Source organism: Tiliqua scincoides, chromosome 1, assembly GCF_035046505.1.
Source record: "Tiliqua scincoides isolate rTilSci1 chromosome 1, rTilSci1.hap2, whole genome shotgun sequence".
NCBI lineage: Eukaryota > Metazoa > Chordata > Lepidosauria > Squamata > Scincidae > Tiliqua > Tiliqua scincoides.
Window position 1 is genome coordinate 199,939,501 of NC_089821.1, and position 144,179 is coordinate 200,083,679.

The 144,179-nt window shown below is 42.1% G+C and overlaps 1 protein-coding gene and 1 pseudogene across 4 annotated transcripts; one reads left to right on the plus strand and one right to left on the minus strand.

Moving 5' to 3' along the window:
• Positions 1-5,672: 5,672 nt before the first annotated feature.
• Positions 5,673-94,221, minus strand: FAM184A (family with sequence similarity 184 member A). Of its 4 annotated transcripts, none has more exons than XM_066613830.1 (19): positions 94,195-94,221; positions 93,325-93,495; positions 60,036-60,890; positions 54,711-54,846; positions 48,931-49,112; positions 47,525-47,722; positions 43,821-43,943; positions 38,209-38,370; positions 35,393-35,518; positions 35,118-35,264; positions 22,101-22,313; positions 20,947-21,100; positions 19,060-19,187; positions 18,589-18,773; positions 17,948-18,094; positions 13,872-13,989; positions 12,131-12,235; positions 9,006-9,196; positions 5,673-7,473 (listed from the first exon to the last, which is right to left on the minus strand). In XM_066613830.1, exons 2-19 carry the CDS (start codon positions 93,493-93,495, stop codon positions 7,392-7,394), a joined length of 3,423 nt encoding a protein of 1,140 aa, XP_066469927.1. In that variant the 5' UTR covers positions 94,195-94,221; the 3' UTR covers positions 5,673-7,391. The 4 variants fall into 4 exon arrangements, with proteins under 4 accessions (XP_066469927.1, XP_066469937.1, XP_066469956.1 ...); XM_066613840.1 differs by lacking the exon at positions 94,195-94,221 and adding an exon at positions 93,822-93,840; XM_066613859.1 differs by lacking the exon at positions 94,195-94,221 and having other exon boundaries at positions 9,165-9,196; positions 93,325-93,634.
• LOC136638163 (5S ribosomal RNA) lies at positions 82,576-82,697 on the plus strand (annotated as a pseudogene).
• Positions 94,222-144,179: the final 49,958 nt, after the last annotated feature.

Sequence of the window (144,179 nt, forward strand, 5' to 3'; positions counted from 1 at the left end):
CCTTGAATTTGAGAGCTCTCTATTAATCTGGGAGGCAGGTTTTCCTTTTTTTTTTTTTAACAGTTTATTTATTTATTACAGATACAGGTAAGGAAAATCAGTTGGACTTAGGGCTGGGACTACACAGGTTACACATGAGGGTATTGGCCATCGATTACAACATACATTAGTCCAAGAAAAAAAAGTGATATTGTCTAAAAACGAAATTATTCATCAATACAAAAAATCATATTTGTTAATCTACTGATTAATAATTTAACTAAATCAATTTTTTATCTAAAATTATCTATCCAATCATAAAAAGGCTTCAAATTTTTACTAATACGCTCTTCTTGCCACTAAACTAATATTTAAAATAAAATATTTCTTATCTGATTCTTAGTTTCTGATGTCGCATTTAAGGGGAAAGTTTCCAGTTTAAATGGTAATACACACTTCAATATCTCATTTTCCAATATTTCTTTGTTTTTTCGCATATCCACCACATAATTCTTTACTTATCCAACATTTTTTTGATGACCCAGGGTACATTTTTACTATTTTCCCTGGAATTAAATACCATCTATAAATTTTATATAATTTCTCTTTTAAAGAATAACCCTTTTAGTTATCTTAATACCACTTTAATTTTTGCAATATTTGTGTTCCAAGTTTTCATTTACATCTACTTTGATTTAATATAATTAATGGAATACTCTTCATTTCTAAAAAGAATTTGGTCCATTAATATCTACAAAAGGAAAAAAAAATTCTACTTGTTGTTCAGCCATTTTCACTCTCTTAGTACTTCCTTTGTTCTCTGTCTTATTGGTGTTTTCCTTCTTGCTCCTCCCACTGCTCTTTCCACTTCTTTTTCTTCTTAACCCTCTTAAATTTCTTAACCCCTCTCTTTTCTTCTTTCTTTTTCTTCATTCTGTTCTTTTAGGATTTAATCCAAAAATTCTTCCTCTTCTTGAAAGAATGTGCTCTCTGAAAGTTCCCTCTTTTTTCTTCCTTAAAATTCTTAATTCTCATAATGATGGTTGCTTTTTCCTTCTCCTGTCTCATTTCAAAAATCTCCACTTCTTTAGTTTCATCCTACATTTGATCCATTCTTTTTTCTTGTCTGTTATTTGTAGTCTGTTCTTGCATGCTTGTCAGGGAGGAGTTTATTTGCTTCATTTGTTCAGATAGTTTTCTGACCTGTTGCTTCATTTCATTTCTGAAATCCCACAACAAATCCATTAATAAGGACTGCCTTTTACTAACATCCTTTTAATTTTTAAGTGCCATTCTTATCAATATCAAATCAAGCCAATATACCTCTGGCTATAAAAAACAGAGCTAAAATGGCCTAACAATTAAAAAAAAACAACTAACTCTCATTATCTTGTTTCACCTTCTTGTAGGGCTAATTTCCAATTTTTATATCCAAAAAGTGATATATCCCAGCTTGAGATAATATATGGGTGCCTGTATACACCTGAGTAAGTTCCACTGAACACCATGGGGATTACTTCTGAGTAGACATGCCCGGTTAGTCTACTAACATGCACTGTTAGTCTACCAGCTTTGCAATGTGTTGATATTTAATTCTTCCCAATGTTGCATATACTCAACAGGAACCAAATGTGTACACCTGTGGGCTGGGCAAAGATGGGTTAAAAGGAAGTAAAAAGTGTTGAATACAGTACTATATTTTCAAATGGGCTTATTGTTATATTGAAAGAATTAAAGAAACATTTAAATTTTTTTACCAGAAAATTTTTGCAAGAGAATGAATATATTATTTCTATAGAGTCCTTTGATTCTAACTTAGAACAATACACTGTCATTACCTCATCATGCATTCTCTACATGCAAAAGGTACTCTAAATAGAAGTCTGCCTGTCTAAAAGTTTCCAAAGATATTCGTCTCTCTTTCTCCCACGTTTAGATTTTAGAAGATTGTATGAACAGCTTCTTTTAGCTGTTATTCGCAGCCCCGATTCAGCAGAGCAACCGTTTGCATAGATGTAACCAGGTAAAAGAAACTGGAGGGATAGTGGGGGGAGGGGGAAAGACATCCAGCCTGCTTCCTGTCATGAACAGGTTCTTAAAATATTTGGTTACCAAGTCTGGGCTTTTGAGATTAGAGTTCTGCTTGTGCCCAGGATTATTCTTTCTCCTCCTTGCTGCAGTCCTTTGCACAATCCTGTTATGTTCCTCACGGGACGCTTACGTAGCTGTCCTTGTAAATCAGACAGTTTGCTCCATCTAGCTTAATATTGTTGATACTGACAGGTAACACCTCTCTGTTCAGGCAAAGGACTTTCCCAGTCCAACATGGACACACCAGAGTTTGGTGGACCTCCTGGAACTCTGTGTGTGTGTGTGTGTGTGTGTGTGTGTGTGGCTGAAGGGTAAGTGGCAAAAATCAGACATCTACCTGTGTGCACAAGTGTCTTCCACTTACAGCAGGGATTTTCTGGATCCTATCCCCATATTCATACATTGCATAAATAGATGGTGAGAACAGTGTCCTTTCTTAGCTGTTTCAGAGAAGCAGCATAAGAAAGTGTGTGCTTTATACTTACAGGGATATCTGTTTCCACAAGGCAAGTTCTTTCCCACAGCCTGATCAGTGGCCTGAAGCTGTATGCAAAATCAACCACCCTCACTGCTGCCACCTCCTCCTAGACCATCTAGCTAAGGGGGGAGGGCAGTTCAGAGGTGTGGCACGTGGTCCAATCTCCCCACCCTCTTACATTCACAGTGTGCTGCCCAGCACCACAACCGCAAGCTATTGCTCACCTCCACTGGCTGGGCTGCCACCCCCTGCCTTCCTTCTGGAGGTCTAGAGAGGCCATGCACTGCCTCCCCAACCCTCGGAAGGCCTTGTAAAGCCCTTGGAAGGCCTAAAACATCACTTCTGCTTTCATAGAGGAAATCAGAAGTAACGTTTTAATGCCCTTAGAAGGCCTGAGAGCTGGAGAGGCTTCTGGGGGGAAGGCCTTCAGCCGTCAGTCCCGAGATCGACACACTGAGTGCTGTGGGGCAGGCGCTACAGGGGTGGATGTAAGCCAGGTTAACAGATGAGCCACAACTCTGATTACTCAAACTTGAGTTGTGAAAATGTGTTTTTTCGCAACTCATTTGGACTTGAGTCACGTGTGGCAAAGTTGGGCACTGACTCAGGCATTTTATCCTAAAAATGAAAAGTCTAAAGTAGACTTAAGTCAAGACTCACTTTTGTGTGTGTGCTTGCTTGCTATTTTTTTGCCACTTCCAGAGCTTGACTCGCTTTTTGAAAAAACTCAGGCTAAAGTCAAACTCACTCAAAAAATGCCTCTGGAGGAGTTGCAGTGGCCCCTGTTATGACTTGTTTCTGACTCAATTCAAGGGGGAAGGAGACAAGGGACTCAACTAGAGACTGAGGAAGTGGTTCTGGCACATTCCTGCAAGTTAATGACATCACTTGCAGTGGGTCCCAACAGAGTGTCATTCTAAAATGTGGGTCCTGTTGCCAAAAAGTTTGAGAGCCATTGAATTAAAGGGTATAGATGAGTATATAAATATATACATACATGCTTATAATCTAGTACACAAATATACACACATTCCTCCCTGTAAAAATACCCCTTGCTATTCTGATCAGTCAGATTCTGCATATCAGAAAGAGTATGCACATTAGGGCACAATCCTAACCCCTTGTGTCAGTGCTTTCCAGCACTGACATAAAGGCAATGCAGCTCTGAGGTAAAGGAACAAACATTCCCTTACTTTGAGGAGGCCTCTGTGAGTGACACCCAACTGCAGGATGCAGCACATGTCCCATTGGCACCGCTATGCCAGTGCTGGAAAGCACCATCATAAGGGGTTAGGGATTGCACCCTTAGAAAAATATGACTTTTTTCCAGTCATGTCAGAATTGTGCAACTTTGGGCACAATCGTAGCCCATGTTCCAGCACCAACATAAGGGCAATACAGCTCCTAAGTAAGGGAACAAACATTCCCTTGCTTTGAGGTGGCCTCCATGAATGCCCCTCCAACTGCAGCACACGTCCCATTGGCACAGCTGTGCCAGTGCTGGAAAGTGGGTAAGGATTTGGGCCTCTGTGTGACATAACAGCTCTGTGTCCTGCCCAAGCTTTTTGTGTCCTACTGCATAGCTCCATCCACTTTTGCCAGCATGTCCTGCCCATGTGATATGACCTAATAATACATAGGCCACTGAAAAATTGGAGGAAAGGGGAAATATGACCAAGGCATGTTGCTCACTCATTCCCTCAACTGAAATTTGCACTGAAATTATGGACAGGCATACAACTAACAGGGTGATGGGTTTTGTTTGTGTGGTATAGGAGAACCATTTGGTGTTAAACCATTTGGTGTGAGGGGGATTTTTGCACTTGGAATTCATGTTTTAAAATTTTACATTCATTTCACTTTTCTGGTTCAAGAAATACCTTTCTTTTTAGAAAGTAAAATATAAAGGGATTTGATAGCTGGGATAAGAAGGAGGTATATTTCCCCACTGCATAACATAATAGATGGAAAGTCACATATGCCAAACAATGCTTTTTAGAAGAAAGCCTGTCTAGCTAGCAAAACTTATTGGATGTTTTTCAAACTGTGTTTCAGAGAACCCTGAAATTCTTTTTCCGTTAATCAGGCACTCTTGAACTAGTACAAGAGTAGCAGACAAGATTCCTTGAAAGACAGCAAGGCCATTACCACAGACCTTTCACCTCCTACCGCAGCTGCCTCCTGGACATGTGTAAGGATGCACTAACAGCCCAATCCTACCCAAATCCCCCTTACTGATGCAACCATGCCAATGGAATGTGTACTCTATCAGTTGGAGAGGGGACAGTCAGAAAGATCTCAGGGTAAGTGAACCTTTCCCCCCCACTTATGCTGGGAAAAGCCTCCATTGCTGCATGGATCTCCTCTGATCTATGCTACTGTTTAGTAGGCATTAAGTCCAAGGTGTGTAATTGCAGTGGTAAGGGAGATGGGCAGAGTAGTATATCAGCACATGCATGTGTTGCCAATACCATCCCAGTCCACTGCCTCCTCATCCTATTCCACCCCCATCGCACTTACCTGTGCTGATCTGGCAGCAGGCCTCCTGTGTTATCACTGGTTGCGGCAGCACACAAAGTGGCTGCTGGCATTTTGCTGTGTGTGCTTCCAGAAAACATTTTATGACAGCTTAACTCTGCTCCACTGTTGTAAACTCCTGTGTGTGCTGGCCCAGTCCTGGAAAGGATTGGGCTGTAACTGTATGTATTAAGATACTGCTAGGCCCAACAGACCAGGCTGGTACACCAGGCATATGACTTCATTGAAGCTACCTTCTATCAAGTTAGCCTATTAGTTCATCCAGCTCAACACTGATTGGCAGTAACTCCCCAGTGTTTCAGACAGGAGTTTGCCAGCTGTGTCTGGAGATTGCAAGATCAAAACTGGAATTTTTTTGCATGTAAACCTTTATCATTGAGCACAATGTCTCATTGAGCACAGTGCTTTCTCTGCTCTCACTGTGCAAAACTGTTGCTTGATGTTAATATAAATCAGAAAAAATGAAAAGCATTTACTGAAACAGAAAACTGAAGAGGACATTGCACCTTTAAATACTTCTCTATCAATTCTAGTAACAAACCCCATTCACCTTTACTATTATTCTAAACAAATACTATTAACTTAGCACAGAAGAAGAAACAATACACAACAAATACTTCAGAACATCATAGCAAAATTATCCAGTGTGTTTATTTAAGGTAACAGCCATGAAATCTGACTTTGACCCAATATGGCTTTCTTCTAATGTAAAGGCTGCATATACCTATAGTTAAATCCATCAACCATAGAGTATCTGCCAAGTTCTGCAACTGATTAGCAGCAAAGCATTGTAACACTGTTTCCAGTGAAGCTTTTAGGCTGAGCTTATAGGAGATACATTTTTAAAATTTTAATTTAGAATATTTTATATTTTTATATGAAAACATATAAATTTTTTATATGCTATTTTTATACATATGCTATAAATTTTTATACATATGCTACATAGAAAACTTATTGTTAACTAGTGACGGTACCATTGATTGGTTAATTATGCTTTTGCATAACGGGAAGACTCAGTAGGGGCTTCAACAGAAATAATGAAGAACTATATTTTTGTATCTAAGGATAAAAATCTTATTTAAAATAACCAAGCACTTTCCCCCCTCTTTTTTTTTAAAGATACAAAGATCACGTTTAAAGTACATTCATAAAACAAAGAAAAAATTTCTCCCTGAGATTACCAGTGTTGGTTACATTGTGGTAATCTTGGAATTAACAACAATAGCATCAACAAAAGTATGTAAACCAGATTTGCCAATGTATTACATCTTTTCTATCAAAAGACATGCACAACTGTAAAACAGTGTAATAGAGTGGAAAATCAGGCTCACTCTTCATATGAAAAAGGTTGTGGTCCCTGGCTTAGTTTCATAATGGAAGAAGAAACATCTTTCTTTGTAAATTAAGTATGCTGGAGCTTTAATGAAAGATTTACATGCTTTATTATGCATAACTGGTTTAGCACTATTTTCGTAAAGCCTGAGTTTTGCCCCAAAAATGATAATGTTCTCAAAATGCAGATTTCCATAAATTATTCTCTCATTTGTACAGTTATACATGGTTTAGTACCCCAAATATTCTAAGGAACATTGTCTTGTTTAGGTATTTATAAAACATTTATGACAAAGTTCTGATGAAATTCAACATTAAATATAATATAGTTACTAGAGGGCAGATCAGTTGTAGACAAGAAATAAGGATGCCATTTTTCTTACTATGATCTTGACAAAAATCACTCAGCTCTAAAGGCCATCAGCTAGACTACTATGAACTTATTGGTTTTGCATTCTTCACCACTTTTAGAATAAACACAATTTTCAAAATTCTACAAGATGACTAAATAAAAATAGACGGGCTTAAACATATCTTTCTGCAGTCTGGTTTTTTAAAACTGTTGACAGTTTATTTTGATATACAATAACCATGCAACTGATTGCATCTGGGGAGGGAGTCTGAACAGGGAAGCCTTTCCTGAAACCAAAGAAAAATACATATTTATAGGAAAAGGGGGCAGGAGTGTCAAATTTCTTCTACGAAAATTTATTATGCAGTAATTACAAAGTTTAAAGACTTCAATTTTAAATAAAAATAAGTGTCATCAAGCACATTTATATTACCATGTCAAGTGATTCCAACGAATATCACATAAAATACAGTGCATTTTCAAATTAGAGAGACAAATACTTCCTCATTCACAGTGTTTGACATATTACAGGAAAGCTTATTCACATAAGGATTTATTTTAAGGTCATGCTCTTATGAACAGTCCACACCACACTGTGTCACACACAAAACTAATCTCTCAGAATGTGAAGTAACGGGCAAACCATTCCTGGCGTTGTGGATCTGGTGAAGCCACTGGAGAAGCTTCAGTCTGAGGAGGGCTGAATTTATAAAGAGAAAAGACAGATTTAACTCACAACCAAACGTGGAAGGGCAAAAGGCCTGGAAAAAGCACAGAGAAGCCAATACACAGCACACACTGTTTATGAATCAAGTACTACATCTAAGTAGCAAGTGGTGTTGTTTAATGCCCTTTTTTCTACCTCCAATCATCCACTCCATTGGAGAGCATCAGCAGCACAGACAAAGTCACTAAGCCACATGACAAAACAGTCATGTGGGGGGGAAAAACAGTGTTTTGAGAAAAAAAGCATGGTTGCTGCTTTCATTGGAAAAATAGCATCGTGAGGGAAAGGGAGGTTTGGAGATCCTCTTTTAGCATCCTTTTCTTCTGGTCAAGTTAGTTGGCAGAAATATGATGCAAGCATCATATTCTTAAAGGTGTGCGGAACAGACTAGTTGGTAACTGAACAATGACATTTTGAAACATAACATAACTTGGGCTGAGTTACTGTATTTGCATGCACGAGGGGTTCAATACAAGCAATTCTGTGCAAAGCAAGCACGCTTCTCCCTCGCAAATTCTCAAGTAAACTTGTATGACAAAATTTCTACATCATCTTTAATGCTTTGGTAGGATGAAATTCTTAGATTATAAAAATTAAGACAATAATCCCTACCGGTTTCTGGTAATACTGTACAAGGCACGAAATAATTTGCAAGGAAACGCCAGCATCACAATCCACGAATTCATGCACATGCATGCTACTGTCGCCTGGGCATACACATGCATACCGCATGCATAAAAAAAATAAAGAACATTTAAATATTATGGGACTCTACTTTGCCCTTTGAAATAATATACTATTTCTTTGTAATCTTCATCCTCCCCCTCCCCTCCAGCTATATTTTACAGGTAGCATTGAACTGGAATTAAAAAGCAAAATGAAGAGGGTTTTTGGTCTCTCCAGAGTATGAAATATTCTAAATTTGATTGAGTCTGCTACTGGACTCATGCCATCAGTTTCCAAGTAAAACCAATCTCAGATATTTTAATCCTGAAGCATAGCATTAAACCACATCTAATGCATGCATATATTTCTATGTATTCTCAGTTCACTTTAAATAAAATTTATCTGAGATAAAGAAAAGGAGAAAATCAACACATTCATTTAACACAGAGACAGTTTTGTTGGGAAAGAACCACTATCACACACTAATACATTTTAATAAGGGTGTATGACATATCCTAAAGGACAGCTAGTAATACACAAACATTTAACACAATTGTTCAGAAATGTAAACAATTGAAAGTACATGTACCATATTCATCGTGTAGCTCCTTAAAAATGTATAAGAAGGGTTCAAGACATTAATAGGCAGGGGGGCAAAATCACATTTCAACAAGTTTTACAATCAAAAGGAATACTGAAAAGAGGTATAAAATAGATTGTGAAAATTAAAATTCCATTGTAAGATTTCAACTCCTGAGCTGTTAAGATGTGTGGGGTTCAGCTAAAAAGAAATTGAAATTTTCTCCATTAGGAAAAAAAAATGGTGAGGCAATGCTCACCTCAAAAACGTCTTGGGCGGTATTGGCTGTGGAAGTGGTCTGCTGCTGTTGAACTCAATATCGTGGATGGGTGAATTAGGAATAGGGTCCAGGCGGTTAGGATGTCCATTGCCCACTCCGCTAGATTCCAGAGCACTTAGATTGGGGACACTCACAAACCTGTTTGCTGATTTATCATTCTTCTTCTTTTGCTGCATTAAAAATAATGCATTAAAAATAACAATTGTAAGAAGGACCCCACATTAGTACAGATGAGGAAGTTGCTTGCTTTTGTTCTGAGTGTTTGTTTTACCTGGAAAGTTTGGATATTTTTTTTAAATTGCAATGTTACTTCTGCTGCATTTATAAGATTCTCTGGAAGGATACAAAAGCAAAATGCTTCAGCCTAATTTAGTTGTAATTTCAATATATTCAGGCTACATACAGAATGGTATTCCAAACGATCAATGGGAACACTTCCCCATTAATGCTACCAGGACAATGGCTGAACTCCAGTACCACCCAACTGTACAAATGTAGTAGAGATGTTTCACTACGGAGCAAAAAACCTGTTAATTCCTAGCCTTACTAGAGCCATTTCCCCATTGTAAAATATACTAGAACTGTAACATTTTCTAAACTATAAGCAGACTATGGGTCCAGTAAATTTTATTCTTAAAGGAAATATGAAAGTCAAAACAAAGGAAATACATTGACTTAAACTTTAATTTCCATTTAAATGATTTCTTTGGGTTATACAATGTAATGTTACCAAATGTAATTTTAAATTTGCTGAAAAGAGAATATGGTCAAAATTATATTGGTTTCAATGTCAGAATCCTCATACATTCAGTTAGGGATTATACTGACAGTGTGGTGGTGAGGGGTGTGAGCTTGCAATCCTAAACACACTTTTCTGGGAGTAAGCCCCACTGAATATAATGGGTCTTACTTCTGAATAGGCAAGCATAAGATTGGGCTGCGAGTTGCTTCCTGTTCACAGCCTCAAATATGAACTAGACTTTCTGTGAGGGTCACATGGAAACCTGTGCAATTTGGAAGCTCATTCAGAATTGCCAGATTCACACTAGAGGCTATCCGAGTAGTGGTGGGAAGTGGCTCGCACCATTCTACCATGCTATTTCAGTGTCATCCTGGCTCAATGTATCAACTGGAACAGGAAGGACTAAATTACAGATCTTTTGAGACTAACTGCACTAGTGAGGATGACAACTTTCAGTTTTTTTATAATTTAACTTAAAAAAAATGTATAATACAAATTTCAATGTAGTTAATCCAAAGCAACTTTAGATTTTCATGAAACACTTCCAATTCCTGGTTTCAAACACTCTGCAAATCAAAGTCTTGCTATTTCTATAGCACAGCTGGTTCAATTACAGCATTAATGTGAATGAGGCCTTTCATGGTCCTCCAGGGGTGTCAAAATACATGACTAGAGGGCTACTAAAGATCTCAGCTGAACAAATCCTTAATTTAATTTGCAAGAAAGTTATAAGAACACCAGGTTTATCAAGCAACTGATAGGGCGACACACATGGCTGATGTGCTAAGAATCGCCCAAGAACTGTTCAGCTTCTTAAGTCCAATCTGAAATTTTATTGATCTTATTTAAAACTGAAAGATCAGTCTTAATTTCTTTTTGTTTCAGTTTAGAAATGAGCAGTCAGGAATTCTTTTTTCCCCTCCTGTTTGAAAATATTAAAAATGCAATTTTTCAGTTAAAGTTCTATTATCTTCTTAATGCTTTAGTTGTTGTGTATTAATCCAGATCTTTGCCAGGAAGTATAAAAATGATAGTTCTTTCCACTAGATGGCACACATGAATCTATTTACTTTAGAATGTAGTATACTTGCTTAGACTCAAAGACACAAATGAACCAGTGATGTCACTGATATTATTTTAGCATCATCTTGCAAAACTAAGCAATTATTTGCTTTATTTATCAAGCAAGAACTGCAATTAGCAGCCATGCTGCCTGAGGGAAAAGAATTTGATACCCTAAATTTAAAACAATCCAGTAATTTATTATTTATGTTTAAAGAATTTCTGTGCCACATTTAAGTCCTGTTAAAGGGGCCACCATACCAGTTAACAAAGAAAACATCTAAAATAATCTCAATCAAATCTTTAAACAGAGCAGGCAAAACAATAAGCTAGTAAAAAACCAGAACAGAATGAAAACATGTTCCATGCATAATACAATGATAACAGTTCAGTCTATGCATGTTTACTTAGAAGTAAGTCCACAGTCAGTTGGGATGCTCCCCAGTAAGCAATGCAGTCTAAGAGACTAACAGCCCAATCTTGGCCTTGATGTGCGCTCTGTGCAAACGTGCCATAAGGCACGTTTGTGAGGCTTACCGCCGGGCGAGCACCCGTGCTAGCCCAGTGCTGGGCAGGTACCCAGCCTCCGCTGCTCGGCAGTTGCACAGACCACCGAGCCGCAGTAAGGTAAGCGGGGGCAGGGGGAGGCATTCCAGGGAGGGGAGAGAGCGGGGAGGGAGGCGGTTACATGAACTCTCTTCCCTGGGGCTACTTGAATTGAGCAGCCCCATTGTGGGGCTACTTCCCTTAGCCGGGAGAAGGGGACAAAAGTCCCCTTCTACCGAGGTGCCACCTGCGGCTGCCGTGGGTATGCTGGATGCAACGGCAGCAGTTTTGGTGCTGCTGCAGCTGCATGCCATGGGAGCACAGGATTGGGCTGTAAGGGCCCAACTCTATCCAACTTTCATACAGACACAATGGAGACCTGATGTATGGGGAAAAATATTGCTTTACCTCGAGGAGGCCTCCATGACTGTCCACTTAGGATGCAGTGCATGCCCCACTGGCACAGCTGCATCAGCTCTGAAAAGTTGGATAGGATTGGGCCCTAAACAGCATAAAAGACTAGATGTGTAGATCAGAAAAAAAAAGAAAACAACCCCTTTCCAAGGTAAATGTGAAAAACTTATCTATATAAAATTTTAAGTTTTGAAATAAAACTGGGTGGCTCATCAGTACTTATAATTAATCTGACTAACATGAATGACTATTGAATTGTACCCTTCAGCCACATTTGCTTTTCAGAGGGATACTAGCAATTCAGTTTTCCAAATGGTAATATTAAACCTGTGACACATACCTTCACCAGAGGATTAATAACACCAACATTGGGACTTGCATTAAACACTTTGTTGAAGTTAGTCTCCCTATTGACTAGTTCCAGTTGATAGAATTTCTTGTCATCCTAATAAAGAACAAGCAATAACATATTTATGAATTTTAATTAAGCACATATTGTTTCAACAATAATATACAACTGTATTTCTACTGGTAAGACATGGAAGTTAAAATGGAAAGAAGCACTAAAATATTGCTAAAGCAGTTGTATTTAACAATTCTCATCGGTTCCTTTATAAGTTCTTCAATTTCTGTTTATCGTGGAACAAAACCAATGCAGGAATACCAAATTTTTCCATCAATACCATCATAACCCTTTCACTTACTGTATTCTGATATAACAAGTCACACTGGCCAGAACGAAAGTCACCCAAAAGCCATTAACAACATGATGGTACTGAATTGTGGACTTTTCACCAGAAGTCTGGAAGGTTCCCTCAGCATGGAAACTCTTATCTTCATATGGTAAGCAAGTTAGAGAGATCCAACTATAGACACTGCTAGGCAAACCGTTACCTATAGAAAGCTATGTATGGGGCTGCACTGGCTTTTCCCGAGTTGCTAACTCCCCTTGGACAATTAACACATATTGATGCCATCTATATCTCAATGCACGTATTGTGCCCTCCTAAGTCAATTTAGGGCCCAATCCTATCCAACATTCCAGTGCCAAGGCAGCCTCAAGATAAGGGAACAAACGTTCCATTACCTTGAGGAAGCCTCTGACTGTCCCCCACTGCAAAATACAATATACACCTTGTTGGCACTGCTGCATCAATGCTAGATAGTTGGATAGGATTGGGCCCCTCGTGTCACAGCTGGGGCAAAACCAGCAATAGCCCCCATAATTGGATTCCCATAGGTGGGATTCTGATTCTCTGTTTTCAGCTGAAGCTTAGTGTAACTGTCAGAAGGTCACTATTCAACTGCATTGGTAGCTGCACTGATGTAATCACTTACAGGGACCAGTCTTTCAGGACTAATTCCTGCAGGTAGTGATGGCAGCATTTGCAGGGACCCAGAGCAGGCAAAGGTACCACTGCTCCAACAGCACTGCCATGCTCATTTTTCACGAAAACCTCCGAGGCAGTATAAGAGAGAGTTTGCTCATTCTTCAATTCACACTGGAGCAGTCACTAGGCCCATTAGGTTAAGGAGCATATCAAAAAATAATTTAACATTAAGTAAGTCACCCCTTCCATCATTGCAGCCATAGTTTTGTATTTGTAATGAAGCTGGTTACAGAACAGCAAAAGAGTGAGTTTTTTTCCTATGTATTCGGTCAATTCAGGATTGTGAGTGATAATAAAAGGGCACGATTTTAGGAATATTATGTTCGTCACAAGTGTTCTAGTATACATGACTTGTGGACTGAATAGAGAGAACAAAAATTGAATTTTAAAAAAAATAGATTATTGTATGGCTTAATTATATTGGTAGACCTGTAAAATAACATCTAAAATATGTCATTGTCCTTTAAGAACACAAAAGAAGACACAAGGTTATCTAGAATGCCTGGAGTTTATGGAACAGATGAAAACATATTTTGAAGGGACTATTATTTAAATACTTTTCTTTCACACAGGCTGCAAAAATTTTTGTTTTACTTCAACTTCACTTCAACAGGACTTTATTTTTCAGAAGATTTGGCAAACATTAGTTTTTGGCATGCTCATACCAAAATGAGCACCAAACTGCCTTACAATCAGTTTCTTTATCAGCTGATCTCTCTCAGCAATCAGGTCTTTCAACTCTGCAATAAGCTGTAAATCTTCTGGTCTTGAGTCCCTGTTTTGATATTTTTCTTCCATTTCTTCTAAACTTTATAGGAGACAAAAACATTACCTATGGGTTAATAATGGCTCAATGTTCAGCTACAATGCTGTAAAATCATACTATCAAACTAATTTACTTCATGGATAAATCACAGAATTGCCCCCTATGCACAAGCATTTTATTGCTGGCTATGTTAAAGGAAACAGTGTTCCAACCTTGATGACCTCTATCTGCTATAAGCAGCAGTAGGAACCATGTAACCAATGTTTACTTCTTCCTCAACAAAGATACAACAAATAATTAAAATAAATCAATGTGGAAGACAGACTCATTTTTGAGAAACAATTTAGCACAAACCATAGAAATAATACCAAAACAAATTTGGTACCAAAAAAAGAAATTGTGAAAAGACTTTAAACAGGGAGTGAAGAAGCATTAAAGGAGAGAGTGGAAATAAGCACACTAATTACAAAAAAGTTATAGGAAAGCCTCAAAGTCTTACATTTGTAGGAAAGTTAGTAACAACTGAATTCAAAAGCAGACCACTATTTGTTACTGAATTTTTCACATTCCTGAACAGCAGTAATCAGGATCATAGTATTGATTACAAATCATTAAAAAGATCTCTGTGTTTGTTTGCACGTGGCCTGGATACAGATGAATCCAAATGGGCCATGGGAGCTAAGTAGGATGGACAGAAAGAAGCTGGGGCTTATCTGACTGGGCTGTGAACTTACTCTAATCTATCATAATCTATATATCATAGGCCTGGCAAACACTTTCTTTTAGAACCTAGACTACTACTCTGAACCTAGACTATCTTCAAAAAAGGCTACAGAATGAGGATTTTCCCTATATTTCAGAATTAATATGTTGTCAGTACTATTTCAGTCAATTTGTATGGACTAAACAATCATCACTCTAGCTGTTAAAATGTTCTTCCAAGAGTCCCTTCAAGTTGACTGAAAAAAAATACAATCAAACTGGAAGACTGAAAACACCTCTCACTGGCTGACAGGATTATGATGACATGTACAGTTATTCCAGGATAAAGGTACTGCTGAAAAAGTTCACGGCTTTGGGTCTGCATTTCCATTCTCTTTTCCTTCTTCCCTTTTTTCGACTACTTTGGGTGGGAGATTGGGAAGCACTGAGGAACACTTTATTCCCCTGCCCCAATATCTATGAACATCAGGAATTGTATGAACTGTTGTATGAATTGTATGAACATCAGGGTCATCAGGAATTGTAGAAGGGCAGACTGGCAGAGAGTAAATAGCAGGAAACAGCATCCAAGCGAGAGACTGCTAGATGTGAGTGAAAGGAGAGAGACTGTGTGTAGTCTTACATCCTGCTAGTATTTCATGCAGAAGGAGGAAATCGGAAGGGAATGGGGTGGGACAAAGGTGATGGAAGCTGAGCAAGCTGCATCGTCTGTCATGGGAAAGGGGGAGGAAATCACTGCCTAAACATAAGCACTTTCTCAAGTCTGTCTGGAGCTTCTTTTGGACCTTTACTGAAGTACCGATAGATGAGGGCCGCTCCTCCCTGCTTATCACTAGGATGGAGCCAGGAAGTGAAAGAGCAAACTTTGCTATCCTGTATATTAAGAGCAGAGCAGAATGTTATGCAGACATATTTGGATAGGGGATCGCTCACTACAAATCTGTCACTACCTGTGCATTTTAATGTGAACAGATCAAATCTGTGTGATAGTTTGGTTCTATGTCATGCTAGAATAATCAGCAGAAATGGCAACTCATGTTGCAAAACCTGCTAGGCTGTACTACTTTAGGATACAAACACTGGGGTAAGAAATCACATAGCTGAAAGCTCCTCTGTGAGAAAAACACACATGTACACACACAAACCTTCCTGTACACACACACAAATATTACTACATCAGACAAGAGAGCTCTAAGCCTAGCTTCCTCACAGATATGCTAGTTTTCTGTGTGCAAGGAAGAGTTTTATTTTGTTTTACTATATAGAGGAGCATTCAATTACACTATTCCATGGTTCCTATAGCTTAAACTATTTCAATATACATGCCTCTCCCTGTATCTGCAGGTCCCACATCCATGATTTCACTTCCCCACAGTTCTCAGATTCCCTCATGCTTATGACTCATCTCTCTTCGTTTGCAAACACTTTGTAAGGTTTTGTTTCCTTTCGTTTTGGAACAGAAAGACAGTGAGACTCATAACTCCCTGTTAATATTCTCACTGTCACCTCCTGTAGTGTTCCTCTAGCATAGTAGTTCCCAACCTTTAGTTGGGTGCTACTCCTTTAACGAGGGTAGTGACCCAACCTGGGACCTGTAGGTGCTGGTAGTCCAGCACTCCCAGGTTCTAGCCACAGCTGAACATGAGTAAGTAAAAAAAAACAACACTTTTCTTACATGCATTCAGCGGCTATCAGGACCCAGATGTGCCATACTAACAGCAGCTAATGGTCCCCAGTTGGGTTACTACCCTCCTTAAGGGGATAGTGTCCCTAACAAAAATGTGAATGCCTGCCCTGGGGGGAGGCACAACCCCTAGCAGCTACAAGATTAAGTTCTCTGCTTCCTGTTTCAAAGCAAAAGGAAGAAAAAGTTGCCTTTTGGAAAGTGTTTGCCAATGAAAAGAAGTGAGTCATGAGCATGATGGATGGGGATTTAGTAGAGTTTGCTGCTATCCATGGTTTCGTATATCTACGGTAGCATCAGGAACGTATCCCCCACAGATACTGTAGGATGTTTGTATTGCTATTAGTCTGGATTGGGGCTTGCACATATTTTTAAGTTCAAAATAATTTTAAAAGAGAGATAGTCCGCTGAAGAGCTGTTGCAAACAATGCTTTCCAGGATCACCTTCAAAATAAAAGCAAAACTACCCATAACTTTTTTCCTCTTTCACTGCCCTAGTAGGATAAAGTAAATTAGAAGGAGACAGGACAGATGGAGAGAAGGATAACGAACATGAAATGGAACAATACAGATGATGCAGCTGAAAAGATCCAACCAGATACAGCTTTAAATGAAAATGACCTCTGTAGCCCATAACACATCTCCATTCTTTGCCTAGCTGTTGCCTCACTGGTAGTATTTCTGAAAACTAATATGATAATACTTTTTAAAAACTATTCCCAGTAATAGAACGGAAAAAGAGATAAAATAGTCCCCCATTTCAAAGAGGAGCCTTCTAGTTCACATATAAATCTTGGTAATATTTTAATACAATTACGTTTGTTTACTAAGAGTTTTTGTTGACACATACACACCCTGTAACAGAAGTGCAAAGAGGATGAATAGAACCAACTTCCTCAACCACCTCAGTAGGTAGAAGTCACTCCACCACAGATGTCCATGGAAGGCAGAAAATGAACCCCAAGTGACAGCCAGGCCTTTATTTACTACCTGAGGAGATGATCCTTCATCCTCCAATGACTTCTTTCCAGGTCCCCCTGAAGCTGTGGCAGACCTCCCTCCATCACCATGTCAAAACCAAGGGCTGCAGAAGGCATTGTGCTCTGCTGCAACACACATTGGCATGAGAGTGTGGCTCCTCAACTCTCAAACTGGTTCCTTCTAGAGAGATGGGGCTTCATTCACACGGCTCACCTAACCTTCAGTTGACTCTAGGCAACTGCTGAAGTAACACTTGTCAGCATACTGACAAACTGCTTGTCAGAGAGTTTGACCAGATCTGCATATAGCAAATTAAGCTATCTGTGGCCCTGACCCCTGCAGGCCCTGGCTTGAAAAGGACAAACAATAACTCTCAGTCCTTCCAATTTGCCAAGAAAGTGACCGTTTCTGTGTTTTATCTGTGGGTTGAATCCTGCACTTACAACAGGCCCGAATGAAGTTACAGGGCACACCAAGTAAAACAGATTTAGGTCCTTTTTTTAAGCGCGGCTACAAGTTTATGTCTCTCAAATATCAGGCATAATTTATTAAGTAATATAGATCACTCAAACTCAGCCCACATATGAAATTGTTTAATGTAATAAGACTTACGAAACTTGCAAAGCTGAATTAATTTCCTTGAGAAGCTCTTGGGTCTTATTAAAATCTGCCAGCAAGCTTTGTTTCTCTCTGATGTGGTCTGCTGCCATGACATCCAGCTCTTTCTCATGTTTCTTGTTTAAATCTTGTTCATGCAGCCTGTTTAATTTATTTTATGTTAAAAAAAGTTATTCTTACATCAGTCAGCTTTGTTCATCTTGACTTCCTGCCATGTTTGCAAAGGCTCAGTGCACAGTATCATTCGTAAGAGCTACACAATCCAATTCTGCTGTTTGAATTTCTCTTCTAGCTTATTTCACTGCAAAGTCATCTCCTTTAATGCTTTGTAAATAAACATGTTGACATGTAAACAAAAAATATGTTTAAGAATTTTTAAATTAAGGTTAGATGGATGGCTAAGACTGCACTTCAGCAATAGCTAGTGTCTAAAATGTAACTGCAATTTCCTGTGAACTGCACTGCTACATCAGTTAACATTAAATGGGCTTGAATGGGTGCAAGCAGTTTGAATTTGACTGCCTAAAATATCCTATGTAACAAGTCTCAGAAAATCAAAGAGCATTCTGGCTTTTGTTAGTGTGTAGTTGCCAAATTAGTCAGAACACTTTACCTGACATGGCAAATATTCATACCTAATCTGTTGGTTGGATTCACTGCGTATTCTGAGAACCTCTTTCCCTTTGAACTCCAGTTCCTTGGTTAGTGCACTTATGTTCTCATGCAGAGCAAGTATCTCTTTATCCAATTCAGATATATGGTGATCTCGATGCCTCAGTTCATCCTGTAGATCTGATATCCGGCACACAAAGTCTTTCTCCTGTTAGGCAAGTATCAAGAAACAAAGAACACTTTGCACCATTTCTATGTGGGACATGTGCCTCTGGTTCTAAAATTTATTCCTCTAAAATAGTGGCTGGATTGAACAGGAGATGTAATATGAACTTGCAAGTGTGGAGCTGAGTACCTTTGAAATATTAAAATTCTTTTTCAATAGCTATACCAAGTAAGTTATAACTTCAACTGATGATGAATACTCTATGAACACTCTATGTGTAAAGATAAAAGCAGTTTTATACTATTTTGGCCACAGGGAAGATATGTACCTGATGCCTGCTGATCTCCATGCTTCTTTCAAGTTCCATTTTAGCAGCTGCCAATTCTTGTTGATGATTATGCCTTAACTGATCAATTGCTGCTGCATGTTGATGATTTAGTTCTGAACGCAAAGATGCTGGGAGACAAAATAAAGAGTTTTTTCTTGTTTAATATTGCCCTGCTAATATTAGGAAGTTGGTGTAGTATAATGGATAAGTGGGCTGCAAACCAGGACATCTCAGGTTTGAATCCTGGCTCTGCCCTGAACTCACTAGGTAGCCTTAGAGAAGCCACACCTTCTCAGCCTCAGTTGCTATATGGGGATAATACTCCTAAACTTACAGAGTTGCTGTAAAGACAGCTTCATGATAATACATGTGAAGAACTTTGTACACTCAGAAAGCACTATACAAAGGCTTATTATTATTATTATTAACAATAATAAATTTTAACAACCTATATATATTTACATTTTTACTTTATTTTCCCCTGTTATTTTCTCTCTCCTAGCTGGAAAAAAACTAGTACCCACAGACTGGAAAAGTCATTGAAATCTGTAGGAATACTTCCTCTTCAAGAGGATAACTTTACATTAGGCTTCAGTTTCATACTAGCAGCCTCAATTCTTCCAGCTTTCCTAAGTTTCAACTCAAAATACATTTACAGTTACTTTAAAGATATTATCACACTTCATTTTGCTCTATCCCTTGAATTAATACTTTGACTGGGTACTAATCATGTGTTCCTCAAGCTACATAAGGTTTTTTTTTACATTGGCTCCTGTAAAATAAATCTGAATTTGTGCAATTGCACTATACATCAGCACATCAATGCAGTTTGGATGAACTCATTTGGAAAAGAGCGAGAAACACATCTATGGGTTCATGATGTAGCCAACAGAAGAAATCAAGAAGAAATTGAGGGTGAATAGACCGTATAGCACAAAGAGGATGGTAAGAAGCAAGACGTATTCTCGTCCAAGGACTGAGAACAGCACATGATACTTTCCTGAAATAATTATGGAAACGTTTGTAGTACAGGGGTACTTTAATTTGTATAAGTTTTCATGCAGAAAACCAAGATTGGAAGCATTAACAGGATAAAGGGGTGACAAATCTCAAGATGTGATGCAGACCGCATAGAAGTATTATAAAATGTGTCTGTCATGCTATAAGCTACCATGTATAAACTCTCCCTCAGTCAGAGTTTGCATCTAATGGAGGTCAGATACACCCTAATGTACAGAAAACTGTCTATATCCGACGCATCCTTGGCATCACCTGGCAGTACAAAGTTCTAAACAACACAGTCCTGGAACGAGCTGGAATCCCTAGCATGTATGCACTGCTGAAACAGAAACGCCTGCGTTGGCTCGGTCATGTCGTGAGAATGGATGATGGCCGGATCCCAGAGGATCTCCTCTATGGAGAACTCATGCAGGGAAAGCGCCCTACAGGTAGACCACAGCTGCGATACAAGGACATCTGCAAGAGGGATATGAAGGCCTTAGGAATGGACCTCAACAGGTGGGAAACCCTGGCCTGCTTGGAGGCAGGCTGTGCAGCATGGCCTTTCCCAGTTTGAAGAGACACTTGGCCAACAGTCTGAGGCTAAGAGGCAAAGAAGGAAGGCCCACAGCCAGGGAGACAGACCAGGGACAGACTGCACTTGCTCCCAGTGTGGAAGGGATTGTCACTCCCGAATCGGCCTTTTCAGCCACACTAGCCGCTGTTCCAGAACCACCATTCAGAGCGTGATACCATAGTCTTTCGAGACTGAAGGCTGCCAACACATATTAGGCACCACTTGCCATCTGTCCTCCACACCAGAAACAATGGCATATGTTTTTTAAATAACATGAATATTTAAATTCATGAATATTTAAATAACTATACCTAGCATAGCTTTTCCTTCATCTTCCAATTCAAAACGAAGAGTCTGCAATTCTTGTTCCATTTCAAGTTTAAAAGCATCCATTGCTTGTCTGTGAGCTTCTTTCAGTGCATGGAGTTCTTCCGAGTGTTTTTGTTGTAAACGTTCTTCAAGTTCCTAAGAAATTTAAAAAGAAGATTGATGTACGTGCATATAACAATATCTCAATAATGAGATAGGCAGGATTATTTTTATTATCCCAAATAAGCTCTGCTTACATTAAATCACTTTCAACAGGGTGTATTATCCAGTAGCATATGTAAAACAATCTAGTAGCTATAAAAGTCTGTGTTTCTTAATCTCTGCATATCAGTTTGTGATAACCAAACTTTTAAATTCCATCTATGAGTGCTAATGCAGCCCTATGAATGTTTTGCCAGAAGTACACTCTGTTGTATTTAATAGAGCTTACTCTTCAGAAGGATGCATAACCTACATGCCAAAAGTTCTGTGACTGATTTGGGCATGAAGAGCAACAAACACTGGTCAACTTTGCAAGTATTTATTACAACAGTGTCTTGCAATGCTTAAATAAAATAAATGAAACTTTGTCTACAGAAAATTTATTTTACTGAATTTATGCAGAAAGAAAATGGTTCTTGGTTCATGTGTTTATCTAGTCTTTTCCTATATTACAAGCATACAACAAACCTTTATTAGGCATATACTTTTCCTATATTATTCACATACAATCCAAATCAGGAATGGACAATCCCAGTTTAACATTCTGACCTTATTACAAACTCTGATCAGAACAAGCTGGGATTTGCCAGGTTTGGGTGTTGTGACAAATCTTGGCTTGTTCTAATGAACTATGAAAGTAGGGAAGTTCCTCTCCTTGCACATGAAGGGGAGAAAGAGAGGAGTATGCAACATGTACTTCTGTGCCTCCTCACCTCTACCCCCAGGTCTGTCCCTGTTTTGTTAAGAGCGGTCTGAGATTACAATGCTTTCTGAGAAGTGGGGGGAATGAATAATTATTTATTCTGGCAACTTATTGGGTGCCCAAATGAAGAATTTTCTTTGAGTACTTTTTCATCACAAAGAACTTGCATTTCTACATTTTTGAGGTTATGCCATTTGAAAATAGTCGAGGCTTCAAAAATAACAAACTTGCCTTTTGCTCTTGTTCTTTTGTTTCCTCCATGTTCTGAAATGCAAGGATATGTGCTTCTTTCATGGAGTTATGCCTTTGCTGATGCTCTTCTTCAAGCTCTTCCAGTTCTTGGGCAAGCCTCTGTCGCTCCTGACTAAATTGTGCCTGCAGATGCTGCATTGATGTCTGAGATTGGGAGAGTTGCATTTCAAGGTTCTGTTTCAGCAGGGAGATCTAATTCACAGAAAAGCAAAGATTAGTACAAGAATCAAATGAGGAAAAAAAAACGCATTAATGTTTACTTACAGGCTTGTGATTTGGTCTGCGGTTTTGTCCCCCTTGGCAGCAGCCCTGCTAAATCAGGCAATTTGCAATATGGCAGAGGGTGCTGCTTGGGGATACAGGAGACCAGAAGCCCACTGCACATATAAAAGCTTTGGCATAGTCTCAAATATTGCTCCTGGATTATGACCTATTTTGTTCAACAATACTGTATATTTCTGCAACAGAAATTCAAATACACTACATATCTGATAAATTATTAAAATGTAAGCTAATTATAACAGAAAAGAGAACGAAAACTACCTGATAGGTTGTCAATGATATAAACCACCTCAGTACCAATGGTCTCTATGATATTGTTACATGCCTAAGAGATAAGATACTCCCAGATAACACATTTATTTTTAACAGTCCTACTTTACTTGCAATTATTTTAAAAAAGCAATCAACCACAACATTTAAGAGATTTGAATGTTTTATAGTTCTAAAACTACAGGAATTACTGTAACAACACAATCAATTTTTTTCTTTCCTGCCCTTTCTAAACAAAATGCAGGTTCCTTTAATTCAGTTGTAATCCATGATGCTCATATTATAACTCTGTGGCATCTCTCACACGTTCTAGATTACAGATGGTTAACTGGCAGCCCTTGGACGGTTTTTAGCCTACCAGATGATTTCTACACAGTAAGCGCCTACCAGCAAATGATGGTGAAGAGCAGCAGGGAGGCAGGGTTAACAAAACTGAAAGCAATGATATCAGTCACATTCAGTAATTCTGGGCTAGTACTGCTCCCAGAGTGAGATATGAGAAATAGCATCACTCAGGCCAAAATCAATAGATAAAGGAGGATAGGTTGCTTACCTCTAATTATAATTCTTTGAGTTGTTACCTGTGCACCCATAGTGGACTTCTGCACATATGTAGAGCTGACCTCAGAAGCTTTCAGACCTTTGCTGAACATTCTGCCCCTGCTCATGATGGAGGACACCTATGTATACTGTGCACCTTGAGGATGGACTAGTCCCTTAGATTGAGGACTGCCCCCTAAGTTCAAACTGTAGTATTTGAAGAGAGATCCAACAGTTGGAGTTAGACATACTGGAGAGAGAACAGTTAAGTGAGCTGTGTGATTGCAAAGTAACCACTTGAAGCACTATCATTACAGTTAACAAACGTGTCCTTCTTTGTAGTCTGTGTACTGACAGATTGAATGGAGACTAGCTAGCTTCTTCCTTATCTAGAAGTTCAGGTCAATCAAGAGAATACATTCCGCAGAACAACATGCCCAAATGATACATCAACTCTCAACTTCCTGTTCAGGACATAATGCTTTATAAAGGTGAATGGCACAGAACACACTACTATTCAGCAGAGGTCTGGGAGCAGAACACTTCTCAGAATGAAATTAATCTGATGGAATGCCCTTTTAGGGAGGCTGGTGGCTCTCCTTAGCCAACGGATAAGTCAGTAAGATAATCTTAGGCCACAATCCTATACACACTTGCCTGGCAGTTGGTCCCATTGAACTGAGTGGGACTTATTTCTGAGTAGACATGCATAGGATTGGGCTGTGAGTTACCCAATGAAACAGTGGGCATTGTTTTTTCCTTGCTAACAGATAAACAGCTTGTTATGTGCCTGGAACAATGCAGTTCTATGAATATGGAAGGAAAGGGCTCTCAATGTCCAATGCTTGCAAAGCTTTTTTCTCCATCTGACCTTGGGTTGTGAAGAAAACAGGCAGTGTTAGTTTTGGTTTGATGTGGAGTGTTGACAACCTTAGGTAATGTTCAGTGTCAACACTGCCTTGTCAGAATTAAATCTGATGAATGAAGGGTAAGAAACTAGAGCATGTACTTCTCTGGTCCTTTGAGTCTAATTAATGACTATCCGAAACACTGTTTTGAATATGACTAAGCATGGATCTTTTGTAGCCATTAGTTCAAGTAACTTACCCAAAAGTTGCAAGACCAAAAGGAAACACCATGATGGAATCAGAAATTTGAGAGGTGGGTACGGTTAGGTAGGTTCTTGAGGAACATGCTGATCAGTGGGTCTGAGAAAATAGGCGCCGTGTTTACTAGGCAGAGACAGGAGCAAAATAAACTCTCAAGGAAGCGTTTGTCAAACCCAGACTTGAGGTGGCTACTGTACTGTTGGATGTTTTGGATAAAAGGTATCCCTTGAGTGACAGTTGTTGTCTTTGCATAGTCACAGAAATGTCACCACTGTGCTGAATAGATCTTATGGGTGAAGGATTTTCTCAAGCAGGGCGAGATGTTATTTAGCCCCTGACCAAGGTAAGATCCTCCATACCATCAACTCCAGTATTTCTAATCTGTGGTGTGGTATTCAGCCCCGATTCTGAGTCTGGAGGTTTGGACAGGAGGGGAGGTTAAGATACTCGCCTCTCACCATCTTGAGCAGATCTTCTTCAGCCACCAGTGTTATCAGGATGCAGTCAGCATTGAACTCTTGTATTACGTTGATGACTTTGAAAATTAGCAGAATTGGGGGAGATGCATAAAACAGTCCTCCCCAAGGGATTAGAAACACATCCTCTATGGAGTGGGGATGGTATCCAGCTCACCTGCAAATCCTCTGGCACTTAGTATTGGTACTGTGGCTAATGGCAAACACATCTGCAGTGGATCAACTCCAGATATGAAATGCAGAATGGAATACAGAGATGTTAATGTGCCATTCATAGGCAACCGATTTGTCTTCTGCCCTGCTAAAGACATCTACCAAGCTGTTTGATAGCGCTGCATTAAGCTAGATGAACAACTTTTATGGAGATGTGATATTGAACACACTATGTTGTTGGCAACCTTCAGTCTCGAAAGACTATGGTATCGCGCTCTGAAAGGTGGTTCTGGAACAGCATCTAGTGTGGCTGAAAAGGCCGATTCGGGAGTGACAGTCCCTTCCACACCGGGAGCAAGTGCAGTCTGTCCCTGGTCTGTCTCCCTGGCTATGGGCCTTCCTTCTTTGCCTCAGACTGTTGGCCAAGTGTTTCTTCAAACTGGGAAAGGCCATGCTGCACAGCTTGCCTCCAAGCGGGCCGCTCAAAGGCCAGGGTTTCCCACCTGTTGATGTCCACTCCTAAGGCCCTTCAGATCCCTCTTGCAGATGTCTGCATCTGCAAAGATGTTCAGAGCCCTCTGAACACACTAGACTGAAATTAAGTATGCCAAGGAGAAAAGGGTTTCCGATGCTGTGCCACCCAGTTTGTCTATGTCGCAAATTGCTGTTGTCTGTTAGAATCTGTTGTACATGATCCTTCAAAGATGTTAGGAAGGAGCCCTTTGAAGATGGTCAACATTTCTAGCAAGTTGATGTGAGTTTTCTCTGTTGCATTGTCTAAGCCCCATTGATTTCAAAGGAGCCACAGGGAGCTCCCCTTCCCCACACTGTTATGGCAGTGATTTTTCTAAACGGTATGTTGGAATGAAAGGGCACACTCAAAGAGATTGATTGGGAGAGCCTAGGACCAATCTGAGAGGGCCCACAGCCCTTGCAAGCATGCCCCTGCAAGAAAAGAATGCAGTTGTCTTGAAAAGTTGTAAAACAACAGTGTTACCCTTCTCTCAACTTTGTCTTTGAGGGGAGGGGCTCACTTTGGAAGTGAGCATGGATATCTTTGCTGATACCTTGGTCACCTGAATTTTCAGGAAGTTGTCAATGGCAATATTGGTGTTCCCCATCAAAAGGGAGATCTTCAATATGAGCCTTAATGGAGAAGAGAGGAAGTAGTTGGTACTGAGGATGGCTTCTCCTAAATTTCTTTTGTCACCTTAAGTTGGACAGGAAGCTTATGTTACACTACTGATATATAAGCATCCCCTTGCACAAAGTTGTGCATTGTATCATTATGCCCCACCCAATGTTGGCACTTCATGTCGAGTGGTGATCATGCTGATGATGTTTTCATTCTTTAACTTCAGGTCCTCCACTGAAGAAATCAACCTTGCGCTCCACTTGATGGTCTAGTAAAAGTTTCAAAGGCACAATGGAGGTAGATGCTTCTAACTCTGAATCTGGTTCTGTAGTCAGTGAGGAAGACAAGAGGAGCTGCTGGTATTGCCCAGAGAATATGCAATGTAGGCACTATTGTTGGTAACAATGAAACAGTGATGATGAAGTTGATGGAACAGCAACCAATGCCATACTCAATGTCAAAACTTGAGTCAATGTTGAGGTAGGATCTGTGAGAGACTGAATTGTAGTTGTTGTAGGTAGCATGGATACTATAGCTGATGGTGGTTCTATTGACCTATGCACTGCCAGGCAAACATGATTACTGCAGCCAAGGCAGAAGAGATGATACAAGTCCCCATATCAAGCTAGGCTGGTACACAGTGAGCACTAATGATGGTGATATGGGTAAGGAGAATTGCATGGGCAATCTGGGTACTCCGATAATTCCAAAACCAAATCTCAGTCAGAGCAATAACATCAGGCTTTTGGGCTACAGTACAACTTTCAGCATGGAGATCTATGGTCCTAACGGTAACCTGGCCTTCTACTTTGAAAAAGATTGTGTTCTTGGCTCAAGGCCAGTAACATCAGCCTGTGGCTGCAGGGGGTGGGTGGGTGGGTGGAATGAACATCATGATGTTTCAACTGTTTCCCCCTCAGAAATAGTGCAGTGGGGAGTGAAGCCACTCCAAGGCCTAGTCATTGACAGACCAACCTTCAATATCAGAGCCCTTGCTGGTATTAACACATAAGCATATGGGCAGAAGACATGTCAGGGTCTTGCAATTCTCTCCCAAACAGAGAAGACAGGCATTGTGCTTCTCAGTGGAGGGGAGTTTAGCACTACAGCAGTGGCACTTTTCAAAGGTGGCCATGCCCAAAACGAGGCAGGGCTAACTTACCTAATAAATGCTAGTTATTGGCAGGCCCCTGTATCTGCAAGGGGATCTGTTCCCGGGCCCCTTGCAGATACAGAAATTGTGGATATGGGGCAATGCTATGAAAGTAACAGTCCTACCTCCCAGCACCCATTACCTTATTTTGTATGGCTGCACAGGAAGCACAGGCGTTTCTTGTTTAAACATGAACTGAATAACTGAACGTGCAGAGAGAATAACCACCCAGAGTGATAACAGGAAGCAGAAACTGTCCTGCTTCCTGATAGTTGCTCTCTAGCGTGCAGAATACTCAACAAAGCTCCAGAAGCATCCAAAGTCAGCTCCACACATGCACAGAACTTCACTACATGCAACCCCACAGAGACCACAAAGATGAATTATGTACCACTTTCAATCCAGTTATCACACTCTAAGGGAAATTGGAAGTGCACTGCAGAGCTGCATATTCCCTCAAAGGGGTCTGCACTGGCATTCGGACTCCCTTTTCTGGTGCATGTCATCTCAACTGGGTAATGATGCTGTCCCCAGATGCTCAATGACGACATCATGTATCACTGCTGAACTTTCATATTATGAAACTTTTTGCTGTATGGAGCTTGGCTTGTAGTTGCAAGGCCATGTGGCTCCACAGCTTACAGGGAACACTGCTGCAGAGGTTTCTCGTGTATGATACCATGTGCTAGCCAGGTCGTTTTGTCCTAGGCAGTGCTATTCTCTGAGTAAGTTTCACATGAACAAGCATGGCCTCAGGCATACTTTCACCACGTGTAAGAACCTCAGTCAAGTTAATAGTAAGGCACATGGTCCTTCAGACTGAACAAGTTAGCTGGAGACATGGATACAATCACCAAAGTGTGCTGACCAGGTCTGTAATGGTTTATACCAAAAAATAAAATGATGATCAGCATTATATAACACTAATGGTATGTGTGCAGCAGTATTTACTGTTATGGCTGAACTCCTGGGAGGACAAACTAAAGCAAATGTAGAAGTAATTGTGTTTAAAACAGAATTTTATACTGTGACAAGTGAAAAAAATAAGCAGTAACTGAGCTACTTACTGAATTGGACCCTATACCTCACACAAATTTAATAGCTAATACAAATGATACATGCACAATCCAGTAAGCTAAAACAGTATTACAGCAGTTCCAGGACCTACATTAAAATTTACTCCTGTGATGGATTTTTAAGCTGAGCCTGTAGAACCTAATAACCTTGAATCTAGGTCTTACAGCAGAAGCTTTAACCAATGGGTTGCAAGTAGCCAAAACTATACACTGATACTGCTAAGGCCCAAAACATGCAACTTTTAATGGATGTTTTGGCCGCGTATTTATTTTTGTTCTTAAAAAAAACCAGTGTGTGTTGAAGCTCCCAACTGCAGTGAAACAATGCAGGCAGATATGGATATTTACCCCTGCTGGGGTTCTAATCCAGATCATGCCTCTCCACACTATTTAAATTAGGGGGAAAAGTCTCTTTTGAATTGCAGCTTTTCTTTTCTGTAATTTAAATAAGCTCAAGGTAACGATCCAGATTGGAACAATGGTGAGGAAAAAGTCTTAATCTACCTACTTCCCTACTGCCATTTCCCAAGTTTGAAGCTCCTGCACGCACTATTAAAAAAAAACAACACCAAGCTATAACATGTATTACAAGTACTGTATGGTTCTGGTCACTCAGCAGTGAACAAGCTTGAACATGAGCTCTATTCTTAAGGGGGGAAAAAAAAACCTGATAACAACTTACTTCTTTTATGAATTGATTAATCATTACCAAATTTTAACAAGTCAGTGAAAATTACCTGGTATATAAATATATTTTGTTGAAAACATAAGTAAAATAGAGACATCAAATGCAGCTCCATAGAAAATGGAAGAATTGAGGACAAATGCTTTATGTGCAATGCAAACATGCATGAAATATGTTGTTTTAATTTCCAAAAAAGAAATTTTAGAAACATACTTGTTATCCCATTTTGAAGGAGGAAGAAAAGGAAAACTTAATTTGATCACCTTAATAAATGTCTTGAATTGGAAAAGTTACCTACCAGTAGTTCTTAAGATGAACAATAAGCATATAAAGGAGCCTATTCTAACCTTCTACATTTTAAAATTTCATTATTTCTATTATGTTATCAATAACAATCTCTCATTTCCTTTTCTTACACTATAGTGCTAGCACAGTGCCAACAGACTCACCATAATCTGATAAGAGTTTGCAAAAAACAAAACTCTGTAATTGTGTAAAGCTTTTAATGATTAATGTTTATATCTTAGACAAAGGGTTTTATTAAAAGCTCTGCAAAATGTTAATTTTTGCACAGCTTTACTGCTTAGTCAAGAGACACATCTCCATAACTGCATACAGCAAAAAAATAATCTAATGATATTAGTATTTAAATATTTTCCTATTCCTTTTTTATTTTTCCATTTGGGCAACTAATGAAGTTTTGTTTTTAAGACTGGTTAAGAAGTCTTCAATTTCAATACCAGCTTGTTTAAAATAAAGTATTAAAAGGCATGTGCATAATCTTAATAAATGCTAGTTTCATTATTCATCAAGACTACCATTCTAGACATGCAGGTACTGAGAAACAAGCATAGAGTTAAAAGTATTTTGTAAGTTATTATTGCAGACGAATATCCAGCTGAACTGGCAAGCCATTTTTTAAAAACTGGTTGTAGATTGAAATACTTTCGAATGCATGTATGCTTCATACCCACTAGTGTGTGTGGCTATCTAGGATTATGCCCTAAGTTACAACCAATGGACACTACAAGACCCTTTCAGTGGCCAGTCTATGCTGTTGTAACTGAAGTGACATCCCATTCTGCAGGGTCTCTGAGAGGAATTTTGTCAGGGGGTACAAACTTTCTTTTGGGTCCCTTCTCAAAGAAGGAGGGGGTGAAACAGAGTGGGGATGGTAATGGGGGTGGGCAGAAGGAACAAAACAGGCAGGGGGAAAGTGGCAACAGCTGGAACAGTCTTTAGAGACTAGGGGCACAATCCTATACTGCGCTGGAACAGGCAAGCCAAGCGACTTGTGCTGTAGCGCAGGATTGGGGCAGAAGCAGCTCAGCCAGAGATAAGGGGAAACTCTTCCCCTTATGCCTGGGTAAGGGCTGCTGGCCCCTATGGGTCTCCTCAGACTTGCGCCACCTCTTGAGGTGGAGAGCGGAGTGGCTTGGAGCCAATCCATTCTCTCCGGGAACAGGGGTTGGGATCCTGTATAACTGCCGGATCCCAGCCCCGCCTCCCACTCCCCGCCTACCTGCCCCCGGGGCCGCCCACCGCCCGCCCTCCCCTGCCCAGGAACGCCTACCTTTTGTCCTTGTGTCAGCCCAGCTGGTAAGATCCCAGGAAATTTCTGGGCCCCCTTCTTTGGTTCCTGGGCTCCCTTTCTGACCCTGGGTCCAGGTACAAATTACCACCTTTATGCCCTCTCCTAGGCCCTGCCATACTGTAACAGAACCATGAAGCTTTGCTCACAAATGCTTTCCCTTCACAATTCAGTGCCCTAGAGGATTTTAAACAGTTCTGATGGTCCTGAAAATGCAAAACATTACTAATTTTTTATTTATTCTAAACCTTACCTTTAAATACTGCTTGGGCTCCAAGCAGCATGTGAGTGAAAGGCACTTCCACGTGCACAACAGGGAGGTGCCAATTTCCACTCTGTCACAGGCTGCATCCCATTACGCTACATTGTACTGTGCTTCAGATGGTCCCCTGCCTTAAGGAGTGGCTTTGGGGAAATGAGGGAAGGGAGGAATGCAACAGGAAGTAGGGAGTGGAAAAGCCCTAGCATGTATACAGTATAATGTGTGCGACTCTTTGGATCCCAGCCACTATCTTGTATTTCTTTGTAGAAACAGAAGAAAATATAGAAGCTCAGTTATAACTGATTTGCATTATTTATTTTAAACTATAATATAGTACCACACATTTCATGCTTTATAAAAAAGCTTTATAATGTGCAAATGTACTGCCTGCAAGCTTGCTTTTACATCACATAAAATGACTGTGTGATGCTTGATGTCAAATGATGCAAACATATACACATATGAATGAATGAATGAATGCAGAACAGAGAGTTAATGAAATTAATGCATAATCTCTTTCCCTGAACATCATAATTTTATTTTTATTTCAAAGGCTAATGCTTTCAAGTAGCACTGGCCAGTATGCAAGAAGTGCAAGCATGCCCTCATGTACAAATTGTAAGTGCAACTCACTTACATTGCTGATAGATTTATGCAAAGCTTCACCGAGACAGTGCCGCTATGAAGGAAAGATCACAGGAATAAAGGGAAACATTCAGAAATAACTAAGAAGATGGGATAAAGAAGGGACAGTAAAACACAGAACATTCATATTAATCTGACAAGAAAATAGGTTGAAAATTGTTTGAAAAAACTGAAATACAAAAGTTTTGCTATGGCTTATTATAATAATTTACTACATGGATAAGGAAGTTGCATTAAGGAAAATGTTTGACGCAATTTTAAGGTTAAAAATTGAAATGGAAAAAATAGTATGTCTCAGAATATTCCTGTATACAAGTCATTTTGCTTTGATTCAAATGTGCCTGGGAAGAATCATCATGCAACATCTATTGCCTTTCCCATTTAATGTGAATGAACAAATCTCTTTAAGTATTTAAAACAAATCTTCAGAGTTTTATTTTTTGAAATAGTTAACAGATAAGTTGCCGTCGTTTTTGAACAACCTGGCAACATCATATCATGTCTAAGACTATTTTTATTACCAAGCCCAAATCAGTCTGTAAAAGAACCATTTTTTAAAAGATTTAGATGTTGGATTTTCCTAGAGATTTTTATTTATGAATCCATAGCAAAATTACATCTTACATACAATAATATAGCGCCATTTACTAACAAGCTGAAGATGTACTGTCAGCATGTATAAGTGGTACATCACCATATACATCAGTTGTAACATATGATCAATACATTGCTAAAAGTGAATGATGGACAATTTCATTGTTGAATACATGAGTTATGATTCAGGCATCAGTCATTCTAGATTAATTTCCCTCACAGTTCTATCTTTCATTCAAATAATTAGAAGTACCAATGAGATGCTTACTAATTTATATCCTTTCCTTCTGGAATATATTTGCTAAAGCAGTAAGATTAATGTTTGTCAAAGTCTAAATTTACAAAGAAAACAGTCAATATTCTAAAGAAGACACTAATCAAATTACAATTTCCAGCTGTTGTGATATCATAGTAGTGAAGTAAACACAGCATTGAATTAAATCCTGAAAACTATTGCTATGAGACAAATGTCCCACTTCAGAAAACTGCAGTCTCTCTGCTGAACTCATGGCAAAATCAGTTAGCTATATTGCAATCCAAATGGATGGGTGTGTGTGTGTGCGTGCGCGTGCATGCGTGCCACACTTATCATACCACATTATCGCATAAATAGATCGGGTATGTAAAACAAACTTAAAAAATCTACTTTTGTGGCTTGTTTATTCTGGGGATTATTGTGGATAAACACTAGTAAATTGTTTTGTTTTTAGGTGAATAATTGCATAGTTATGGCATTCCAATCGTTAGCCTTCTTGGGGTGGAATAAGTCAGTTTATACTTTAAAATAAATAAAAGAACTGAACATAGCCCCTTTGCCAATTATATCAGCCAAAGCAGACAAGTTAAACAATTCAGGATCACCTTATGACACATATTTGCCTGGAGCCTGGGAGCAGCTGGCTGGTGGACAGAGGCATACATCCCCCTGAGTGGTGGTGTGTCCAACTCTGCCCATTGGCAGAGAGGCAGAATACATACCCCTGCTCATCACTAGGCTGTAGGATGCATTATTCATCCAGACAAGTGGGTGGGTAGGTGGGGAAGCGGATGCACCAATTAGTCAGGCAGTAGCACCAGCCACTACCTGCTCCTGGCTGGCAGAAGGAAGGGAGGAAAGGACAGGTGGCTGACAGTGCTGGCAGAGTGGGGCCGACGTCAGCCACAAAAAGGCCTGGAGAAGAAGGGGGCAGAGGTGGAGAGGAAATGGAACAAAGGGAAGAACACAGGAGAGAGGAAGCAGGATGAAGAAGCAAGCAGGAAGTTGCAATAGGAAGAGAGGAGAGTGGGAAACAGAAAAGAGTACAAAGGGAGAGAGAAGAACCTTCTTGGCCTGGAGGATAGGATGATGTCTGGCACAGACCCCGTATCCTCCCCAAGAAGGGCTAGGCCCAGCAAGAAGGGAAATGGGGGCTTGAGCCCTGAAAGAGCACAGGGAAAAGAAGAGTCTGGACAGCAGGAGGCCTAAGCCACCCGAGCAGCAAACCTTCACCCTGGGGAGTGGCTTCCCCTAGCATCCCCAAGTGGTCAACTGCCCTGGGCCACTGCCATGGCCACCAGCACAGAGGTATGGTCAGGGCTTGCATTACTGAGAAAGGCCTCCACATAGGGACCACCAAGGGGTATAGAGGCCAAGGTCAGGGAAAGAAGGGGTGAACTTAAACCTGTTGAGGAGGGCCAACCCCTTCCATTTTTTTGTTCTATCTGACCCTGAATAAACAAGAGCTCAGCACTGACTGACTGAGGATTAATACATCAGTAAGCTTCATGAGCACCCTGGAAGTGGAATTCTTACCTTTCACTCAATGTGAAATACATGAATCAATCTTAAATTATGTTTTATGTTATCTCTAAAATGTGTCTGTAGTTGTACTGTCTGTTGAACAAATTAAAGTATAGAGCTTATCTACTTAATCTTTTCCCCCCCATGTTCCTGAATAGGACAAATGTGTATCATTTGGGAATTAAATCTATGCTCCATCTGTCCAAACTGCTGTTGGTTCTGATGACAGAGAGACAGATCAGAAATATCTGGTGAAGTTAACTCACTACTCCTGAAAAAACATGGGCAAGCTCCTTCATTTTTAAACTCTCAAAAGATGTGATGGAGAGAAAAAGCAGGAATGCTTCCAACATTAATTAGTAGATGACACTTGTGGTTCAATGACAACTGTACAGGAAAACATTTAATATTTCCCCATTGTAACATACATTCTTATGAAGCACCTACTGTGCAATACTGTTATTTTTACAATTCCTACATTCTCTTCCCCCCCTCAATTTGTACAGAGTCTACAATAATAATTCAATGTTTTCAGCTGATATATTGCCCTTGTGAAGACCAATGAAGAATTCCCAAACTCGAAACCAGATACTGTCCAGAGTGAACAAATGTTGCAGTATGTGTTGCAATCAAGAGATTTATTATTTTCAATTAGCAAACTACAATGTTACATGGCTTTTTTAAGCATGCAAAACATGTCTATTCCAGGTGTATTCTGAAAGTGCAGAAATTTTGATGAGGATTTTGCTACTGCCTTTCTTATTTATATGTTGTGCAAAAGTTTTCTGCAGGCTGTACTGGGTGTAGTAGTTTGAATAATGGTGTCCTATAAATGTTGAATTTTCTTGTTCAGTGTTACCCGAACTTTTGAAAGAGAGGCATGAAATGGACTTGAGAATAAAAGCATATTATTCTGCATTTTAACTGGATTCCTCTCAACTAATGTATCAACCACCTAGGTTTCTACATGCTCTTCTAGTCCAGAGTTGTACACTGGAGAGGAGGCGCACCTTGTCTTAGCAGTTTTAGGCACTGTTCTAATTAGATACTGATACATTTGAATTTTTTAATAACATATATAGTGTCAGTATAACAGACACAATGGTGATAGTGCTCTGCATGTGAATTTTTCTAATTCCTCAGATTCTGAACTAGTTAGCTTTGCAACAACATATCCTTCTTCAGAGTAATTAAGATTAAAGATTAAATATGGTCACAACACATGCAAGTCATCAGTCCAGTTACCTGATCCAAAAGATCTTCCACTTTTTTCTGCCAGCTATCTCTGGCAGCATTTTTCTCTCTCTCTTTTAGCTGCAAGAGTTGAGTCATTGCTGACTTTTTATCTTCTTCATGCTGAAGTCTCAACTCTTCACGTAGTTTACTACATTCCTGCCTGAGAAGAAGGAGAGAGAACTCACACATATTCTCGACTTTAACAACACAAGGAAAACATACTTTTTGTCAAGATTATATCATTGAATTTAATATATATTTTTCTTTAAAATGGAGGAGGGGACTTGCCGAAGGTTTTCTGTCCATTTTATTTCCAAATCGCGGGCCATTCGGTCAACCTTGAATTTCTCCTCCTCTCTCATGGCTACAATCATTGTCTCGTGTTGTTGTCTCTCCTGGTCTAATTCTCCCTAGTAAAAGGAAATTCAAAATTTAAATGGAAAGAGCAAAAAAATGTGGTTAATGTCAATATGTTACTTTGAAGCAACATTACTGTCCTTCCCAAATGCACACAGCATTTTCATTGGCTGGCCAAAGATACATTTGTATGTTCTACTTCATTAACATAACTCCTGATAATTTCATTTCTTAAAACTGATAATAGTTTAGTCATATATGAAGTGATTTTTCTATGAACTATTGCAAAAAGAACAAGAGTTCTCAAAGCATGAGACATATTGAAAACTGAAGGAATGGTTTCAGAAAATAATTTTTGTATGGTTCATCATTCACAATCAAAATTAAAATTTACTACACCACTGCTTTTCATAAAAATTTAAAGTACAAGAGCTCATCATGATACCCCGCAGGCATTATACCCTTGTTAGGGGAGAGGTATACATCATACGGAGAGGGGAATTACAAGGAGTGGAGGGTAGTAAGTACAAAACATGTGGCTGAACGGAAATGCTGCTAGACAGAGGTTTATTTGAGAATGTCCATACGTGTGCGGACCAGGGTTGGGATATAGAAGGACTGTTTGCGGTCCAACAGCATGGTCTCTGGATTCAATTTTCCATCTTTACATCAATCCCCGACTTCGGCCAAGAGGCCAAGGACTGGCAATGCCTCTGTCATGTATCAGGCTCTGGAGCACTGGTGTTCCAAAAGAGGCTGGCGCAGGGAATGGGAGCCGGGGTATACACAAGTCCCTAGGGTTTCTCTGGATTGCTCCTGACCAGTTGTATTGCCAATGCATTCTCCTCCCAGAGAATGCCCTCCACCCCTCTGCTGTGTGACACCCCCTTACTTACTGTGCCAAGCAGGAAGTGCTGCTGGTAGCAGTGTGCACGGGCCTGCCAACATCTGGCACAAAGTGCAGCACCTGGAAGTAGTTTGGTGGTGACACAATGACATTGGCATGTCATCTTGTCACCACCAATTACTTCTGGAGGGCTGCAATTTATGTCTATTTGGATACAAGAGTGGGAGGGAACATGGCATGGAGCTCTGTTGGGCAGGGCTCAGGCAACACACCCGTCAAACCCCCCCCAAGCACCTGGCGGTATGACACCTGGGTTGGTCTGCCCCAATTGTCCCCCTGCAGCTACACCAATGCTCCTGGCCCTTTCTCCCTTCTTCTATTCCAAAAGCTCTTCCCTTTTGAATGTCTGCCCCCATAGCCTTCTCCATCTCTCCTTTATCTCTTTCCCATCTCTGCCTTTTTCCTCCTTCATCATTCTACTGCCGTTATCAATCTCGCTTTGCCTCTCATATTCTCACTGTACCCCTCCTCCTCGAGTCCCACTATTTCTCCTCCTCAATTCAATGTTCCCTTTTTACTCACTCTTTGCCTCCACCTCCTTCTTTGCCTTTCCTTCTTTATCCTTCCCACCTGTATTTATTCAATTTTTCCCCACTTTTCTTCCAGAGGCACCTGGAATATCTCACAGCAATATTTAAAATACAATTACAATCAAACTGTATAATCATATAAATCTTTAAAATGCATATAAATCTTAAAAACATTAAAAATGTATCATGTAAAATATAATCATAAATAAAATTACCAATAAAATCTGCAAGTGCCAGGTACCAAAGGCTAAAATTAGAAGGCTTGCTGGAAAAGGAATTTTTAGACCTCACCAGAAGGCTTCTAAAGAATGCCTTCTCCTTCCTTTTGAACCACCCGCCTTGTTACTATTGTATCACTCAATGGTAATCAGGTCAGCTGTGCTGCCAGCCTGATCCCATGAGACCGTGCTGCTCAGCAAAGAGGTCATCATTGTGCCAGATACCCAGAAGCCCTGACCTGCTGCTTGCAGCACCTCAAAGCACCATGGATAACAAGCACTATACAAGTTGAGCCTATTTAGCCGTTGATTTTTGATCTGTGAATTTGGCTCAATGTGGGTCCTCCAGACCCCTGCTGAGCCACATTTGGCCCAACCTGAAGCCTCCAGAAGCGAACGGAGCTGTGCTCCGGTCGCCTCTGGAGGCTCTTCTGAAGTCCATGGAGGCTGCGCGCAGCCTTCACGGGCCTCAGAATGGCCTCCAGAGGTCCTAGAACGGCACTTCAGGTTTTCGGCCGAAAACCTGATGTGCCCTTCTAGGCCTCCACAGGCTTCAGAACAGCTCTGGACACTTTCAGAGTTCAGCAGACCCTGAAATCCGCATGATTTCATATCACGCACAATTCGGTATCTGCAAGGGATCCAGGAATGGAACCCACGCAGATAACAAGGGTCCACGTGAATAGCCATGCCCCCTTAGCCATACCCCAGTAAGACTATAACAACAAAAATATTTAAATTTCTTCATTAAAGTGTTGTTTTCCCTGCCACTTATTTCTATTTTGAACACTATATTACTTTTTAAAAATCTAGCTTATTTCCTTGCGAATGTCTGGTGTGGGTTGCAGTAGTTTTAAAACAAGTTTCTAAAAACTGAAAAATAGGATTAAAAAGTATCTCAAATAAATATAAATGCTATATTGGCATTTCATGTTTATTTAGAAGTAATTCCCACTGCGTTCAACAGGACTTACTTTTGTATAGGATTTTAGTTTTAAGGTAACACGAGTTACCTTAAGGTAGCCCTTGATAACATCTGAATTAAGATGATAGTGATATGTTATGAGCTGATAGTGTTATGCAGTTACCTCAACATTATACAGAGAATCCGTTGTCTCCCTCAGTCTTGCCCGAGTTAATTCAAGTTCTTTTTGTAGTATTTCCTGGGTTTCCTGGAGATTGGAGATGTGCCCTTCTGCAGTACCAAGGCCCTGCTCACTTTTTCTTATGAGTTCTTGCAGACGACTCACCTACAATAAAGAAAAAAAGTCACTGGCAGTCTAATAAAAATCAACTGCAATTTACATGTGCTTTCTGAGAAGTGGAATAGCATTTAGCAATCATTTTACTCATTCCTTCTTAATACCATTTTTATACAGAGGAAGCAAGAACATTTAATTCATTTTATTACTCACTTTCTTTTTTAAAAAAAGTCTCACACACTCAACACTAAGAACAAACAACTCCTAGGACTTAGTTCCTCCCTTCATCAAGGGTTATAGAAGACAACTGTATGGATGGGAGAGGACTGGCAAGTGCTATAGACAACAGTACTAAATGTTGTTGGCACATGCTAGAGTTCTACTCTGTTGCCATGGGAGTACTACCTGTGATGCACATCAGAACTACATCTTAACACAGTGCAGGCAGAACTTCTGACAAATCCACATGGTAAGCTGTGGCTACAACACTTGGTAGCCCTCTTGACTTCTCCCTAACTATAAATGTAGCAAGGACTGGAGCTTAATTTTATGACAATGCCTATATTTTGAAGCATTGAAGTATGTTTCTGTAACAGGATTCTGTGCAAAGCGAAGATATTATTACTCAAAAGCATTAAATATAGCAATACAGAAAGTAACACATGATCAGCTGTAACTTAGGCTTTTATCCAATTTGTTTAAAAACTGGCTTACTAAACTTGGGCCTTTAGTTACATGGGGTAACTAATACCAGCATTCAAAAGGCGACCTCTCAGCTACATCTACTTACCAACCAATGTATTCTGACCTACATTTCCCACCAGTTATTGCACCAACTTTAAACTACATTTCATAAGGCTACAGTATCTAAGCACACTTTTCAGGGAGCAGCCTACATTGAACACAATGAGACTTTTGAGTAGACCTGCATAGGACTGAGCTGTTAGAATAGTTATGAAACAAATAGGAAGTCTGCAGTATCAACTATATATGGATGCTCTTTGTTCCCGACACACCTGCCTATCAGGGTTCTTTAACCAAGGTATGTGCTTAGATTACAACTGTTTCCTCAACAATTTCAGCTTAGATATTGACTGGGAAATTAGACTGATTCTTTCAGTAGACTTTATGAAAAACAATAATTTGGGTCAAGGTAAAAATTGAGCAATTCATTTATGTAGAAAATTGTGACAGGACATTGCTTATCACTTCCTTGGCACCCTCCTCTAGGTAACCTACTGTTCCAGTTTCATTCCCTTTTTTCTCAATATGAATGTGAGGCCACTTGTTGACAACTAAAGTGAAGCAGGTGGACAGTCTGCTGTATTAAGGCAGTTCTTGATATCAGACCAGCATATTTTCTCTAGCCCAGTGTTTCTCAAACTGAGTCAGGACCCACTAGGTGGGTCGCGAGCACATTTCAGGTGGGTCCCCAATCATTTCAATATTTTTTTTTTCATATATTGGACTTGATGCTACCATAACATGTGACTGCATTTGGGGAAATGTTACAGACCTGTACTTTTAACAAGCTACTATGTATTTTAACAATGATAGTAAATGGGACTTCCTCCTGGGTAAGTCAAGTGGGTAGGATTGCAGCCTAGGATTGTTAAAAATTGCCCTGCTTGATGATGTCACTTCCAGCCATGACATCACTTCCGGTGGGTCCTGACAGATTCTCATTCTAAAAAGTGAGTCCTGGTGCTAAATGTGTGAGAAGCACTGCTAGCTGACATTCTTTCCCATTTGGATTAAATACCTATTAAAATTGTTAAAATTTTATACCTATTAAAATTAAATAACTATTCATATTAAAATTGAAAATTAACCACATTTTTATGTGTATAAAAAATTGAAAATGGAGTAAATTAAAATTACTCTAATAATAAACAGGAAGTCTGAAATCACAGGCAGATAAGCGATTTGAGCGATGGGGGATTTTTGAACCACAGATAATTGAAACCATGGATTCAGGATCCACAGATACAGGGAGGCACCTGTATTTGGATGATTTCTTCAGCTCCCATGTAACAAAAATAAAATAAATATCTCAAATTTAAGTATGGAGATTTCCCAATTCCTTGCTGCAAAATTTGATGTGAAGTTATGGCTGCCATGGAGCCTTTGGAAGAAAGAAAGTGTGTTATTTTGAGATCAGCATTTCATGGGATGTACCGAGAACTTTAAAGAAATGGGCATGGGTTTTCAGAGCAAAATTTAGCAAGCCAAATTTATCAAAAGTTTACCAATGCAATAATATTTCAGTGTTTTGGAAGAAAAGTTCAGAGACCCAGCAAGCAACTTTCAGTACGATCAGCTCCTAATCCATTTAAATGCTTGTTTTGCTAGGATTTGTATGAAATAATAAACTACTTAATGAAATAATTTTGAAATGATGGATTGACTTAATTGGCTTTTTCAGGGTACTGCATTATAACAATTTCTGTGACAAATTAGAAACAATTTAATTATTTTCAAACCTGATGTGCTTCTTAAAATTTTTTGTTTAAAAACAGTACATTTTTACAGGATTACTGAGTCAGTTTCATGACAGTTTTGATTAGAATCAATACTACAATAATTTGAACTACAATCTATTTTTAATGATTATTTTAAGACTGCAATAGCAGAATGTGAATATTTTCCTTTTACTAACCAACACCATTATGGTCAGGAATATTTCAGAAAAAGTATTCATCCCTCTTCAGGAAAGTAACATTGTATATTAAAAAATAATGCAGGAATAGAAGTCTGAGGTATAAAATAAGAAATATTAGGGCTGAATAGAAAAGTTTACTCCATATAAAGAAATACACAATATGCTGACTTTTAAAGGAACCATTCAGACTCTGTAATAGATCTCAACTCGGAACAACTTAAATTTGGGAAGAGCGCTCAGGGTTATACACTTCCTCCTCATATATAAAATACAAAGCTTCAACAGGAATTTGAAAATGGGATGTTCTCTGACGTGGTATACTGAATCCAATAGGGAGCAGAAAGGAGTGGGGATGATGTGTATAATAAGCCCAAGACCTACTCCTGATCTCACTAGGGAGAAAGGAGAAATTAGAAGAGTATTATCCAAAGTGTAACATGGCCCGAAGTATGTTACCAAACCTATTGTATTCTGCCTATGGAATCCGGAAATAATCAATCTCCAATATGTTCAAATGCTAAACCAAGTGACAAACATACAGTACTATACAATCAGTTGCTTAGTCTAATTGATTTCATCTCAATATTCTAAGTGCAAACAGTTAATTATCAGGTTTTCACTTCTTTGCCATAATGTTTTAGCTCACTAAAGTGGGTTATATTCTGTTTCTTTAGGGATAAGAGAATAAAGATTATTTTACAAATTTAATAGGAAAGATCCATCTCCTTTGAGAAGGATTGTCTGAATTGTTCAATGGACAAGCAGTAAAAGTTGTCAATTGAATTAATTGACTAAGAATTTAGTATTATAAAAAAGCACTTCCCTTCAACATTTAATCCCTCCCCCCTTTTCACTAGAAATATTTGTTAATGGTCACTGATAGGTAAAAATTTCCAACAATTCTGAAACTTTTAATGACTTCCAAAGGAATATCATATATTTTTAAAAAGTAAATTTAGCATGTGTTTAAGAGTGTTTCAAAAGAGTGTTTCAAAAGCACCGTCTTAATGCTAGAATTTGAGATGTAAATTAACATACAGAATAAGCATAATAAGCTATAAGGCAATTAACCCATTCTGCCCAGCCCTTAGGTGTACACATTTGATCCCTGTTGCTTATATGCAATGTTGGGCAGAAATGGCTTAAACACTCACAAAAAACAAAATCTGCCCATCACATGGCAGCTACATAGAAAATCATACTAAAGTAGCTTGATACTACCATGTATATAAAGCATATTGAATGATTTACAGCCCAATTCTGACTTGCCAGGAGCATTGGACTGCCGCAGCACCAAAAATGGCTGCCACAGCATCCTCAGCGCAACCGGGCAGCCACCAGTGCCTCCTCAGGGAAAGAGAAAATTCGCCCCCTTCCCTCAGGTAAGGAAAGTAGCCCCACAATGGGGCTACTCAACTCTGCGACAGCTCTGGAGCTTCCCCCAGCACGCCTCCTCCCTGCTCTCTCCTGCCACCCACCTTCCCCTGCCCTGGAATGCCTCCTCCCCGCTGCCCCATAGTTTGGGGGACCATTGAGTGGTGGAGCACCAGCATTCCACTGGCACTAGTGGCAGTGCCAGGGTGGTGCTAAGGGCCCGCAGACATGCTTTACGTGCACTGTTTAGGATTGGGCCCTCAGTTAGTGTAAGAAATGAATGCTGAAAAGTCAAGGTGGTGCAACGAATACAGACGACCCCAACTTACAGACTGGTTGCTTTCCAGAAGTTCATCTGTAGGCTGGCTTTTACTTCCTGCCTCAGACTCTTTCCATCTCAGTCTTGTACTCTGCTTCATGGACTGATCAGATCCACAGTTTTCTCAGAGCTAGTGGTGATTTGTGACATCACCACAAATCACCACTGATATCTATGTTTTTGCATGATTGTTTGCATGTGCGGGTTTGCATTCCTATGCCAGATTTTTATTGGCATTACTGGCAGTTTGTTCATAAATCAGATGTTTGTAACTCAGTCAGCCCTTGGATCAGGGAAACCTGGGCTGATTATATGCTATATATACTGACTTAGGATGAGGGAAACCATGAAGTTCAGACATAAAATGCAGTGGTGAACTTAGGTTAGTACTAGGTTTGAATTTAACCTGTGCTATAGGGTTGCTTTGAGATTAAAATGGGAAAAATATGTACAATATGATGTTTGGAGGCAGGATGGGATAAAAATTATTAACAGTATGCAATTAATAATTGCATATTATAAAAATGTAATTAATAGGCAAAAAGGTCTGGAAATAGAATGCATGCCTGCTGAAAAAAGCAGTTACATAAGAATTTTTTGTGTGTGCTGAATTTGATCAAGATCTATTTAGTCCAGCACTGTTTTTATAACAGTGGCCGGTCAGATATCTCTAGCTTTTCATAAGCATGAAGATTGCAACCATCTCTTGTTTGTCCCCAGCATCTGGTACTCTGAAGAAAAAGCTTTCACATGCAACTACCATGGCTTATAGCCACTGACAGATCCATTCACCAAATATTTTTCAAATCCTTTTTAAAAAGATGTCTAAAGCTTGTGGTAGTGAATTCCATAGGCACATTATGTGTTTTGTGGAAAAACAACCAGCTTCATTGAGTGCCCTTATGCTCTGGCTTTATGAAGAAGCAACACTTCCCTTCTGTCTACACCATCCATACAAGTAAACCAAGTTGTGAATGTAACAACTGTGTATATTTAAACATCTGAAAAGTATCCCTTTACAGATAGAATAGCACAGACTAAAAGTTAACATATAATTTTAAAACATCAAACAAGAAAAATCTCATTACTGATTCAATATAGTTTAATACACCTGACAGCAGATAGAATTAAGCTGATTCTTGCCTCCTGATTGGATGAAGTCAGTTTGGTTGTCATTTCTTCCTTCAGGTTCTCCAACTGCTGTCGGAGCTGACTTTTCTCATCTTCCAAATGTAGCTTCTCTTTTTCAAATTGCTGCTCCAACTCCTTAAGAAAATGAACAAGAACAGAACATTTCATGCCTGTTCAATCTTCATTACATATGGAATATGTGTTTATTAAAATCCTACACAAATTGTTTGCTTGCAGTACTTTACTGGCACTGTTGTGTCTATGCAGTTGTCTCCCAGACAAAGATGGCTGTTGTCTAGTGACCATGGTTGGTATAAGTACACAAGTAATACACAGAAGACAAATAGAAAGGTCTTTCTTATAATTAATCATCATAAAATTTATTGAATTACTGTCTCTTGTCCTGCCCCTGCCCCCACATATCTGATTTCAACACCCAGAAGTGCTAAGACATTCACAACATTTAACAAGATCTGCAAGTCCAATAGTAGGGCTATTTCAAAAAACTACTTACCCAATGTTAAATTTAATAAAGAAGAGTTTTAAAAATATCTGATAAAAGTACTTAGTTGAAAGCATTCTACTGTAATTAAACAACTCAATAAAACACAGCTCAATAGAACATTTAGAGCTTGAGATGACGACTGAGCCCGAGGCCTTGAGTAAAAGTTAAGGAACTGTCAGTTTAACATTAACCTTGGCCTGTGAAAAACACTGAGGCAAAATAATAATTCTCAAGTAGTCCATGCCTCCCAGAAAGATATGGCACATCTTTATCTTTCATATAAAGAATAAGAAATATTTTTAAAAACATATTACAGGGAAATTCCAGACTCTTCATGTACCTCTTTAAAGAGTGTAGCCAGGACCCTAAGCAATCTTTCCTATAAGCCACATGGCCATGCAGCTGTTATTGAAGCCTTGTGCAGCTGGGCTCTTAGCATTCTGGAGCTCAAAGATGAGAATAACATCATCACCGAGTGCTCCACAGTTGCCCCCATGCAGCCACCGTAGGGCTCTGCACACTGCAGAGGGAACACTGATCCTAAGCAGCAAGAAACTAATTATGTAAGTCCAAGGGGACTGGCTTTATTTTTCTCTCAATGCTTCTGCCTGTCCCCAACACTTGGCAAATTGCTTTTAAAACTGGGGAAAATTTCAAAACCAGTTTGTGATATACTTTGGACAGCAAATATTCACTGATCTCATATAAGCTTTTGGATGAGCCTAAGCAGCTCTCAGCATCTCTTTCTAAGTATTTAGATCATGATTCAAAAATAAACATGCATAGTAGTGGGTTGTTTTTCTGCTATTTTTACTTAGCTAGCAGTGGTGGCTCTAGCTTTTCAGGGGTCTTGGGGCAAAGACCTGAACTGGACCCCAAATGGCACATCTCCTTCATGCTGCCACCCAAAGCTACAGTTGTGGCAGTGAAGGAAGACTCTTGTTTGTCTGCTGCCCAATCCTGAGTAGCTTTCCCAGTGAGACACCTTTAACAGAATCTGGCTGGAAAAGTTAACTAGAAAGTGGATAGGTAACATTTTTCCTTCACAGCAGCTGCTAACCTTGCTGTTGACAGCAGAAAGGAGGATTCATGTCTGCTGCCACTACCTGATTCTTGCCCTATCTCCATGTAAGTTTCCTTATTGAGATGTGGTGGCTTATACAGTGATAGGAGAAAGCCACTACAGCAGCACACAGTAAATGTCCCCATGTGACCTGATTTATTGGGCAGGAGTGGGGAGCAATGGCAGTAATGTCATAAATGTGGGATCTTGGGGGGGGGGCATATTCAGTTCATGCCCCACCGGACTCCAACTGTAGAACCACCCCTGCTAGCTCCTAAACAAATGGTATTAGCTTCATTCAATCTTCTCCCCCATCTCCCAATACATGACTAAAATAGTTGGTGCGACGAACAGGTCTAAGTGCTAGATTCCTTTACCCAGTGCATAATTAATCTGTGGCACTCCTTCCCACAGGATGTTGTGATGGCACCTGGCCTAGATGCCTTTAAAGGAGGCCTAGACAGATTTATGGATGAAAAAGACCATCACAAATTTTAAGTCATGACGACTGTATACAACCTCTGGGTTTTAGAATGCCAGATGCATGGGAGCGACAACAGGTTATGGATATCTTACTGTCTTGTGTGCTCCCAGAAGCACATCTTATACTGGTCCTATTCTGGGGCCACTGTGAGTTACAGGAAACTGGACTAGATGGGTCCTTGGCCTAAACCAGAAGAGCTCTTCTTAAGTTCTTATGAAGTTCAGTGCTAGGAACTGCAAAGAACTCCTTTCATAAATGTAGTTCCAGTCCCATTAGGGGGATATGTATGCAGAAAGCTGTTCCCATGAAGCTTATCGTTTTAATTGAATAGGAGTATTTGCCTATTGTTCTGAGAGTGATTTCAATTTTTTAATCATACTTAAAATTATTTGCTTCTTTTCTATCACAAAAAGTATTCAAAGTGACTTACAGAGGAAAAGAAACAAAATATCACAAAGACAGTATTAAAAACAATCACATTACAACATTAACATATATAAGTGCTATTCAGAAAGTAACCTCCATCTGGCTTTTAAAAAAAACAAGAATGAAGGAAAACAATTTAATACTGCTCAAGAGTTATATACCATGCCAGCATTAAACTTCCACCTGAATTGAGGCAATTGTTGTATCCTGGGACAAGTTTTTGTCTCCCCTCCTTCAAGCTCAGCCAGGGAGCTCAGCCAGCTTTAATTTGTGTAAACAAAAGGCGAGATTCTTCTCCATGACAATGCACGCGCTCACACATTGGCAACATTCTAGACAGGGGAAGCTTATCCCAGGATACAACAATTGCCTCAATTCAGGTGGAGGTTATGTGGTGCTGGCATGGTATATAACTTTTGAGCAGTATTAAATTGTTTTCCTTCATTTTTGCTTTTTTAAAAAGCCAAACAGAGGTTACTTTCCGAGTAGCCGTTGTAAAAACTAACAGCAGCACTACAAACGTAATGGATGTGCATCATCTACTTGCACAGCAGGTAACACCAGATTCAGTGTGTACCCAGTTACATGCATCAGAGCAGAACAGCTGTTTTCAACCACTGTGCCGAGGCAGCCTGTCTGGGTGGAGTGAGAATGAAGGAGCCGGGGCAGTGGCGTTCCTGGGGGTCCCCGCACCTGTGGCAACCCCCAGAATTCCATCCTCCACACCACGTTTCTTCCCCTTCTCCGCCCCCCGCACACGTGACCCGGAAGTAACTGCGGTGACGGCATCATCACTGCAATTACTTCCGCGCTGCTGCCTCCTCCGTTCCCCCTTTGAAAACAAGGGGGAGCAGAGGAGGCAGATGAGGCTCCCACGGAGCCTACCCTCAGTGGTGTCCCTCAGCGGCAGAGCAGGACAACCCGGCCGGGAAGCAGAGCGCGCCCCTTCCGACTTCGGGTGGTGGCAGTGCTACTGAACAGAGGAGCCTTGAGGGCTTTAGGGTTCGAGAACCAAGAACTCTGAGCACCCCAAACCCCCCCAAGTTTACGACACCTATCTAACCCCCTATTCACCTCCATCCCTCCACAGGGGACAGAACAGTGAATGGGGGGCCCTCAACCATGTGGACAACCCAAAGGGGACAATCTTTTAAGGTATGTTGTATAGTTAAAATATTTACTCAAAATATTTTTACACAGGAAAACCAGGTATAGTCCTCCCATTATAGTTCTCTTACCATTTGTAGTTTTTTTTTCTCCTTGTTAGCATTGGTATGTGCTGTCTCTAGGGCAGTATGATGTTTCCATGCCAATTCCTCCAAGGTCTTAGAATGAGCCTCATTTAGTTGTGCAGCCTCCCCTTCCAGCCTTGCTTGCAGTTTTATCAGCTCCTTCTCATAATATTCTCGTTGTGTTTCTCTTGCTTCATTCACTTTCTGTTAATTCAGATATACACGTTGAAAAAAAGCAGTGGTGATAAGTGTAAACATATTTCAAGAAATCACATACACTTGAATGCATAGGATCAAGTGACCCACCACTATATCTCTGCCTTTCTCAGCTGCTTAAAAGCTTCACACTTCCCTAAACTCCACTCATTCTTTTACTGCCCTTCTTGACACTCTTGTTTTGCACATGTAAGTCGTGCCTGCTCTTTCCTCTTTCAGATTTTTTCATGAAGCTCCCTCTTCCATTACGTTTAGCTTCACCCTGACTATGAATAAGTACAAGCCTTTATAGCCTCTTCTTCCCATTTCCCTTCTACTACTATTTTCCCCACTGACAATATTCAGATTATAAAATCATAATATTTCACATTAATTTTTAGTTTGTTATTTTTTCTGTTGTATCTACTGAACTCATTTATTCATGATGTTTTTGTTACTGTTGATGCATTGTGAATGAGAATTAAAATGGAGAGTGTTAAAATGTACCAAAATTAGTTTGGTTTTATTCTCTGATTTCCTTCTCCTTCACCTTGTTCTCTGCCTAATTTAGTTGAAATAATCAGTACAGTTTTGTACATGATCTAGACCAGGGGTGCTCACACTTTTTTGGCTCGAGAGCTACTTTGAAACCCAGCAAGGCCCGGAGATCTACCAGAGTTTTTTTTACAATGTTCGCGCCATCATAACATATAACATTTATGTGTACAATGTATGTTGGTGTACCTTGAGCCCCACTGAGTATAACAGGACTTACTCCTGAGTAGACATGCCTAGGATTAGGCTGTGAGGCTGCAATCCTAGCCACACTTACCTGGGAGTAAGCCCCATTGAGTACAATGGGCCTTACTCCCGGCGTTTCCTCCCAGAGGCACCTGAAGAGGGGGGGGGGGTCGGCACTCCGCGATCTACTAATTTTGCCTCGCGATCTACCGGTAGATCGCAATCTACCTATTGAGCACCCCTGATCTAGACAGTTCACCAATTCAGATGCCACCGTATAAAAATACCTCACTACAAACGCTACCTCTGGTTCATAGTGGCTGTCAAGTAAGATGCTTACTACATTTTTCTGATATCTCCTTTACAGTGCAATCCTACGCATGTCTGCTCAGGCCAATGTCAATGGAACTTACTCCGAGAGAAGTATGCGTGCAGCCCAAGTAATTTTTCTCTTACAAAGGGCTTTGCTTCTTTACCTTTTCCAGTGCAAATATTTGCTGCCTTTGTCTTTCATCCAAACTTTGTGTTTTGCTTTGCAGTAGATTTCTTTCCTCTTCTAATTGAGACAGTTTCTCCTTTAATCTTGATTTTTCAGATTCCAAGTCCCTAATTGTAACTTCCTGGGTCATTTGAGTAGCTTGAAGCATTCCAATATGGCCTGAAATATTAAGCATTAATTTAACATCTCTGTAACATCCAGCACCTCCTGCATGGTGGCTGCTTGTATACACTACAAGTGTAATCCAGACATACTGGAACTATTACAAAATTGTAAAATAGCACTCTGCTGTTATAAGTAGAGGGGTGATTTTTTTGTTTTTATTTTTACTGGATTGAATTTTTTTTTTTACACAAAAATGACAAGTGCAGAAAAGTGGTGTTATGTGTTATTTCATTGTCACAAAAAATAAAAAATGTCTCTAGTTATAGAAGACAACGCCCCATAGTTTGCATTACCCCAACAAACAGATTGCTGCACAATGACATCACATTGTTCATTGGAAAGCAATGAACTTCTCTCATATTGTTATACTCAAGTATGCTGGTCCTCAGCTTTCTCCACAGCTATAAATGTAAGAATGGAGAGCTTTAATTAAAAAACTGAATATTCCATCATATCTAAGCAAACAGAAAAAAAACCTCATGTCTTCTTTGCTGGGGAGTCCAGCAAAGAGGCAACTCTACAAGGCATAGGTTCCATACATTTTAGCACAAATCAGGGGTGTGAAATACCCAAAAAGAAACCCTGATATATACCCTAGTTTGGAATGGGTCAATGGTAAGTAGAGATGGGAAAACCCAGCACGGTGCAACTTGAGTCGATTAGAAGCTCCACCCACCGCAACTTGACCAAAAACAAGTCATAATGGAGGCACTTTCTGAGTTGCTGAGTCACCCGTGTGACTTGACAGGACTAGAGTCAAGTCGCCCTCCCCTTAAAAAGCACTGCGGAGGGAAACAGGGCTGCTGCCAGGCTGTGTGCATGTGCTGGAGTTCACTTTAAACACTTCTCTGATGTCCCTGCCTAGCTATAAACAGGATGAGAGGGGTGGGAGGGACTGTGAAAGAGTGGGGACACAGGTGGCAAGAGGGAGGAGGCCCATGCACAGCAGCTGTGAAGCTTACCAGGATGACCTGATCCCTGGCTGCTCTATTCAGTAGTCCTACTGCAGCTGGTCATTCAATGAGGCTTCCTCCACCCAAGAAACAATGGAGCATGTACAGCAACCATGCAGTGAAAAGTGTGATTGCTATGAATTGCCTCCTCTCCCCGCTTCCCTGCCTCCTCCCCCTCCCTGGGTTTCTGCAGCCAATTGTAAGGCAAAAATGCCCTTGGCTCCTCCTCCTTCTACCCTCCATCAGCCAAAGAAAATACCAAGCTGATCATCCTTTGTCCAATGATTATCAGAGAAAAAGAGAGCCCGGTCCCACCTCCCACCCTCCGCCCCATGCGAAAGCAAACATTAACCCTTCCCTGCCTCCTGGCTGGAACTTCCCTGCTGCTTGCCCAGTCTGAATGATGATCCCATGAGGTTTTTCACACTGCAAAAACAGTAAGCAAGCACACCCAGACACAGGCAGACTCGAGTGCGTATGCGTGGGGGTGAGTGCCGAGTCAGGCAGGCCTGACTCAAGTGTTTTTCTGAGTCTTCCACACATGTGACTCATGAGTAAACGCACATTTTCGCAACTCAATGACATTCTGAGGCCTCATAAGGCCTTGAAAGGTCATTTCCGGGTTTTTGGAAGTGACCTTTTAATAATAATAATAATAATAATAAACTTTATTTTTATCCCGCCCTTCTCCCCAAAGGGACCCAGGGCGGCTTACAACATATTACAAAAAACAAATTAAAACATAATTTAACAGATAAAAACATATTAAAAACACATTAAGAGAGACCATAAAAACAGTAATCAGATAAAAGTCAGAATAAAAAGAGCATAAAACAGCAGTTCAAGGAGGAATCACGCCTGTAAAAAACTAAAAAATGTATAAAAGATGTTAAAAAGGCCATAGAGTCAGAAGGCTCATGTAAACAACAAGGTCTTCAGGCCTCGCCGAAAGGTCTCGAGGGAGGGAGCCATTCTCAAGTCAAGGGGAAGGGAGTTCCATAACATTGGTGCCACTACTGAGAAGGCCCTATTTCTTGCCGCCGCCCCACGTAGCTCTTTAGGCGGCGGCACATGTAAAAAGGTCTTCTCTGATGACCTGAGAGGACGAGCCGGATTGTACGGGATTAGGCGATCTCTAAGATAGCCTGGCCCAGAGCAGTATAGGGCTTTAAAGGTCAAGACCAGCACCTTGAATTGGGCCCGGAAACGAATGGGCAGCCAATGTAGCCCCCGGAGAAGCTACATTTTAAGGTCTTATGATGCCTCATAAAGTCACTCAGAATTCTCCTCTGGACGCGGTTGGAGCAAATGGGGGTGGGGCAGCCCCAGAACTCCCCCAAAGCATGGGGGCCACTTGAAATGGCTCCATGGGCTGTATCTGGCCTGCGGGCCATATGAATGACATCCCAATCTATACACTTCTATGCACACTGCACAAGTAGAATGGAATCCTTGAGGAGAGTCTACTAAGACAACCAATCCCTATCCCTCCTAGTCCAGGCACATGTACTAGGTAAACTGCAACATGCCTACCTCTTTCTATGATCATAAAGCTTTATGTCTGACATGTAGAACTTCCCACCACATAAAGTTGGGTTTTAATTCTGTATTCCATTTAAAAGATGTCACTAATTTATTTATTACTGTACTTTAAAAACTCAAAATCTACCAATTTTACATTTCATCTAGTAATCTTATTATACATGGGGTGTATACTACTATGAACCAGTTTTTCCAGGAACTGGTAAATAGAATCCCAAGCACAAACTGCATTGTACATTAGAAAGGAAGCACTGAGATCTTGCTCTCTGCACTTAAAATGGTGCGACTTGCAAAAATTAGAGTCACTCCTAAACAGCCCACTCCACTGACTTTTTATGGACTGAACTGTTCATCATTATTTCCCACTACTTAGGCATTATGTTCCCTACAGATGAGAGTTCTCTTCCACATAGACTGCAATCATATACATACCTAGGGGTAAGTCCAATTAAACACAATGGGGCTTATGTCTGAGTAGTCATGATTAGGACGATACAGCACAATCCCAAGCATGTCTACTCAAAGCCCCAATAAAACGTAAGGCCCAATCCCAATAGGGCTTTACACTGCTGGCACTAAATGCTAGAACTAATGTACCAGCAGGTAAGGCCCTCTATGGCTCTCACAAAGCACATGCAGTTCAGTGCAGCCTGGGTGCTACTACAAAGAGCAAGTGACTGGGTCCACATGCCAGTGGGCTGTCCATGTCCCCCAGTGGCAGTATGTCAGTGCAGGAGGCAGGGAAGGAGAAACGGGGTGGAGATCAGGAAAGAAGGACAGATAGAGGCCACGAAGAATGTGGTATTGGCAGTAGTGGCACCAATCCGATCTCCCTTCATGGGTCTACTCAGATTTATGCCAGCTACATAGCTGGTGCAGGTTCCAAGTAGACTCATTCAGCTGGAAAGGGCTTATACTTTGGCAAGAAAACACACGTTTCCTTACCTGGAGACCTTTGGGGCCAGCATTCTTAACAGCAAATGAAACTGAGAGTACTTAAATATGGTTACATGGGCATTGGATTGTGACCATGAAAAGAAATCAGATTTCTAAAAACACTTTTTCATAAAACTTATGGACAGTGGATCACATTCAGTGTATAAACAATCCTTGCTCTTTAAAAGAGCATCAATTAGACATTGCTTTGATATCAAAACTAACTCTTCACTACAAGCCAAAGGCAACAAGAGGGAAAGACAAGGAAGAATCACATCAGTGTCCCCGGCAGAGTCAGGAATATGATTAAGGAGTAGCTGATCAGGCCTTACGAAGTTATTTTAGATCAGCCACTCTCAATGGGAGCCGTATGGCACTCTAGGAAACACTAGTATGTAAGAATGTTCAAGTTCTCTTGGTGTTTAATAATGAATATTTTTATGTTTATCAGTTTGTGTTGTATCCTTGTTTGACATGGGGGTGCTGGAAAGAGCTCCTAAGGGGCCATAGCCAGAAAAAGATTGAGAATGGCTGCTATAGATCATGTCCCTTTTAAAATTATGAGTCAAATGTTTACAACTTCTAATGCTGTAGGGGAGATTCTTCTCCAGGATGACATTTTCAAGGCAAGTTTAACAATGGCCTAATTCACAGCAAAGCATGCCTGCCATGCTGCAATGCAAAGTGCGATGCAGATATGTGTGACAACATACAGTAGTGAGTACACCCAAAAGACAGAAGTGGAAAGATATGGAAATCATGCATATTACACACACAGAAGTATGCACATGTGCATCATATTGTACATGCAGTGCAGACCCTTGCACTACACAGATTCAAGAACATATGAAGCAATTCTCAAACACACAGAACCCTAAATATTTGATGGATAGGAAATAGGTCATGTAATTCAGTGTTTCTCAAACTGTGGGTGGGTTGCGAGTCAATTTCAGGGGGGTCCCCATTCATTTCAATATTTTGTTAAAATATATTAGACTTGATGCTACCATGAAACGTGACTGCATTTGGGGAAATATTACACACCTGTACTTTTAACAAGCTACTATACATGTTCTTTTAACAATGATAGTCAATAGGGCTTACTCCTGGGTAAGTGTGGGTAGGATTGCAGCCTAGGATTGTTAAAAATTTCCCTGCTTGACGATGTCACTTCTTGTGAGTCCCGACATCACTTCCGGTAGGTCCCGACAGATTCTCATTCTAAAAATGTGCTAAATGTGTGAGACCCACTGACGTAATTTAATTATTATTTCAGTCAGTGTGTTTTTTATGCAACCTCTTCCAATAAGCATTTTTGCCTCTCATTATTAGATTTTGACATGATGCTTTTTGCATATGGGGGAAAATTTCAAACCAGAAGAAAATTCAAGCAAGACAGAAACAGTTATTAGTTAATGAGCTTGTGTTTTTAGATCATAAAAAAGTTAAATGATATTTCATTAAAACAATTAAAAATTGAGACTGCTAATCATACTGAATTTCAAAAGGAAGCTTCCAACAACAAAAATGTTGTTTCAAGAACAAAAAAATGAAGTGCTTTTTCTTGAACAGTGGTTCCCAAACAGTGGATTGGGACCCACCAGTGGGTTGTGATCTGACTTTTAGTAGGTTGTGAAACTGAAAAGTTGATAGCTGACAAGGAAAATGTATTGACTCCTAATGAAACTGAAAGAGCAGCATATACGTGTTTACACATGAGTAGGTGAATGTGCCCTGGTCCACTTTGAAGGACAGGTAGAGGGGAACACAAGGCCACATAATGGTCCCTATCTGGCCCCCCATTGAAAAAATTTCCAGAAGGGCTCCCCAATTGAAAAAAAAACAACAGATAAACAGAGGCTTGAGCAGCTGATAAAGTGAACCTTTTTTCATTCTCTTAACCCATTTTTGCCCAGCCCACAGAAGCAAACATTTGGTCCCTGTTGCGTATATGCAACATTGGGCAGAAATTTAAAGCTAGGTGGGTCCTGATAAGAGTGTTTTAAAAAGTGGGACCTGATGCTAAAACGTTTGAGAACCACTGTTCCAAAAAATATATACAACTAATCATGCACTTTGCATTTGAGTACTGAACAAAACCTGACATTATGAAGACTTGGGATACATTACATAGGAAGCACAGAAAAACAGACACACATACTGGCTTTTAGTACAAGGTCTGTGGCCTGCTGCTGTAGGCGTTCCCTAGCAGCTGCTAGCTCACTTTCAACCTCCTTGTGTTTGCTCAACAATGACATTTCTTCTTCTTTGACGTCATCTAGCTGCTTTTGAAGAGCCTAAGAGAACAAAGTACATTTTTAAAAGAAAGAAGTAATGCTCTTAAAACTGAGCAAGTATGAATGAAATTTACCAATGCGATGACATTTGACCATGGAAGGATTATTACCCAATTTATAATACAATGACAGTTAATCACCTTCTTGCTTGCACATTTTTGCAGTTCTTTAGTAATAAATTTGCAACAGTTCCATAACCTCTGAGTGACTTTTGCCTACAAATTTGATGAACCCATTTTTATTGTAAACATTTGCTGATACTATGGTAAAATAAGCATAATTTACATATATTTTAAATTGCACATATGCATATGTTACATATTCAAAAGATGGGTTTTTTTTGCACTGCTCATAGTGTTGCTGTTACCTGAAGTTAACCAGCTAACAGCTTGTGCATTCTTCCATATCAGGGGTGTCCAAACTTTTTGGCAGGAGGGCCACATCTCTCTGACATTGTGCCGGGAAGAAAAGAATTGATTTACATTTAAACTTTGAATAAATTTACATAAATGAATATATTAGAGATGGAACTTATATGAATGAATGAAGGACTTGCAATAACTAATGGCCTATAAAAGGCCTTGCAGAAAACAAGGCCAGCCTTTCCTTTGCTGCCGCATCACAGATGTGAAACAGCAAGCAGTGAAGGAAGCCCTCATCCCACAGCTCGTGCGAGAGGTCGAACAGTTGGCTATCATGCTGAGGGCAGTTGCATTAGGCTAGTGCAGGCTCCAGCAAGTCTCTGGAGGGCCAGAGGCTCATTAGAGACTGGGGGCTCCCTGAGGGCCGGATTAGGAGTCCTCAAGGGCCACAAGTGGCCCCAGGGCTGGGGTTTGGGCACCCATGTTCCATAAAATGGGATGAATCCAAAGAAAAAAAAAATCAGCCATTACTGCTGTTCTGTAAAAGCATGGGCAAGTGCTTGAACAGAGTTCACAGTGCTATAACAGGGAGATTCTATAGCAGCTCCCACGCTTCTTGCAGAATCAGAAGACAACTGTACTTTGTTTTGCAGGTGGTATTAAAAAATCCTTGCATGAAAAGACTTTTTTCACTTGCAGAAAGGTGCTTCGGGATTCAGTGTAACAAACTCAATCCTATCCACAGAGTGTGCTGGCGCAGGCTGTTAAAATATGCTGTAAAGCATGTTGCAACGGTGCGTTACTTAGTGTTGCCAGCTGGAAGGCCAAATGCTTCCCACAGCGTAAGGGAAGCAGCGTAAGGGGCAGCGTAAGGAGCGGCATCCACCAGAGCAAGTAAGTATTGCACTGAGCAGCATGGGATGGGGAGAGGAGGAAAGGCAGCAATAGAGGCAGGGGTGGGTGGATTGGGCGCAGGAAAGGGCAGGATCGGTGATGCCAGAGTGCATCATAATCTATCCCCCTTCCTGGGCCCAATCAGGCAACACAGATCAACAGGGACATGTACTAGCTATACAATTGGTATAGGTCTTAGTTGACCTATAGCAGAGAGTGGGGCTTTTTCTGGGGCATGGGGATGAATGTCCCCTTTACTCGAGGAGACTTTCTGCCTACTAAATGTCCCTACAGGATGCCCATGCATCGGTGTGGGACAGTTCAGGTAGGACTGCGCAGTTAGAAAACAATATCTGTTAAATGTAATCCTTTAACATTTACCTTTACTTTAAATCTGATTTCAAAATTTTATGCCCTTTCACCCGATAACAAATTCTAGTAACACTAAAGGCATATTGGCATTCTGCCCTAACAAAGTAAAATTAATTTTAAAAGACAAGTGAAGATGTGGTTTAATTAGAATAAGATATTAAACTCCAGTTCAAAAGATGAAATGAAAGAAAAATTCTTTAAAATGTCTTTATATTCAAAAAGAAAAATGGAATGACTAAGCTATCCTTCACTGAGTGCAAATCAGTGTCATGTATTATGCATACACAACATACAATTTTTATCCTTTCTTCAAGCCTTAAGCTATGTTGGATGACAGTCACAGAAAACTGATAAGTGCTTAAAATGCCTAGAGACTGGAGATTGTTCAATGTCATTGTGCTAAATATTAATGGTTGCATTATTTAGCACAACAATGTATAGTATATGTTCAAATCACAAGAAGAATAAAACTATTTCACTCTTCTGTGTTCTTGAAGGAAAAACAAATAATCTGTGCAGTCAGATAATATAAATACAGGTAGAGCCTCATTATTCGTGTGGGTTCCGTTCCAAGCACTCACGTGGATGGCAAAAAACGCACTATAGCAAACCAATTACAAAAACAAAGTTTCTTTGCTCCAGTGATTTAAAAACAGCCTTGCTGACCTTCGTGATGTAAGATAAGAGTCATTAAGAAGACAATCCATCAATCAGTCCTCCTCCAAGCGCTTCACTCAGCCCCTCCCTTTTCCAATGCAAAGCCCCTCTTTCACGTGCTCAGGGGGAAGGGAGGGGTGGCCTGGAGAGAGAAGGACTGATGGATTGTCAGCCAGCTGACCTCTCTCTGTCATTAAGAAGGCTATTGTTAAAGGACTGTTCAGTTTTTAAAACTGATTTGAAAGTGATACATTTTTCCCCTTCTCCAGGTATCAGCACATTCCTTCTCATTTGCAGGAGCCATTCATGTTGAGTCAAATCCATGTATAAAAACTCTGTGTATAAATAGGCTGGACCTGTATTTTGTTTTTAAAATGTGATTTAGAACTGACACAATTGCTAATTACGGCTGTAATTCTATGCATGCTTTCCTTGAAAAAAGGCAACAAAGTTTTACCAACTTTTGAGTAAACATACAGAGAATGCAGAGAAAGGATTTTACTTTCCAGCAGTGGCGTAGCTAGCGGGGGTGGTCCGCCCCGGGTACCACCCTTGGGGGGGTGTAACACCACAAATGCCCCAACATCACGAAGGTTAGGAGTAAGTCCATCATGATATATACCGTTGGATGTGGAATTTCCAGTGGAATGCAATGCAAAAAACCAAATTGAAATATCTTGTTTCCATCAAAAGTTATACGCAAAAAAACAAACAAAAAAAAAATGCGTGGAACCCTATGGAAAATGAAACTGAGCCATATCACGCGTTTACTCATCGCGCAGGCAGGAGGTCTGGTCTAGAGGGTTGAGCCTCCATTTGCCTGAAGATAACATCTGAAGGTCGCCAGTTCGAGGCCACCGGTACAGTGCGACCTTGAAGCAGCTGACAAGCTGAGCTAAGCTATTCCATCTGCTCTGAGCATGGGAGGATGGAGGCCAGAATGTGCGACCAGATCAAGAAAGAAACACCTGAATGTTGTGGTTTCTTGAAAGATAGAACCGACTTTCAAATTGTAAAAATCCCTACTGGGATTTAAAAATTGCCTGCCTATGTAAACCGCCTTGAATAAAGTCTAAAGAGAAATCTGAGGACCAAGAAAGGCGGTACAGAAATACCTGAATTAATTATTATTATTATTATTACTACTACTACTTACAACTAGGTGAATTTGCCATAGTTCATTGGAAAGGACAGGCTGAGAGGAATCCAATGACACCAGAATGATTCCTATCCAATGAAAGCAGCCCCCAAAGAACACCTAAGAAGGAAGTCCCTCCCTCCAAGCAGACAAATGTATTGAGCCCCATGGAAAGCGAAAGCAAGCCACATGGTCGTGTTTACTCACGAGTAAGCAAACGTGCCTTGGCTCCTGGTCAAGTCAGGCAAAAGGGAATGCAAGGCTAGCTGCATGGTCCCAATCTGATGAAAGTGGAGCTTAACAACTGCTCCAGAAGGCAGCACTCCCCCTCCAAGAATAAAACAGAGGCTTCAGCTGGTAAGATGGGCCTGGGGAGGGCTGAAAATCTCACTGATTTTGTGTGTGTGTGGGGGGGGGGGTATTATTGCAGGCCGGCTACAGAGAAAATTCACTTGGTGAAACAGGGTTAGCTTCCCCTTATTTAACTATCTGTTTTTCTTTAAATTAATTATTTATAATTATTTGATTTTGCTTGATGATTTCACTTCCAGTCATGACATCACTTCTGGTGGGTCCTGGACAGATTGCCATTCTAAAAAGTGGGTCCCAGTGTTAAAAATTTGAGAACTACTGCCTTAACTCAAAACAAGCCAATGAGACATCCGGGGTGTGTGTGTGTGACACCCTAGTGACCAAAATTCTGGAAATTGTGGCTTTTAGGAATAATACCATCAAGTTATATACCATTTGATGCAGAATTTCACCCATTGCTTGTGGGGAAATATTCACTGCATTTATTTTCTGGCCATTATTATTATTAATTTCATGTCATGACTATTATTATCTCTCAGTCTCACCTACCTCAATGGGTTGTTGTGAGGACAAAATAAGGAGAGGAACCATGTACAGCACCCTGAGCTGCTTAGAGGAAGGGTGGTATAAAAATGTGAATTAATAATAAATGATATAATATAATAACTAATTAATTATATAATTGTATGGGGTGACAAAAATTTATGGGCCCAGGTGTCAAATGACCTAGCTATGCCTCTACTTTCCAGCAGAATTAGCCAAACAACTCATGTGAATGCAGAATTAAAAAAAAATCTAGGAAGCATTCTGGGAAGCTTCTGGGAAGCTTAGCAGCTGTCTGGTGAAGTTGGGGGGTAGGACTCGGCTGAGAAACAGGACACGGGGTGGAGAAAAAGTATAATTTTTACTAGTAATTACAGTATTCAGAGGCAGCCATTTTAGCTTCTTCTCCAGACAGGAAGAGAAGTGAAGGCACTTGTGGGAACTGTAATCTGTATTAGGGCTGGTGCTATGGAAGTGCAGCACTTACTCCTCACAAAGCCTCCTCACAACTCCCACAAGCCCCTACAACTCCCTTCCAGTTTGGAGAAGGGAAAGTGCCTCCTTTTTTTCTTTTTGCTGCTGCCTCAGAACATTTCTGGCACGCCATTTGCAAAGAATTTCATATCCGCCTCAGTTTAGAGGTTTCAAAACATCAGGATAGAATCCTCATTTCCATCTGGAACAAAGTCCCAGGCTACAATTCAGTGCACCATTACTTAAGAACAACACCCATGGCTTACTTTCAGGAAAGTGTGGTTAGGATTGCAGCCAAAGGCAGACCCCTCTGCCAATCCTCTGCTTGGAGAGACCTCTTCAGTTGGCATTATGGATGGACAACAAATGTCTTAACCACTACTTTTTGTACATTATAATATTTTTCTTCTGAAGAAGTTAATAGTGCAACATCTCACCTGTACATTGTTTTCTGCTGTATTTAGAGCTACTTGAAGCTTCTGGCATTTCTCTCTTAGACTGCCAGCCTCATCCTGTACCATCTGCAATTCTGTCTTAAGCTTCCCCAGGTTTTTTCGAAGAACAGATTCTTGGCCTTGAAATTCTTTTCTTAGTTCCATTTCCTTCTCTTTGCAAGCTTTCAAGCTTTCAGCAGTGAACAGTTGTGATCTTTTCATAGTATCAAGTTCATGTTCATAGAAAGACTGCGCTTTGCTGAGTTTACCTTCATATTCCTCAATGAGCTTTTTTCGTTCCAATCTTAACTCCTCAACTTTGGCATTTAAGTCATCTACCTCCCGCCTGTGCAATTCTTCTAGCTTTTCCTGTCCTTTACTTAAAGTAGCATTCTGATTCTGATGGGTTTTCATAAGTTCTTGGACCTCAAGTCTATGTGAAGCCCTCAGTTCTTCAAGGGCTGAACGTTTATCCTTCTCAAACTGTACTTGTAGTTGTATAAAACTCCGTAACCTCTCCTCAAACTTCTTTCTAATCTCTTCTACTTCCCGTGACATAGTTACTACCCGCTGGACATGCTGAGCTTCAGCACAAAGCTGCATATCCTCAACTCTGTCCTTATAAGCTTCAAATTCTGTTAAGGCTTGGTGCTTCATCTTTTTATGATCTTCCAATGATTCTTCTAAAACCTGAATCTTTCTTTTCAGATCCACTTCCTCTGAAACTTTACTCTTGTACTGCAGAATCTTCTCTCTGGTTTCTGCAAGAATTTGTTGAATTTCTTCTTCATGAGCCTCTTTAAGGGCCTGGATAGCAGCTTCGTGTTCATCATTCTTTGTGTTCAAAGCATATATTACCTGCACATATAATATATACAAATTTATTAGGTAAAGGCATCAGATTACTTCCTCACTCACAAAAAAAACCTCAACGAAGGAACATTTTATGGCTTTGAACACTATATGTGCACCAGCTGTTTTGCTGATTAACAAACCCTTATGGGCAAAGATATTAAAATCTAAAAATTAAATATTAAAATGAGGGTCCAATCCTATTCAACTTTCTAGTACTGATGCAGTCATGCCAATGGGGCATGCGCTGCATTCTGCAATTGGAGGGCAGTCATGGTCCCTCCTCAGGGAAAAGGAACATTTGTTTCCTTACCTCAGGGCTGCATTGGTGCTGGAAAGTTGGACCAGATTGGACCCCAATTCAAACAAAAGAATTAATATAAAAGATTGAGTACATTTATCTAGCAAAATCAAAACTGTTTGAATAACTGCTACTGATAAACATCATGAAGGTAAGCAACAATGCTAGCAATATACAGATTAGAATTTGAAACCAACACTTAGTGTTTAATCAATTTCATTTACAAATAAAGTGTTATTTAACCAACACAATTCTGATCAAACAAATACACATACTAAACAAACATATTTCCTCCTGTATGTTTTCTTGTCCAACTTTTCTTTCTGAAAATCCTTTCTGCAAAAAGGACTGGCTGGAAATCAGGCCAGAGTCTGTTCAACAGTGGCCCCAATCTTATTGAAACATCTGATAGGAGGTGTGCAGATTCTGGTCTACTGGTGGATGAATGGTCAATCTCTCATGGATCACTGGGTGCTGGGTTTTTTACAATGAATGCTTGACTAGAAATATGCAATACTGTATAGCTAAATGATCCTAACATAGTTGAGTTATAATTCCCCATACAAGGGATTCTAGCTACAATCAACAGCGTGAAGCATATATACGCCCCCCCCCCCAATTTCAACAAGTTTAAGCAATACTGCTTTGGACTGCAAGTGGCCATTCATGTACACAGATGTGAAAAGACATATTGGTGGACCATGGGGATATCTAGCAGGAGAAGCAGTAAAACATGTCACCTCACCTTGATACAATAAACAAAACTTTGTATTAGTGTTCAGTGTGAACATTCTATCTTTTTTATGATAAAAATCTTTGTGCTTTCTTATTTATTCTTTTAGTTATTGCAGCCAACAGGCCTTATCTGGAAATGCACATGGCAGAAGTTTATATTTGAGTGATTTTGTATTTTTATATCTTGCTTTTTATTCAGTAGGTAACAATAAATATGGTTACTACAGCAATAGAACCATCTATATTTAGAATAATTCAATCAATCAATAAATGATACCAATGTTCTTTGCACCTGGTATCATTTATTGATTGAATTATTCCTCTTTCCTCCCTTCTCTTTTTCTTGCATCCTGAATTCTCCCCCCCCAGGCCCCCTCTGGGAAACCCACCTAATTCTCTACATTCTATCTTCCCCTTCTGTTCCCTCTGCACACTTGTGCTACTATGAAGCCCCTTTTTCCTTCTCTTAGTTTCTCTCCTCTTTTCTTACTAACAACTGCTTACACTTAGAGTCCAGCAGTGAATAAATGTTTAGAAATAGTTTTGCATTATCAAACTAATTGTGATCAAGTGAAAAGCATAGCTAGGCACTTTTTAAAATTCTCCCTTTTCAATTTTTGTTCACTTTCTCCACAGATAAATCTGTTTTGTTGCATCTTTCCTCATAGCCTCCCAGTTTCTTTCCCTGCCAGACTGCACTGCTGTGCCATTAGCCACTACACAGGATACTGCACACAAATTTGGTTCCCCCCATGCACATTACACATTTTAAAAGCACACCTGATAACAGCACAACAGAGCACATTGCCCAGGAGCCCATTAAATGTGGGGCCAGCCCTACCTCCTGGCATTAAATTCCCCACCATAGTCAGACAGCAGGTGTAATGGTCATGAGGGGACTTCAGGCTGACCCAGGGATGTAGCTCCTGGTAATCAGTATGTTCCATACATCTGTCCCCACTTTCCATTTGCTGAATACACAGTTGAATGGGGGAAACCTCACTCAGTACAGCCACCAAACCAGGCTATAGACCAGACAGAAGGAACATCAGAGCAAAGCCCTCTCCCAAGAGAACACTAAACCTCAGGAGTTTCTATTAACCCTGCCCCCCCAACACACACACACAAAGTAGCATCTGTATAGCAAAAAGATGCAACAATCCACTGAACTTTCCCATACCCAGGGTCCAGGCAGAGTAAGGGTTGAATAGAACCAATTTTATCTAAAAGCTTAAATAGCAGCAGGAGAAGGAAGAGGGGTATCAGAAGCAATAGTAGGTTGAGGGAAAATATTGGAGGCCTAAATAAAATGAAAAGGTTTGCTAAAGGTGCAGTTACTACTAATGCCCAGCAGATAAGAGCTGAAATGCTACTGAATCAGCTTGCCTTGCTCGGAAGGTATTTGGGCTAGCTGGAAGGACTTTGCAAAATTGGCCAAAATGAACCTGGCACAATCTAGCTGAACATTTTCCCTAGCTAAGACACCTTCATGCAGGAATCATCAGCCCTCTTCACTCTCTGTACAGTGAGTGGATGCTTCTCTCCAAGTCCTACAGAGAAGGCTTTCAGGCAGCTAGAAGGGAAAAACCAAGTTTCCTGATGTTCCTAGAAGTGTTTACATTTGGCCGGAATTATGTCATCACACTATCTGGTTGGAGGAGTAGAATAAGACAGACAGGAATGTGAGCCAAGTGGCAGGCACATTCTAATTTCTGGCAGGAACTCACTAACACAAATGGAAGAGAAGCGAAATTCCCCCCTCATGGCTAATGGCCCTGGCTAACGGAGACTATATGAAAAAATGACAAAAGTTGCCTTTAGGCAAATTATGAATATTTATACACTACTTTTTAATTTAAAAAAATTCACAAAGCAGTCTACAGAGGAAAAAAAAATCAATTAACTAAATGGTTCCCTGTTCCAAAAGGGCTCACAATCTAAAAAGATAAAAATACACCAGCAAACAGCCACTAGAAAAGACACTATGTTGGGGTTGGAGCACTGAATGAGACAGATGCTGCTAATGAGCCAAAAATTGCCCCAATTCAGGAAGACAGAAAATATTCATCAAGAGAAATCACATACTAGGTTCTCTTGGGTGGATGTGTCCTAGTCTGGCAACATCATACAAAATAATTTAAATATACAGTATATATTTTGATGGATGTGTAATGTAAGAAGGATCACAAAATGACAATCAATGACAAAACAGATAAAAAAGTTATCAGAGTAGCTTTGGATAACAATGGTAAAAGTGGTTTGTATGAAAAGTATATAATGTTTCAGGCTCAGACTTAACATGGACAAAGACTGCCATAAAACATTCAGCAAAAACACATACAGCTGATCACCTTATGAGCTACTCATGATTTCTGCCTTCCCAAAAGAGATATCAGAAGCAATTTAATTTTTGATAGGTAACTTTTTTTCCACCTCACTTCAGATTCAGTCCCACGCAATAGCCTGCAGGAAAATAAAAATCTCTTCGCATATTTCTTCTCAACCCATACCAAAAAAAAAGAACGATAAAAGCATGCACTGTATAATTTAACAACCTTGAGTAGCCTAACCATTACCAAATGGGATGCAATAAAATGGAAAGTGCTTCTGATCCTAGGCTGCAATTCTCAGTGCCCTTTCTCTATGCAATCACTTCAAAAGCATTGACACAGCACTTTCATAATTAGGCTGTTAAACTCTAAAAATTTAGACACTTCATGAAGTGTAACACTTGTAGACTGTGTTCGTATACTGAGCTCTCTGCTGTATAACTGACTTCTTTCTTGAATGTGTCAAATTCAGGATGTTCGACTGAGCTCATCAGTCAGACTGATTATTCTGAGGGAATTTATAGCTCTTGAGAGTTGGCTTGGGACATAATGTTCTTAACTTTCCAGGACGACCATTAATCTATAATGAGTCACAAAGAGCAAGTGATTTGCTGGGCCTTGCATTCTGCAATTACTTGGAAATTGCAACTTAGTTTTCACAGTGCTGTGCCCTCCCTCAGGAAATACAAATTAGCTTAAAATACAGGAGAGTGCCACTTTGCGACCTTCCAGCTTATGTGAGGTCACGTGGTCATCGGGGGTGCACACCCCCAACCCTCCAAAAATGAGGGAAACTCCGTCTCCTCCCCTCCGGAGGATTTTCTGAGCCTCACAGAGGTAGTGCACATCTGCGCACTGCCTCTGCAAGGTTCAGACTGAGGTTCAGTCTCATACGAATTCTGGTTTCCTCCGTGAAACTAGAAGTCGTGCAAGAAGTCGTACCCTGAGGGCTGGGGATAAGGATAGGCCCTCAGTTTGGCTGTGCGTGTCGTAAGAGGCGACTGAACAGCCACCGGGTAGATGGGACTCGTTAGCCTGGGAAGGCAGCTCATCTGAGAGAAGGAAAACTCTGATCCCAAACCTCCACTGCCTTGTGGCTACATCCAGTTATGGAAAAGGCTTCAGGAGTCAACCTCGAGGCAAAATCCAGAGCCGGAGTCCCTGAGGCAGTTCATGGCTGAACACAGTCACATTCTGGCAACTCCTGCAACGTCGCTGGAACCAACCGTATTGGCTTCTGCCTTTCCACTGGACCATTTCAGCGACGTGCAGAGGGGGGATTTGCTGCATGGGAAACAGTCTATCCTCCATATCTACTTTACCCAGGCTTCGCGCACTGGAGAGGACACTCTGTTCCAGAACACTGTTCAGAGTGCGATACCATAGTTTTCCGAGACTGAAGGATGCCAACAACATGCAAGAGACATGATTTCCCTCAGTCTAAACTCTACAGAGGCAGCACATGAACGTGGCTCTTGGAGGAAGGGAGGTATAAAAATGTGAAAACTAGCAGCTAGACCAATTCCTCACCAAGATATCAAGCAGGAGGATCAGATTTAAAATAAAACCAGTGTAAGAATTGGTTCTTTTCCTCAACATCACAGAGGCTAACACCTCTATTGCAGGTCAGACTCAAAGATGACCTTCAGCGCTATATCTCAAGCCATATTGGCCCATACTTATTTAGGAAAGAAAATAAGTGTGAAGCAGCCCTTGCTCAACAGAAATAAACTAGTATATCAAACTTACACAATTGTCTTTTTTACGATTTTAACACTGTTCTGTTTAAAACTAGATTACAAGTGGTTGGGAGCTTTTGGGTATAAGTGCATGTTTTATAAATTCTCACTAATTACATAGAGAAGTGTTAGATATAGCATAATTAGAAAATAGAAACAGAAGTCACAGTACTTTAGAATTAGATTGTTGTATTGTGCCTCAACTATGTGCCTCAAAAGACTATCTAAACTGCTTATTTGCTTTAACATTCACACTGCAGCTTGAGGTCTTAAGATGCATTTTTTTTTGGCAGAGAAACAGTTTTGACTCCAGAGCAGATGGCATATTCTTGCATGACCAACTGTACAACAGCCATTATTCAGTGCTAGCAAACTGATCAGCATGATGCTCTTTTCATCCTGACTAAATCCTGTATGCTGTTCTGCCCAAGAGTGATATGGTGTACCAAAGACAGGGTATGATGCACTACTAAACGAAGTTCAGGAAGCAGATGTCTGCAGCTGTGCTCGGTTATCATGACAAGTTACTGTTCAAACAGTAGAGGGGACATAGCCCCAAACATGGTACAATTCCTGGAAAATGGACTATGCCACCCACCACTGAGGATGGGCTAACTCTCCTGGCAGCTTGGCATTAGACTTTACCTGTAATCTTAGCTGGAGTAATCTCATTATAAGAGTAGATCTCTAACAGATGTACACTCTTTGGGGAATGTTGACATGTTTCATTTGTAGTACCGCATATATATTGCCCAGAAGCCTTTTGTAATTTGGAGCCTATTGTCCTGCATCCAAAGGACTGAAGAATAAAGTCAGATAGAGGTTAAAAGAGAAGACATTACAGACCTAATTGACAAATTAAAAATCAATAAGTCATCAGGCCCAGATGGCATCCACCCAAGGGTTATTAAGGAACTGAAGAATGAAGTAGCCTCTCGACTAAAATATTCAACTTGTCCCTTAATATGTCCCTAAAATATGCAACTTATCCCTTAAAACAGCCACGGTGCCAGAGGATTGGAGGTTAGCAAATGTCACACTGATCTTTAAAAAAAGGAAGGAGAGGGGACCCGGGAAACTATAGGCCAGTCAGCCTAACATCTATACCAGGTAAGATGGTGGAATGCCTCATCAAAGACAGAATCTCAAAACACATAGATGAACAGGCCTTGCTGAGGGAGAATCAGCATGGCTTCTGTAAGGGTAAGTCTTGCCTCACAAACCTTTCAGAATTCTCTGAAAAGGTCAACAGGTATGTGGATGCAGAAGACCCTGTGGATATTATATATCTGGACTTTCAGAAGGCATTTGACATGGTCAAACCCTCAGCAAAGGCTGCTGAGAAAACTCCACAATCAGGGAATTAAGGGCCAGTCCTCTCATGGATTAGGAATTGGTTGTGGACCAGGAAACAGAAAGTAGGTGTCATTGGACAATTTTCACAATGGAGAGAGGTGAAAAGCAGAGTGCCCAAGGATCTGTCCTGGGACAAGTGCTTTTCAAGCTGTTCATAAATGATCTGGAGATAGGCTAAGCAGCAAAGTGGCCAAGTCTGCAGATGACACCAAACTTTTCAGAGTGGTGAAGAACAGTGGTGAAGACTGTGAAGAGCTCCAGAAGGATCTCTCCAAACTGGGAGACTGGGCAGCAAAATGGCAGATGCGTTTCAATGTCAGTAAGTGTAAAGTCATGCACATTGGGGCAAAAAATCGAAACTTTACATATAGGCTAATGGGTTCTGAGCTGTCTGTGACAGATAATAATAATAATAATAATAACAACTTTATTTTTACCCCGCCTTTCTCCCCGAAGGGACTCAAGGCGGCTTACAACATATTAAAAACATAATTTAAAAAACAAATAAAAACATATTAACACATCATAAAAAAACAGCAGTCAGAGTAAAAATAGGTAAGGAAAAAAAAGATAAGGAAAGATCTTGGGGTACTGGTGGACAGCTCGATGAAAATGTCAACCCAATGTGTGGCAGCAGTGAAGAATGCTAATTCCATGCTTGGGATCATTAAAAAAAGGTGTTGAGAATAAGATGGCTAATATTATAATACCATTGTACAAATTGATGGTAAGGCCAATCCTGGAGTATTGTGTCCAGTTCTGGTCACCACATCTCAAAAAGGGTATAGTGGAAGTGGAAAAAGTGGGGAGAACAACCAAAGTGATTACTGGGCTGGGGCAATTCCCTTATGGGGAAAGACTACAGCATGTGGGGTTCTTCAGTCTAGAAAAGAGGCGCCTGCGGGGAGACATAATTGAGACATACAAAATTATGCAAGGGATGGATAGAGTGGATAGAGGGGTGTGCTTTTCCTTTTCACACAACACCAGAACCACGGAATATCCACTAAAATTGAGTGTTGGGAGAGTTAGGAGAGAGAAAAGAAAATATTTTTTTACCCAGCATATAATTAGTCTGTGGAATTCCTTGCCACAGGAAGTAGTGATGGCATCTGGCCTAGAGGCCTTTAAGAGGGGACTGGACAAATTTCTGGAGGAAAAGTTCATCACAAGTTACAAGTCATGATAGGAATGTGCAAGCTTCTGGTTTTAGAGGTAGGCAACTTCAGATTACCAGATGCAAGGGAGGACACCAGGACACAATTTGTGTCTTGTTGTCTTCTGTGCACTGTGAGGCATCTGGTGGACCACTGTGAGATACAGGAAGCTGGACTAGATGGGCCTTTGGCCTGATCCAGTGGGGCTCTTATGTTCCTAGGATAAGAAACCAGGAACAAGATCATGGCTTTATTATTAAGGGATACAGAAATGGTACCTACACTATTATACATACTGTAATAAAGATACAAATATTTTTACACAAGTTTCAATCATTTGTTTGTCCTTCCCAATGACAAGATTACATCTTTACAAGCAATTTCAGTACCATTCCGCTACTGAAGTTAAAATAGATGGAATGGAAGAAACTACTAAATCCATTTTGCTCCTGCTTTGATACAAACAAATTATTTTTTGAGTACAAAAAACACAAATTAATTTTTGAACACAAAAAACTGTTCAACTCCCTTCCAGCAAGGATACAAAAGGAAGTGGCTTACAAGTTAAATATACACTCCTCTCTCATTATTCATACCCAATTCATTCCTGAAAATGGTCCTTACAGTGAACACTCAGATAAGTATGATACATTTATATCAATTTCACAATATGTGAAATTGAACTTATATCACAATTATATCAATTTCAATGGAATCCATTCCAAATTGACCAAAAGAACCACCCTAAATTCCCAATACCCTAAGGCAGGGCTTCTCAAACTAGGGTGTTGTGATGCCCCAGCTGGAGGGCCCTGGCCTCTGCCCCCTTAAGGGGCAGGGGGATCCCCAGGATCATGTCACTAAGGGGGCACAGGGACTGGCATGTACTTACCAGTCCCTGCGGCAGCCTCCTGGAGGTTCAGGGAACCCTGCGCAACCCTCCTCAGGGCTCCCCAGCCTTCAAAAAGTGAAAGCGGAGCAACTGTGCTCCACTTTCAGTTTTGCGGTGGTGGAGCGCGATTGCTCCGCTTTCACTTTCTAAGCTTCGCAGAGTGATCACAGGGCTCCCTGCACCCTTGGGAGGACGCTGCAGGAACTGGTAAGTAAATGCCAGTCCCTGCACCCCCCTTAGCGACGCAATCCTGGGGATTGCGTTGCTGCCTCCTCCCCGCTCCCACAAGGATTTACTTCGGCTCAAACTCTCCCAGAGAGTTTGAGAACTGTGGCCATAAAGAAAAAGTTGTGTGGCACAATAAAATAGATCAATAATGACATTACACGGTATCACTAAAGTGTTAACCATTCTACCATTCTGTATCAATAAAACGATGGTGTTGGGCAGAGGAAGAGAATTGAGAAGCAGAAGACAGTGGTCAGGGAAACTGTTGAACACTACTGACTCAGCACAAAGGCAGATAAAAAGGAGTGTATAAAGCAACTGCCTTGAAACCAGTACAAAACTGAGTGTGGGAATGCACAGAGGCAGTCATCTTACACAGCTGTTTCCCAGACCATATAACTGAAAATCTTGGAACAGATAAAGAAGCATGGTTAAAATTCCCAGTACAGGCCGAGTCTCATTTGGGAGACTTCCATTCCCAGAACTCAAGTGGATGGCAAAAATTGCACTATAGCAAATCAATTTAAAAAACAAAGTCCCTTAGCTCAGGTGATTTAAAAACAGCCTTGCTGACCTTTGTGATGTTAAGATAGAGTCATTAAGATGACAATCAGTCTCTCTCCAGGCACTTAGAAAGGATTATCTTTCTTTCACATGTTCAGGGGGAAGGAAGGGGGTTGCTTGGAGAGAGAATGATTGATGGATTGTCTGCAGACTGCCTCTCTAACTATTGTACAGGACTGCTTTTCTTTAATTTAAAGGGCCCATATGTTGAGGTAATCTCTACAACAGTAAGAAAAGCATTTTAAAGGGGTGCATTTTTCCCCTTCTCTAGGGATCTGCACATTCCTTCTCATTTACATTGACCAATCGTGTTGAGTCAGTGTATAAAAAAAATCTGTGTATAACAAGGTTGGACCTGTACATACAATAATTATTAAGAATATATATTGCTTTTCAACTGGAGTAGCTCACAAAGTAGTTTACATAACACACACACACACACACACACACACACACACGGTTTAACCCATTTTTGCCCAGCCCACAGATGTACACATTTGGTCCTGTTGCGTATATGCAATGTTGAGCAGAAATGGCTTAAACAGCATATTATTGGGCAAGGCAAAGTACAGGTTGGACCTCAGTATCCATGGGGGTAATATTCCTGTACCCCTGCATATATCAAAACCATTGGATAAGAACATAAGAACAGCCCCACTGGATCAGGCCATAGGCCAATCTAGTCCAGCTTCCTGTATCTCACAGCGGCCCCACCAAATGCCCCAGGGAGCACACCAGATAACAGGAGACCTCATCCTGGTGCCCTCCCTTGCATCTGGCATTCTGACATAACCCATTTTTAAAATCAGGAGGTTGTGCATACACATCATGGCTTGTACCCCATAACGGATTTTTCCTCCAGAAACTTGTCCAATCCCCTTTTAAAGGCATCTAGGCTAGACGCCAGCACCACATCCTGTGGCAAGGAGTTCCACAGACCGACCACACGCTGAGTAAAGAAATATTTTCTTTTGTCTGTCCTAACCCGCCCAACACTCAATTTTAGTGGATGTCCCCTGGTTCTGGTATTATGTGAGAGTGTAAAGAGCATCTCCCTATCCACTCTGTCCATCCCCTGCATAATTTTGTATGTCTCAATCATGTCCCCCCTCAGGTGTCTCTTTTCTAGGCTGAAGAGGCCCAAAGGCCTCATAAGGAAGGTTCCGCAGCCCCGTAATCATCTTAGTCGCTCTCTTTGGATTTGTATAATAAAATCCATGGGTTGGCCTTTTCTGGCCTGTACGTTCTGGCCTGCTGTGCCAGGCCTTCTCAAGCATTAGACAGCTTGCTAGAGGCCTCCAAAAGACAGTTCTGGTTTTTAGCTGAAACCAGAAGTGACTTTCAGAGGCTTCCAGCAGGCCACCTAGGCCCAGGGAGCAGGAAGTGCCTTTTGCAGGCTTCCCTCCCAATGCAACTGGAAGACTCTTCTAGTTGGATCCAGGTGGTACAGGAAGGCCATCCCAACCCCTGCTGGGTCAAATTCATGGCTCCTGAACCTGCAGATAAGGAAGGACAACCTGTACTTAATCTAAAAGTTAGAGGTTCTTCCTCAAGGCATTTATCCAAGTAAGTAGTATGCAAAGCCAATTTACAATTACTATTTGCTATTGTATAGTAATTATCTATACCTTAATATTTAATATTTCAAAATGTTATTTTTATGCAAAGCATAATTTCAGGTTTTGTCACATCAGAACAATATTTGTGCTACCCTCTGATGTTAATAAAGAAGTCAAAGTAATCATTTGTAAAATTATGCAAAATGACACCCCCCCCCCCCGATAGACAGACATGTCAAACAGCTAATATAACTATAGGTCCTAATTCATGCACTACTGAACAGCAATCAAATAAGGACTAAAGGAATATAGCCCCACTGACTACTACTATAAATTATTAAGTTACTAGGCCAGAAATGTTAGTCTGCTGTTAAACTGTGTGTGAAGACTATTTGTTTTCAATCATATTATTCTAATTCTTAAAAAGGAATGGGCTCCAGGTGCTTTAGCACAAAAGGGAAGAATCAGCAAAGTCTGCCTTTCTGCTGAAGTCATAAACTGCAGTAGTCTGGTAGTCTAGGCCAGTGTTTCCCAAACCTTTCAGCACTGTGATCCAATTTTTAGAATGACAATCTATTGTGTCCCACAAATCATGGTCCACAAGGCCTAGGACTCACCACCAACTGCCACTTTCTTCACCGTCCGAATGTCTGCTCTTCTTTCTTCTGCCCACTTCAGGCCTCATTGTGTCATGCTTTCATTGCTCATCAGCAAGAGTGGGCTTTGCTCCAGCTGAAGCAACAAAAAACACTGACGCGACAAGGCCAGAGTGGTACAAAAACAGCTGAGCAGAGGCTTGAGCAGCAACCAGCAGTAAGTCCCAAGCCTTCGCAGCTCACCAAAAATCAGCTTGCAACCCACAGTTTGGGAACCACTGGTCTAGACCATTCTCATCTGTGCTGGTAACTACAGGAACAACTGCACATGATATATCACAATAATAGGAAAAGATGTTTAGGGACAACACATTTAGTGTTTAAGATACAGCAGAAAACACCACAGCAGGAAAAAAAGATTGCTGTGAATTTGGAGCCACTGTTAGAAAAAGTAGTTATATTTGTACAGTTAGATAAGGTAATAAATGTTTCAATTTTATTCTTTGCAAAACAGCAAGAGGAGATTTGTGAAAGGGAATACCAATAATAAAAATTTGTATTTTTAAAGACAGGTTTTATTCAGGAGCATTTAACCAGAACAGCTCTCAAGCCTTGTATTTAGTTTTGTTTTTTTTTAACTGTCTATGTAACATGATAATAAGCACAAAAGGCATTTCCTCAGCACCTTTTAAAAAAGAGAAACTGGAATAAGAAAAAAGCATCAATACATACTATATGCTAAATAGGCTGAAATGGTGAACAGCTTGGCCTACTTATGTATGTTAAGTTATTTTCAAGTGTTATTTTTGGAATATTTGCCCTTGGTTATTGACATATTTGGAGGTCAGACACATATGTCTAGTTATTTCACTCCAAAGTGTATATTAGCCAGAAGATACATGACTGTATTATCTAATGACGTAAAACTTGAAAATAAATTGATTATACCCTTCTACTTCTGAACAATTATGAAAACTGGCAGTTTTTTCTAATACCAATGACTACAAAAGACACAGGAAAGTCAAACGTACAGCTATATAAAGACAAAACTTCATGAAGAATCATACTTAGAAATTGGATGCAGTTACAAATGAATACTGATTGACACTTTGCTTAATATATGCAGTCATGCCTTTTTCAAGGGAATTTTGTGACCCAATTTTGTGAATACTCCATATGGGCTGGGATGACAATTGTGATGTCATGGCTGAACTCACTTTTTTTAAAATGTTCACCAGGACGCGTTGTGATATAATGTCAGTATGTCAGCAGTTTCAAGAGACTCCTTTCCACAACAAAGTCTCCTGGGAATGTAAACTTGCAAAGTGGTGAAATCAAAAGGGGTGGGGGAAAAGAAAGAAGAGGCTCAGAAACCTCAGAATCTGCAGGGAAGCTTCTACACACAGCTCAGGATTTTGTACCAACGGTCAAAGTTAATCTGCTGTATTTGATGCAAACTGAAATTTCCAGACATTATCAAAAGAGCAGTCCAACGTAAAGTTTGTTTTTAACACATTTCTTTGTGTGTGCCATCTTGAGAATTAGACAGCAGAAGGCTTGCCAACATTACAAAGTCAAGGAAGTCTCAAAATTAGCCTATGTTGGATTCTTAAGGCTGAGTAGTAAAAACTCAAAGTAAATTTTCAAAGTGTATTCGCCTTCAAAGGTACCTTTTAAGAGGTACTACTTGATCAAAAAGCCTGTTAGCGGAAGGGGTCACAGACTAGTGTTTACCATATCTGGACCCACAGATTCCCTAGTTGTGAGTTAACAGGCACTTTATGGAAGGAGGAGAACTTAGTGAAACAGTCAAGAGCAGGGGTGCCCAAACCCCGGCCCTGGGGCCACTTGCGGCCCTTGAGGACTCCCAATGCAGCCCTCAGGGAGCCCCCAGTCTCCAATGAGCCTCTGGCCCTCCCGTGCTGGCCTGATGCAACTGTTCTCAGCCAACTGTTCGACCTCTCGAGTGAGCTGTGGAATGAGGGCTTCCTCCACTGCTTGCTGTTTCACGTCTGTGATGCAGCAGCGGCAGCGAAGGAAAGGCCGGCCTTGCTTTATGCATGGCCTTTTATAGGCATTGAGCTATTGCAAGACCTTCATTCATTCATTCATTCATGTAAGTGCCATCTCTAATTTATTCATTTATGTAAATTTATTCAAATTTAAAATGTAAATTAATTCTTTTTTCCTGGCCCCCGACACAGTGTCAGAGATGATGTGGCCCTCCTGCCAAAAATTTTGGACACCGCAGGTCAAGAGGGATCTGTCAGAGGCCCCCAAGACAGTACTAATCAAACTCCTTCTTCCCTGTGCCCAACCCACCCCCCTTGGGAGTTATTCCTGGCAACTTTCCTTTTTTCCTTCCAACAGTCTTATAATAATTTTCTGTCCTTTTACAAAAAAAGAAAAATTAGCCATTTCCTCCTTGGTTTGCATTAACCATATTGGCCTCTAAAATTTTATAGCTTGAAAGTTTGTTTTGTTCAGATCTTAATAGTGCTATTTTATTTTGGTTTCTTTTTTTTAAAGTTTGTGAGCTGCTCTAGAGTGTTTTATTCATCACATAAATATTAAGGTAGATATACCTATATAACTTCCAACATGAAGTGTTCAGAACACTCTTTAACCAATACTATGTTTACATCAATTTGTATGACAAGGACATTTTTTATTTTATTTTTTTTACAGGTATTTATGTACCGCCTTTCTTGGTCTTTATTCAAGACTTTATTCAAGGCGGTTTACATAGGCAGGCTTTATTTAAATCCCTTATTAAATAGGGATTTTTACCATTTGAAAGAAGGTTCTTTCTTTCAAGAACCACTACATTCAGGTGTTTCATTCCGATCTGGCTTCACATTCTGGCCTCCATCCTCCCATTCTAGTGAGGAGTTCAATGGCTGCCCTAGAGTTGTGCTGTTACCCCTACTAGCATTGAGGAGAGGAAAAGCAGTATAAATTGGGATTTATCAGTTTTTGATTTTTTAAAAAAGGAAGCATAACCTATTCAAGGCTTCAGAAGAGAGATGGAAAAATTCATTTAATTTTTTAGTAGAGGGACAGAAAAAGACAGTATTTAACAGTATGAGTGCACAATCCCTAAATATGCATTTTTCCAAATTCAAGCTTGCCAACTGCATTTTCAAAACACTCATGTAGTTAGTACTCAGGAAATTGATTATCTAAATTCATATGTCCCTCCAATACATGAAACAAGCTACCCAGAAAATTTCTGCTTGTAAGCCAGGCAACACTAAGGCAGTAGCAAAGTCAAAGAAAAGGAGCCTCTTTGAAAGACACCAAGTTTACCTACCAATCTCAATAGCCCATTTTCAGCTCTAGAAAACCATATATTGCAAACAATCTGTGCTGAGGCTTGTGAGGAATATTAGTTTATAGTACAAGTTGAGTCTCATTATTCAAGAGGGTCCCATTCCCAGGGGGAATGGCATGGATGGATGGCAAAAAACAAACTATAGTAAATCAATTTAAAAAACAAAGTCTCTTTGCTCTGGTGATTTGAAAACAGCCTTTGTAATGCCCACAGAGACAATCAGTGTCTCTCCAGGCTTTTAGGCTTCACTAGGAGAAAACAATCCCTCCCTTCACCAGGAGCCCCAGAGAGGGGGAAAGAATGGAGAAGGTGATAATTGCTGCCATTTAGCCTTCTTTCATGTGCTCAGGGGGAAGGGAGGAGTGAAGCCTGCAGAGAGAATGACTGATGGATTGTCAGCCCCCTCTCTGGCATTATTAAAGGACTGTTTTCCTCTAATTTAAAGGGCCCTTATCAGCTTTGAGATAGAAAAATCTGTGGATACTTAGGTTATACCTGTAATCACTTGTATGACTGTCTCTCTGCAACAGTAAAAAGCAGTTTTTTAAACTGTGATTTTAAAGGGGTGCATTTTTCCCCTTCTCCAGGGATCAGCACATCCTGTCTCATTTGCAGGGGCCATTCATGTTGAGTCAAATCCGTGGATAAAAAATCCATGTATAATAATTATTTCTATTGAATAAGTGATTTAAAGTGTGGTATGCAGTTGTAAAGAATAAAGAAATTACTCAAGTCAGATGTACCAGTGCTTCTATTAAGTACAAATGGGTAGTTATAGCTTTGGGAATAGGAGATGCTTCATAACTTGATGTTTGTTCTACTATGCTTAAATATGAGCACTGTTATAATTCCAAACATGCATAACTTTATTCAAATTGCTGGGAACATGTATTTGTCACTGCTATCAGTTTCACAAGAAAGTGAAGAAGGTGTTTGTCAAACCAGTGAAGGAGAAACAACACCCAGGCCACTTTGGGGACATGCTTTGATACAACACAGAAAGATTTTGATTGGGGCTACTCCCCATCATTCAAAGAAGCACAAATGCAAAGTGGGATACCATCCCAGCTTACCAAAGTGTTTAGAAGCCAGTCAAACACAGTGTGAACTGGTTCACACTTGCATCCTACACTACTCCAATAAAAAGAAATATTTAAAAATGAAAATTAGAATTTACCAGTGAACACTTTTCTGATTGAGATCTACCGTGTTTCCCCGAAAATAAGACAGTCTTATATTTTTTTGGCTCAAAATACACTAGGTCTTATTTTCGGGGTAAGTCTTTTTTTTTTTTAATGTACAACAATCCACAGTCATTCATGTACAACAGTCTACATTTATTCATGTACAAAAATATACCGTACATTTATTCAAATACAGCCATGTCATCTTCTTCTGGAACATCGTCATAACTCTCCAAATCCTGAATTCTGGCCTGATTTTCTTGTAACTCCATTTCCTTTAGAACCATTGACCCCAATCTTTCACGTCTAGCAATAGAGCTCTCCTTAAATGAACACTTCTTGTCCAAGTAGCCTGCTTGTAGTGCTTTGGCAACACAGGTGTCAGTGATTTTATCCCACTAATTCTTCACCCAAGTCATGACCTCTTGAAGGCCAGGCTTCACGAAGTTTCCACGCTGATTTCTCTCCATTCTATTTGAAATGAAATCATTGATTTCCATGTGCAAATGATCCTTGAATGGCTTGTTTATTGCAATATCAAGACTCTGGAGACAGACATTCCTGCAGGAATCATTATTTGATCTATTCTTCTCTCTTCAAGGAAGTTCTTCATGTCTTTAGTGCAGTGAGTGCTGGCTGAAACCCAGACTAGCAGACCTCTTTGGCCACCTTGCAAAATAAGTGGCAGCATTAAACTGACCCACTTCCTTATAACTGCTTGTGTGCACCAGGCTTTTTCGGTTTCAAGAACATAAATGCCTGAACAATCTTATCTTTCTTGCCCTTAGTGATGATTAGAGGTGTGACTTTCTTTCCATCCAGACGAATTGCCAAAATACAAGTAACGCGTGCACTTTCATAACCAGTGGAGGGGATGTAGATTGACAAAGCACCCCTCTGATTTATTGCCATTTGAGATCCTTGGCCCATAAACACTGCAGTTTCATCCATAGCAATCATGTTGTAGAGTTGGTATTTAGAAAAGTCGATGCCACCAACAAAGGACTTGAATGCAAATGCACGATTAACAACTTCAGCATCTTCCAGCTTGAACAGTTTTGTCGATCTTCTTAGAGACAGTTCATATCGCTGAAGGAAGTTATCCAGCCAATGTTGTGATGCTTTGAATTCTTCTGGGAATATACCGGTATATAACTTTGGTGCCATTGCAAGGGCAAATGTTTGAATATCGCGCCCTGTGCACGACCAAAGCCTTTGCTCTCCTGTCAGCAATCCATTCACAGGTAAAGCCTTCCAAATCTGGTAATAATGTTTGCCGACCTGATCCACACTTGCGCTTCTTCGCATTTCCCATGTCCACCTGTTGACTGAGGTTACTGTAATCCGCTTGCCATTTTCGGACCAATCTGAGATCCAACATCTTCTCTTTGCAGTAAGCCGTAAGATTCTTGACGCACGATTCTTTTCTTGTACTCGACAGAATAGCTCTTTCTTTTTGCACTCATCTTGTCTGGGGGTCAAAATATTGTTCTGTTTAAATCTACCATTACATACAGTACCATACCATAATACGGTACCAGAAATTCATAATACTGCGGTGGGTCAGCAAGTGGTTAATTCCCAATGGTATTTCCACCTGTGCTGGAAAACTGGATAGGATTGGGCCCCCAGTTCAAGGTAGGAAAGGCTGGGATTCTCTCATCATGTAAAAGGAACAGAGGAGCACTTCAAGAGCTGCCCTCCTTTCTCTTCCAACCCCCCCCCCTTTTGCAGGTAAATGTGGATAGCTTTGCAGTCTAAGAGAACACAATCCTTGGCATGTCTACCCTGCCCTGCAGTTTCACCATGAAACATCCTTTATTTTTTCCCCATCCACCCCCCTTTTTGGGGATGACAGACTGCTGTCTTGAGAGACACCCAACACTATGCATGTCTACTCAGAAGGAAGTCCCATTATAGTCTATGGTGCTTGCTCCCAGGAAAGTGTGCACAAGATTGAAGCCTCCAATCCTAGGCATGCCTACTCACATGCAAGTCCCATCATAGTCACTGGGGCTTCCTCACTGGAAGGTGTGGAGAGGGTGTCCCCTCAGCATCCAGGAGGATGCTTGTCTACTCAGAAGTCAGTCCCTTTATAGTTAATGGGACTTACTTCCTGGAAGGTGTGGAGAGGGTGTTCCCTAATCCCCCAGGAGGATGTATGCCTGCTCGTCTACTCAGAAGTCAGTCCCTTTATAGTTAATGGGACTTAATCCCTGGAACGTGTGGAGAGCCTCAGAGCCTGGTAGGCAGAGTTGCCTCACTTGCTGTTTCCCACCTCAGCGTCCTCTGCCCAAGGCAGCATAGCAGGAGCTTTCTAGGTGGCTTGCAGGAATGTATTGTTCCCAGTCACAATGTCCACCCGCCCTGCCTGAGGACCCTTCCCGACCCCCCCTCCTGGCCCTGATCACAACTAGGTCTTATTTTCAGGGTAGGTCTTATATTTCAGCAATTCTCAAAAAACACACTGGGGTGTGTGTGCGTGTCTTATTTTCGGGGTAGGTCTTATTTTCAGGGAAACACAATACATAGAGTAAATTTTAAGAACAGTCTAATCAACACTGAAACTTCAATAACCATTTAAAGGGGATGCACATGGCTGTTGCCATATTTCATCACAGCACTCCCACTCCAAGTTCACAGGCTGAGTGGTATTCTAAGCCATGTTCTGCATAAGCAAGCATCAAAATAAAAGACAGACATTTCTCACACAGTGTAAAAACAAGGCCTTGGAGAGCCTAAAGAGATGTCTGGGGTTTTTAATGAAGTACGTACATCTTCAAATCTCCTTTAATCCCCCATCTCTTTGACAGAGGCTGTCACACAAGTACAGATCCTTTCCAGCAACTGAATGTCACAATATCCCAAACTCACATTCTAATGTTTGTAATAAAAACAAGTCATGCATTGCATGCAAGGGATATACATTATCAACATACTTGAAAACAAGTATGCATGCATGGACAAACAACAAACATGCATGGAAGGTCATGTAAAGAGAGGAAATAAAAGAGAACATAACTAGAGACATCAAACTGTGCTCAAACAAATATGAGTGTAAGAAGACATCTGAATAAATACTGTCTTGTCACCAAGTTGTCATATCTTTGCAATACCCCACCCTTCATATACAGCAATTTAAGAAAGATTCCCTTTTTTCATTTCTTTCCCAGAACTACTGCACCATTCACTGCTATTTTTAGTGGAAACTGTATGTTTTCTTTTAAATCCCAGAGGTGGCAAAACTGCAATAACCTAGCTTCATGATGATTAATGCTACGTATACCCTAATCAACAGATTTGAACAGCCCAATTTTGGACTCTAACCACAAGAGATTTGTTAATGTCATAATCTGGGAAAACCCAAGTTCTACTGATGTCTGAAAGACTGTTTGATAATAAAAAAATTCACTTCTCATTAAAATACAAAGCAGCTATAGTTTCTTATGTGATCTGGGAGATGTTCCCTCAAGCAAATCCATGACACCAAATCTTACATTTGAACCAACGTAGTTTACAAGGCAAGCCTCTGCATAGCTATTCAGAAGTAAGCTCCATGCAGTTCAGTGGAACTTACTCTGATAAGCATGCACAGGATTGCAGCCTTAGTGGCTAATGGGATTTCATGGGGAGTCCCAGTTTCAAATCCTCCCTCAGTTATGAAGCCTTTTGGGTGGCCTTGGGTAGAACAGATTTTGAGAGGTAGACTAGGCTAACTGCTACCCCAAGTACCTTATGAGAAGAGTGTGAATAGGTTACAAATTTAACAACAACAAAATCTAACCTAAATTGTATAATTGTTTTTTTCAGCTAGATGAGGTTAATATAGTATTGGCAACCTTCAGTCTCGAAAGACTATGGTATCGCGCTCTGAAAGGTGGTTCTGGCACAGCGTCTAGTGTGGCTGAAAAGGCCAATCCGGGAGTGACAATCCCTTCCACACCGGGAGCAAGTGCAGTCTGTCCCTGGTCTGTCTCCCTGGCTATGGGCCTTCCTTCTTTGCCTCTTAGCCTCAGACTGTTGGCAAAGTGTCTCTTCAAACTGGGAAAGGCCATGCTGCACAGCCTGCCTCCAAGCGGGCTGCTCAGAGGCCAGGGTTTCCCACTTGTTGAGGTCCATCCCTAAGGCCTTCAGATCCCTCTTGCAGATGTCCTTGTATCGCAGCTGTGGTCTACCTGTAGGGCGCTTTCCTTGCACGAGTTCTCCATAGAGGAGATCCTTTGGGATCCGGCCATCATCCATTCTCGCAACATGACCAAGCCAACGCAGGCGTCTCTGTTTCAGCAGTGAATACATGCTAGGGATTCCAGCACGTTCCAGGACTGTGTTGTTTGGAACTTTGTCCTGCCAGGTGATGCTGAGGATGCGTCGGAGGCAGCGCATGTGGAAAGCGTTCAGTTTCCTCTCCTGTTGTGAGCGAAGAGTCCATGACTCGCTGCAGTACAGAAGTGTACTCAGGACGCAAGCTCTGTAGACCTGGATCTTGGTATGTTCCGTCAGCTTCTTGTTGGACCAGACTCTCTTTGTGAGTCTGGAAAACGTGGTAGCTGCTTTACCGATGCGTCTGTTTAGCTCGGTATTGAGAGAAAGAGTGTCGGAGATCGTTGAGCCAAGGTACACAAAGTCATGGACAACCTCCAGTTCATGCTCAGAGATTGTAATGCAGGGAGGTGAGTCCACATCCTGAACCATGACCTGTGTTTTCTTCAGGCTGATTGTCAGTCCAAAATCTTGGCAGGCCTTGCTAAAACGATCCATGAGCTGCTGGAGATCTTTGGCAGAGTGGGTAGTGACAGCTGCATCGTCGGCAAAGAGGAAGTCACGCAGACATTTCAGCTGGACTTTGGATTTTGCTCTCAGTCTGGAGAGGTTGAAGAGCTTTCCGTCTGATCTGGTCCGGAGACAGATGCCTTCTGTTGCAGTTCCAAAGGCCTGCTTCAGCAGGACAGCAAAGAAAATCCCAAACAAGGTTGGTGCAAGAACACAGCCCTGCTTCACTCCGCTTCGGATGTCAAAAGGGTCTGATGTGGAGCCAGCGAAGACAACAGTGCCCTTCATGTCCTTGTGGAAAGATCTGATGATGCTGAGGAGCCTGGGTGGACATCCAATCTTGGGGAGAATCTTGAAGAGCCGTCTCTGCTGACCAGGTCGAAAGCCTTTGTGAGATCTATCAAGGCTATAAAGAGTGGATGTCGTTGTTCCCTGCATTTCTCCTGCAGTTGTCTAAGGGAGAATACCATATCAGTGGTGGACCTGTTGGCTCGGAATCCACACTGCGATTCTGGATAGACACTCTCTGCAAGTACCTGGAGCCTCTTTAGTACAACTCGGGCAAACAGCTTTCCTACAACGCTAAGGAGAGAGATGCCGCGGTAGTTGTTGCAGTCACCCCTATCACCTTTGTTCTTGTACAGCGTGATGATGCTTGCATCCCTCATGTCTTGAGGTACTCCACCTTCTCTCCAGCAGAGACAGAGGATTTCATGCAGCTCAGGTTAGCTGAGGTTAATATACGTCTTTGAAAATACCATGCATTGTAACAAGCATTTTAAATGAAATAACTGCAGTAGTTATAATTCTGCTCTTCATTTCAAGACTGTTTATTTGCAGCGCACATGAAGGACACAAGGTTAGAAACCTCTGTTCAGTTATAACTAATGTAATTAGTATGTTCCATAAAGGGCCAAGTCTTAAAAAATTCCATGTTTTATTAAACATTGTCATAAATACTTTTACCCTGCACATGCCCGATTTCATCTGATCTCGGAAACTAAGCAGGGTCAGGCCTGGTTAGTACTTGGATGGGAGACCACCTGGGAATACCGGGTGCTGTCGGCTTATATACCATAGTCTTTCGAGACTGAAGGTTGCCAACCAACCATCAAATACAGATATGCCTTCTTACAACATAATTTCCATATTGCTGTAATGTCACATCAGCAGACTGAATTTACACAGATATGGTTGCCCACATGACACCTGTATACCTATCTAATATTTAGCTTCTAAAACTCTGAAGTTTTGAATTGGTATCCATACACAGCTGGATCAGGGTTCTTCATGGATCAGAATTTTATAGTAGAGTTTTGCCACTATAAAATTTATGCATTTTTAAGTTACCCTGCTTCTAAATTATCATTTTTCCCAGCAGAACTCTACTGTGTCATTCCTAAATTTTTCAGAATAGCTTATTTTGAAAAGTGAAAGCTTTAAATTTATATTCATAAATAAAATGAGATTAGGCAGGACTTTAAATACTGTATACACATCACTATGGAAGTGTACTTTTTATAATGGAAGCTCAATATTATGAACAGCATAATATCACTAGATTTGTGTTTTAACAGAAAACGTAAGTTGGTAGCTAGTGCTTCAAACAAGGGACAGGATAAGCAATCCTGAGCAATGGAATGTAAAAATATGGTGTCATGGGATTTTTAGTACAACTGCTCAAACTTGAGATTAGACTAGCACCATCAGTAGCCACTTGAAAGAACACTTCCTATCCGATTAGGTATTAGCTATTTAATGCTTAAAAGGGAACAGAGCTTTCATACTTATGTTAGGCAAGCCATCACTACGGAGACTTGTACATGCTCTATTCCCACTGCAGGTAGCCATTGTGGTAGCCACAAAAATATCTTGGGGCTCTTGCCACAATGACCAATCAGCAGCCAGGCAAATGCCACATTAAATGCCGCACTGTGTTAAGCAGAAAATTCCAATGAGTTTGCCTAAACCAGCCATACAGCCACTTTTAGGGATAATTTGGTTGATTCCACACTTTCAGCATATACTATTTGCATAAATAGCTTTGCAACAATAGGGGACAGTCCAAAGTCAGTTAACTGTCCAAGAAAAAGAATCTGACCAGATCTATGCAAGTTAAGAAATCAAAGGTGTGGGGAAATCTGTACATACATCACATGTCAATACAACACTGCTTTTATCTCCCTAAATTGCAATTCCACATAAACTAGCTTGGGGCTACAATCCTGAGCATGCTTACTCAGACATAAGCCCTGCTAAAGAGGGTTCTACTTGCAAGCAAGCATACATAGAACTGAGTTGCAAGTTCAGCTGGGGTTATTTTAGCACTTAGATGTACTTATATTTTAATCTCAGTTAATAATGAACACACAGTTATGTTAATTCAACCTTCATAGTGCAAGAATGGTTTTTGAGTCCCAAATAAACCAAATCTCAGGAGTGAGTTTATGCTGAAGAACTGTGTCTGTATTCTGAAAAGGTTTTAGGGCCAGGCAATGACATCACTGATCTAACAAGATATCACTTTTGGACCGAACAGAATCTGAAGAGGGAACGCAACATAATTCAATGTTGAAGGCACCATCAGATATGCATGGACTGCCCAGCTTCACTGAATGCTAAAGCATGCAATGGTCTCTTTTTAGGAGTTTTAATATACAATTTCTTACCCTGACAGTGCAATCCTATGTATGTTTACTCAGCAGTAAGTCCTATCGGGTTCAATAGGACTTACTCCCAAGAAAGCATACACAAGACTGCAGCCTTATTTTTCCAAATTTGTACACAAATTATTTCTAAAAGGTTTTTGCGCACTGAAGTTATCTATTCTGGAAGAAAACATTTGGAAGGAGAACACTAGCATCTCAAGCAAGCTGTTTGACCTAAATCCTACTATTGTGTGAGAAAATAAGCATCCTAATGATTATAATAGTTATTCAACACACCAAAGAAGCAGATTAAAAGCTTCAAGGTTTTTCCCCCTCTCTTTTTTAACTACACACTGTTTTATTATCTGTTTATCTCCTTTGCATAGAAACAGGGTTTGGGCTCCAAGAGTATTTTACTAAAGATTGTATTTTCTTCAGTTAACTATCTCATTCTGGATATACAGTTTTAACCTTCTAGCACAATGGTTCTCAAACTGTGGGTCCTGACTTAATTTTTAGTGGATTGAGAAACTGACACGCTGAGGGCTGACAAGGAAAATGTATTGAGCCATATGCACGTGTTTACTTGCAAGTAAATAAATGTGCCTTGGTCCACTACAAAGAGCAGACCAAGGGGAATGCACCACCACCAGAATGGTCCTGATTCAATGAACACATGTCCCAACAAACTTGCAACATTTTCTCCTTCTCCAAACTGACAAGGAAAATGTATTGAGCCCTATGGAAAGCAAAACTGAGCCACACATCTGCACTTACTCATGAGCAGACAGGCATGCCTCAGATTGTATCAAAGACCAGGTGAAGGGGAACATACAGCCATCAGAATGGTCCTGATCCAATGTACACGGAACTCAACAAACGCCCTAGAACAAGGGTGCTCAATACGTTGATCACGATCCACAGGTCGATCGCGAGGCAAAATGAGTCAATTGCAGGCTTCTTTCCAGTCCACACATCCCTGGGAGTGAGCCCCGCCCTGGGAGTGAGCTCCTGTCCACGCATCCCTGGGAGTGAGCCCCGTTAACTCTACTGGGGCTGACTTACCTTTCCCCTGTTTTTGCACTGGTATGTATGGAAATCTGCCCCCCCACTTCCATCTGTTGGTTCTGTGTGCAAGGGGTTTTGCACTGGTCTTGCTGTGATGTCTATATAGAGATCTTCCCTCCCCCACACCTTTCCCCTGTTTTTGCACTGGTCTGTATAGAGATCTGCTCCCCCCCCCCACTTGTATTGGAATTGAGGAAGATCTGGTGAGGAGGTAGATGTGGTGTCAGCAGTGGCCCCTTTAAGGGTAAGGCCTGGGCATCCAGCAGAGAGTGTGCTGCACAGCTGCAGCCACTTGAAGGCAATAGGGCCCTCAGGGATATAAGAGCACCTGAGGCAGGAAGGGCTCCACTTATTTATGTGAGTCAGCCTTTTCCTACATGAAGATCATTAAGTCCAAGTACCATTCCACCATGACTGATGAACATTTGGAAGTGTGCTTGAGGCTGGCTGTCAGCAGCTACTGTCCGGACTATGCATCCTTGGCTGATTCACTTCAGTGCAAGTCATCAAAGTAAACTCAAGTAATTACAAAAAATGTTTATAGTTAATTATGTTGTGCAATATTGGCTCATGTGGTTATGCAAGGTACACCAACATACATTGTACACATAAATGTTATATGTTATGATGGCGCGAACATTGTAAAAAAACTCTGGTAGATCTCCAGGTCTTGCTGGGTTTCAAAGTAGCTCTCGAGCCAAAAAAGCGTGAACACCCCTGCCCTAGAAGATGGTTCCCCCCCTCCCCGTAGTAAAAAGGGTAAAAAGAGATGCATTTGACCAAAGTGTCAAGGAGTTTCTGTTTTGGTCATCCCACTGCACCATCAGTTTATCATCATCAGTTCATCATCATGAAGACAAGGTAAACGGGAATCTTGCACGTTAAAAGATAAGCTGGCTTGCCATCTTGGTCAGTCAATTCATTGCCGAATTCCAATAGGTCCAGAAATCCAACAAAAATGCATGAAAATTCCCTGAATTATGAGCCTCTGACTGAAGGGAAACAAATTAATATCTTGGCTCATGAAGTCTTAGGGACATTAAGGTGACTTTCAACTGACTTTTCATGATCATTATTGATCATCATTTGTGAAGACAGGTACCTGTTATCGATGATCTTAAGACATAACTTAAAGCACGTATCTTAATGTATATGGGCAGAAGAATTCCTGCAAGGGAACTTTCATTGCTCCTTTTCCCCCTTAAGCTTCCAAAAATCCATTACAGAGCTGAGGGAATTGCCAGAGCTCGATGGCAGGTGGCACAGGAAACTGCTATGGGAAAGGAGAAACAGGGGAAAAAATGTTATCCTTTCTGTTCATTAAAAGAAGTCAATTCAGATTCACTGGGTTGTATCCTAAGGAAAACTATTGTCAACGTAAGTAAAAAAAATAAGAGGCATTTAGATTAATATTTTGTATTTTAGACACTGTATAACTTGTGATAAATTTTAAAGAAAAAACCACAAAAACCTTATACAAGAGACTTCAGATGAGTAGCTACTAATATATTATTGAATCTATACATTACCATCCCTGAAAATTTTGGGACCTTGCTAAGTGTTTTGAAAATCTGGATTTGTACATCTGACATACAGTATTTAGCAGCAAATAGTCTGCAAAGATGACAAGGCTATATATTAAAAGCAACTAATTGGTCTACATTAAGAAACCTCATACATCACTGCATAACCAAGAAACTAATTCGGGCTCAATCCTATTCAATTTTCTAGTACCAATGCAGCCACAACACAGCCCCAAGATAAGGGAACAAATGTTCCCTTACCTTGAGGAAGCCTCTGTGGCGGCCCCCCTAAAGAATACAGCACACGCCCCATTGATACAGTTGCATCTGTGCTGAAAAGTTGGACAGGATTGGGCCTCTTCCTTTAGTTTGGAACTTCACTACTTAGGATCTGCTAAAGATTCTAGAACATACATATTCAGTTTGTGATCTCCTGATGTTAACTTGAAATTTCATAGGCAGATGTGTGTTCTTGTGACTGTGAACACTATGAAAAGGTGCAAAGTACCATGACATTTAGAAGATACCTTTGAAAATGAGTGGTCTGTTTTCAATTCAATTAATATTTGTTAATTGATCCTATTTGAAAAAGGATCCTGCTGTCATATGCTAACTAGAGTTCAAGATGCCACAGCACCTTGTGTTGTTGCAGACCAATGCAGTAATTCTTCTAAATTTTTACTTTGTAGAATTGTCTGCACTTATGAAAACCTAACGATTGCAAACAAAAGAAAGGAACTCCTTCATAAGAATTTTCATGTAGATAAGTCCTTCAATCCAAAATAATGTTCGATACATTCCAGGCAAATTGCCAGCATTTCCACTCCAATGAATACTTTGGTAAGAAGAGCAAAGATTCAGTCTACAACAAGGAGTAATATTCACTTCTTCCTTAAGAAAAATTAGCTACACAAATCTGAATAAACTTTAAACTTGTATTTGGAATTAAGACATTTCAGAACAAATCCCTGAGTGCACACAATAGGTTTATGTTTAGCAAAATGGGACAGTAGAGAGATCCTGGAATGTGAATACTTGAGAGTGTTTATTCAAGACTATATAGTAAACATTTGTGGCACAAGAGTTTTAACAAATGAGAGGTACCTATTAGGTTGACTCCCAAGGGTAGCTTGCAGAAGCAAAAGGCATTTCTTACAAGGAGTCCTCCATTCCTATGGATTTTTCTCCTCCAACTATAGTCCTAGACACCACATAAAATGCTGATCCATATAGTCTCTCAAAAGTTAAGTGTGGATTTGGGAGGAAGCAGAAAAGCCCACTCTAATGAGGAGCAGAAGTCTGATCCAGAGAACTAGCAGCACTTCAATTGTGGAATGGGCCTTTCTCACCTATTCCCCTATCGTGCAGTTCCCACCAGTCCCCCAAAAAAACCTGATCTCAAGGGTGTGGGGTGCTGCTGATAGCAGGGAAATTCAGCAGAAGTTACCACTATCTTGACCATCGACTTGAACAAACTCTCTACAGGATCCAATCCATTTACCTTGAATTAAACACTTTTGTTACACTAGAACGACACTATTTAAAATATGAAAAATCTTTAACTGAAAAGCATTTGAAATATGATATGCAAATATAGTCACATCCATTACGCATTTACAGAATGCACACTTATTTGATAGCATCTGCTTGTGATATATGTGTTATTGTCCTTGGGTCTATTTATAGTTTCACAAGAGTTTTGGTTAACATACACAAGGCAGATTGACTTAAGAATGGCTCCCTCTCTTGAGACCTTTCAGCAAGGCCTGAAGACCCTTCTGTTTAAACAGGCCTTCTGAGTTCTTGGCCTTTTAACATTTTTTTAACATCTTTTAATATTTTTTACAGGCCTGATTCTTTTATGACTTGCTGCTGCTCTATGCTCTTTTTACCTATTTTTTTTACTTTGACTGCTGTTTTTAGTATGTGTTAATGTTTTTGTTTTTAAATTGTTTTTAATATGTTGTAAGCCGCCTTGAGTCCCTTCGGGGAGAAAGGCGGGGTAAAAATAAAGTTGTTATTATTATTATTATTATTATTATTATTATTTCTCTCCTCCTTTCTTCTTCCTTTATTCATTTCCTTTCCCAGTTTTTATTTATTTTAAAGATTCTAGTCCTATAGACAGGCTCTATCCATTTTTAATTTTACCAAACAGGACTTTATAAATATTGCTAATGCATCACTTCCAGCACAATCCTGGACATATCTACATTACATTCAATCACATTACATTCAATTAATTCCTAGTAAGTACTTGAGTTGCAATCCTGTATGTAGTATACTGCATCTTTAAAAAGAGATAGATGGTCTGCTGTTCCTGCTCCAGAAGAGGCCATGCTACTTCTCTCGTCTGGGATCACAGGGTAAGTCAAAGAAAGTCAATTCTACAAATCCCAAATTGCAGTCTGCTTCTTTGTTCAGCACGCAAAATTACAGCAGAATTTACTTCTGAGTAGATAAGCACAGAACTGCACTGCAAGAGGGTTAAGTGTTAATTAGCTCTAAGTCAGGAATGCTGGATCTGGAATACCCAGGTGGCAGTAATGATGAATAGTTACTGGGGAAAAAATACTACACTGTTGGTTCTTCTTCAGGTGGGTCTTTGCTCAAACCCAGGTTAGCATATTTAGCAAGCAAAGAAAGCCTGAAAGTCTGCTGGAACGCAATACTAGTTTTCAAAATTTCCCAATAAAGGCATTTCCCACAGAGCACAAGTACTTTTTTTGTTACAAAATGTCAATACATTTTTCTCCCCAGGGTACGTCAGATTCCACTTTAGAGTGTGAAACACTGAGGGCGCAATCCTAACCCCTTATGTCAGTGCTTTCCAGCACTGACATAAGGGCAATGCAGCTCTGAGGTAAGGGAACAAACATTCCCTTACTTTGAGGAAGCCTCCATGTGTGATACCCAACTGCAGGATGCAGCACATATCCCACTGGCACCACTATGCCAGTGCTGGAGAGCAGTGACATAAAGGGTTAGGATTGTGCCCTGAGTGTTTCAAAGATTTTGAAGTGACTCAAAGATCTGAGTCAAAGATTTTGCTTTTTCCACAAACCTTAATAGTTATCCAAGTATTCTTACACAGCACAATGCAGCTACAAATCAATTTTCAAGATACTATATCTGAAGCTTGTGTACCAAGTACTGTAGGGGCTTACTACAGTCATTGTGAATTTACCATATTATACTTTTACTGGCAGCTGAACACACACTTCATAAACATTATTCTGCTGTAAATTAAACCAAGAAAGTTAAAAATTAGAAAACCCAAATAACTAACCACCTCTGTGACAACTTCTAACAAGCAACTTTCTTCAAACCATTTCTGTTACAGGTGGCAGTTCCTACCCCTCATTGGCTTGGTTTCTATGGTCATATAAGGACAGCCTCCAAAATGTCTGTTGCTATTGGAATGAAAATAGATACACTTGCCAGTGATCCCACATGGATACATCCTATGGCGTACCAAGTCACTCTTATAGGTTGGGAGGATACTCATGAAGGGGTAATGGTGTGCTGTAGGGTGGGCATTGGGAACCCTTGAAAATGGGCAACGGCACCTTCTGCAAACTGATCACCACTCTCAACACCACATTATAGCATTTGAGGCCATTATCAATGTCCTGGTTACTTCTACATTAGAGTACTATAATGCACATAGCTACTCCTTCATCGCACCGGGCCCAGGATGGGTTCCAAGGGCCTCAGAAATGTCTACGGACACAACCACAATGGCTACGGCTGCATTTTCAAAACTGGAAATGACTCAGAAGTCACTTCCAGGGGCATTCTAAGGCACGTGGAGGCCTCTGGAGGCCATCTTGAGCCCAGCATGACATGGAGCAGCTTCCAGAGGTGGACTTCAGTTGCATTCATTTGGCTCCAATTTGTAGCCAAACAGAAGCAAGGGCAAACAGGTGGGCCCAACTTGCAACCCACTTCAGTATCAAGCTATGACCCACCAAGTGGGTTGCAACTCACAGTTTGAGAAGCACTGCTCTAGACCACATTTAACAGCAGGCGCCAGAAACAAAATGTGCTTGGTGGTTATACCACAACTTGGGAATTCTTCCCCCAAGTAGGCCCCTTAATTCCACATTTTTAGGACGTTATTGAAGATATTTCTATTTCACACGGCCTTTTAATTCTGTTTTAACTAGTAAAATTGGTCTTTTTATGCTGTTATTTTATGGTCTTTTTAGGCTGCTGTTATTACAATTACACTTACTGTTCATTTACTATTGTTCTCTTAGCCACCCTTAACTTATTTTATGAAATGGTATGAATATAAAGCTCTAAAAAAACTTAAGAAACCAAACTTGGGTATGTGACTCTGTACATCTGACACACAGCTTTAACAATCCTCGATCTATAGCAGCATTTCCATTGGTGGTACTTGAGGCGATGTCCGGTGATACACATAGGACCCATGGACCTCCACTTCCCAACAGTGAGGCCAGTGACGCAACATGACAAGCAATGGTAGGAGGCTCAGGTTAGCAGGCAGAACTCCAGCATGCAATTTTCACAACCTTGAAAAAGCCATCATCATCATCATCGCCAGTTATTTCCAGTGGTACTTCCAATAGGTGGACCATGCAAAGTGGTATGGGGATAAATGTTGAGAAACACTGCTCTATAGTACATACCAGACGTTCCCAAAGTGTAAGATTTTGCACAAGATCCAAGATGGCAGTGACTAAATCTCACAAGATTTAGGTGCCACCATCTTGGATCTCACAGCACCTGGTGAGAGGCAGCACCTGGGAAGAAGAGGTTGCAGGGCTGTCATGACTCAGGTAAGTCTGGGAACCACTGATGTTTATACTATGGGGAGGTCCACTGAGGCAGAGGCTTCAAGCAGTGGCTTGGCAAGGTAGCATCAGCCTTGCCAGGCAGCAACATGAGCCATTAATGTGGAGCGGTACTCTTGGAGGAATAAAAAATAGATTAGTTCCTGGCCTATCTGCCTGCCACCTTCTTCAGCTTGCCTCCTCACTAGGAATTCCAATTCTATTCTGAGAGCAGACATCCTATTGCTCCACTCCTACCATCCCCTGTTCCTGTTCATTCCAACGAGAAGTGGCAAGGAGCCTGCCCCTCACAAATACAGGAGGGGGGGGGATTGGAATGCACTTATTTGACTGCTCTCCTATCCTCCCCTCTCATTTGGGAGGGGAACGCATACATGTAGAGACAGCACTCCGTGTAGGATTCAGGTTTTTTTTCCACTGAAGCAAGAGAAAGGGAGGTTTAGTTTGTCCTTTGGTATGGCTACCAGAGGAGAAAGAAAAAACAGCCACAAATTGTCAATGAACCAGCAACAAGAGGATTACACCTCCCTCTCCTTCCCTTGTTGCATGTCACTTCTTCAGTTTGAGGTAAGAGGCTTTTGGAAGTGGAACCACTTCTGCTCCCAGGATATGCCCTACCCAGCTAGTATTGAAGTAGTGCAAACAGTGAAAGGAAGGAGGTGACAGAAAGGGGAAGGGTCTTGCACGAATACACAGGAGTTGCAGCAGATGCTGGTGTACCACAAGTACCATTCCAGCTTTCACCTGGCCTGTGTGCAATGCTTGTGTCTTCAACCATTGTTAGTCTCAGTTAAACTGTGCAGATGAAAATCTAGAAAGCATAATATAGTAATCAGTTCATAGTCAAAACTTATTTCAACAAAGTTCACTGTGAATGGAAGATTATGTAAAGATGCATTGTGTTTTGCCTTGATTCCTTTCAATAAAACAGGAAACCCCTAATTGCAAATTTTCACCAGTAGTATCTACAACATGAATTGCCAAGTAACATTACAGATAGGCATTCTAATTCACCACTTAAATTTAGCTAGAGCAATTCATTCTGTGGCACTGTCATGAAAAGGAATTGTACATGAGAAGCAAAAGAGAATTGCTGCTGGACTAAATGCAAGCACTGAGCATACAACAAGGTGTGAATATGAGACAATACATAACTAGATTTCAGGAACAGAAACAGCTTGACCCTATGGCCATTTGCTCAGAAGCCATTTGCTCAGAATGCTTGTAGCATTCAGTGGGGATTACTCCAAAATTAGTGCACACAGAATTAGCATCTGTTCTGAGATCAATATTTAATATACTTAATATAACCCATAGACACATTTTGGAACTGTAGCACACTAACTAACTGAAAAAAGTATCAGACTAGAGAACGCATCTTCTGCCAAGAGAATAAAGCTGCCCTCTGCAAATGGCAAGAGAACAAGCCTTGTGCAATGGTCATCGCCTTCTGGTAAAAATCTTATCAAATGAAAATTGGCCAGCAGAACCGAGTCTCACCATCTCATGCAAGGTTTTAAATACAAAGTTAAGGAAACATTTCAAGATCAGGTGGGAATGAGAAAAGAACGATCCGTGTGTCAATGAAGAAACAGCAGAGCGTGCCACTCTGCTGGGTAGGATACCCGCCTACCTTGGTGAGCTGAGCTATCTTCTTGCTCATTTTGAGATGGAGATCCTGGTTGTACTCCATGCCCTGCTGGGAGGAGGGGGCCGAGGAAGAAGAGGAGGCGAATTTCCCCGCACCCGAAGAGGAGCTGCCACTGTAGTAGTGCTGCTGCCAACTCATCCCTGGTGTCGCCATCTTCCACAGCAGAAAGAGACCCTGTCAAGCCAGTATGCCAGCCAGGCACGGGAAGAGGAGGACGAGGGTGGCAGGGAAAGGATGGGGGGGGGAGCAGAAGGGCTGGGTGTAGAAGGGAAGTCTGTGATGGGGGGCAAGAAAGGGCTGGGGGTGGGGAGAGGAGGGGGCAGGTGGAACTCCCTCCTTGCCCCCCCTCACTTCCTCTCTCCCTCTCTCACACTCCCCCACACTTCCCTTCTCTGCCTCCCACCCCCCAGTCCCGGCCTTATGGTCACTCCAGCCCCTGCTGCCCCATCCTCCCCCCGGGGCACCGGACCAGCCCCCACCTCTTCCCCGCCCCTCAGGTGAGAGATGAAGGGAAAGGGGGGTCCACGAGCGCGTGGCCGCACCGAGGCGGCAGCTAAGCCTCCGCCTCACACAGGCTCTGCGCCGCCTCTCCTCGGGGGCAGCGGCGCCTCGGCTCTCCCGCCCTCGGGGTGGCGCTGCCCGCGGGAGCCCCTTCCAGGTCCCGCGGCGGGGAGGGGGAGCCCCCGCCTTCCGCTGCGCTCGCGGGGCTCCCCCTCCTCTCAGCGCTGTCCTTGTCTACCCGGGCCGAGGGGGAGGGGGGAAAGGCAGCGGCGACTGACAGGCCCGCTCTCTCGGCCCCCGCAGCGCTCTACCACCCCGGCGGCGGCGAACCTTCGGTTACTAGGGGCTCACCGAACTGTTTACGCCGCGCCGATGGCGTCATTTCCGGTGGCTGCCTTAGCCCCGCCCCCTTTCAGAACCTCGGAAAGAGGCTTCAATCCCCTCCGGGCTCGTCGGTTTAAACCTCGCCGCAGGCGTGCGCATGCGCACTAAGCGGGTGGGGGGGGAAGGCGGGCGGTTGGCATGTGGAACGGCGCTGTCATCTGTCTCTCCTTTGCCGTGTGACGTCATGCGTTCGAACTGCCACTACCTCATCTTCGGTAGCGCTTCGCCTGGCCCCAACGGCAGGCAGGGAGTGGCGGTTGCAAACAGTGAAGGTTGCCGAGGCTGTGCGTGTGCGCCTCTTAACAGGCTGCAGTCCTAGCCACACTTTCCTGGGAATAAGCCTCATTGGCTACGGTGGGACTTGCTTCTGAGTAGTCAGGCATAAGATTGGGCGCTCACTCACAGCCCAATCCTATCCACACTTTCCTGGGAGTAAGCCCCATTGACTGTAATGGGGTTTACTTCTGAGTAGACATGCACGGGATTGGGCTGTCACTCTCCGCTTCACCGCTGGCCACTGGGAAGCTTGTGTGAGCATCCCTGCCCAGGCTGGCAATGGTGGTGCTCCTCCTGCCCTTGCGGTGGGTGGGGAGGCAGGTGAGGCAGAGCCTCCCCACTGGAGTCCTTCGAAAAGCACCGCTGCTGTGCGAGACACCCAAGCACCCACAACCCAAGTGCAGGGCAAGGAAGGGGGAGTGCAGAGCATGTGGGTGCTTGGGTGTCTCGCACAGCAGCGGTGCTTTTCGAAGGACTCCAGTGGGGAGGCTCTGCCTCACCTGCCCCCCCCCACCCACTGCACAGCTCGTATACTTATATTGCAGCAAGAGGTACCACAGGCCACATATTAACAGGTGAAATGATCAAGAATGTACTTGGCCTCACTCACTTTTAGAGCAAGGCCATAAGATGCCTTTGGCTGCCAGCCCACACAGGCTTTCCTGATAGTATGCCCTACTGAACACAATGAGGCTGAGGGCCCAGTCCTGTCCAACTTTCCAGCTCTGCAGTAGCAATGCAGCCCTGAGGGAAGGGAACAAATGTTCCCTTACCTTGAGGAGGCCTCTGTGACTGCACCCCCAGCACAGGATGCAATTCACTCCCCAATGGCACAGCTGCACTAGCACTGGAAAACTGGTAGGAATGGGCCCTTACAGCCCAATCCTATCACTGCCAGGTAGTGCCAGCTGCACCAAAATGGCTACTACTGTATCCAGCAGCATGGTCAAGGCTGTTGGATGTCTGGGGGGCAGGGTGGGGGGAGGAAAGGAACTTTTATCCCCTTCCCCTGGGGAAAGTCCCAGGTCCCACAATGGGGCTTCAGAGGATAGAGCCTCCCTTAGCCTGAAGATAACATCTGAAGGTTGCCAGTTCGAGGCCACCAGCAGCTCCGTGATCAATGCTCAGCACTGGAGCTCAGCACCGGCACTCAGAGCCCATAAGATTGGGCTCTCAGGCTGCAATCCTATCCACACTTTCCTGACAGTAAGCTCCATTGAACACAATAGGACTTTCTTCTGATTAGGCATGCATAGGCTCATGACCTCAGGCTGCAATCCTATACACATTTACTTGAGAGTAAGTCCCATTGAACTTGATGCTGAGTAGATATCGCGATCCACTTCCGCTTTAGCAGAGGCAGGGTGTGATCGCTCCGCTTTTACATTCACTGCTGCAGGGAGCCCTGCCAAAGGTTCGCACCAGGCTCCCCACACCCGGGGGAGGCTGCAGGAGGCTTGGGTAAGTGCACCCAAGCACCTGCAGCCCCCTGAGCGGCACTATCGTGGGGATTGTGCTGCTGCCCCCCCCCCCCCCACAAGCACTTACAGTGGCTCAAGCACTCCATGAGAGTTTGAAAACCACTGTGTTAGGTGATCAGGTCAAGTGACTCCCTGGATTGCTCCTCCAGCAATCAGCTTCTGTGCTGAAGGAACACTTCTGTTTGGGGCTTACAAGGCAGAAGATGGGGTAAAGGCACCCCACGCAATTTAGAGGTGTTCACACTCCCTTCCTGGTGGCAGCAAATCTACTGAGGTTTTGGCTTTAAAAATTATCCCTTCCCTCAATGTGCCACAAGGCTGTGTTTGCCCACCACAGCGTGCAATATATTCTCCTGTGTGCGGCTGGTCACATTCTTTAATGAGCCACTCACTCATTCTTTATGTCATATTGTGCTGTAGACTGCAGAAACATTTTTTCCTTCTTTGCTGGGAGCCAAAACATTTTTCAGAAAGTTCCTCTCTCACATTGTTTGGAGCTTAAGAAACCTTATATCCATCACAGGATTTCTCATGAGTCATAAAGCTGTGAAATATAGCAGGAAATATATGTTGTAGTTCCCTGTATTTTTATGGTAAATTGCATCCTTTGTCTGTAGCTGTTGTGCCTTCCCTTTAGAAAGGGATGATGATGATAACAATTGAGCCAGATTGTGGGCAAAGGACACAGACACTGGAGAAAGCAGGACTGCTTTCATAATGTATTTCAAAATTTGTAATGCATCATCACTTTGGCTTTGGCAAGAAAGAGTTAAGTAAAGATGAATGAAGGCACTTCTCTGGAAATTATAGTGACTATTTTTATGAAATAGAGAAAATAGTGCTACTAGTTTATGACCCAGCTAGAAAGGAATAGGATACTGAAAAGATTTAAGGAGATATTGGTCATGAGCAAAAAGAAAGAAGGCAACAAATCTGCACCAATATTTTCTTGGACACAGTAGGTAGTCCCTACTCAGCAAGGGAAAACAGTATGCATTGAATTGAAGGAAAACATGGTATTGCTATCAGGGAAGGTGATGCGGAAAATCGAATCTCAATGCATCAGCAGCAAGGGACATATGTTGCTCACAGTTCCTCAGGTGTCTCCAGTAGACAAAATGGGCAAGATCCAGCCAAAGCTAAGCACTTTCAATACTGGATTTCAAAGGCCTTTGGAAGCAAGTTGGCTGGATTGTGCTCAAAGGCAACAATGGTGCTGAATGTAGAATGCAGCCATTTGGTAGAATCTGGGTCAATCTGCAAGAGTTACAATTTTTCAACTACAATATGTATAGCAGGGAACTAGGCTTCATTCTGGTTTGTTATCTGCAAAAAGGCCTCCACATGAGTTACAGTGGCTTCCCAGATATGTTCAATGACTGTAATAAGGGAAAAGGAGTTCAGTTTATTATCTTTAATCTGGTTATCAGATTAGTTTTTCCACTAATTTGGAGCATTCATAATATGATCTTCAGGTACTGGCATATGTCAGTTTTATAAAAATCTGAGGTGCTATTACTTTTTCCTGGTAACAAGAAGTTTCCAGGTAACAAGAAGTGTTTCTAGATTAATTAACCATAGAAGTAATTAAACCAAACTGCTGAATGGTCATTGAATCAGTTCTGGTATTACCAGAGGTAGTCAAGAAACAGTTGCCACAGGGTCATCACCAAAGATATGTATGAGTTTTTGAAATAGGGAAGCTAAGCACTAACATTTCCATCTCCATGGTGAATTCTGCCCAGTTGTACTGTCTTTAGCCATTCTAACAGGGCATTTTGTTTTGCCACAACCAAGTTCAGGGACTGCTGCAATTACAGACATGATGGCTTGAACGTGGGTGATTTACAGGAAGGTTTGAACTTGGATCACAATAAAAATTTCCTTTTGAGGCCTTATGGGTCTTATGCCTGAGTTCTGGATGATTCCTACATTTGTGTTAGTAGATGGACTAGTGACTTCAAGATTAGCAACTTTCTGGTTTGTCTTCTTTCTACATGCATTACTTGGCATGCATGAGTCACATGAAATAGTTACTTTGCTCATACTTTTTGGTAAGTTGGCAGCCACCCCAGGCACCACATTTCAGAAGGCCATTAAAGGCACAGTAAGTGGTCAGTTAGTGAAATCATTATTGTAACTGTCAGCTGATGAAATAATGTTTAGCTGATTACAAATTAAACAGAATTAAAGCTTTCAGACTTCTCTGTTCTTAGGTTTTTACTACGTGCACACCATCTAGATTTCCCACATCAGATCAGGAGTCATAATGTCAGGGGGCAGCCCTTGGTGTACTTGCTCTCTGGTTATGGTGCAATGTCATCTGCAATATATCCGTTGGTTTGTGAAGGAGGAAAAACTTGGAAAGGAAGTAAATAGTCCTGCTTTTATGTCAGGGATTTTAATTGCATGACTCTTTCTTCCCTTCCATCTGCAAACAGTGGATCCTAAGAGTGTATTGAGATGGTAAGAAGTAATATATGTAGTGCATGGTAAAGTATCAAGTTTCTGTCAATTCAACAAGGATCATTTTGATTACACAGACATTTGGGCAGATTACACACTACATGCACAAAGTTCTGGCACCAGGTTGCAAAAGGCAAAGCCCTGCATTAGACTTCATGGTTCCCCTCTCAGCCCCTGATGGTATATAGAGAACTACCACTGCAAATGGTAATGAGGGATCAGTGTTTGACCTGAACAGCAGCTGACACCACCCTTGTAGACACACGTACACTAATTTAAACAAATTCTGCAGTACCCACCTTTGGGTGGCAAAACTATTTCAAGAGCACTTTGGTCTCTGCATGTTGCAAATCTCAACTCACACAATGAGGATGTTCAGGTCCCAGTGGATCTTAGGTCCAAATCCTAACCAACTTTCCAGCACTGACATAGCTGTGCCAATGGGGCATGTGCTGCATCCTGTAGTCATGTGACAGTCACAGAGGCCTCTCCAAGGTAAGGGAATGTTTTTTCCCTTACCTTGGAGCTTCATTACCCTTACCTTGCTGCTGGAAAGTTGGTTAGGATTGTGCTCTCACACACATACCTATGTTTTTATACAGGTGCAACATCCTGTACCAGCAAAGCACACAGTATAATAAAACTGTTGTATCAACTGAAAATGTTTACAAAGTGTCCTCTAGTACCCAGTACAAGTTCCATTTCTACCATGCAGAAGCAAAGGATAACTGTCTTTTACTAGACTCAGGCTTCTCTAATAACTGCAGTTATAGCATCAGGTATGCAGTTTTCTGTAGCATGTCCATTAAGTTTTGAAGGACATTATGAGCCATGACTGAAAGCAGCCTCTCATTTATAATGGTATGGGAAGTGCATATGGAGGTCTAGTCATTTCAGCTCTGTTATAGCACTTATATTTAATGTTAAGAGCTGATCCTCTTACGCATTACCCTATTTTGTTCTTGCTCCTTCTAGACTGTTTGCAAGAAACAGTCCCCCAAATCTAACCTTGAATAACCTGTGATTCAGAGCGTTTTATTTCCCTCCCACATGCTTTGCTCACTACTTCTGAAGTGGGGTTTCTTGGCCAATCTAGCAGCCTTAAAAAGATTTAGATTTATTTCCTAGTTGGACAAAATATCTACCAAGGCAAAGAATTAAATGGCCTTTATCATGAGGTTTGTACTGTAGTGCATTATGTATTGAAGATATGCTATATTGAAAACTGATTCGGGAAAATTGATTTTCCTGATTAACAGGAAAAGTGTTATAATGCATCAACATCGCAGTCTGTGCCTCTTGCTAAGATTATCTTCAGAGGCCCTTCTTTGAGTCTCCCTGGCATCAGGTGTGAAGCAGGTAATGCCTGGAACAGGGCACGTTCAATAATGATACCCATATTTTCCCCAGGGAGTTTTGACTGGCACCAAGTTTGTTACGTTTTGTTGTTTTAATCCCAGACTGATACCGGTGTTTGTTTTTCGTTTTAGAATTGTTCTAGCCCCAATTCTTTTTTTTTGCTGAGTTAAAACCTTTGGCTCCTTTGTACCTAAAGACATTGGATTGTATCCTAAGATTTCCTTCCTTTGGAGAAAGAAGCTTCTGGAAGAAGAAAGGGCAGTGGTTCCCAAACAGTGCAGAGCCACGGAAACCAGCCCGGGGAGCGATGGAATCCTCATCCCTTCGAGCCCCCTGTGCTATATAATGTATTGGATTGTAGCCCTAATGGAGAGCCATGGCCAAAGGCCCAGTAGGTCAAGGGAGCCCCCAGTCAAAAAAGTTTGGAAACTGCTGTCTTAGGGTCTCCATGGGACATTGTGTCACCAGGCAGAGGTCAGATATCAGCAGCAATGGCTCTGCTGATATCCTCCACTCCTGCCCGGCCTCAACATGCCCTCTTGGCTCTACTCAAAGGGCTAGTGCAGATCCAGGTAGACCCATAGGGGATCATGGCTTGGCAGAATATGGTAAGTGAAACTTTATTTTGCTTATTTTTCTGCCTAGGTATGGTTCCTGCCCACCTGCAGGATGCAGCTGAACCAGTGCCAGCACTGCTGAGTCCTGCAGGAAGGAACTAGTTAGAATTAGGCTGTTGCTGAGCTGCTTCTTCTAGAACTGCATAAAATTGTTTGGCCTCTTGTAAAGAATATACAATGATTAACTGACATTGATTCATTGTGCTTTTTTGTATGGGAGTATGGTGATTTAATTGTGATTTTTTTCTTAATTAGCCATTTTTTGTGTCTTTAAAGTGGAGGAATAAGACATTGCTTAAATAAATAAATAAATACAAGACCTTTATAACAAGACCTAAATAACAAGACATTATCAAAACTTGTTTTTTAATAAGATTCAGGTAACAAAGTCTACAATTGTTTGATTGTCTATAATCAAAGTGTCTATAAACATAATTAGCCATATAGCCATAATTAGTCAACTGAAATTCATGTTATGTAAATTAGGTGCAACTAGATCTCATCTGTTTTAATTAATAGGATTTAGTCATGACTAACTTTTGAGAGATGTGCCCAATTGTGGATTTTTATTGCATAAATCAGAAAAGCATTTTGAGGTACTAAGATTGATAACAGTTTTTGAATACTATATGGCTTAATTAAAATTTTTAACTGGGACAATATAAATAATGTAACATTTTTGTTAGCAAAACACATGTTCTTTCTCTTGCTCTCTAGTTTTGTTTTCTAGATTGACTTACAACAACTCTCCAGAGCTTCTCTGTCTTTGACAAACCTTTTCAGATCACATTTGAAAATAAAGTTGACTATTGACAATTTATTAAAATACACGTCTCATAAAATCTTTGAGAGCACATGTGACTGCGTTTAACTTTATTGTTTAAAAGGACAATCTAAACATATCTACTCTGCATGCTTTAATACCCTGATTCCATAAAGAAACACACACACCCCTGATAAAACATTATTATGGAATAAATCCATAGTGCCCTATTTACATTTTTTTTTAAACCTAGTTGCTGATGCTGCACTGCAGTGTTTGGTGCTTAATCCCTACTGCTAAGATTTAAGTCTGTGTAGGCCTAAAAAGCATGAAATGACATTTCAAAATGGTGTATTTACAGTAGGGTGTTATGGTATTTTCATATGAACTATAGTTCATTTTTAGCTGCATAGTTGGTGCAAACTATTTGTCAAAGTTAATCAATACTTTTATATGAAATAGTTGCAAAACTTTTTGTACTTTGCCACAGGGGGGAAAATGCTGTCTTTTTGCTCAAGTTCTTTATGTGGACCAATCACTGTGAAGCTTGAGTGTCTCTTAGTATTAACCAGCTTCATCTAAAGGTCACAGTTTGTAGCTGTCAGAGCTACAAATTCAAATAGCAAAGAATTAGTATGAACATGTTCATGGTAGTTTGGTGAAATTAGACTATGAGCACAAGCTACCAGAAATCATGTACCTTGAAGTCCTATTGATTTCATAAGAATATACCAACAGCCCTGCTGGGTCAAGCCAATGGCCCATCTAGTCCAGCTTCCTGTATCTCACAGTGGCCCACCAGATGCCTCAGGGAGCTCACAAAACAATAAGAGACCTGCGTCCTTGTGCCACTCCCTTGCACCTGGCATTCAGAGACAAGCTACCTCTAAACCAGAGGTTGCATACAGTCATCATGGCTTGTAACCTATTTCAGTGGCAGAATTAATAAGTACACTGTACTTATCATCTACCTCAGGGGTGGCCAGACTTTCAACTGTAGGGCTCCTGGACCTTTAACAGTTGTGTGGAGAAGGGAATTTCAGCAAGTTCAGCTTCTACACAACTGTTAAAGGCCAGGAGTTCTAGAGTTGAAAGGTTGACCACTCCTGATCTATCTAGTTCTTTCTGAGTGTACAAGTGCTTCATGTTACCTTGACAGAAAGCTTAAAACAAACAAACAAACACCCTGAAAGGTAATTGTTATCCCCATATTGCAGCCTGGGGAGCTTCCTCCTCAGAAAGGGAGTCAAATTCGAGTCAAAGCAGCCAAATTGCTCATTCTGAGGCAGAAAGCATTTAGGATTAACTTTGCAGTTCAGGCCTTCAGGGTTGCCAGCCAGTATTCCCAAGCCAGACAGCCCCTGAAGACTGGTACTGGCTTCCTCTCTGGCCCTTGCATATTTCAGGATGTACACCTAATCCCTGCTCCTAGTCCCAGTCCTGCACTATGCCTCCCAGAAGTGACCAACTAGCTAAAGCCCAACTGGCCAACTGGCTATCTCAAGGGTGGGTGGGATAGATGCAGCATCTCTGAGTCTTGAATGGTGAAGATCAGCAGCCCAGGGGTGGGAAAACACTGAGGTAACACTGCTCCCATCTTGTTTGAATCAGGTGCAGTTCTGTTTTGCCCTGTCTCAGCAAATAGGCCACTGCTTGCAATGTGATGTGGCCGGTGGCGTAGCTAATGATCATGTAGCCTGGTGCCAAGCTCAAAATGATGCCCTGGAACTGATGTCACGCCTGGGCTTTTTAAAAAGTGAAAATTGGGGGGAAACATGCCTCCTCCCATCAACAGTTTGCCACCCGCTTGCACTACCACCTCCCCCCAGCCAGTGGCATGACATAAGAACAGCCCTGCTGGATCAGGCCACAGGCCCATCTAGTCCAGCTTTCTGTATCTCACAGTGGTCCACCAGGTGCCTCAGGGAGCACATAAGATATGACCTGCATCCTGGTGCCCTTCCTTGCATCTGGCATTCTGACAGTTGCAAATACCCATTATGGCTTGTAACCTGCAATGGATTTTTCCTCCAGAAACTTGTCCAATTCCCTTTTAAAGGCCAGATGCCATCACCACATGCTGTGGCAGCTAAGGCAACTTAGGGCCCAATCCTATCCAATTTTCCAGTGCCAGTGCAGCTGTGCCAATGGAGCATGCACTACATCTTGTGGTGGGGCAGCAGCAGTCACAGAGGCCTCCTTAAGATATGGGAAAATTTGTTCCTTTACTTTGGGGCTGTATTGCGGCTGCACAGGTGCTGGAAAATAGGATTGGGCTCTAAGGCATCTGTCTGCTATCTGGGGTCAAAGAAGATTTGTAGCCCCCCCAAGACAAAATCAAATTTAATTAAGTAAATAAATAAAAAGTGTGCCCCTGATTGGTTTGAGACACTGTGCTGGGGTGAAGACGCTGTTCTTCCCCTGCTAAATATAAGAACAGCACCACTTGAAGAATTGCATCCTTACCCAATTAGCAGGAATAACTGTATTATGATATACGGAAATAAGAACTGACTCATATTAACATCTTATTGGTTCCATGCTGTATCATAATAAAATGTCATTGCAACTTGTCAATAACATAACATGTCATTGGCCCTCAGAACAATCTGTCTAATAGGTCAGTTTTGAGTTGAAGAAATCTACTTTTTGTTCCATAAGGCAGTTGTGTTTTCATTTTCTGGTTAATTGGTCCTAACTTTTGACAGAATACAGATATTCCAGTGCTGTTTATTTAATTGCACTCTGCATTAAATTATCTTTTCAATTATATATAACATGATGGTATTATTCATACGTACCAAGATTTTCACAATTTTGGTCACTAGTGTCCAGCTCAGCTTGTTGCCCCCCCTAATGCTTGATGCCCAGCACAACCACTACCCCCTGCATCCCCTTAGCTACGCCACTGGGTGGGCTATATCCTTTTCATTTTTGACATAACAATTTGCATCTGGTGGATTCTGGGATTTTATGCATCCCAGATGCATAAACACTGGTGGAAACAAGATGCATAAACACTGGTGGAAGTGTTTATGCATCTTGTTTGAGGAGATTCTATAAAACAAATCTTGGATCCAGATTAGATTCAAAACTTGGGATCATTTTGATTCTGTTGTATGATCATCATGATCAGATGTAGCATTCACAGTTGTCTGAATATATTGGAATAATTCCTCAAATTAATAGAAATGTTGCATTTATGATAGTTTGTTCTTCCACTCTCTAATTTCTGGCTCTGAATCTGGTTTTGCTTTCTAAGAATACCCTGTTAAGTACCTGGCATACAGTACTGACCCCTTCAAAGTCAGTGGGCATGTAGTTACTGATACATATCAATTTGCACAGTTGAAACTGGAGGCTGGATTTCCCTTGTGGTTTTAGAATCTAGTTCAGCAGAAGCGGTAAGTGTTTTTCCTCTAGCATTTATCTCCTTTAGCCACTGACCCTTTAAGCCACAGTATCTATCACATTCACTTTCTAGCAAAATCCTTTTCACCAGAGCTTAGATAGTGTCAAACATGCATTTGTTTCCTTTTAGGGGTGAGGCCCAATCTTCCTTCTGTACAGTTTTACATTGACTTCAGTGATGCTTATGGAGCAGACCCACAAAAGACCCATATAGGTACATGTATGTTTGCTGGGAGTGATTTCATTGGGGAAAGTAGCATGGGGGAAAGAGTTCAGAAAGTCAGTTCCAATCTGAATTTTTTTCCTCTCCCATGGCTGATATTAGCTCTTTAAAGAAAAGCAAAGAAAATCCTATTCGTGTATCTTCTGTCATGTCTAGTTTCACTCTTAGATGGTTGAGTGTTATATTCTGTCTAAGATATCCCTAAAACAAGGGACACAGGATGCTTAGCCAGCTGTACCATCCCAAATCAGATGGTGCTTTTGAATGTCAGATCACCAGCTACTAAAACATAATTGATCTAGGATTTAATTCTGTAAGACTTTGCAAACTTGAATTGTATTACTAGCTGCGTTCTGGCTGAGCAGTGTTAAGCACTGTGCATTACCTCAGATGACTTTAGCTGGGCAATCAGATTTGTACCAAACTATGGAAGAGGGTTGGGGAAATGGTTTTGTCAATAGCAGTGGCGTCACTAGGATTCGCGTCACCCGGTGCGGGAGGCCTGCGTGTCACCCTATGCAGTGGGCGGGGCAACACCCCTTGTGGTGGGCGTGGTGATGTACCATTGCCCTACCCCCACTGGTTTTTTGGCTGTACCTTAACGCAGATATTTCAAGGTGGTTTGTTTCATTGCATTCTGCATTAAATTACGCATTGATTGATATATAACGCGATGATATTATTCCTCCAAATTCTGATTTTAGTGATTTTGAAAACTTGTAGAGTCTCACACACACACACACCCCGTGTCAACTTACGAACACCTTATTGCAGCAGTTCTCAATCCTTTAGCACCAGGACCCACTTTTTAGTATGACAATTGTCCAGGACCCATTGGAAGTGATGTCATGGTGGAAGTGACATCATCAGGCAAATTAAAATAAATAAGTATAAATAATTAAATTAAAATAAAAGAAATAGTTAAATAAGGGGGAACCAGTCCTGTTACACCAAGTGAATTTTCTCTGTAGCCTGCCTGCAATAACACCCCCCCCCCAAAAAAAGAATCAGTGAGATTTCCAGCCCTCCCCAGTGCCCAGTTTAAAGTTCTTCTGTTTCAAGCATATCAGTATAAAGACCCACCTGGCTTTACAAGTGCAAAATAGAAAACTTTCCCCTTACCAGTTCAAGCCTCTTTTTTTGTCCTTTTTAGTGGGGCGGAAGGCTGCCTTCTGGAGCATTTGTTGTGCTCCAGTTCCATCGGATAGGACCATTCTGGTGTCCTCACATTCCCCTTTGCCTGGCCTGATCACAAGCCAAGGCACGTCTGCCTTCTCGTGAGTAAACATGACATGTGGCTTAGTTTCGCTTTCCATAGGGCTCAATATATTTGCAGCTGGGAGGACCTACTTCTCTGGTGTTTTGGAGGGGCTGCATTCATTGGATCAGGACCATTCTGACGTTGTTGGATTCCGCTCAGCCTGCCCTTTCCGATGGACTATGGCAAGTATGCCTACTCATGAGTAAATGTGCGATACGGCTTGATTTCACTTTCCATAGGGTTCCATGCATTTTTTTCTTTCTGGTTTTTTGGCCATAACTTTTGAAGGAAAGCAGCTATTTCACTCTGGTCTTTTGCATTGCATTCTGCTGGAAATTCCTCATCCAATGGTATATGGCATGATGGGGTTGCCCCTAAAACTGCGATTTTAGCGCATCATCTCCCCAGTGAGCGTCACCCCCTTTGCGCGTCACCCGGTGCGGCCCGCACCCCCTGCACCCCCTAGCGACGCCACTGGTCAATAGAGATATCCCTGCTCCAGCTACTGAAGGGTTGTGAGTATGTGTGTTTGCAGTGGGGACCAGGGAAAACTAGGAGTGTTGCTGCTGTATTGTTCATCTTCCTCTCTTGCTGAGCTTATAAAGGTGACCTCTTTCTTTAGGTAGAGCTTTTTTGGAATTTAGTTCTAGTGCAGTAGTGGTCCTGGAAGAGGGTAAGGGGGGAAAAAGCCCCACGTGCCACACTTGTGGGCCCAGTGGGAGTGGCACCGCTGCGCCCACCATAGCGCTGCTTGCCACTGAGGCGTTCTGTGAGCAGGCAAAGCCTCATGCGGTGTCCCTGGGCTCTTTGAAAGCCTTCTAAGGCCTCCAGAGAGCCCTTAAACAGTACATTTGGTTTTCATTGGAAAACCGGAAGTACTGGTTAACACCGCTCTGGAAGCCTCGGAAAGCTTTTGGAGTGCTCAGAAATCTTGCGTAAGTCTCTGTATAGCTGGGTAAATATCCCCTGGGGGGGCAGTGTGTTGTGGGGGGGCATGTTGCGGTCCTGTGCCCCAGGGCGGCATAGGGGCCAGGTTCACAACTGTTCTAGGACTTCTGTCTGGTTTCTCTGGGCTTGGGTGGTGGTAGCAACCTACTGTCCCAGGACAGGACAGGATGGCAGTGATGGACAACTGCTAAATGCCGAGCCCTACACCCACCCATCAAACGATCACAGAGATATTCTCAGATGGTAATCTTCTGGGCATATTCTGTTCAGTGAAGTAATTAGTTTTGCACTGCAATGTCAGATTTAATATAATCTATTGTAAAACACACTCTTTACCAATGTTTAATATATTTTATTCTGTGTTTAATTCTCTTGTAAAATGCCCTGTTTTCGTTTTCATAAAGATCAAAGGCATCTCTTTAGAGTTTTGAATATGTTTCATATGTAATGTCTTCTGTGTTAGCATCACAGACTCCCTTAGGTAAAATCCAGGTGATGATGCAGTGAACTGGGATGCTGCCTTAGTGGTAGTTTTAGGTGACCTAAATTTGCTTGAAAATCTGAGGCATATTGTGGATTTAAAAAAAATATATATAAACCTCTTTCATTCATTTGTTTAGTGCAAACCGTACATGGCATGCTAGATATGATAATCAAGAAAATGGTACTATATTAGGATCAAACCCCCTGAGCAAGAGCTGACAAACCGGGTATATATTTTGAGCTACAGTTCATATTTTCTTTACCACAAGTCCTTAGACATTACAGCAATCTCTGTAATGACTGGTTTGCAGCCTCAGATTATAAGAAAAGATGATATAGGCTGCAATCCTATACATACCAATCCAGTCCTATATCTGGGAATAAGCCTCATTGAACTCAATGAAACTTCTGAGTAGATAGGCATTATGCTCATTACTCCCAGGAAAGTACAGTGGTGCCCTCACAAATAGCTGAAACCATGGATAGGTGAACTTCCATCCCTGTGGTTTGGGCAATCCCAGGCCCCCTTGCCGCAGAAGAGACTTCTGAGCTCAACAGAGGCTGTGGATGTCTGTTCGCTGCCTCTGCCGGGCTCAGACTGAACTTTAGAGCTGGAAACAGGTGACTTCTGGTTTCACGGAGAAACCGGAAGTGACTTTTTAATGACTTATAAGGTATTGGGAGGTTCAGGTAAGCCTGGAGGGCTTCCCTGGACCTCAGTATGCCTAATACAACAAAAAAGTCACTTCCGGTTTCTCTTAGGATTTTTTTGCCTCTCTGGCCATTCTGCTGCTCCAGGCCATTCTGAAGCCCACAGAGGCAATGGGCAGATGTGCACTGCCTCTGTGGGCTTCAGAAAGCCTCCGGAGGGGACCAGAGCACAGCTCTGGTCCCCTTTGGAGGGCTTAGGTGGAGCCGAGTCTGGTTCAACCTGCGTTGAGCCAGATCTGCGGATGAAAAATTTGTGGATCAACAGGCTCTGCCTGTAATTTTTACAGCATTTTAAAAAAGAACAAGGTGAAAAATCCATAAAACTGTTCGAAAGTTTGATGCAGAAAAATACAGCTGTCTGTGCTGTGCTTTCAGCCCATGGAAGCTGTGTATTCTGGCAAGCACTGTGCCAATGAGAGTGCTGTATTCTTAGCTAGCAGAGGGCCAATCACTTGCTATGATGAAATGCTGAAGGAGAAGAAACAGTGGGCAAGGCTATCTACCCTTGATGCCTTCTTCAGTAAGAAGCCTGTAGTTCCCAAGGATGAGTCACAACCTGGGTCATCCTCCTGAGAGCAGCTCTTTCCATCGGCGACTACCATTTCCATGCAGGAGGATGGCAGTGGTGGGTAAGTCTCTAAGGCCCAACCAGGCCAACTTGGATTTGCGTCACAAAATGTGAAATTGTGTGGGCCTGGGTTGAGGGATTTGATCCAAGAAAGGGATTTGGATTTGGTGGATGTTGCCACAGAAACTGCCCCTTCCCATACCCCTGTCAATGCATAAGACCCAGATTGAATTGGGCCACTATGTTTTTTTAAATAAAAAAACGAGTTGATAGACGAACCCCAATAGCCCTATCCAAACTGGACTTTTCACTGGTGGAATGCACATTCTGCAAGTGGAAGTGCTGCTTTAGTGGTGCATGCGATGAGGCCACCAGCAAACATGGCTAGCTAAGCATGAGTCATCAGAGGGGCCTCCTAGCATCAGTGCCGGTAAGTTGGAGGCCAGTGGTGGGAGGAATGGCAGGAATTAGGAAGCTTCTGGGTGTGAATGGTGGAGGGAGAGCGTGGGTATTGATAGGATTCATGTGCACCGGTATCCTAACCCTTCCCCCATTCCTTCTCCCTTAAGTTACTTAAGTTACTTACTTACTTCTTCCTTAAGTTACTTAAGTAACTCAGCCACTGTAGGGGGCAGTCCACTTCACGTAGCCCTGGACTCCCTTGCCTTTGGCAAGGCACCTGGAAAAGACAGCATCCCTGCTGAAGTCCTGAAGTGCTGCAAAGAGATCATCATCACTGAGCTGCATGAAATCCTCTGTCTCTGCTGGAGAGAAGGTGGAGCACATCAGGACATGAGGGATGCAAACATCATCATGCTGCACAAGAACAAAGGCGACAGGGGTGACTGCAATAACTACCGCGGCATCTCTCTCCTTAGTGTTGTAGGAAAGCTGTTTGCCCGAGTTGCACTAAAGAGGCTCCAGGTACTTGCAGAGATTGTTTATCCAGAATCGCAGTGCGGATTCCGAGCCGACAGGTCCACCACTGATATGGTGTTCTCTCTTAGACAGCCGCAGGAGAAATGCAGAGAACAACGACAGCCACTCTTTATAGCCTTCATAGATCAAGGCTTTCAACCTGGTCAGCAGGGATGGCCTCTTCAAGATTCTCCTCAAGATCGGATGTCCACCCAGGCTCCTCTGCATCTTCAGGTATGATATGAAGGACACTGTTGTCTTTGATGGTTCCACATCAGACCCCTTTGACATCCAAAGCGGAGTGAAGCAGGGCTGTGTTCTTGCGCTGACCTTGTTTGGGATTTTCTTCACTGTCCTGCTGAAGCAAGCCTTTGGAACTGCAACAGAAGGCATCTATCTCCGGACCAGATCAGATGGAAAGCTCTTCAACCTCTCCAGACTGAGAGCAAAGTCCAAAGTCCAGCTGAAATGTCTGCGTGACTTCCTCTTTGCCAATGATGCAGCTGTCACTACCCATTCTGCCAAAGATCTCCAGCAGCTCATGATTCGTTTTAGCAAGGACTGACAAGATTTTGGACTGATGATCAGCCTTAAGAAAACACAGGTCATGGTTCAGAATGTGGACTCACCTCCCTGCATTACAATCTCTGCGCATGAACTGGAGGTTGTCCATGACTTTGTGTACCTTGGCTCAACAATCTCCGACACTCTTTCTCTCGATACCGAGCTAAACAGACGCATCGGTAAAGCAGCTACCCCGTTTTCCAGAGTCACAAAGAGATTGGTCCAACAAGAAGCTGACGGAACATACCAAGATCCAGGTCTACAGAGCTTGCGTCCTGAGTACACTTCTGTACTGCAGCGAGTCATGGACTCTTCACTCACAACAGGAGAGGAAACTGAACGCTTTCCACATGCACTGCCTCTGACGCATCCTTGGCATCACCTGGCAGGACAAAGTTCCTAAAAACACAGTCCTGGAATGAGCTGGAATCCCTAGCATGTACGTACTGCGGAAACAGAGACGCCTGCGTTGGCTCAGTCATGTCGTGAGAATGGATGATGGCCGGATCCCAAAGGATCTCCTCTATGGAGAACTCGAGCAGGGAAAGCGCCCTACAGGTAGACCACAGCTGCGATACAAGGACATCTGCAAGAGGGATCTGAAGGCCTTAGGGATGGACCTCAACAAGTGGGAAACCCTGGCCTCTGAGCGGCCTGCTTGGAAGCAGGCTGTGCAGCATGGCCTTTCCCAGTGTGAAGAGACACTTGGCCAGCAGACTGAGGCAAAGAGGCAAAGAAGGAAGGCCCATAGCCAGGGAGACAGACTAGGGACAGACTGCACTTGCTCCCAGTGTGGAAGGAATTGTCACTCCCGAATCGGCCTTTTCAGCCACACTAGATGCTGTTCCAGAACCACCTTTCAGAGCACGATACCATAGTCTTTTGAGACTGAAGGTTGCCAACTAAGAATCTCCTCAGTTCTGTACCAGCAAGAGAGCTTGTGCAGGTCTGAGGAGACTCATTGGGGTAGTAGAGGATTACCCCCAAGGTAAGGAAATGGAAGTTCACTTACCTTGAGGTAACCTCCAGACTACCCCTCCGGGTGCAGTGTGCACTCCATTGGCATTGCTGCATTAGCAGGTGGGGGGGGGGTTAGTTAGGATAGGACTGTAACTAAATGAAAATGCTTATTATGTTATGATTGTCCTGATTAACAGCCCAATCACAATCCCTTCCAGCTTGCATGATGCATGCATGGTGTGTGTGTGTGTGGGGGGGGGGGTGCAACTAGGCAACATGGGAAAGGTTAATAAACATCATTTTTACTGACCACCTCATAAACCACCTGGCTGCCACTGGGTCTCCTTGAATCTATGCTAGTTATTTAACTGATGTAAGTCTAAGGAGCCTCAGGAGACATTTTGGGCCAGGAAAAGGGGCAGAGTGGCATGTACTGCTGCCACTGAGATCCCCCTCCCACCCCTGTACTTTCCCTGGTTCAGCCTGGTCCCCACCCCAATCTTTCCCTGAACTGCCCCTGCCACCTCATCTACCACGTGAAAGTTCCTATCCCCAAAACCATGTTTAGGTATCACAGAATTAGGGTGCAATCCAAACCTGCGCTGGAGCCAGGGGGCTTGCGCTGCATCCAACACAGGTTCGTTGGGTGCAGCGGCTCAGCCAGAGGCAAGAGAAAGCTCTTCCCCTTACCCCTGGGTAAGCGCTGCGCGCCCCTATGGGTCTCCTTGGACCTGCGCCACCTCTGGAGGTGGCACAAGTCTGAGGAGAGCGGAGCAGCTCGAAGCCGCTCCGTTCACCCCGGGGAAGGGGGTTGGGATCCGACATAACCACTGAGTTTCAGCCCCGCCGGCTCCCCACGCGCCCGCCCCCAGGGCTGTCCATCGCCTGCCCTCCCCCTGCCCAGAAACGCCCCCTCCTGCCTCCTCCCCGCCCCCATGCCTACCTTCGCTGCTTGTGTCGGCGTGGAGGAAGCCGCTGCGGAGGCCTCTGCCAGCCATCGTGTGTTGGCGCATCTGGATGCGCCAATGCAGCTTCCTCCCACGGAGGCATAAACGTGCTTTACAGCACGTTCACAACCCTCTAGTACCTCCTATGCCGGCATAACTGCCGGTTAGGATTGTGTCCTTAATTGTCTTCTCTCCCCTTTTTCCAAACAATTCACGCAGTTCTCTTATATGAAGATTTTCTCAGAAGTCAACCCTGCTGTGTTCAATGGGGCCCAGGCAAATGTGCATAGGACTGCAGCCTTAGTGATACATAGCTGTTAGATATAAATATTTCATAGATCAGTGTCAGGTGGTGTGACAGTGCAGGACAAAAAAAAAATTCAAGAACAGTGAAGAGCTTTAAATGAGTGAAGCCAAACCTAAAAGAATTGCTGAACAAATTTATCTACTGTAATATTTCACTGAGGAATTGAAAAATGGATGTTGTCCTTGTTGGGAAGATCTGTTGGTACTCAATTCAGACAATTGCTGTTCTTTCTGGTTCTCCATTTATTTTTTCATTTCAGTTGTGGTTAAATATTTTCCAGTTATCTTCTATGCAGTTACCCCCAGGCAATTGAACAAATGTTTCTTTACTTGAAGGAGACCTCCAGGACACCCCTCGCCTGCAGGATGTAGTGCGTGCTCTTCTGGCTGCATGGGGGGGGGGGATTGGGAAGGATTAGGCTGTAAGTCAGCACTGAAATTCACAGGCTGAGAACCAAGCTAGATGTTACTTTCAGCACATGTTGTGGTGCATCTTTCTTTTTACATTAAATGGAAGATGTCAGGGTTGGCAATGGTGATGATCTTGTGCCACTGGCATCAATGGGAGTTTTTCTTCCTGGTCAAACAGTTACTGAAGGGCCCTTGACTAAGATCAGGACAGCTGTGAAGGTAAAAGATTGAGGGCCCAATCCCATCCAACTTTCCAGCATTGGTGAAGCTGCAATGCAGCCCCTAAGCGAGAGAACAAATGTTCCCTTACCTTGTAGAGGCCTCCATAACTACTCTCCCACCACAGAATGCAACACACACCCTGTTGGCACAACTACACCAGGGTTGGAATGTTGGATAGGATTGGGCCCTAAAGCCCTATCATAGTCTCAGTTGACATTGGGTCCACTGTGCATCCTAGTTAACAAAGAAAAAAAAAAACAAGCACTCAGGGTACAATCCTGTGCTTTCCAGCACCGACATACGGGCAATGCAGCTCTGAGGTCAGGGAACAAACATTCCCTTACTTTGAGGAGGCCTCTGTGAGTGACACCTAACTGCGGGATGCAGCACATGTCCCATTGGCACTGCTATGCCAGTGCTGGAAAGCACTGACAATAAGGGCTTAGGATTGTGCCCTCAGTTGTTTTCCACATGCTTGGAGTGCCATGTAGTTTAGTCCTGACATATATTTTAAATTGAGACATTCCCATTGGTACAAAGCTATTCATAATTGACTTGGATAAGCCCTCATTTTTGAACGCTGAATTTTTGCAAAAAGCAAATGTGGGGTTTCTGAATCAGCACACATTCACTGCGCTTGCTTAAGCTATCATCAGCAGAGGATGTGCTAAACAGGTGGATCACAGGTGTGGGAGAAGCAACTGCTTTGTAACACTGTGCTGGTGAAACTATTAGTACATCCCAAAATAAATGCACTATGCAAGCAAGCAGCACAATGAGGCAATTAGAAATAGATTTGTATGTTAGCAAACACAAAGGGGAGAAGAACAAATTGTTCCGTGAACATATTCCATGAACATTGCATATCCTTTAATCAAGTGCAGACCAATTCTTAAAGAGATCTTCATTTCCCTTTGCATGGTAAGCCTGCAGCTAAGATTATCCTCATGGCCCATTTACCAAGGACTGTATCGCTATGAAAAAAAGATATTTAGGACAAGGTGGAATGGATTTTGCACAAAGCAAGACATCCCCTGGCTAATGATAGTGGGGTGGATTATTAGCGTGGGCCAGGACTCTCTTGGGATCATTATAAAAATGGCAAAAGCATATTTTCGTAGTTTCAAGATAACTGTAAGAACCCTGTTCAATGGCAACTAGGGACTTCCCAGGCCTGCAGAAAAGGGAGCTCCATTGGGCCAGTCACCTCCATTAGCCTCTCCTAGTCACTACAGACCCCTTCTATTTCTCAACTGAGGATATATCAGAGAAAGGGAAGCCTTTTTGCATGTAGTCACAAGCACCAGCGTTCAGTGATCCCTAACGTCTCTGCCCAGGGAGTGAACCTGTCCCATTATGTCACTCCTGCACAAAGGACATTTTCTTTTTCCTCTGACTCATAAGGTGACTTGCCTGCATTCGCTTTCCCCCCTCTTCCCCCCCCCACCTCAAATATCTTCTGCTCCAATAAATTCTTCTGCTGGAGCTACTATGCTGCAGTGAGAAAACTGCTGAATTTCTTACTGTACTATAGTTCGAAGTTTGTGTGTGCATGATTTTGACTATACTGTCTAAAGAAACACCCCTTCCAGAAAATGTAAGTCCAGTTTCCTCCTCCAAGTGATGTAGTGGACTGAAACCCTGAATGACCTGCAGTGTGGAATAATCCCTCCTGTATGGGCTACACAGTATGGAAACTTCCCACCTGCCATCTTTACAACAAGGGCAGTGCAACAATGAATCAAGAGATTGAGATTGCTGCAGCTGAGCCAGAGGTTGGGTCAGGGCAAGGGGGAGGGTACCCAGGGGTCCCAGCAGCACCAGGAAGGCAATTGTTTCCCAAGCAAACACGAAACCTTTATAGCCCTTCCCACCTAGAAAGGCCCAATGGCCTGTTGGGGGGAAGGGTGGAGACAGCTCAGAACCTGCAGATCTTTTATTGTTCAAGGGGATACTCCATGGCACCGTTTTGATGAATCACCCTACGACACCCTGCCCACCCTAATTCTTTACAAACAGCAGGAGCACTGGATTTGTACCACCATCATTATTGGGAAAAGGACAAAACTCATGATTTTTGGTGTGATCTGCTCTTCATCAAGTTGATGCATAAGAAATACATGAGTTGCTTTGGGAAGAATCACCACTATCTTCATTGGATAGTTTGCCTGGCTTCTGCCAGAGAACTCAGAGTGGTTCCCAGACTGTCTTTCATCCAGGCATTTTACCAGACCCAGATCTGAGTTGTTTCAGCAAGCTTGCTGTATTCTCTGACTTCGGGGAAGTTGAAGGCTTGTGGGGATTTGGGAAGGGCATTTGGACCTTATTGTGCTCCCATTTTGGAATTAGGCTTATAAAAAAAAATGAGGTATGATTTATGTAGAAGCTGCTGGGTTGCTGAGCCCACTTCTGAGTTCACCCATCAGCACTGATTTGTGTTGAGAAATAAATAAAAGTGTTGAGAAACTGTTTCTTTGCACTACATGACAAAGCTGACATGTAGTGGTGGGTGAACTTACCTAGTTTCGATTTGGCCCTAGGCCCTACAATCCAAACTATGTACTGATCAGACCTTTTTCTTCCTCCCAGTTCTAGATGTCTGAATTTCTAATTTCCCCCCTCCCAAATCCTATGATTCCACCACCATTGTGACCATCTCAACTGCCTGCTGCCCTTTACATCTTCCAAATTTACCTGGTGGCAGAACACAGATAACGGCAGCTGCAGCAATGTCTCTCCCAACCCATACCAAGATGCCTAGAGTGCTGCAATAGCAGTGTCCCAGGTGCAAAGAACTCTGGAAAATATTCTTGGCATCCTGAGGGAGGGAGGCTACTGCTTTGTTCTCAGCTAAGTGAAAGGTGCAGTGGAGAAAGGCAGCAGAGGGTAGGGGTGTCCTGTGCATGCCAGCATAGTCTGGCTTGTTTCATTTTGGGGTGAGGCATTCCAAACTCCCACAATATTGAAATGCTCCTTGCAGTTCTTACAACATTGTAGGTCATACAGTCACTGGTCATATGATACCACAATTTGTATGACACGTGGGTTCTTAATATCACCCTAAACCTGTGATGGTGCAAATCAGAATCCATTGGCCAAAATTCCCACAAGATGGAATGCAGTGTGTCCATCCTGGCATTATTTTAAGGTTGAAAAGCCATCAGGTTTCACCCCAGGCATACTGGGGTCTTTCCCTGCAGTTTACTTCTGAGGATCTCTGCCAGTCTAGTTAATAGTGATTTTAGATTTCTTCTGGTTGCCATCTCGCCTGAGTCCTTTTAGACCCTCACCTCGCAATTCCTGCAAAAACATGTCCTAGGCAGCCACTCACCTAAATATAGACCTGGCTTTGAACCAATGTGTAGCCATTGTCCACTGATGTTGTGTAACCTGCTTTGCAAGTCTGTTTACATAGCATTTCTCTTATTTGGAGCCAAGATTTAATTCTGCATTCTTCTTAACTGAGACCTGCATAGTTTGTGACCTTTCAAACCATATTGTATGTACGTAGCTCACTGGACATGTACAACACCCTTCCAGCAGGATTAACCTCCTGAAGTTGTCAGCTCCTGGGACAACAATGGGGGGATTATCAAGGTCTTGGAAGGCCACAATTTGTGGCTGGTAGGCTCTGTTTGGTGGCTTACGAGCTGTGCAGGCTGTTAGCAGTCAGGTCCTTAATGCCCATTGGAGCACATAATGTGGAAGACTTCATAGTGCAACAATATCATTTTTCAGTTGCTTATGACACATGATATTTTCATTATTTTGTTCAGAATTTGACACTGATTATATGCAAGCAATTTTTTTTGTTTTGCATGACATTTTGCTAGCTTTCCATCAACTTTTTGACTGTGCTAATGAAGGAGTGTTATCCATTAACGGCCTGCCAGCTTTTATATGCAGAATTTTGAATTGAATTAAATGCCTTAGGCAGAGACAGGACAGAGGCATGATCAGGATTTTTAAAATGTTATTTTGCTGTCAAATGAGCTGTCACTTTGGATTTCCTACAGGGAGTGATGGCAAGCTGTGGACCTGTCATGGGACTAGACTTGGAACATGATGACACAGAGGGTGGGGAAGCCTGGGGGTGCGAACCATGCCTAGAGAGGGCACCAGTAGTACCTGCCTTGGTAGAGGCAACCAAGAGGCAATGCCTCTAGCTTGGCAGGCTAGTTGCAAGTGTTCTGTACCCTGGACAGCTCCTTGTGGAACAAGTATCGGAGACTGGGTGCCAAACAACTCAGAGCCCCAAGCTAGAGATACTGCTCCAGACAGGCATAGTTTGTGAACTTTGAAACCATATGTAGCCCACTGGCTGTGTATAACAGCCTTCCAGGGCATGTTTAACCTCCTAATGTTGTTAGCTCATGGGACAATGGAGGGGGGAGAGTTATCAAGTCTCGGAAGGCCACAATTTGTGGCTGGTGGACTATGTTTGGTGGCTCACAAGTTGTGCACACTTGCCTTAGCTGCTAGCACTCATGTCTTTAATTCCCATTATATTAGCCTTTCATTAGAATAGGAATGTAGCATCCCCCCCCCACACACACACACAATTGTTCTTTACAGGGAACTATAGATCAGCTGATGTCCAGTTTGAATTTATTAAAAAAATGTTCTTTTTTATGTTCTAATTTTGGGCATCCAGTATAGCTTATATAGATTTTCTGTTATAATGTGGACATTTGAACAACACTATCTTGTTTCTATTCCAACAGGATAGCTTGGGAGGAGTATTTCATAGTTAATTCTTTGGTATTTGCTGCCCTCTGCAGCTAAAACTAATTATTGACCTGCCAGTTGTTCAAAGACCTCCCTGTATCATAGCCTTTCCAGGCTATTAAAGGCCTGGACTTTTGATTAATGCTATATTTATGCTACAGTAGACCCAGCAGTGCTCATGCAATATGCTATTCTCACAAAATGAATGAAATGCTCAGAAATGTTATCACAGGTTTGGAAAAGAACATAAAGTTGAAGAACCTTATTATAAGGAAAAGCAATGGAGCTGGGACTTGTAAAAAGAAGTTTGTACAAGGCTTCCAATTAATTGAAAGGCCAAGCTGAGGATCAATCAGGGCTTGCAAAAACTCAAAGCTCAGTTGCCACTTTTTTTTTTTTTTTTTGCTTTGGTTTTGTGAAAGTCTGAAAATGCAGAATTTTCCTGGAATTTGGGCAAGGGGACTATAACTCAGTGGTAGAAGTTCCCAGGACTAATCTCTGGTATCCTCTAGCACAGGGGTGCTCAATAGGTGGATCGCGATCTACTGGTAGATTGCGAGGCAAAATGAGTAGATCGCGGAGTGCCGACCCCCCCTTCAGGTGCCTCTGGGAGGAAACGCCGGGAGTAAGCCCCATTGTACTCAATGGGGCTTACTCCCAGGTAAGCGCGACTAGGATTGCAGCATCACAGCCTAATCCTAGGCATGTCTACTCAGGAGTAAGTCCTGTTATACTCAGTGAGGCTCAAGGTACACCAACATACATTGTGCACATAAATGTTATATGTTATGATGGCGCAAACATTGTAAAAAAAACTCTGGTAGATCTCCGGGCCTTGCTGGGTTTCAAAGTAGCTCTCGAGCCAAAAAAGTGTGAGCACCCCTGCTCTAGCAGGCCTGGGAGAGACTCCAGAAAGCCATTGCCAGCCATGCAAACAAGATGAACTCATCTAACTCATCTAGATGAACTCATCTAACTCATGAGTTAATGAACTCATCTAGCACAAGGTAGCCCCACATATCTAGCAGCAGAGACATAAGGACCAGAGGGCGAATCTCTGAAAGTATCCCCAGTGTCCTAAGTGCTTATCAGATTTGCTAGCAGAGGATAAGGATTCACAGTTACTTTTACCATGCGTCAATCATTCTTTTTTAAACAGAAATGTTATGATTTCCTGTTTTATATGCATGATTCTATTCAGATTTTAGAATGCTGATTGACACCATCATTGGCAACCGTGATGGAGAATACAGAATCAAGTGGTAATCACTTTTTTTCTCCAGTATAACAGATCATGGGCAAAAACAGTTGGATTTTTCCTGCAATTCTATTCTTGGTTGCATGGGATAAACTCCCATTGAAGTTGACTGCTCTGAATAAGTGAGTCTAGGCTACTGCTGTTAGTGTGTGCTTCTAGATATTGTGGTTATCTGTTACCATTTCTTTGTGCCTGAACTTTTCAGAAAAGGCACAAAGACACTGGAAATGAAGGACAGGCATTTTCTCAAAAGAATGGTTTGGAGTCATTAGCTTTGTACAGCAGTGTCCTTATCACTGGCTTGGCTTCCTTACATGACAAGTTGCATAGTGAATGAATGAAAGGTACATCCTGTTTCAGCCTAAGGGAAAGACATCCATCTGGGTCATTTTTCAATTGAAGAATGACTCAGTTTTTGATTTATGACAAGAGCCAGACAGGTCTGTTTGCAGAGAGAATTTAACATCAGGGACAGATAGAATCTGAAGCGGAAGATTTGTCTTCAGAGTCCAGTCACTCGGTCCATTCAAATGTCTATAAAAAGCCTTGGCTGTCAATCAGTTGTTAGCAGAGATGTATCTTCCTGCAGAAGAAACTGAAATTTCAGCCTGCCCCAGATTGCAATCCTGTGCACATTCACTTGTTCAGAAGTCCTCAACCTTGTGAAAACTGTGGGTGCCGTAGGAATTCTGAGAGGAAATGGCAGGTACCACCACAACATGATTGTTGGTTAGGATTTGGGCCTCAGCTTCCAGTGCCTTGTGGCTATGCACTTACCTACCATCCATCCAGGCACACACATCCACCCTCATTTTAGTCATCCTCAGTGGCCTCCTCAGCATTCTCAGTGCTCCCGCTACCTCCGCCATCAGTTCACCTCTGCCACTGTCCTCCCTTCTCCCCTTGCTTCTGCTTGCCCTGCTCAGCATTCTGCTCTTTAAAGCTCTGCTTGGTCAGCTTGCACTTGTGTTTTGAGGGAGGAGTGGGTGGGAGGAGATGCAGATGCTCTGCCTTTCACTCTTCTCTGCTCTACAGTACAAAACCACAGAGCAGGTGGGGAGTGGCTAAGTGGTGATGGCAGCAGTAGGTAGGATAAGAAGTCACGGGCAGGCATCTCTGCAGGTGCGTGTGCCTGCAGGCACCACGTTGGGGGCATCTGCACTAGGGAAGGGCAGCCCTTCCCAGTTCTGAGCTGCTCGGTGCCCAGGGCTGCAGCAGTGCCAAAATGGCTGCCGCCGAATCCAATGGATGCAGGACAGCCATCAGCAGCTCCCAGCAACACCTCAAGAGAAGGGGACATTGCCCCCTTCCCCTGGGTAAGGTAAGAAGCCTCACAGTGGGGCTACTCTACTCTGTACCAACTATTTAGGCAGTGCAGAGTAAAGCAGCCCCGCGTTGGGTGGGGAGGCCCAGTGCAGGGCTATGGATCTGGTGGAGTGGAGGTCTGCAGGTCCTGCCCCCCCCTTCTGCTCTGCTCAACTCCCTCCCCCTGCCCTGCCTTTGCCCTGCCCTGGAACGCCTCCTCCACACCCCCACTCACCTCTCCACCACTCAGGGCTTGTCTGGAGCACCAGGTGGCATCTGGCCAGCCTCTGACTGGTACTGGCCCAGCATGGGCTCCCGCTGAGCTGGCTCCAGTACTAGGCCAGTGCTAACTGTTGCAAGTGTGCCTTATGGCATGTTTGCAACAGTGCATGCTGGTAGTGGGCTGGCATGAGCCTGTCAGGATAGGGCTCTAAGTCCCACTGCACTCTTTGGGGCTTACTTCTGAATAAACATAGTATGGATTACACTGTATGCCCAAGAGAACTCTAACTGCACTTGATTTAAGACTATTCATTAATTGTGAATAATTTTTGATCTTTAAACTATTTTGGCATATGTGATTTTTGTTCCAACATTGTTAAATAGGAAACCTCTTTTTGGGGAGAAGTGGCTGTATAACACAAGGTTCTATGATACACCTTGTTATAAGGAAATTGAAAATGTTGTCTCTGTTTGCCCAATTTCACCAATGCCTGTGCTGAAAGGTGTAGTAATTTGGTCTGGTATGCACATTTGACTAGCTCTTAATGCTCTGCTATATTACAAATTGAGTGACATCTCCCTTTGAGGTCATTTTCAGCTTGGAATATTAAAGAAGAATTTGGATGCTGGGAGGGTAAGGTATGACCAAATACACCACCAAGTGCACCACTTCATTAAACTCTCTATGCTGTAGAATGGTGGTTCCCAACCTTTAGGAACCCATGGGCCACTTCAGTCTACATGCAATCCCCACACCCCTACACACAAAAAATACATTTAAATCTGTAATAATTAGAGAAAATTTATTAGAGATTAATTCTTTAATAGAGAAGATGTGTGTGCTGCTTTTTTTGCCGGTGGTGGGCTGGCCTTCCTGGTGGTCCATGGGGAAGTGTGTCCCAAGTAAGCACTCCCCCATGGACTACCAGAGAGGGTGGAGAATGACTGCCCATCGCAGCAGCTGACACTTCAGTGGTCTGAGGGGGAGCACTCAGTTGGCGAGGTGCTCGAAGTGATAGAAGCTAACCATTTTTCCTGAGACTTCACAGACCTCTTCTCAGGTCTTGCAGACTATGCTATAGAAGAATTTGAGTAGAACCGAATGGTCACACTGACCTTGCCAACATAGCATGTGCTGCATACTGTGGTGGTGGTGGGGGTGACCAGAAGACCAACAAGATGTAAAAACTTACCTCTGTAGGCCTTCTGGCCACCTACGAGTCTCTTTGAACCCATGCCAGCTATGTAGCTGGCACAAGTCCAAGCAGGGGAAGGGGGTGTGGCAGCTTTGAAAATGGGGGAAACGATCCAGCATGCACTTTTGCTGCTGAAATCCATCCCCTCCAGCCTGCTCCCTGCTCTTTCCCTTCTACCTCCCACCCTGCACCTCCCTCCAAACTGCCCTTGAACCACTAGGTCCTCCACCTTACCTGGGCCAGTGGAGCATCTGAGTGAATCTGGCACACATGCAGAACTTGTGGCCATTTCTGCCAGCTGCTTTGTCACAGGTGATTGCAGCACAGCTTTTGCACCACCACAATGGAGCACACAGCAGTGAAATCTGCTGCCACAGGCCCTTGATAGGCTTCGTCCATCAGTTTCCTAACCACAGTTCTTCAGCCAGCACACACACACACATACACCCCCCCCCAAGTATGCCAATGGATGGGGTTATACCTGCTGACTATACCTACTGGGGTTGCAGGTGCCACTGAGAACAAAGAAGAAGGATCTTCCTCTTCCTCTTTGGCAGGCTGTAGCAAGAAAAACAACTGAAGTGGTATGGATGATGGCATGTGGGTGAAAATGGTGTGAATAAGCCCATTGTGTTCAGTAAGATGTAGACTGCAATCCTATCTTACTCTCCAGAAGGGGAAAAATGAATGTATTAAATGAGTGTATTAATATAAAATGTAGGATACAATCCTATACCTGTTTTCCTATGAGTAAGCCCCATTGAACACATGTGTACTTACTTCTAAGTAGATATGCATAGGATTGTGCTGATACTCTTTAATGTGTATGTAAAGGTTGTATTTTGTGTTGACAATGTCCTTGAACTTTTGAAGGTTGTTATATATGGCTCAGAGGTTCTGAAAATTTGACCGCCCTTGGAATAGGCTCTGAATGTCAACAGGACAATGACTTCTGATGTGTTAGCTAAATAGATGGTTCTGAAACATGGTTTTTGGAACAGAAAAGGGTGGATATTTTTTAAAGAACAAACAGTTTTGAATTATATTTATTTTCCTTTCAGCATAAATTATGAATGTCACAGTGCAGCCCCTCTGAAAAGGCTGAATTAATTAGCCTGTCACCTGAGAGAGTTATCGTCCTTTCTGTCAGGGAATGGAGCTTTTTTGAAAGAGCACTAGAGTCGTCCCTCATGGTACTTGACCTTTCCAGAGATGTGGTTGATGGAGCAATGGGTAAATGAGTGCAAGAAGCTGAAACGGCTCAGATAAGACGCACTGGCAGAGGGAAGGAATGCCCTCAGAGCAATGGAAAAAATTCATTTTCATAAACATTGGAGAAATACTTCCGTTTGCATGGTAAAAAGACACCGCTGGCCATCACTTGTGTGGCCTTGTTTTCCTGTGTTGAGGTGAAAGCCACTGAAGTTGATGTTTCCTAACTTTGAATTACTGAAGCACTTTTAAAATTTTAACAGTTTAACTTCTTCATAGTTAAAATTGCCTACACATTTCACTCTTAGATGTGAAGAGCCATGGCTCAGGGGAAAGGATACTTTAGCACAGTGGTGGACTGCACACTTTGCTTGCAGAAGTTCCCGGTCAATCCCTAGCCCTTCAGATGGGGGTGGGGTGGGAGAAGACCCGTCTGAGATCCAGAAGAACTGCTGCCAGCTGGTGTGCATTAAGGTCTTTGGCAAGACTTGGCTTTAAGTGGTTTGAGTGGTGCACACAGAAGAGAGCCTTCTCTCTGATAGTTCCCTGGATATGGAGCTTCCTACCTCATTGAGTTTGGGAGGGCCCCCCCTTTACTTGTTCAAGACACACCTGCAAGGCTTTTGGGCTGTGAAGCTGAACTGACTTTATTGCCCACTCTTGGAGTTGTGTAGCTGTATCTGCCTCTCATTATTTTAAATAGTTGAATGTTTTTGTTATAAGTTATTTTAACAGTATTACAATCACCTTGGGACTATTTGGTGAAAGACGGAATAGAAATGACTGACTAAATAATCTGTACCGAGCTAGAGAGACCAACTTTATGACCTAGTGTAAGGCAACTTCATATGGCCATATATGAACATTCCCCCCAAAGAGTTCCATTGGTTATTAAAACCTCAAAAGAATTGTCCTGTATGACTTTGTCCAATCTCCTTCTAGCCATCCAAACTAGTGGCGATCATCACATCTTGCAGTAATGAATTCCATAAATGAATTACATGCTATGTGAAAAAGTACCTCCTTTGCCTGTCCTGAATCCCCTACCAAGTTTCATTGTCCCCTTGCTCTAGTATTGAAGAGGGCGGAAAGCTCTTCTCCATTCACTCTTTCTACACCCTGTGTAGTTTTATAGGATTGCAGTCATACCCCCCTTAACTGTCTTTTTTTCCAAGCTATAAAGCCCCAAACACTGTAGATTTTCCCCATAAGGAAGGTGTTCCAGTTCTCCAATCATTTTAATTTCCCTCTTTGCACCTTGTCGAGATTTTAACATTCTTCTTGAGATGTGGTGGCCGGAATAATCCAAATATGCCCATACCATAGATAGAGGCAACTGTAATATTAGTAGTCTTAGTCACACTTCCTTCCTTCCTTCCTTCCTTCCTTCCTTCCTTCCTTCATGAGCCTTACCATGAAACTTCATAGCTGTGGAACACTGGCTCAACGTTTTCATTGAGCCATGAAACCTCAAGCTTTCATTCCTACTCAGTCACTCTCAGTGGGTACCCACTGACAAGATCCTTCAAGGTTACAGTGAATGTCTGTAGCAAGGTGACTTGAGATGTTCTATATTTCTCAACATCCCATGAAATGCTCATGCTTCTCTGCCACAAGTGCTTTCCTGCCATAAAGAAGAGAATTTTGAGTTTCAGAGGAGCCATATCTCAATGGCAAAACACATAATTTTCATGCCAAAGCACCTAAATTCAATCCCTTGTATCTCCATGTAGGACAGAGCAAAATTCCTGTCTGAAACCTAGGAGACCTGCTGCTGGTCAGTGTTGACAACATGGAACTAGGTGGGCCACTGGTCTGACTCAATATAAGGCAGCTTCCCAAGTGCCAATGCTAAAGATAAAAGCCTGTCACTCTGCAGTGTGACAAAACTTGAGTTGTTCAGCACAGTCATTTCAAAATGCATTTATCAAAGCCAACCATGTGTATGGACTGGAACAATTGAAAAGCGCAGATAAAAATCTTTGTTTGACTGTATCTATCCAGCGTACCAGAAATGGCAGAGGCATTCATGCATTTTCCATCAAATTGCTAACAAGATCTAACAGTACAGTGAAAACACTATATATAACCATCCCCCATAGTCTCAGATGAAATTGTGTTAATCTAGTTGCCAGGGAAATCCAGATCTGATTTAAGAAGCTGCTTATTAGTTTTTCAATGACATGCTGGAATATGCAGAATAAAATTGCCCTGCATTACTCATCATTTCCTGCTGCTCTTGTCATCTCTTCTGGTTCCATCTTTCCTGGCTCCAGTATTTAAATCGTTCACAGCATTTACAAGCAGCCAGTTAATAACAGTGAAATGTTGCTTAGTGGCCATCTTCTTTGAAGGTTCAGAGGCAAACAAATTGGGAGTCCAAGTATGTTTTCCTCTAACAATACATCTAAATGCTTCTAAAAATAGTTGCTTAGGCCATAGAGCAGTGTGGCACCTGGTGTTCCTTTTCCTGAATAACCTTATATTCATGCAATGTATTGTACAAAATTGCTAGATTACATTCATCTGATTTCAGTTGCCTCATTTAAAAAAAAACTCCATTATGCTGTTTAGAGGTGTTTTAAATTTTACTTTAAAAAAACAAAACAAAACTTTATTTCTGGTTTTTTCTGACAAAAATATAATGTTCATCAATAAACAGCTATAAACTAACACAGAAATGTGTACCTAGACACCAAACAGAACCATACAACCAAAGAGAGAGAGAGAGAGAGAATTGTACTTACCAGGGTATTACTTATCACCAAACAACCAGAGAGAGAGAGAGAGAGAGAGAGAGAGAGAGAGAGAGAGAGAGAGAGAGATGTACTTACCAGGGTATTACTTATCACCAAATAACCTACTAATGAATGGCTGCCAAATATTTTCAAATACATCCAATAATGATTGCCATCGATAGGCCATACTCTCAAAAGACAATAGGTTCAATAGGTTTTCTCTCCATTGATTTAAATTTAACCTATCTAGTGGGACTTGATGTACCATGAGCAAAAGAAACAGACTGTTTCAGTTACTGTTAGCCTTTGTGGGTTTCAATAAACCATGCTCCCAATCCAGAGAAAATCAGTTGTGTTAAATAACTTTTTCTAAGGATAGGAAGTCTTCTAAAAATTATTAGGGAGTTTTACAATGTAAAGTCCCATTGAAATAAATGTTCTGGGTCATATATCCACTGGCAAAAGAGTTCTTTCCAGCATAAGTGCACCATTTGCACAGTGTCCAAATAGAATTTGGCCACTAGTTTGGCAGGTAGAATAACCTGTGAGCAGGTGGTTCTTGAAAACCCTTTGCCTTCCTGTTCTCAACTGTGAAATATTATAGAATGTGCATTAACTTTCTTTGGATTGGGGCCTTCAAGCTATTAGCAAATATCTGATCATCAAGATTTTTTTTTTAAATGTCAAAACCTTTGTATTTTTCTAATAGAACTATACTGGAAGAAATAGCCCTGAGATTCCCAACCTAATTTTCGGGGCTATCCATTTCAGTGACAAGGTCCTTGTGAAGCTCTTGCAGTGTTTTCTCTTATCAGTATCCTCACAGGCCCACCTCCTGGCAAATCCACTTATTCTTGAAACAAATAGATGCTATAAATATTAAGATGTCTTCAGTGTGTGGGAATTTATTGTCGTATTTTTTTTTCCTGTAAGCTAAGTTTAAGAGGGCTGGGCAGAATCAGATGAAGGTATCCCTTTCCAAAGGATATCCACAATGTTTACTGGGCTAATGCAAACATTGGCTATATGTTATCTTGCAGATACATTACTTACAGATTGACTTTGCAATGAGTCATGTGACAGCCAGGGACGGGCAAATCCAGCATGGCTTGACTTGAGTCAAGTTATGAGTCTCCGTCTTCACGACTCAAGTTGAAAACGAGTCCCAATGGGGGCAGTTTCTGAGTCATCCAGAGCATTTTTGTGACTCAAAAAGACTTGAGTCACAAGTCCTTTTGATACACGTGTCATGCGCGGAAAAAAATGGAGCTGCTGCCAGACTGTGTGTGTGTTAGAGTTCTCTAAAACACTCCCCAGCTGCCCCATTCCATCTGTAAACAGGGCAGGGGAGTTGGGACGGATTGCAAGAGAGTGGGGTCAGAAGCAACAAGAGGGAGGAGGATCACACACAGCAGCTGCAAGGCTTACCTGTATGACCAAATTATTTGCAACTCTAATCAGAAGCAGCCCCATTTGTGCCAGTCATTCAATGAGGCTCCCTCCTCCAAAGTAACAATGGAGCCGTGTGGTTGGTAAGCGTGATCACTGCAAACCACCTCCTCCCCCTCCCTGGGCTTCTCCAGTGAATCTCAAGGCAAGAACCCCCTTGGGTTCCTCCTCCTGCTCTATCTCAGCAAAAGAAAGTATAAAACCACCCATCCTTCATCCAATGATCATCGGTTCTTTCAGAGATGGGCAAGAGAGCCTGTTCCTGCCTCCTATATCATTGCAAAAGCAAGACATTAACCCTCCCCTGCCTCCTGGCTGAAACTTCCCCCGCTGCTCACCCTGTCTAAATGATGGCCCCACAATGTTTTTCATGCCACATAAAAAGTAAGCAAGCAAACCCAGACACAGGCAGTCTGCATGTGAAGGGACCAAGTGCCAAGTCAAGGGGCTCTTGACTCAAGTGTTTTGCCAAGTCTTCCACGTCCGTGACTCAAGTACACATGAGTCAGTTAAAAATGCTAATTTTCACAACTCAGGCTTGAGTCACCTGACTCGAGTTTCCATCCCTGGTGACAATACTTCCAGAACGACAGCTTGCACAGACTGCAAAGTGTGCCTGGCTAACCTACCCCTTCCAGAGGCTGGAGGAAGGGAGGGAGTGATGAGACTGATTTTGGAGTGAGGAGTGAGTAGCTTCATTTCAGTTTGGTAGATTTTCATTGGTGTGGGGACATTCCTGACAAGCTCAAGAAAGGGAGTCAGAACAACTTTGGGTTATTGTGCTTGAGAAGCTGGCAGGATACAGATATTAAAATGCATTTGTTGAGCTAGAATTTGTTCCCTGTAGATGATGTATTTATTCATCCTAAAACAAGGAGTTGGGGCTTCTCTTACTGATTATAATTTGCCTGGCTCTTGACCAAATCCCAGACTCCACGATTCCAGAAAAAAAAAAAAAACAGCCTGTGCCTCTGCTTTTTACTACTTTTTTTAGCATGTATTTCAAGGTGTATTTAATGAGCAAAGAGAGATGTGGAAGAAAGCACTGAGAGGCCTAGAGGGGTTTGTGATGCACCAGTGTTCAGGACCGAGGAGATCATATAAATAGCTGAAGAACCTTGAAGATGTTAACATGAGATGACACCCCACTCTCTGGACTGGAAAAGGGGGGGGCAGCTGAGGAAGTGTGGAGGAGAGTGGTGGGCTTCTGTGTCTCTGACATCCTAACCCACCACTCTCTTCTCCTCTACACTTCCTCTTTTGCTCCACCCTCCCCTTCCTTTTCCATTCCAGGGAGCAGGAAAAGGTGGAGGTGAGTGAATGGAGCGTGTCCCCCTCCACTCTGTTGCCTGCTTCAGTCCGCCTAATTGATGAACCAGTCCTGCAGATTGCACAAGGACTTTCCAAGGAGATGGCAGCATTTACACAATCCTCCCAAAAGCAATAACAGGTTATAAGATGGAAAGGAAAAAAAAATGGTTTTAGAGACAGAGAGAAAGAAATAACAGGTTTCTTCGCACAGGTTAGGAAAGAAATAACAGGTTTCAGTGTGGCTGTTCTACCATGTGAATGCCCAGGCGATAGAGCCAATTCATGGGGGAAGCCCTGACATACACTACATGGAACTAAAAAGGCACCATTGTGGACTCCTGCACATCATTCACTGTTTATGCCTCATAAGAAGCTCACACCTTGAAAGGCGTCCATAGTCCATATTTTCAAATTATTTCAGTAGGTATATATGCCTGCACACACGGGAGTTCTGAATGTAGAACTCCCATTTTAGAGCAGCTTTCCCATTAATTCTGATTCACTTTTTCATGCATATAGTGGGGGGTATACATGCAAAGCTATATAAAATGCAGGGAACTGAGGAACTCTATGCCATTCCATTGCACTTGCCACACAGGCACTGCCATCAAAGCAATTCTATAGCTCACTGTTATTATGGTCATCTTGCTATCAATCACCTTTCAAAGAGCTTAGAGAAATAGTGAGACTGTCTTCAGGGCATAATTTGAACCCAGGCCCCCAACATCTGGACTGGAGAAAGGAGTCTCCAGATTCATCCAGAAAGGGTCCATCCCACTCTGCTTCAGTTCTCCAGAGCAGAGACTGGGATGATGGTTTGCTTGGACAATGTATATATAGCAATATATTGTTTCACTGCAGGCAAATTAGACTGATTTGTCTGTTAGTTACAGAACTTGCCTTACAGTGAATCAGCCCTTTGGTTCATCATGCTCAGTATTGTCACCACTGCCTGGAAGCAGCTCCCCAAGTTTTTTTGTGACTCGTACAGACTCAAGTCACACATGTCAAAAACTTGGGCACTGATTTGGTACTCAAGCATTTTACCCTTGAAATGAGGAAACTCAAACAGACTCGAGTCAAGACTCACTTTTGTGTGTCCTTGTGACTAGTTTTGTGTGTGTGTGCTTTTTTTTTTTTTTGCCACTTCCGGGGCTTGCTTTGCTTCTCAAAAAGACTTAGACTTGTGTCAAAATGACTTGAAAAGCAGCTCTGGACGAGTCATGATGGCTGCCATTATGACTCATGGGTTACTCGAGTCAAGGCGGCAGATTCAGGATTTGAGTCTAGATGCTGTGGCTCTGGCACATCCCTGCTTTCTGCATACATTTTAAAATGGAATACTTCTCCCTTTACCCCCAATGAGTATATCTGGAGGCATTAGCTGTGAAGTCTGCAAAGCTGCTGTCCTTTCATTTCTCTATGATCATGAACTGCCGTGCTGGCTGAAGGGCGTTTTGCATTAGCATTTTGTGGCGACCTCTGGCTTGCTTATTAACACTCCCTTTGCCCCGGAAAGATGGGCCATCACAGGCCTGCCTGTTTTCCTTGCACTAAGCACTCCTGCAATGTTTTCTCCTCTCACTCCAGACGCTCTGGAAGGATGAATCATTTTCGACTTGCAGCAATTTTCTGTTGAGAGCTTAATGAGTGCAAAAGGGCACTTTAGACTTACAAACATCATAAGGCAAAATAAGTGCTGTGAGGAAGACAGGAAAAAGAACACACCCACACCCACACCCACACACACACACACACACACCCTAGAATAAAAATAGAGAAACCAGAAGGTGGAGAAGTGGAGGGGGTGAAAAGACCACACTGATTCTTGATGTCTTGCAGTGAATGTGATTTTTAAATGCTACTTTGTCAACGTGCTCCGAAGCATCTGTAATGTGCTGGTGATGCCCTCTGATGCTTTTGCGTGAACAGAATGAAATCCTTTCCAAATACCGTTGTTGCTTCTTCATGGAAAATATCTGATATTTGGAAACCTCTTGAGAAGGCCTCAATTTGCACATAGCCCACCTCTTCGCCCTCCTGCTTGAAAAGAAATGGAACAGAAAAAAAAAATAATCCATCTCTCTATGATAATTCCAGTGCAGTGGCGTAGCTAGGTCATTTGATCCCCCGGGGCCCATAAATTTTTGTCACCTCATATGACATAATTATTTAATTATTATTTAATTATTAATTCATTCAGATTTTTATACCATCCTTCTTCTAAGCAGCTCAGGATTTGAAATGAATAATAATAATGGCCAGAAAATAAATGCAGTGAATATTTCCCCACAAGCAATGGATGAAATTCTGCATCAAATGGTATATAACATGATGGTATTATTCCTAAAAGCCACGATTTCCAGAATTTTTGTCACTAACATGTCACCCCCCCCCAAGAATGTCTGATTGACCTGTTTAGAGTTAAGACAGTGGTTGTCAAACTTTTAACACTGAGACCCACTTTTTAGAATGACAGTCTGTCCAGGACCCACTGGAAGTAATGTCATGGCTGTAAGTGACATCATCAAGCACAATAAAATAAATAATTATAAATAATTAAATTAAAGCAAAACAAATAATTAAAGAAGGGGATGCCAGCCCTGTTCCACCAAGTGATTTTTCTCTGTAGGCTGCCTGCAAGAACACCACCTCCCCCCCAAAATATCAGTGAGATTTTCATCCCTCCCCAGTGCCCAGTTCAGTGTAAATTCTTATATTTCAAGCATTTACAAGTCTAAAAACAAATAAAATGGACCTTACCAGCTGAAGCCTCTATTTTATTCTTTTGGGGGTGCTGCCTTCTGGAGCATTTGTTGAGCTCCACTTTCATCAGATTGGGACCATGCAGCTAGCCTTGCATTCCGCTTTGCCTGACTTGACCAGGAGCCTAGGCACATTTGCTTACTCGTGAGTAAATGCGACCGTGTGGTTTACTTTTGCTTTCCATCGGCTCAATACATTTGTCTGCTTGGAGAGAGGGACTTCCTTCTTGGGTGTTTTTTGGGGGCTGCTTTCATTGGATAGGAACCATTCTGGTGTCATTGGATTCCTCTCAGCCTGCCCTTTCCGATGAACTATGGCAAGTTCGCCTACTCACAAGTAAACGCACAATATGGCTCGGTTTCATTTTCCATAGGGTTCCATGCATTTTTTGGTTTCTGGTTTTTTGGCCATTACTTTTGATGGAAAGGAGATATTTCAATCTGGTTTTTTGCATTGCATTCCGCTGGAAATTCTGCATCCAACGGTATATAGCATGATGAGTTAGTTCGAACCTCCACGATGTTAGCGATGTTGGGGCATTTGTGGTGTCACCCCCCAAGGGTGGTACCCAGGGTGGACCGCCCTCCACCCCCACTAGCTATGCCACTGTTCCAGTTTTTTTTTATTCTGCTGTGTTTGGAGACAGAAGTGACCAGTTTAGCAGTGCAAGGCTAATAGTGACAGTTCTCTAAGGCTGGAAGTGCATCAGGCCCTTTTCCACATACTGTATTGGGATCTATTTGCGTTCCTCCCAGGCTTCCCATGTCATCAGCAGTAAGGCTGTTCTGCCCTCCTAATGGTGCAGAGCCTATTTATAAAATGCACATGTCAAGAGCAGGACTTTTGAGTATTTGGAAGAGAACTTGCCCTTCAGAGAAAGCTGCCTCTTTTGCTGGAAGTATAATGTGCATAGAACATATGCAGCTGCCTTCAACAGAGTCAGATTCCAGGCAAGTTCTTTCCCCAAATTTGGGAATATAACATTTTAGAAAATTAACATATAGTAGAGGAAAGTGTCAAGTATTTCATGGGTTCCAGATGTTGTGGCATTTTGTCAAGGATGCTGTGTAAATGCCTGCACTGATGGGGGTAAGACCTGATGACCTCCAGTAGACCTTCCAACTTGAACGCTCTATGCTTCTATGACTGTTGTTCCAACATAACATATACACTTAGGGCGCAATCCTAACCTCTTATGCCAGTGCTCTCCAGCACTGGCATAGCGGTGCCAATGGGACATGTGCTGCATCCTGCAATTGGGTGTCACTCACGGGGGCTTCCTCAAAGTAAGGGAATGTTTGTTCCCTTACCTTGGAGCTGCATTGCCCTTATGTTGGTGCTGGAAAGCACCGACATAAGGGGTTAGGATTGCACCCTTTGTGTTGCTAAGCTTCATATGAAAGTAAAGAATAACCCTCATTCATTGGATGTGCCTCTGAATACCAGTCAATGGGGAGCCATGGAGGTAGAGGGTCTTCACCTTCATCTCCATCTGCGGGCTTCTTAGAGTCCTCTGGTTGGTCACTGTAGGAAACAAAATGGCCTGATCCAGAAGAATAGTCTTTTGGAAATATATTTCCAGAATACTTTTTGCAGGTTGAAAACTATAAAGAAGCCAAGTAATAATTCATAATAATAATATTGCTGCACATTACAGTCAAATTACAGAATTCATTCATTACTTGTATTGCATGGATTTGAATGCTGGCAGATGTTGAGGCGGTGGGGAGTTTGATACAAGCTTGTATCACCTGCGCAGAACTGAAGGAGTGAGTATCTCCAGAAAGCCAGTAGGTGGCAGCATAGAGCTATCCTTGTGCCTTGTTTAGTGTGTTTGACAGGCTTCTTGATGGATGTCACAGATTTTGCATACATGTAGTTATATTTAGCCTCCTTACAATGGGGGGGGGGGGGACACACACCTTCTCCTAGTTTAATTTTGGTGAGGAGACAAAAAAATGTTTAAGAACATCGTGTCTTCTAAATAATTGTGACCAAGAAGCTGCTGATGAGCTTGCAGCCCACATGTTTGCAAAGATGATCTTTCCTTGCACATTAATTTCTATGCAGTAGGTGTATCCACGTGAAATTATTTTGGCCTTTTCTGTAATTAAACTTTTCTCTTTGACAGGTGAGACATTTAAACTTTGATAACAAACTCCTGTGATCTCATATATCAGTTTATTTCCCTTTTTCTGGTGACCTTGAGTGTTACCCTCATTCAAGTGGAATTGCAGGCCCAAAGCCAATGACAATATCGACAAGAATGAATGAATGACCTCAAACCAAAGCGCTGTCCTTTTAAAATTCTAACTTCATGTCCTGAATCTGGGCATCATTCTAAGCACAGGAGAATCCTTTTAAGGCTGCACACTTACCTGGGAGTAAGCCACATTGAACAGGACGGAACTTATCGCTGAGTGAACATACAGAGGATTTCAGTGCCTATCTCTTTGATTTCAATTGAATGTGCTTTTATCTGTCATCCACTGGAGTCAATGGGACTTGCAGTGTGAATTGATGCATGTCTACTCAGAAGTAAGCCCCACTATGTTCAATGGGACTTACCTCCCAGGCAAGTATGTATAGGATTGCAGCTTTGGGAGGATTTCACTTTGGCTGCATTGTGCCCTCTTCTGTGCTTATATTGTATATATTTAACCATTCTGACCCCTGAGGAGTGATAAACCCTGCTGGGAGGCAAAATGTGGTAATAATTGAAATTCTGGATAAAGATGTATAAATCCTGCTCGAGATAATTTTCTGACATGAGAAGGTGCCTGCTAATTTTGTCTAGGAAAAAGGTCCATTTTTTTCCTTAACCTTTTATCCTAGGGAAGACTTATTATCCTTTTAGTCTTGCAACTGGAAAATTAGTTTTCCATTTTCTATTTAAGGGCGGTGTGTGTGTGTGTGTGTGTGTGTGTGTGTGTGTGGAGAGAGAGAGTCTATTGCTTCCCAGTTGTTTACATTTGCCTGTTTGCAAGAAATGAAAATCAGCCTTTCCTGTAATTTTTTTCTGCAAGAGCGGAGCCACCTTGGAACACTAGTGCCACCCTGGGTTCACCCGTGCTGCTTCTGCATGGACACAGAAAGGCCCCTTCTCTTGCTCCTTGTGCATTTGCTTCTGACAGAGAAGACTCCTGGTTGAAAGGAGCCACATGAATGAAGGAGCACCTTCATTTGCATGTTCCCTGTCAATGACACTGGAAGTTCTGCACTTTTGAGTTTGAGAACACTGTACCAGGAGCAAGGCAAGGAGAAGTAGATTATCTGCTTTCCACTGATTGTAGTGGATGGAAAGCGGATTGCTGAGGATCACATCTGCGACAGGCTGAGGGAGGTGACAGCAGCAACAGACCTGAGGTGAAGGATACCCCAAATCCACTGCCCTTTTGCACCCGCTGATGCAACCCACATCATCTAGCCTCATGGATGGGCCACCACCCTTTTCTGTCACTCCACGATCTAGTCATTTAGGAGCTCCAGAGCTGAACAAAGAGAAGCTGGTGTGCTGTAGTGGCTAATGAATCTTACCTCTGCCATGAACTCACTAGGTGACCATAAGCAAGGCTCTTAGCCTCAGCTGTACTAAGGGGACAATACATGCTGTACCTACCTTACAGGGTTGTTGTGAAGACTACATCAAGATCATATATACAAAGTGCTTTATAGGTCAGAAAGTGCGATATGCTCACTAAGGCCGAAATCCTAATCAACTTTCCAGAGCTGTCATAGCTGTGCCAAGGGGGCATGTGCTGCATCCTGCTGTTGGATGGCAGTCATGGAGACCTCTTCAAAGTAAGGGAATGTTTGTTCCCTTACCTCAGAGCTGCATTGCCCTTACCTTGCTGCTGGAAAGTCAGTTAGAATTGCGCCCTAAGTATGATTAAGATTCTCCCTCTGTGCATGTTAGCATTTTCCTAATACTCTGAACCATAGAAATTACATATATTCCAACATATACTGAACATCGCAGTTACTCCTCGCCAACGCCATGGATCACAACATCTTCCTTAGCCCCTGGCTTCCTAAGAAATGTAGAACTACATTTCTGCTTTTGTTGTGAGAACTCGATGGCTGTTGTGAGTGCTACAGAGCCAAGTTCAATATTTCCTGAGGCAACTCTTGACTTGCAAGCCAAAATAGCATAATAGGAAATTGGAGGATCTTAAATGGAGGCCACAGCAAGCTATTGAGGTCAGATGAAGGACTGTGCCCACAGATTGCTCAGAAAGCAGAAGAGAAAAATGGTCTGCCAGTGTTTACGTTTCCCTAACCCAGCACTCTAACAAGATTAGACTAAAATGTTCCAATTTCTTTTGGTGTCTACAAATGAAACACAATTATCATTTCAGATTCCCCACTCCTAGGAAATTAAATCAAATCAATATTTTCCTGTAACTGTTTGAAAGTCTGCCTTGTCAAATTCTGCTTTTCTTGTCTGGCAATCAATCATCTATCAAAATCATGAAAGATTTGTTTTTAAATTTTTTTTTTATATATATATGGAAAAAAGAAAGTTTCAGTAGGACTATTCTCTTAAGTCTTATTTTGGCGTACATGAAGTTTGCCTGGCAGAAGTGTTATGTGCTGCTTGACCCTCTGTAAATCTGTACAAGGGTCAGTGCCCACTGAGTTCAGTGAGATTTATTCTTGAATAAAGTTAAACGAACATTATAGGAAGCATGTTCTTAGCACTTCTGCGCTTGTTTCAGTAAATAGGATCTGGATTAGTCCATTGCTTCAATTACAGGGCAGCGGGGGGGGGGGTCTGGCTCCTGTACCTTTTGCTTTTGGAAGGATGCAGGCAGGCCATGTTATTGTTGTGACCCCATGGTACTGAGGTGAGGCAGTTGCAGATTTCCAGGGATGGGGATTAGTGACACGTGGACTTGACTCGAGTCACCAAAATACATGTTTCTCGCAACTTGTGGCGACTTGAGTCACACATGTCAAAAATTTGGGCACTGATTTGGGACTCAGGGAGGGGTTTACGCTAAAAATGAAAAGACTTGACTAGACTAGAGTAAATACTTGCTTTTGTGTATGCTTTCAACTTTGCTTTGTGTGTGTGTGCTTGCTTTTTTTTTATGGTCGCTTTTGCAACTTGTTTCTTGAAAAAAAACTTGGACTTAAGTCAAAATGACTTGAAAAACAGCTCTGGACAAGTTGTGATAGCTGCCTGTTATGACTCGTGTACAACTCGAGTCAAATGGAGTGGAAACTCGGGACTTGCCTCGAGGAAGTGACTCTGAGCCATTCCTGCAGGTCTCATTAAGGTCCCCCTTCCCCCCTATTCAAGCACTGCTTCCAGACAATTGTGACCTCTCCTATACACCCTGTAACATTAGCATGAGAAGATATACCAGTCGGTTGAAAGAATACAGTTCTTTGTCCACACTTTGCTGCTAAATACAATTGACAATTTATATCTGAATACAAAATAGCAAAGAAGGTTTTATAATATGACACCTTGGGAAGTCTGTGTGTCTTTATATAAAGCAAGTTGAGTGTTTAGCTTTAACTCGAAGCCAATGTAGAACCATACTATCTGGGAAAGCTAAGCACACAGCCCAGGTTTAGTCTTGCAGGTGTTTCAGAACAGCCTGTCTTGTTAACATTTAGAGCGAACACAAGGCAGCGTCACCTCTTGGAGGCTTTGTGTTCCATGTGTGAAAACGGAAGCCATGTTCCACTGACCCCTGTGTTTGACAGGAAACATCATGCTAACAGCCATAAAGAGGCTGAAGTCATAAAACAGCTTCACCTAGTAAAGAGGATAAATCAAGTAACTGAAAAAAAGGAATGCTTTAGCTTCGTGCACGATAAAATTCTCATCTAGTTATTACTAATCCTATTCCCCCCCCCCCAAATCCTATTCAGCCTTGTCTCACAGATGATTGTGCCACTACTTATACTAGCATTGCTCCCTCAGGAGTAGGAACTTGTGCAAACATAGAAATGCTTAGGCAGGCATATTTGAACTATGGACAAGTGTTGGTGTTCCACCTGCATTGGATGGGGTTACACTGGTGTTTCTCAATGTTTGTCCCCAGTGTAACACTTTGCATGGCCCACCTATTGGAAGTACCACTGGAACATAAGAATATAAGAGCAGCCCCACTGGATCAGGCCATAGGCCCACCTAGTCCCGCTTCCTGTATCTCACAGCGGCCCACCAAATGCCCCAGGGAGCACACCTGATAACAAGAGACCTCATCCTGGTGCCCTCCCTTGCATCTGGCATTCTGACATAGCCCATTTCTAAAACCAGGAGGTTGCACATACACATCATGCCTTGTAACCCATAATGGATTTTTCCTCCAGAAACTTGTCCAATCCCCTTTTAAAGGCAACCAGGCCAGATGCCATCACTACATCCTGCTGCAAGGAGTTCCACAGACTGACCATACGCTGAGTAAAGAAATATTTACAACACCCAACACTCAATTTTAGTGGATGTCCCCTGGTTCTGGTGTTATGTGAGAGTGTAAAGAGCATCTCTCTATCCACTTTATCCTTCCCATGCATAAGTCTGTATGTCTCAATCATGTCCCCCCTCAGGCGCCTCTTTTCCAGGCTGAAGAGGCCCAAACGCTGTAGCCTTTCCTCATAAGGAAGGTGCCCCAGCCCAGTAATCATCTTAGTCACTCTCTTTTGCACCTTTTCCATTTCCACTATGTCCTTTTTGAGACGTGGTGACCAGAACTGGATACAATACTCCAGGTGTGGCCTGACCATAGATTTGTACAACGGCATTATAATATTAGCCGTTTTGTTCTCAATACCCTTCCTAATGATCCCAAGCATAAAATTGGCCTTATTTACTGCCGCCGCTCATTGGGTCGACACTTTCATCAACCTGTCCACCACCACCCCAAGATCTCTCTCCTGATCTGTCACAGACAGCTCAGAACCCATCAGCCTCTAAGTGAAGTTTTGATTTTTTGCCCCAATGTGCATGACTTTACACTTACTTACATTGAAATGCACCTGCCATTTTGCCAGTTTGGAGAGATCCTTCTGGAGCTCCTCACAATCACATCTGGTCTTTACCACTTGGAAAAGTTTGGTGTCGTCTGCAAACATAGCCACCTCACTGCTCAACCCTGTCTCCAGGTCATTTATGAAGAGGTTGAAAAACAACGGTCCCAGGACAGATCCTTGGGGCACACCGCTTTTCACCTCTCTCCACTGTGAAAATTGCCCATTGACACCCATTCTCTGTTTCCTGGTCTTCAACTAGGTCTCAATCCAGGAGAGGACCTGCCCTCTAATTCCCTGACTGTGGAGTTTTTTCAGTAGCCTTTGGTGAGGGACCGTGTCAAATGCCTTCTGAAAATCCAGATATATAATGTCCATGGGTTCTCCCTCATCTACATGCCTGTTGACCTTCTCAAAGAATTCTAAAAGGTTTGTGAGGCAAGACTTACCTTTACAGAAGCCATGCTGATTCTTCCTCAGCAAGGCGTGTTCGTCTATGTGTTTTGAGATTCTATTTTTGATGAGGCATTCCACCATCTTACCTGGTATAGATGTTAGGCTGACCAGTCTATAGTTTCCCGGGTCCCCCCCTTTCCCTTTTTAAAGATTGATATGACATTTGCTATCCTCCAATCCTCTGGCACTGTGGCCGTATTGAGGGACAAGTTGCATATTTTAGTCAAGAGATCAGCAACTTCATTCTTTAATTCCTTAATAACTCTTGGGTGGATGCCATCAGGGCACGGTGACTTATTGATCTTTATCAATGAGGTCTGAAACATCTTCTCTTTCAACCACTATCTTACTTAATTCCTCGGTCAGGAGGGGCCGTTCGGGCAGCGGTATCTGCACGAGGTCTTCTACCATGAAGACAGATGCAAAGAACTCATTTAATTTCTCTGCCATCTCTAAGTCTCCTTTTATCTCCCCTTTCCCTTCCTCACCATCCAGAAGGCCAACTGCTTCTCTGGCGGGTTTCCTGCTTCTAACATATTTGAAGAAGCTTTTATTATTCCCCTTAATGCTGCTGGCCATGCGTTCCTCATAGTCTCGCTTGGCCTCCCGTATCACCTTCTTACATTTCTTTTGCCACAGTTTATGTTCCTTTTTATTCTCCTCATTAGGGCAAGACTTCCATTTACGGAAGGAAGCTTCCTTGCCCTTTACGGCCTCTCTAACTTGGCTCGTTAGCCATGCGGGCACCCTCCTGGACTTAGTGGAAACCTTCTTCCTTTGCAGTATACACTTCCGCTGGGCCTCTATTACTGGAATTACTATTACCAGTTACTTTCAGATTGCAGGGGGGGGGGGGGGTAGACACAGTGCAACAATGGTAAGAGGCACAGGGTGGACAGGAGGATGTTTTTGAGCATGCAAAAAGTGCATGCTGGAGCTTTACCCCGAGGCAAGGCTCCTACTTCTGCTTGTCATGTTGTATTGCGCTGCCAGGTGGTAGATTACCACTGGTGATACAAATACCACTGATTGAGAAAAACCAGGTTACACTCCTCTTGAAAGAGCCATTTTGCAGCGTTGGGGTATGCCTAAATCGTATTGTCTATGCAAGTGGCAGAAAATGGCTTCCACCAGCTATGACCCCTCTTGGACCAAAACAGCCTGGCCCTAATTATTCCAACACATTGGTATGTGGAGCTGCCTTTGAAGACTACCTGGAAACATCAGTGGGTCCAAAACTCTAACTGCCGTACCACTGACTGCCATAGATCTGCTTGGAGGGAAAGTGCCAATTGTTCAAGAGCTTCATGAGCTGTTTATGTGCACAATCCAAAGTGCTGCTTTGAACCCTGAAAGCGCTTTCAGGCCCGGAGACTCAGTGTCCAAAGCACCACCTGGTGCCACACAAACCTGCCTGAATATTGAGATCATTTTCCAAAATACTTCTCCAGTGACTCCCCACTTTCTGAGGCCAATGGTGGCCAGAAAGAGGTCCTGCTTGGTGGTGGTGCCTTGCTTGCAGAATACTGTCCTATGAAGAAGACAACCACTCTCAACCCTTTTACCCAGGCCTTTTCTGTTGTTGAATTCCTGCGTTATTCTCCCCTTCAACACCCTGTTGCTGTTTTCAGTCTGTTTTCCTATTTGATGATTTTGCCTGTTCTTTTTTACTAGCTCATATTAGCTGTGGTACTGTTGTCGCCAGACAGAACATTACAGCCATCGCTCAGTGACTTATTGAGTTGGCTGTGAATGCAGCCAGGAGTACCAAGTGATCTGAAACATAGTAGTCACCTCCCCCGCACTGGTGAGTATGCAAAGCTCTGTGAAGTCCATACAACCTTCTAAAACACTGTTTTATAGAAATATGGGGCATTTTGTTCCTTAGATGGTATTATACTGCAATGAGAACTTAAACTATCACCACCCTTAAGGACAGACATATACTCAAACTCACAGCACAAATGGAAGTTTGTTTTTAAAATGCCTGCAGTACTTTATCGCTCAATTAATAACCATTTGGTCATGTAAATAAAGGGACATTTCAAATTGAATGTGGATGCAAGAAAGTCAGGGGATATAACCGAAAAAACAGAGCGCTCCAACTCCCTTCACATCTGCTCCTCTATTTGTTCAATTTCCATTTTTAAATTAATTCCATTATTCTTACAGAGGCACATCCTTCCCTCCCGCCCTTTCCAGCAGCTGTCCCTCCGACACCGTTGTCAATTTCACACACAGAGAAATGAGAGCCGCGTCATGGACCAGCTGGTCGCAGAGAACTCTGTAGCCTTCCTGGCATTCCCTGGTGGGTTCCCTGAGTGATGTACTTTAGAAACACAAGCAGCATCCTCTAGGCTACTCCGGATTCTTGATTAAACACAGGCTTTCTCGTCAACTGCTGAAAGGGACAACATCTTTAATAATATCTGGAATTCACTTTTTGTTAGAAAAGTGGAAAATCAAAGTCTGCCCAGGTTTTGCTCCCTTGAGGGGAAAAAAAGAAAAGTTGTTTTAGTGCTCAGTGAAGGGAAGGCAGCAATCAATTAATTGGAACCTGTTTTTCTGATGTTTAAAAATATTATCCAGGGAAACAGGAACAGCTGTCCAAAAATCAGGACAGAAGGACATGGGTTACAATGCAGGAGACTAATGACAATGTTTGGTTCCACAGGAGGGTATGGGGCAAATAATAGGCATTCATGGCCATGCAAGGGCCCACACCTGTGCCTGGCCAATCCCAAGGCAGTGAGGGCTGGCTGCCACCATTGCTTCCTGCCACTCCCTGGCAAGTCAGGGCCCAACAGGGATGCTTATAAAGGAATTGTGGGAGAGCAGGGGAGCACTGCTGTCTCTCCACCACACCACCCCCCAGTTCTGTTTTACAATGCTTAGATTTCCTGTTACGGCACTGGAAGCTGGTACATGGGAACGGCTAAATAGCACCAGGGAATGAAGAAGGATGGCTCTGTACTGCTGACAGCCTCTGTGGCCCCCTGATGAGCCTTCCTGCTGCTTCCAGTGAGGAACACTGGCACCCGCAGACTGTCCCCTTCTGCCGAGACTCTGCGGCTGCTCTCACATTCTGAGGTACAGCTTGCTAAGCACCCAAGGGCTGAGCTCCTCCATGAAATGAACCAAACATACTGGAATGGGCTGACCCTTGCAGCTGTCAAGGGGCAGTTTTCCACTCTTCTCTGAACCTGCACAAGGGAATTATAGATGGGCAGGAAAGACCGTGTATGGAGTACATCTCTCTTCTTCAGCATTATGCACATGCCTGCATTTGATGATACACACTTTATTGGATTCTTCTCATAGCAGTCAAAACAAGGACCTGTGTAGGGAACCGAAGGACTACCCTGACCACTTGAACCTGTGTTCCATCTTCTATCCCATTTGCTTGAAGAAACCTGCTAAGCACAAGCAAGGCTCTTCATCTGCTCCAAGAGCAGTGCCGTCACCATTTTTGCAAATTGTTTTGTTGCTAGCTTGAGGACTGTCATAGGAAGTTGTTTTAAAAGTTCTAATTTATTGTATTTACATCCTGCCTGGAACACACAACAAATCAGCACCTATTGAATGAAAGGACACCTTTATCTAGGAACAAGCTGTTTGCTTTTTGATTTCCCCATGTAATGAATGACTAGTCAAAGTGTGGAATAACTGCCTGTGTTGCTTCTCAGTGAATCCAACTTTTGCATCTATTCAGTGAAGAAACAGACTTGCCCAGTTTGATACAAGGAGGAAGAGGCTGATAGAAAGGCCTTTTCTTGATCCAGGTTGATAGAATGGCATTCAGCTCCAACCTGCAGCTCTGAGTGCCACAAGAACAAGTACACTGTATTCTTGACGTGTATGTGTGTCCTACTCAAATAAGACATTGCTACATGAACTGGACCTTGCGAGTTGAAGGTTTCATCAGTTTCACAAGCAAACAGCTCTGACTCAGTTCTAGTCCCATGCAACAAGTGGAACTAGATAAGGATGTCCTTTCCCATTTTCATCCAAAGGTACATCCTGCCAGTTGAGTAGGACCCAGACATAGATACAAGTCTGTGTGCCTAAACCTGTTCCCATGTGCTGATCTCGCTTGTTGCTTTGAGAGAATACCAGACAGAAATGCTGCAGTATTGTAGCTATTTAATGATGCAAGCTGATTTTTTTGAAAGGAGCCACCTGGCTTCTGTATAGAAATTTCACTTTTGCATTTGTAATTCTCTTAAAAGCAGAGTGGGAAAGAGGGCCAGGGCATTGTAGCAGTCCAGCGCACAATAGGGTTTTAATTTGAGTCTTCTCAGTGTTTTTAGAAATAAATACCCTGCACTGAAGTTGCTGCACCTTGCTTATTTAAACCGGCAGAGTTGAATTGTTCATTTTAGATGGATGCTATTAGCTTCTCTGGGCATGGTTGATAACATGCATGCAATGGGTTAACAGATCACTTCTGCAAGAGGAATGCTTTCAGAAGGAACTTGAGACTTAAAAAAAATGTTCTACATTATGCTGTGATCAGCTTATGTTGTAATCTCTACACATTAGTGAAAACCTTGTGCATAAAACTGAATCATCCTTCCCTCTGCCTGCTGCTCCCCCCCCAAAATGATACACAAAATTGTGAGTTCAGTATGAGACTTGCTGAAATAAACCTTTCACTTAAAGTAGTGTGTTAAGCATGATGATAGCAGAGACACCTGGTGATGGTTCCTGATGGGAAGACAGGGCAAACATAAACAGGTCATGGGCACATCTTGAATATACAAGAAGAGTTCAGATTCACATCAGGTCACTCATTACAACCATAACCTTTTAGTAGCTGTCAGGAAAGGTTTCAGGAGAAGGTAGGTGGACTTAAGGGAGTAGTTAGTGCACATGTACCCTATTCTGCTCTCTGATTTCCCTTTCTGGGTCAGAGTAGCTGGGGGGGGTGTAAACTGGTAATTCCATCTGCTGCCACAGTCCCAGGTTAAAGAGACCAGGTGGGGTGGGGGGCAACTGGGAAAAACCACTCCCAGGAGAAATCAGAACTGTAAGGGTTCTTATTAAAAGTCAAACTGCAGCAGCACCCACGAGTGATCAGACATGACAATTGACTGCAGTACTTGAGGACTACACAGGCAGACAGTAAAAAAAACTAATTAGTTTGTTAAAAATCTGAAGGAACAAAATGGGAAAAAAATACAACAGGCTGGTGGAAAATGGATGCACACAAAGAAAAAGTTTGACCAAATTGGATACAGCCTTTAGCAGGGCCTAAAGACTTTTCAGACTAGCCTTCTGAGTTCATGGTTTTTAAATACTGGCCATCTGTAGGTTTAATGCAAATATTTCCATATTTATGCAAATATGCTGACAGGGGTGGCACAGCTTCTCCTCCCCATTCCATTCCAATGAAAATAGCCCCAGAACCAATTAAAAAAGTTTGAGAC

Excerpts from the sequence above, each read along its gene's own strand:
- FAM184A (XM_066613830.1), bottom strand. The coding sequence starts at position 93,495 with ATGGCGACACCAGGGATGAGTTGGCAGCAGCACTACTACAGTGGCAGC. Across the intron at positions 49,113-54,710 it reads AGACCTTGTACTAAAAGCCA|GCCATATTGGAATGCTTCAA; the intron begins GTATGTGTGTCT and ends TTAATATTTCAG. Across the intron at positions 18,095-18,588 it reads GAATCCAACCAACAGATTAG|GCTGCATGAACAAGATTTAA; the intron begins GTATGAATATTT and ends TAAATTAAACAG.